At 35.3% G+C, this 140,889-nt stretch overlaps 15 protein-coding genes, 2 long non-coding RNA genes and 1 pseudogene across 21 annotated transcripts in view; 10 read left to right on the top strand and 8 right to left on the bottom strand.

Annotated features, from left to right (window-relative positions):
* Positions 1-3,402, top strand: part of LOC120263710 (probable receptor-like protein kinase At2g42960) — a 3,953-nt gene extending 551 nt beyond the window's left edge. The window contains exons 2-8 of the mRNA XM_039271679.1: positions 821-1,514; positions 1,584-1,688; positions 1,770-1,892; positions 2,029-2,199; positions 2,308-2,437; positions 2,640-2,849; positions 2,965-3,402. Coding sequence (XP_039127613.1) covers positions 847-1,514; positions 1,584-1,688; positions 1,770-1,892; positions 2,029-2,199; positions 2,308-2,437; positions 2,640-2,849; positions 2,965-3,096 — 1,539 coding nt within the window. The 5' untranslated portion in view covers positions 821-846 and the 3' untranslated portion in view covers positions 3,097-3,402. The remainder of the gene's footprint in view (positions 1-820; positions 1,515-1,583; positions 1,689-1,769; positions 1,893-2,028; positions 2,200-2,307; positions 2,438-2,639; positions 2,850-2,964) is intronic.
* A 983-nt stretch (positions 3,403-4,385) lies between these two features.
* On the bottom strand, positions 4,386-7,146 carry LOC120263466 (S-adenosylmethionine synthase 5). The gene is made up of 3 exons (XM_039271379.1): positions 7,000-7,146; positions 5,531-6,062; positions 4,386-5,434 (listed from the first exon to the last, which is right to left on the bottom strand). The coding sequence occupies exons 2-3, from the start codon at positions 6,050-6,052 to the stop codon at positions 4,766-4,768; spliced, it is 1,191 nt and encodes a 396-aa protein (XP_039127313.1). The 5' UTR covers positions 6,053-6,062; positions 7,000-7,146; the 3' UTR covers positions 4,386-4,765.
* A 3,381-nt stretch (positions 7,147-10,527) lies between these two features.
* LOC120263557 lies at positions 10,528-17,977 on the top strand. 2 transcript variants are annotated; one of them, XM_039271509.1, is made up of 20 exons: positions 10,528-10,946; positions 11,030-11,123; positions 11,222-11,304; positions 11,400-11,608; positions 11,709-11,844; positions 12,076-12,158; positions 12,241-12,450; positions 12,619-12,990; positions 13,067-13,238; positions 13,466-13,657; positions 13,739-13,951; positions 14,048-14,140; positions 14,348-14,538; positions 14,828-15,397; positions 15,509-15,589; positions 15,670-15,755; positions 16,078-16,734; positions 16,808-16,894; positions 17,264-17,417; positions 17,524-17,977. In XM_039271509.1, exons 1-20 carry the CDS (start codon positions 10,581-10,583, stop codon positions 17,597-17,599), a joined length of 4,125 nt encoding a protein of 1,374 aa, XP_039127443.1. In that variant the 5' UTR covers positions 10,528-10,580; the 3' UTR covers positions 17,600-17,977. The 2 variants fall into 2 exon arrangements, with proteins under 2 accessions (XP_039127443.1, XP_039127444.1); XM_039271510.1 differs by lacking the exons at positions 10,528-10,946; positions 11,030-11,123; positions 11,222-11,304 and having other exon boundaries at positions 11,471-11,608; positions 11,704-11,844.
* Positions 17,978-18,015: 38 nt separating this feature from the next.
* Positions 18,016-18,952, bottom strand: LOC120263560 (chlorophyll a-b binding protein of LHCII type 1-like). The gene has a single exon (XM_039271512.1). The coding sequence runs from the start codon at positions 18,890-18,892 to the stop codon at positions 18,107-18,109; it is 786 nt and encodes a 261-aa protein (XP_039127446.1). The 5' UTR covers positions 18,893-18,952; the 3' UTR covers positions 18,016-18,106.
* Positions 18,953-20,283: 1,331 nt separating this feature from the next.
* On the top strand, positions 20,284-22,015 carry LOC120263561 (autophagy-related protein 8i-like). The gene is made up of 5 exons (XM_039271514.1): positions 20,284-20,402; positions 20,502-20,557; positions 20,940-20,992; positions 21,580-21,698; positions 21,786-22,015. Exons 1-5 carry the CDS (start codon positions 20,363-20,365, stop codon positions 21,872-21,874), a joined length of 357 nt encoding a protein of 118 aa, XP_039127448.1. The 5' UTR covers positions 20,284-20,362; the 3' UTR covers positions 21,875-22,015.
* A 51-nt stretch (positions 22,016-22,066) lies between these two features.
* LOC120263559 (probable beta-D-xylosidase 5) lies at positions 22,067-25,302 on the bottom strand. The gene is made up of 7 exons (XM_039271511.1): positions 24,765-25,302; positions 24,350-24,670; positions 24,066-24,235; positions 23,885-23,985; positions 23,417-23,773; positions 22,907-23,320; positions 22,067-22,816 (listed from the first exon to the last, which is right to left on the bottom strand). Exons 1-7 carry the CDS (start codon positions 25,188-25,190, stop codon positions 22,176-22,178), a joined length of 2,430 nt encoding a protein of 809 aa, XP_039127445.1. The 5' UTR covers positions 25,191-25,302; the 3' UTR covers positions 22,067-22,175.
* Positions 25,303-29,747: 4,445 nt separating this feature from the next.
* LOC120263845 (beta-xylosidase/alpha-L-arabinofuranosidase 1-like) lies at positions 29,748-32,716 on the bottom strand. Its single transcript, XM_039271822.1, has 4 exons — positions 32,182-32,716; positions 31,502-32,084; positions 30,619-31,398; positions 29,748-30,506 (listed from the first exon to the last, which is right to left on the bottom strand). The coding sequence occupies exons 1-4, from the start codon at positions 32,692-32,694 to the stop codon at positions 29,887-29,889; spliced, it is 2,496 nt and encodes an 831-aa protein (XP_039127756.1). The 5' UTR covers positions 32,695-32,716; the 3' UTR covers positions 29,748-29,886.
* Positions 32,717-34,067: 1,351 nt separating this feature from the next.
* Positions 34,068-37,186, bottom strand: LOC120263870 (ATP-citrate synthase alpha chain protein 2). Its single transcript, XM_039271841.1, has 12 exons — positions 36,908-37,186; positions 36,653-36,829; positions 36,396-36,557; positions 36,203-36,283; positions 35,985-36,036; positions 35,671-35,785; positions 35,500-35,581; positions 35,139-35,234; positions 34,829-34,930; positions 34,630-34,746; positions 34,434-34,550; positions 34,068-34,289 (listed from the first exon to the last, which is right to left on the bottom strand). Exons 1-12 carry the CDS (start codon positions 37,004-37,006, stop codon positions 34,218-34,220), a joined length of 1,272 nt encoding a protein of 423 aa, XP_039127775.1. The 5' UTR covers positions 37,007-37,186; the 3' UTR covers positions 34,068-34,217.
* A 19,560-nt stretch (positions 37,187-56,746) lies between these two features.
* LOC120263431 (calmodulin-binding transcription activator 2-like) lies at positions 56,747-64,500 on the top strand. Of its 2 annotated transcripts, XM_039271331.1 has the most exons (14): positions 56,747-57,020; positions 57,282-57,401; positions 57,547-57,662; positions 57,964-58,052; positions 59,151-59,196; positions 59,432-59,549; positions 59,656-59,760; positions 59,977-60,033; positions 60,115-60,209; positions 60,622-61,122; positions 61,237-61,919; positions 62,849-63,428; positions 63,763-64,071; positions 64,181-64,500. In XM_039271331.1, exons 1-14 carry the CDS (start codon positions 56,981-56,983, stop codon positions 64,268-64,270), a joined length of 2,949 nt encoding a protein of 982 aa, XP_039127265.1. In that variant the 5' UTR covers positions 56,747-56,980; the 3' UTR covers positions 64,271-64,500. The 2 variants fall into 2 exon arrangements, with proteins under 2 accessions (XP_039127265.1, XP_039127262.1); XM_039271328.1 differs by having other exon boundaries at positions 59,977-60,209.
* Positions 64,501-65,087: 587 nt separating this feature from the next.
* On the top strand, positions 65,088-73,276 carry LOC120263435 (importin beta-like SAD2 homolog). Of its 2 annotated transcripts, XM_039271336.1 has the most exons (21): positions 65,088-65,267; positions 65,982-66,154; positions 66,231-66,401; positions 66,655-66,765; positions 66,836-66,913; positions 67,452-67,645; positions 67,728-67,788; positions 68,035-68,109; positions 68,318-68,395; positions 68,955-69,017; positions 69,112-69,195; positions 69,304-69,464; positions 69,726-69,765; positions 69,873-70,016; positions 70,387-70,506; positions 70,608-70,826; positions 71,138-71,308; positions 71,530-72,214; positions 72,320-72,540; positions 72,690-72,825; positions 72,970-73,276. In XM_039271336.1, the coding sequence occupies exons 1-21, from the start codon at positions 65,123-65,125 to the stop codon at positions 73,119-73,121; spliced, it is 3,282 nt and encodes a 1,093-aa protein (XP_039127270.1). In that variant the 5' UTR covers positions 65,088-65,122; the 3' UTR covers positions 73,122-73,276. The 2 variants fall into 2 exon arrangements, with proteins under 2 accessions (XP_039127270.1, XP_039127272.1); XM_039271338.1 differs by lacking the exon at positions 66,836-66,913.
* Positions 73,277-73,701: 425 nt separating this feature from the next.
* Positions 73,702-82,349, bottom strand: LOC120263301 (protein MODIFIER OF SNC1 1-like). 2 transcript variants are annotated; one of them, XM_039271168.1, is made up of 10 exons: positions 82,207-82,349; positions 80,603-80,674; positions 80,318-80,389; positions 80,189-80,233; positions 79,732-80,071; positions 79,464-79,557; positions 79,085-79,159; positions 77,334-78,997; positions 74,190-76,509; positions 73,702-74,066 (listed from the first exon to the last, which is right to left on the bottom strand). In XM_039271168.1, the coding sequence occupies exons 2-9, from the start codon at positions 80,632-80,634 to the stop codon at positions 74,260-74,262; spliced, it is 4,572 nt and encodes a 1,523-aa protein (XP_039127102.1). In that variant the 5' UTR covers positions 80,635-80,674; positions 82,207-82,349; the 3' UTR covers positions 73,702-74,066; positions 74,190-74,259. The 2 variants fall into 2 exon arrangements, with proteins under 2 accessions (XP_039127102.1, XP_039127103.1); XM_039271169.1 differs by having other exon boundaries at positions 74,190-76,506.
* A 1,047-nt stretch (positions 82,350-83,396) lies between these two features.
* On the bottom strand, positions 83,397-85,256 carry LOC120263869. The gene is made up of 3 exons (XR_005537157.1): positions 85,183-85,256; positions 84,500-84,571; positions 83,397-83,453 (listed from the first exon to the last, which is right to left on the bottom strand). It is a non-coding gene; the product is annotated as an uncharacterized LOC120263869 (long non-coding RNA).
* Positions 85,257-90,032: 4,776 nt separating this feature from the next.
* On the top strand, positions 90,033-92,226 carry LOC120263865 (gibberellin 2-beta-dioxygenase 6-like). The gene is given in 5 exon segments (XM_039271837.1): positions 90,033-90,491; positions 91,396-91,477; positions 91,479-91,565; positions 91,597-91,770; positions 91,938-92,226. Coding segments are annotated over 5 exon segments (1,014 nt in total). The 5' UTR covers positions 90,033-90,075; the 3' UTR covers positions 92,193-92,226.
* An 854-nt stretch (positions 92,227-93,080) lies between these two features.
* Positions 93,081-95,932, top strand: LOC120262957 (psbP domain-containing protein 1, chloroplastic). The gene is made up of 3 exons (XM_039270876.1): positions 93,081-93,270; positions 93,927-94,348; positions 95,556-95,932. Exons 1-3 carry the CDS (start codon positions 93,126-93,128, stop codon positions 95,775-95,777), a joined length of 789 nt encoding a protein of 262 aa, XP_039126810.1. The 5' UTR covers positions 93,081-93,125; the 3' UTR covers positions 95,778-95,932.
* A 1,904-nt stretch (positions 95,933-97,836) lies between these two features.
* LOC120263456 (E3 ubiquitin-protein ligase UPL6-like) lies at positions 97,837-108,691 on the top strand. The gene is made up of 27 exons (XM_039271366.1): positions 97,837-97,918; positions 98,014-98,170; positions 98,504-98,601; positions 98,681-98,808; positions 99,166-99,277; positions 99,813-99,993; positions 100,597-100,779; positions 101,134-101,316; positions 101,437-101,509; positions 101,671-101,780; positions 101,878-102,182; positions 102,345-102,441; positions 102,543-102,683; positions 103,442-103,528; positions 103,599-103,685; positions 103,851-103,997; positions 104,115-104,240; positions 104,386-104,484; positions 104,852-104,919; positions 105,241-105,307; positions 105,631-105,801; positions 105,885-105,974; positions 106,302-106,382; positions 107,123-107,196; positions 107,786-107,857; positions 107,943-108,035; positions 108,400-108,691. Exons 2-27 carry the CDS (start codon positions 98,015-98,017, stop codon positions 108,464-108,466), a joined length of 3,096 nt encoding a protein of 1,031 aa, XP_039127300.1. The 5' UTR covers positions 97,837-97,918; position 98,014; the 3' UTR covers positions 108,467-108,691.
* A 1,995-nt stretch (positions 108,692-110,686) lies between these two features.
* Positions 110,687-117,912, top strand: LOC120263445 (nuclear export mediator factor NEMF-like). The gene is given in 16 exon segments (XM_039271348.1): positions 110,687-110,875; positions 110,963-111,075; positions 111,167-111,263; positions 111,388-111,512; positions 111,631-112,186; positions 112,426-112,611; positions 112,827-113,120; positions 113,901-114,053; positions 114,363-114,517; positions 115,034-115,139; positions 115,259-116,182; positions 116,275-116,353; positions 116,842-117,225; positions 117,453-117,514; positions 117,517-117,561; positions 117,563-117,912. Coding segments are annotated over 16 exon segments (3,480 nt in total). The 5' UTR covers positions 110,687-110,770; the 3' UTR covers positions 117,659-117,912.
* A 1,081-nt stretch (positions 117,913-118,993) lies between these two features.
* On the bottom strand, positions 118,994-121,006 carry LOC120263287. Its single transcript, XR_005537036.1, has 2 exons — positions 120,899-121,006; positions 118,994-119,379 (listed from the first exon to the last, which is right to left on the bottom strand). It is a non-coding gene; the product is annotated as an uncharacterized LOC120263287 (long non-coding RNA).
* Positions 121,007-133,784: 12,778 nt separating this feature from the next.
* Positions 133,785-135,606, top strand: LOC120263280 (annotated as a pseudogene).
* Positions 135,607-140,889: the final 5,283 nt, after the last annotated feature.

Raw genomic sequence — 140,889 nt, 5'->3', positions numbered from 1 at the left:
TGAAAAATCCTATCTTTTTTGCTTTGGAGAATCTATTGATGTTTTTTTTATGTTGTGTTAGTTTGTTGTTTGGTGTTTGAGGTGAAATGCTGGTTCTCTCTTTGGAATGGGAAACAAAGTTTTAGGTATTGGTATGAAAAATCTAATATTTTTTCATCTTGGCAGACGTGGGGAATCTATAAAAGAATTGAATTTTAATGCTTTGTTGTTTGTTTGTGTTATCTACATTAAAAGGTGCTGCAGAAAATTTAATGTACTTTGTTTTCTTCTTGTTCTCGCCACATCTGAAAGTCTTCATGCAGAAATAATGTTTCTCAGTCTTATTTAATTGGATTTGTTTTTGACAGTTGGAAATGGCATGCAATTGCATGATTTTGTTGAGATGTATAGAATTTAAGATATGTATGTTCAATTTAGGATCTAGGGGGATGGAGTATTAGATTTTACATGTTTGGCTGATCTCTGGCTTTCACGACAGTTCTATCAGTTTATCGTCCTTTTTTGTTTTATCTTTGTTTCCAAAACTCTGGATGACAAATTCAAGATTTTGGAGGTTTTTGCAATTTATTTCTCTGCTTCCATCAATGATGTGAAATGTAGAAGAAACAACTGCCTTGTTGAAGTCTCAAAAATCTCAATTTTCTTGACAATTTGTTATCTTTTGTTTGATTTGTATTTCTGTTATTTGAATTTTTTGTTTTCAGAGTTCTGTTCATTTGGAAGCACATGGGCAGTGATGTACATGTCTTGTTGTAATCTTTTTGTTCATTCAGTAAAATTGTTGCTTTTGAATAATATACCTTAATTTGTTGATTTGCAGCCAGTCTGAATCCTTTCTTCAGAAAAATGTCATCTCCGGAAGGCTCTCTGAATGAACATTTATCCGGAAGAACATCCATTTTTGGTCTCAAGGTGTGGGTTTTGATCGGGATATCTGTCGGTGTGTTCATGCTGTGTATACTCTTGATATTAGTCATATATGTTAATGCTCGGACTAAGAAAAAGCTAAGAAGATCTCGGAACAAACTTCCTGTCTACCAAATTCCCATTTTCTCAAAGGAAATCAAGGAAGTGAAAGTGGAACAACAATTTTCACCTAATGACTTTGTGGCACATGAGGGGATTCTTCTTGCAATTCAAGAGAAATCCAATGTAAAGGATTCTGATAAGGTCATGCTCCATTTGGGATATGCAGATGAGAAGAGTCACTCGGGTTCATTTTGTCACACAGAAAAAGAATTTGGTTCTCAATCCGGGGATGAAGGGAGTTCAGGGAAGGTAACTTATCACCGGCTGTCTGATTCTCATTCCATAGCTGGCCCTTCGCCTTTGACCGGCCTTCCAGAGCTCTCTCACCTTGGATGGGGCCACTGGTTCACTTTGAGGGACCTAGAAACTGCCACAAATCGATTTGCAAAGGAAAATATTATTGGGGAGGGTGGTTATGGGGTTGTTTATCGTGGTCAATTGATCAATGGAACCTCTGTGGCCATCAAGAAGCTACTCAATAATCTGTAAGTTCTTTCTTATAAATTAGGTGCTTAATATCACTATGGTTTACATATTATTTTGTTGGTTGGTAGAGGACAAGCAGAGAAGGAATTCAGAGTAGAAGTTGAGGCTATCGGTCATGTCCGCCACAAAAATTTAGTTCGTCTTCTAGGATACTGTATAGAAGGAACTCAGAGGTTGACACTCTTACAAAGTTACATATACTTGAAAATTCTACTAAAAAGGTGTTAACATTGTTGTATGCCTTAAATGTCCAGGATGCTAGTTTATGAGTATGTTAGCAATGGAAATTTAGAAGAATGGCTTCATGGAGCACAACGGGATCAGCGTTCTCTCACCTGGGAAGCTCGTATGAAGATTCTTATCAGCACAGCTAAGGCGTAAGTGAAATTACCTATATAAGAAAATACAAGTCTCATTGTTACCTCTTCTGTTGTTTTTTTTTTTTTGCAAACTATCATCTCTGAGACGCATCTTTTCGTCCCAAATCTGAAGTTTGTCATGTTTTTGTGGCAGTCTCGCTTATTTACACGAATGCATTGAGCCAAAAGTGGTGCATAGAGACATCAAATCAAGCAATATATTGATTGATGATGATTTCAATGCCAAGGTATCAGACTTTGGTTTAGCCAAGCTGTTGGGTGCCGGTAAAAGCCATATCACCACCAGAGTTATGGGGACATTTGGGTATATCTCCCCTTCAATGTTTGCAAATCAAAAATTGTCTCAACAACAACATTCTTTGTGGTAATAAACATGTCTGAGTTTGAAAATTCTATTGTTGTGATTTTGCAGTTATGTGGCACCTGAATATGCAAACACTGGACTTCTTAATGAGAAGAGTGACATTTACAGCTTCGGAGTTGTTCTTTTGGAGGCTATTTCTGGGAGAGATCCAGTAGATTATGCCCGTGCTGTGCAGGAGGTATATTAACCGATAAGCTATTTTGGAAGAGAAACTAGTAGCATATGACAGTGATGATGTGATGTTAAATAAAAGAAAATAATCAAATGAACAATGTGCAGTTGCTGCATTTTGCATTCTTACATTTCAACCTTTTCATTTATAAACTGAAGTCTATGGAGAGATAGTTTGTTCACTTTACTGTATGATATGTATTTTGTAGGTGAATCTGGTTGACTGGCTTAAGATGATGGTTGGGAACAAGCGTTCGGAAGAAGTAGTAGATCCTTACTTGGTGCCAAGACCGTCGATAAGGGCTCTCAAGCGCGCCCTTCTGACTGCTTTGAGGTGTGTTGATCCAGATTCAGAGAAGAGACCGAATATGGGTCAGGTTGTCAGAATGCTTGAATCTGATGACTCAATGCCACGCGAGGTTTGCTGTTCTCAGCTCTTAAACTTCACTACATTGACTTAAAAGAATGTTTTCACTTAAAAGACCGGAACGTCTTCACGTTTATAAATTATGAACTTGTGTTATTATTTTGTAGGAGCGAAGGCGAAGACGGAGCCGAAACGGGAGCAGGGAATTAGAATTCCAGAGAGAGAGTTCTGATACTGAAAAAAGTGACAATCCTGATACTAAGATCAACAGCTCTAGAAACAAAACATTGAAGAAATGAATTGACTCCTGATGTTTCATTTCTAATTGCTCACATCCCTTGGACCAACTGCTTGCTTCTGTTCTAACAGCATTGACTGTGAATGGGACTATCTTTCCTACCCTTTTTTTATTATTATTTTTCTTTTTGATGTATGTATGGTGTTGTTTCAGAGTACTGAAAAGATGTGTCTGTAGGGTTGGCTTATCTTCTGTAAATTTAATTTTTTACATGAAGATGTATTGAATTTCCCTGATTGTTAAATTTATTAGTATGTTATTGTACACTTATACATGGTCTCAGATATGTGATTTAAGGTCTCTCAAATCATTTGTATGTTATTGTACGCTTATACATTGTTTTGATTGCATAAACTACTGCTCATCTTTTATCTATCTTTTGCTTTTCATAGTCTAACAAACATCTGTAGATGCACAACCAACCCATCATCACTGAAGTTTTGTTAGCAAAAGAGAGAGTGTCCTAATTTCACAAGACTCTTTGACTTCACTAAAACTTAATAAATAAATAAATAAGTACAACACTTTTGACTTTGAGAATTGTATTTATTAATTCAGTGAAATTTTTATACCAAAGTGAGGACCATTTTCATAAATAAATATCCTGGAGTTCGAAAGTTGTTATGAAGGATTTGTCCTTGTAATGTGACAATACAAAGGATTTTACTTTATTTTTTTTTAAATAGATGGATTAATTTTCAAAGAATTAAAATAAACATTTTGATGTTAAGGATAGAATTGTTATTGCCATTATAATCATTTGTCAGCCGTATATCATTTAAAAAAAAAATAATATGAAAATCTTGTTATGGTTATAAGAATTTTCTTTATCTTTTTGGGTTTTTTGACCCATTGGTCTATGTATAATTTATTTTTTTTACTTATCATCTCTAAAGCCTTGCTGGATTTTGAATTCCTTTATTTTATAGCTTACAATATTGAATATACCACTGTAAATATTATATTGATTTATACATTTTCAACCCTTTTTTACTTATATACTCCTTCCACCCAAAATCAACTAAAAAAATTAAGAAAAAAGTGAATTGTTCTCAATGTATATGTTAATTTTTAACTATAAAAAATACATAAACAAATAAATAAGGAAAATATAATAAAAACATTTTATAAAAAAATACAGAAAAATATGATTTCTATAAAAACACTTTATCAATAATTTTAATAGGGGAATGCAAGCAATTTTTTCTCAAAATAAATAAATAAATAAATAAGTAAATATAAAAACCACAAAGAAATGATGGGAGGAAATGTAATACTTTGGAAAAGCAATAACCACAATGGACTGGAGAAGATAAGAGAGAAAAAGGAGAGACATCACATATAGCCTCAAATATAAAGGGCTTTAGAGAGGCTCTATTTGTTGTCCCTTCCCTTCTCTAAAGTTACTTGCATCATTTCTTCAAACAAAAAAAAAATAATTTCAAAATCCTTACATTCCTTTAGGGCCGAATCAAATTGAGAACAGAACATAAACTGGAAACACAACAACCAGAATAAGAAAAATAGATAGACAAATTACTCTAGTAAGTAAGACTCAATACTTGGATGATGATGATGAGGATGATGATGATGATGATAACAGCAGCAGCAGCAGCAGCAGCAAAGCAACAGTTAAACAATGCAGATCTTCGTCACCTACAGGAGGAGATCTATGCCGCCGGCTTCTCCCACTTGAGAGGTTTGACCACCTCCCAGGTGAAGTCGAGATCATCCCTGCCAAAGTGGCCGTAGGCTGCTGTCTTAAGGAACCTGCCATTGCCACCTCTCTTCAGGTCAAGGTTGATGGTGATCATCCCTGGTCTGAAGTCGAAATTCTCCTTCACGATCTTGAGGATCTCCTTGTCGGGAATCTTGCCAGTGCCGTAGGTGTCCACAAACACTGAGAGTGGCTCTGGCACACCAATTGCGTAAGACACCTGGACAATGCACCGACGAGCAAGACCATTGGCAACAATGCTTTTGGCAGCCTGCCTCACAATGTAGGCACCACTGCGGTCCACCTTGGTCGGATCCTTACCAGAGAAAGCACCACCTCCATGTGCACCCCAACCACCATATGTGTCAATGATGATCTTGCGGCCAGTGAGGCCAGCATCACCATGAGGGCCCCCAATGACAAAACGGCCAGATGGGTTAAGGTGGAAGATGGTCTTCTCATCCAGGTATTGCTCAGGGATCACAGGCTTAATAACATGCTCCTTAAGGTCTGCGGCGATCTCATCATTGGTAACGGTCTCATCATGTTGAGTGGAGATGAGGACAGTGTGCACCCGGATGGGGACCATGGCGCCATTTTCTTTGCGGTATTCAACAGTGACCTGAAACAATAATATCCTAGTTTAGATTTAGATGTTTTATGCACAAGCAATTATTTGGAAGAATTATGATTCTGTGATTTGAAGTAGAGTATTGACCTGAGTCTTGCCGTCAGGCCTCAGCCAGGAGCATGTCCCATTCTTGCGGACTTCAGTAAGGCGAGCACCTAGCTTGGTGGCAAGAACATGGCTAAGAGGCATAAGCTCTGGGGTCTCATCAGTTGCATACCCAAACATGTGTCCCTGGTCACCAGCACCAATGTCCTCAGGGCGCTTGGTGAAATGGCCATGGACACCCTGGGCAATATCAGGAGATTGTTGCTCGATGTTAACCAACACCTTGCAGTGGTCAGCATCAAGACCAACATCATCAGAGATAAAGCCGATGCCACGGCATGTATCACGGACTATCTTCTCATAATCAACATTGGCCTTGGTGGTGATCTCACCAAAGACCATGACCATGTTTGTCTTAGTGCAGGTTTCACAAGCGACCTTGCTGTCGGGGTCCTGAGCAAGGCAAGCATCAAGCACGGCATCAGAGATCTGGTCGCAAAGCTTGTCAGGGTGCCCCTCGTTCACAGACTCAGAGGTGAAAAGGAAGGTATCAATTTCAGCCATGTTCTCAGATCTGAATGGACACAAGATATTAGATTAGTTACACCCACCTCCAAAAATAGAATTATTCTATTTTTCTACATGAGAAACAGCAAAAACATTTCAAATGCCCAAAATATCAATTGCCTGCATAGACTTGCTCACATGCTTTAAAACATTTAAGGAGACCAAAACACAAGTCAGCATTTATGAATATTTCTAAATTCCAAACATAAAGGAGTAACAAATTCCGCATGCTTTCCAAAAGCAAAAAAAGAGCACTTTTAACTATTCGGGAATAACAAAAATTATTTCGAATAAGAATCCCTTAGTAATAACAATAATATCAAAAACAGAAACAATAATAAGGACACGCACGACGGAATATCTGGGCCGGAAAGACTAAAACGCTTCAAATCACGTTGATCGAGACAAAAGAGGCAGAAAAAAAAAACAAATTTTTATATTCTGCTGAAGTAGAGAATTTAAAAAGGCATTTGTTTATATATTCGCCAGAGATAACAGAAAACCTTCATTAAAGAAAAAAACAAGAACATTATGGCAGATCTCCGTTCGTTGACTCCCAAATCTCATAAAAAATTCACAGATCTACAGTTTCATACAATCAAAAACATCATTTATTTCAAACAAGGAAAAAAATCAGCAAGTAATACAAGAATCACTCAGATCCGTGGCTATATTCCACACAGATCCAAGAACTACGGCAGTAAAAACACCACCTAATGCCGCCAGATCCAGGAACTCATTCAAAGTAGAATTAAAACAATAAAAAACATCTAGATCTAAACGAAGAACAACATCAATAAATCAAACATTCACCTACGAATTGGCAATTAAAGCCAATAGCACCATTACCTCCAACAAAAAAATCCACAAAAATGAAACTATTTCAATCAGATCTACGAAAGAACGAGGAAAAATCAGAGAAAAAGGGAACCAAGCTTGCTCACCTTAACAAAGGAGACAAGTGAAACCCTAGCTCTGGATTCGAAGGCCCTCGTTCGCACCTCCTTTCACGGCTCTTTCTTGATGCTCGATGCTCGCTATTTATAGACGCAGGTTTGAGATCCCATTTGCCCGCTTGGTGAGTCGCATGATCGGACGGCTTAAATTGAATCACTGGAGATATCGTGACCGTTGAATTTCACGAGACCGGATCTGGAGCACCACCGGCCGTAGATGGGGTTGTTGGCCGAGAGCGACACTGCTTAATCTTCACCGGCTACAGCCGGTGTTTACCAAACTTCATGGGTCCCATATGCCCCAGAAGCCGGCTGGATTCATTAGATGAAGCTTGACTCAACCGGCTGGCTAAGCGAGCCATCTCTCTTCAGATCAGCTGCGGTGCATGGGACATTTAACAGCGTTATAGCAAATAGAGAATTGAAACGTGTTAAACTTAACAAAAATACTCTTTTTTTTCCCAAAAAAATATATTTTTTTATTATTATTTATTAAGTCAAAATAACATTAGCTTATATGAAAACTTTCTCCAAATTAATTTCAATTTTTCTATAAATAAAAATAAGCCATTAATTCAGCTCAGGACTAACTTCGGTTTGAGATAAAAAAGTAATACTAACCATCATGTTGTATGGTGTACGAATGGTAACTTTGAAATTTATTTTATACTCAATTCATTTATATTTAATTATAATATTCCGTCTTTTTAAGCAATAGTATCTTTAAAAAATATAAAAATAATAATAATAAATCCATAAAAAGTTACTTGCAAAAAAAAAGAAATAAAAATGAACATGAATATAATTTCTAAAATAAAATAAAAACATGATTATATATATATATATATATATATGAAACATATAATTAAGATGCATGGCGTGCCCAGTCAGCGTTTTCACGTTCATTTTGCTTCGTAACCCAGTAAAGCCCTCAAAGTTTGGACTCAAAGTTGGGCTCGGTCAACTGGTTCACCGACATTGAGGGTATAATAGGAATTTCACTTCAAATTTTTTTATTAAAAAAATAACTGTAGCTTGCGAATTACGAGCCGAGCTTGGTGCTGACGTGGCGCATAGATTGCCGTCAATGTTTGCACTCCCATATTGGTGGGGGGCTGACACGTGTCGGTCATCTTTGTAGTTGGTGAGATGGATCCCTACTCCGTTGAGCTAACCAATTACTGCATTCTATTTTTGAAATAAGCACCAGAACCCTAGGAACCCTAGGAACATGTATGTGTGGGGTGTAAGGCTTAACACCGACCCATATGCCCTCACCTTACGTAAGACATGAGGTTCGATCCCAGGTCCTCTCCGAAACGAACGTCTTACGTAAATGACCCGATACCAATTAACCCAAAAGATGTTGCTTTTTTTTTTCAAACACCAAGAAAAATAGCTTTTTATATAATAAATTATTTGCTTATTTTTTCAAGTATTACGAATTTGAGGCCTACCTTTTTTTTAATGAAAATATTTGTTACAAAAAATATATATATATATTTAAGTGAAGATGTTGGCGGCCACGACATGCGCACTAGTCAAGCTCGAAGGATTATAGGAACTAAAAATAACAATATATATAAATATATATCATCATAATTAATACTTATTATTATTAATCAGAGTTTGATTTTTATTTGATAATAACAGTGTTAATTTTACATGTAACTTTAGTCAATATTTAATAGTTAGAAAGTTGGTACAATTTGTTGGACCAACTCTTTGTTTATATAGCGTAAAAAGGCAAGCGCCATAGCAAATGAATCACAACGCCATTAATTGTTACTGAATAATAATTAATTAATTAATTTTCTTTTAATTTATTCCCAACCACTTTCCTTTGATTTTCCTCATAAGTTGTTTGTGTTGCGTAAAACATAGAACTGCATGAAAAAAAGGTGGATGGAAAGAAATGCAAATTTTCTGAATGATTATTATTTTGTTTAATTATGAGAAATGTAAACAGAAAAGAAAATATGAGAAGAGCTTGACTAGTGTGGTTGCATATGTAATGAGTAATTAAGTGGACTTATGAGACTCTATTTTTGTTTTGATGTAGTGGTCCAGTGTTGACAATATTCATGTGACATGAGGAAAATATGGCAGGAATTAAGATAAGAGAAGAGAATATATATCAGTTTTATTAGTACTAAAAGAGAGTTTATTATAGAATCAGTTGGTTTCTTTGGTTTGTTTTGGACCAAAGACTGATTTCAAAAATGGTGAGCCGAGTGGAAAATTATTATGGAAATTACTTTTCCATATATACATATATTATATAGCGTGTCATTTGCGCACGTGCGTAGATTCAAAATCTAAATAAGTTTATTGTCACCGGATAAAAATCCAACTCTCTTATTTAAAGTTTTTATTTTTATTATTATGCTTATAAATAATAGTACATTGAAAAATTAGATGCATAATATTTTTTATTTAAATCATTTAATCAGATATGGGCACTAATTAAATCAATCACAACCGTAAAATTCTATTTATACTATACCTACCGTTAAATTAAAACAAATCAAATGCACAACATATTACCCGCTTGGTTGATGATACAATCATATTATATCCTCTCTTTACATTGTTTATTTATTTGTCTATAGTGAAATCTCTTTGTCTCTCTCATTGCTCTTCCCCCTATTGTTTTTTAAACTCTGGGGACGTTCCTATAAACATCGGCAAAAGATGTTTTCTCATATATATATATTAATACTTATATTCAAGGATTAAAAAGTATGTAGGAGGTTTTTATTTTTATTTTTGTTTATTTATTTTATTAAAACAAATTATAAAAGCCAAAAGGCAAAACATATTAAAACGGGTGATCATAGAAGAAAGGGGATTACATGTGATTTTATGATATATCTATGTTATCTTATCTACTATTTGGATTCTTTCTTTTCTTTTATTTTTTAAAAATGTAATGTCGCCATGATAATATTTTAGTAGTTAAAACATTTGATTTTTATTAAAAGACTTCCTCTTTAATGCAAAAAAAAAATAAATAAAGAAAAATCAAAATACAGAAAAGTAAAAAAATAAAAAAATAAAAATTTGAAAGTCAGGAATCATTCTTGGAAAATCTGTGTCCATCTTTTTGTAGTTGATAAGATTGTTTAATAAATTTCAACTCCACAATTTGACTTTGCCTTTGATAAGTCTACATAACATCACACATAATATTTTTTTTTAAATATTAGTTGATTTTGTTCAAACAAAATATTAATATTTTTTTACTAAAAATTTAAAATAAAAAAATTAACTTATACCATCATATAAATATATATATATATATATATTTCATGATAATAAATAAATCACCCTATTCAACATAAGTTAGTTGAAATTTCAAAGAAAATGAAAGAAAAAAAGGTAATAAAGAATACGAAAAACTCTTATGAGAATAAGAAAAACTCTAGTAGCTGAATGTAAAATACCACAAATCACAAAACATGAGGGGGTTTTTTGCAAAAGACTCCTTCTTCAATTTTCGTTAAACCCTTATCAAAAACCCCAATACTTTCGCGGGACTCTCATCCCGCATCTCCGGCGGCGGGGCGATGGCCGGCGATCGGGAGCTCCGGGCAGGTCCCTACCTCGGAGAGATCTCGGCCTTGGCTTTCCTCCCTCTTCCTTCCAACATCTCCACCTTTCCTCTTCTCCTGGCTGGCACCGGATCTGAGCTACTCCTCCACGATGTCCAATCCGGCGATCTCATCAAGTCTGTGCACATATTTGAAGGCGTGCGGGTGCATGGAATCGCTGTCATTGAGCAATTGTGGCCGGTCTTCTCCGTCGCTGTGTTTGGTGAGCGGAGAATTAAGCTGTTCCGTCTCCGCATTGATACCGTGCTGTCTGTTAATGTCGATCTCTTCCTTGAGATCCCGCGTTTTGATCATTGGGTTCTTGATCTTTGCTTCTTGATGGTAGTTTTTTTTTAGTAAAAAATCCTTTATTTTTTCTTTTGTTTAGATTCAACTGTGTGTTGAGCTAGAATGTTTGGTGGCAGGAGGAGGGTTGGCTCGCTGTGGGGCTGAGCGATAATTCTATTGCGCTTTGGGATGTAAAGAAGAATGTATCAGTGGCGAGAGTGAGATCTCCAGGTTTCTCTTTTTGAATTTCTTTGCCATATAGGCTCAAGTTTGATCCAATTTTGTATTTTTTTTTCTTCCCTCAATTTTTTTTAATCTTTTGGTTGTAGAGAGGTGTCTTTTGTATTCAATGCGGTTGCAGGGTGATGGCATTGATACTCTTCGTGTGGCATCTGGCACTATTTACAACGAGGTGAGCCTTGTGATGACTTTCAATGCAATTAATTGTTTCCCCAGGATGTTTGGTTTTGAACATTGATTTTCTGGACCGCTTGGGTGTGTGGACAGATTATTGTTTGGAAGTTGTCTCAATCTCAGACATTTTTGATGGATGAGCATTCCAATCCCAGTTTTCCACAAGTTATAGAGACAGAAGTTCTTCAAAAAGAATATTCTGCTATTCATTTGTTTAGGCTCACTGGACACGAAGGCTCCATTTTCCGCATAGCTTGGTCTTCTGATGGATCAAAATTAATGTCTGTTTCTGATGACCGCAGGTGGATTAACTGTTTTGACTGTTGCATTGACGAATATACATTGGTTATTGTTTGTGCGCATCTATTTAGTCCATTTTATGTGGCTTTGATGATAGGACAGTGCTCGAATCTGGATGATTAATGGTCTGAGAACTGATTGTGGTGAACAAGCAGAGAACAATGGTGATCAAGCATTGGTCAGCCACACACTCTTTGGCCATAATGCCAGGATCTGGGATTGTTATCTATCTGATTCCGTAAGCAGTTTTTTTTTTAAAGGTTTTTAATTCATTTTGTGAATTGGTCCTCTTACTATTCTTGACATAATAATATGGATTTGTTCCATTAAATGAGGTGTGGTGCATTGTGTTGAGGGGCATTCATCTCTGGATGTACAAGTCCTTTGTTTGTTTTTTTTATTTTTATTTTTTATAATTCTTTGATTTTCTGAGGCCTTGGTGGTTCTTTCACTTCAACATTTGGTTTAGATAGTTATCACAGCTAGTGAAGATTGTACTTGTCGTGTGTGGGGAATGGATGGCAGTCAACTTTTGATGATCAGAGAACACATGTAAGTTCTGACAATGCCTTTTTATTCATATTTAGGGTGCATGCCTGCTTTTCTAAGCAACATTGAATTCATAACCATTCAGTGGGAGAGGTATATGGAGATGTGTCTATGATCCAAGCTCTTCTCTTCTTGTCACTGCTGGTTTTGATTCTGCTATCAAAGCACACGTATATCACTCTGCATCAAAGGAGGATGCATCACAACCTAGAAGGTTAAGTGAGTTAAAGTCCCAGGCAGAGGCCTTCAGTATTTGTGCACCTAAAATATCAAAACAGCTTGGTCTGATGAACAGGTAATATTTCATTTGTGTATTTGCTTTTTTAATTTGTTCAATTTTATTATCACATAGGGTTACTGCTGTATCATTTCAATATCTTAGTGGTCAACACTCTGAACTCTGAATTTTTCCTTAGTGGTCAACACAAATTGTCATTGATCATATTTATTTATTAATTTGCAGCAAAAGTGAATATATAAGATGCTTGCATTTTACCCAAGAGAATGCCCTTTATGTCACAACAAACAATGGGTATTTGTATCATGTTAATTTCTCAGACCCTGGAGATGTAAGATGGACTGAACTAACACACGTCAGTCAAGAAGCACCCATCATTTGCATGGATTTAATGGTCATAAAATCATCTGAAAAATCTGACCCCCACAATTTTAATAAGGAAGATATAATTGCTCTTGGTGATGGGAAAGGAAATGTCACAGTTATTAGAATCATTGATAGGGATCTGGCTCCTAAATTGGTGTCATGCTTTACATGGGCGGCGGAAAAAGAGAGACAGCTACTTGGTATCTTTTGGTGCAAATTGTTGGGGTGTCAGTGAGTATCAGTTCTGCTACTTTCATAATTTATGCACAATAAACAGTTGAGCATTTATTTGTCTATTTTTCTATAGGCATATATTCACCACTAACCCTGGGGGAATTTTGAAGTTGTGGAAGATTGATGACATTTTAGAATCAGATGCCAACAAAGTCAATGTGGATCAGAGTGTATCTCTTATTGCAGTGTTCACAACATGTTTTGGGGCACGGATTATGTGTCTAGATGTATCAATCAGTGCAGAGGTAATCTGGTTTTAATTGTTCAAAGTTCAGTTTTGATGCATCTACTGATACTAACATGCTGATTGGTCTGCTGGTGTTTGTATGTATAATTATGTATGTATGTATGTATGTCTTTGTTCAGTTGCTTGTTTGATGAAATTCTTTGCTTTTTTGTGTTAAAAAGGATTAAACTGTCCTTAAGCCATTTCAGGATTTGTGCTGGTTAATTGATTAAATACATCTTCTAGGTTTTAGTATGTGGGGATCAACGTGGTAATCTTACTGCCTTTCCCTTATCAGAAGATCTAGTGGTTGCAAATTCTGTTGAGAAATTGGGGCAGATCTCTGCACTCTGCCACTTTAAAGGGGCCCATGGCATCTCTAGTGTGACTAGTGTTCTGATTGCTACATCAGAGTCCAAGCAAGCTGAAATACGCACGGTAAAGTTTAAATTTTAAAATGTTGGCTTCTATGGAAGTGATTTCTAAAGCCTCTAATTTCCTCATGGCCAAATTTTATAGACTGGAGGAGATGGATGCATTTGTTATTTTAGGTGTGGTGTGAATAAAGTGAATTTAGAATTCATTGGGATGAAACAAGTGAAAGAATTGAGTACTATCCAGTCAGTTGTGACCAAGCCAACAACCTTTTTTGAAGATTTGGCTGAAGGCAATTATGCAATAGGCTTTACATCAGCAGATTTTATCATGTGGGACTTGAGGAATGAAACAAAGGTTCTTCTTTGTCACGTTTTATCCAAAATGTTTATTGTTTGCTGTTTGTCCTCTTTTATTCAACCCTGACCAACAATGTACTGCATGATTTGGCAGACACTGCAGATTTCTTGTGGTGGATGGCGTCGACCATATTCCTATAACATTGGTGCTGTCCCTGAATACCAGAACTGTTTTGCCTATGTGAAGGTTTGGAACAAATTATCTTTCATTTTAAATCCTGGATATAAGTAATTAAGTGATGGGATGGGAATCTCACATGTTGTAAACTTAAATAGTATCAATCAATGGCCTGTTTCGTCTGGAGGTGTATATTGTTTCTGTTGCATAAAAAAGATTTTACCTTTCACATACTCATGTATGCCTTCTAAAACTAAAATTGTTTCTTTCCTCCAGGATCAAACCATTTATATCAGTAGACTCTGGGTGCCGGTTCATGAAAGGCAGCTATTCCCTAAGGTTTTGCACATGCAATATCACGGAAGGGAGGTGCATTCCCTGTGCTTCATATCTTCTTGTTTTTCAAGAAAGAACTATGATGCATGGATTGCAACAGGCTGTGAAGATGGAACAGTTCGATTGACCAGGTCTGTATCTCTTAATTCTCATAAATGTTTTATCTTTAGTAGTGCAATGAATAACTAGATGCTGCCAGGTTAGAAAAATCAATCCCTTCATTTAGGCAGTGGACTATATTCTTTGATTATTTCCTCGTGCATAGGACATTCTTGGCACACAGCAGCATGGAGCATTGAATGCTGTTTATTTCCCTTGTATTTGTTCTTATTATTTGTATGACTGCTCTACTCTATAGAAAATCATCGTGTGTCTGATTTAGGACTCCATGCTAAAAGAGATCTGACTCTTTGCATGTAGATACATGCCTTTTGATATGGGAAATTGGCAAGACTCCAAATTGCTTGGGGAGCATGTTGGTGGTTCAGCTGTGAGGTCAATTTGCTTCATATCAGGGATTCACAGATTCAGTGCTGACACAAGTTATAACTTGGCGGAAGAAAATACAATTTATGTTTCAACAGAGAGCAACGAGAATCAGTTTTTACTCATATCAGTTGGTGCCAAGCAGGTTTTGACTTCTTGGATTTTAGAAAATAAGGAAGTGATCACCAAAGAAGAAGATTGTGATAAGGAACCCAGTGACGCTTCAGCTATATCTTGTCCTCCCTTGAATGAGTTTTCTTCAATATCTTTCCGATGGCTCTCTACTTACATGCCTCAAAGGTTTACAAGTACTCATAGAAGAGATAGATTAATGGAAATAAATGAGGAAAAGAACAGTTCCACCATAAAGCCCTCTCCAATTTCTGATCCACAAACAGCAAGATGCAGTACTGAAAAGCCTAGAGATAATCTTGTGAATCTTATGGACAATGATTGGAGGTACCTGGCTGTTACTGGTTTTCTTTTGAAGCACACTGGCAGCAGGTAAAATTGCATTGCAATTGTTTCTTTTGCTAATCTTTTTATGACTGCCTACAAGAGCGAGAATTTCTCTTTGCCTAGTGAATTTACATGATCATTCTCTCCTTTTATCAGGTTGACTGTATGTTTTATTGCGGTCTCCTGTTCTGATGCTACACTTTCCTTGAGGGCACTTGTTTTGCCTTGTCGGCTGTGGTATGTAGACTTAGTAAACTATTTTCTATTAGTGATGACCTTCATTTGGTGTCTGACATATTTGGCAATTTTTCATTCAGGTTTGATGTTGGTTTATTGGTTCCACAAACATCTCCTGTTCTAGCACTGCAGCATGTGGTTGTTCCGGTTCATGACACTTCTAGAGGCAAGTATATGCTGATTTTTCACAATTCAGATTTTGCATACTGTTTTATAGGAGTAATTCCTGAGTGTTGCTGAAATGCACAGCCAAGGTCTAAACATACACTGTACATCTGCTTAGATTAGGCTAGTTGCCTAGGTTGTTACACTTGTTCTCAGGCCACCAATAATTCTACCAGGTGGTTTGTAACTGGAGCCACAATCATGAGAGGCATTGAGTTCTTCAATGTTTCCTACTGAAACTATGTACCTCAATCATTGAGCATCATGCCACTATAATCCAAATCAAGTGCTTCAATATTTTTTTTTCCTCTTTGTGTTTGCAGATAATGAGCAGATTGGGAATGCATATTTCATCATTGGTGGATCTACAGATGGAAATATTACTTTCTGGGATGTAACGGAAGCAGTTGAACACTTTATGCTATCAACTATCAAGTGTCAACCAGAACTGCTTATTGGTTGGCAGAGGAGACCCCAAACGGGCAGGGGAAGTCAGGGTGGACGTTGGTGGAAATCATCTGTAAGGCGGTCCTCTGGAAAGAATATCCAAGATTCTATAAACAACAGTGAGATTGGCAACAATACTGATGGCCTAACTTCTGCCAAACCATTGGAAGCTTTGTCTGTTAAAGGAAATGATCCTTTGTGCACTCAAACAAGTTCCCAAACCGGGAGTTCAACCACCAACCTCATTCCTGAAAGAAGCTCCAGTATCTTGCCTATTGAAACCTGTGAAGTTCAACCACTACTTGTGATGAAATCTGTCCATCAATCAGGTGTTAATTGTCTACATCTTTCAGAATTGAAGGGTTCTTTGAATTCAAGATCAGTAGTAGGTTACTGTCTTCTGAGTGGTGGGGATGACCAGGCACTACATTGTGTTGGTTTTGATTTCACATCACAAGCGACATGTGTTGATTTGAACCATCGACAATCGACTGATAGTGTGCCAAAGGATCCAACTGTCCTTCAGTGCTCAGGTATAGACAGAAGTGTCATCTTGAAACTTCTTCTTCAGAATTGAAAGTTTAAAATGAAAATGATCTTATGCAGGTTTGTGTGATAACATGATTACTAAGCATGGCGTCAGAATTCTTTTTAAAAATGGCATTGCATCTGCTCACAGTTCAGCAGTAAAAGGTAACAACCTATATCAAAGCAAATTTTTTTTTTTTTTAAATTATGTTTTATGACTTTTATCCTTTCACCATTGACGAGCAGAAGCCAAGAAAAGTAATAACAAAGAAAAGCAGTGGCCTTGTAGCATTTTATTTAAGCATCATATTTATCAGTGACTCATCCAAATTTGCATCTATGTTCTTCAACTTTTTTTTATCATTTTCCTAATCCTTGTAACAACTCCTCTCTGCTTAAATCATCTAGCCATATATCTATTGTATCTTAAAATATATCCAATGAATAATAAAACATCATCAGGCAAATCATTCTTACAGCAAAGTCATGCTGTGTGTGAAAGGGAATGCATTACCTGAAGCCTCGGTTTTGCAGGTGTTTGGATGGATGGTATCTGGGCTTTCTCTACAGGTCTTGATCAGCGAATTAGGTGCTGGAGCATTGATCATCATGGTAAACTCACTGAGAATTCTCATCTGATCATTAGTGTGCCAGAGCCAGAGGCACTCTCTGCAGTAAAATGTGGCAGGTGAATATTTTCAATATTTTTCTATTTTGGTCTCACTGCCATTGTTTTTAGACTAATATCACCCATGCTAAGTTGTCATTTGTTCATGTTATTGGATCGGTGCCAGAAACAAATATCAAATTGCTGTCGGTGGAAGAGGTATGCAAGTGGTTGAGTTCTTTTCTTGCCCTAACAAAGATTAGAAGACCTGTTTGCCATTTTCACTAAAGGTTTACAAATTTAGAAAATTGAATATTTCACGGAGACACAAAGATAACACCTTTCTTCATATTATGTACTTACATGCCAATGAGTTCAGTGAGAAGACTGATGAATTAAGAACTCAGCGGCAACATAACTGTTAATATCAAATTCCCAGACTTAACACTGAATCTGGATGCTTTACCGATGATAAGAAAGAGAAAGCACTCAAGGTTCAGAGGATCATCAGCTTGAAAGCCGGGCTTGTACAATGAGTTCAATATCCCACTCTTAATTTTAATCACATGCCTGACATTGAATTGTTGTTCATATTTATTTTTGAGTGTTTTGTGCAAGCAATATCATGAATGATGTTTTTATATTTGTGGTCATCTTGCTGATAATTGTTCCCAGGGAGTTAAAATTTAATCAAACGCTTCTCATTGATTGATTCTTGACCGTGCAAAGAATGCTAGTGTACATCAACAACAATGCATGAAGATCAAAGCTCACTTTCCAGGTACAAAGTTGGTGGCATATGCCCAGGCATTATTGTTCACAGGGTCTGCAAGGTGGTCAGCAAGGTTCTCCAGTGGTCCCTTTCCGGTGACGATAGCCTGAACAAAGAAGCCGAACATGGAGAACATGGCAAGCCTGCCATTCTTGATTTCCTTCACCTTAAGCTCAGCGAACGCCTCTGGGTCATCAGCAAGGCCAAGGGGATCAAAGCTGCCTCCGGGGTAGAGCGGGTCAGTGATCTCCCCGAGTGGACCACCTGCAATGCGGTACCCCTCAACGGCGCCCATGAGAATCACCTGGCATGCCCAGATGGCAAGGATGCTCTGAGCATGGATGAGACTTGGGTTGCCGAGATAATCCAAGCCACCCTCACTGAAGATCTGAGATCCGGCCTTGAACCAGACAGCCTCGCCGAACTTCACTCCGTTCCTTGAAAGGAGCTCAGGGAAGACACAGCCCAATGCTCCAAGCATTGCCCACCGGCAGTGGATCACTTCCAACTCCCTGTTCTTCGCGAATGTCTCAGGGTCAGCAGAGAGCCCAGCAGTGTCCCAGCCATAGTCTCCGGGGAATTCACCAGTGAGGTAGGATGGTGGCTCACCAGAGAATGGACCGAGGTACTTAACACGGTCTGGGCCGTACCATGGGCTACCAGAGGCAGCTGGCCTGCCACCGGTCTTCCTCATGGAGACACGGCCATTGCCACCGACTGATTGGCGGGCAAAGGGGACTGCCTTGCCGGCGAGAGAAGGAGAGGAGAGAGCCATGGTTGCCATTGCTGTTGTAGTGGAAGAGTTGGAGATGTGAATGGCTTGCTTTTGGTTGAATGAAAGTGGAGGCAGTTTAGTTAGTTATATATTAAGAGAGAGAGGGAATAGTGAGGCTGTGAAGCAACGAGCCTGAGCCTAATCAAGTGGTGGATCTTCAGCTTTGCTCTGATTGGTTCTCTAAAGCTTGACAACATCTCTTCTCAGTTTCTCCACCAATCCATTGAGCCTCTTCTTCATGCTTTGTTGGCATGTTCTGCTCCTCAATTTATCAATGAAAAATCTTACCATTTTTATTTTAAAAAAAAATTTCCAACCACCCAGAATTATTTCCGAAAATACTCACTATTAATTCACATATAAAAAAGTGACACCTTTGTTTTTCTCCCTAGCTCAACCTGATATGACAATGTTATATATATATATATATATAGAGAGAGAGAGAGAGAGAGACTATTTTTTTTATTTTTTATTTTTAAAAAATAACGTAAGAGAGTGCATCAACCAGGCTAATAAATCTCCTTACTATACAATCTCTCATAGAGAACTAATAAATAGTGAATAAATAGTACTATTATAGTATTTATACATTATTTTTGTAGTATTTTCACAGCACTATAACAGTATTACTGATCTAAGGAGACATCCCCTAGTCTACTTATTCACAATTCAAAGAATAATCCACTGCACTAAAAAAATGATTGTTGATGCTATTATTACTTAATAATAATCTTTGAAAAAACTTGAAACAAAATCAATTTGTCAAATTTTTATTTAAATCTTTGGATTTTTTTTTTAAAATTTTCAGAAATGCATTTTTGCCTTGATATAACATCTCTATGCAAAATGTCAGCTTAAATCTGAATATATCTCCCATTGAGTTATGAATATTAGTTATCAAAATTTAATTTTTGTATAATTTGTAAGTAATTTTATTATAGATAAATAAATTAAAAAGATTTTATTTAGCATTACTACATGTAATTTATAAACAAAAATTAGAATAAAAAAAAACTTAACTGGCATCCCTATTTCTTATTTGATTTAATATATTTCGTAATTTATCTATTTTATCATATATATATATATATATATATATATATATAATGAATCGATGACCATGTTTTACAAAATAAAAAGGAAAAAAAAATATTAGTAGAAATATTTAGATACGTAAGTAACTCTCCAGAAGCTTTTTAAATTAATAATAAACATTTGGTCAAGGTCTTATCGGGCTAACGGATTAAGTCGAGGAAATAATCCGCATCCGATTGCGTCCTGGATACCTAATCTAACGTGGAGGGGTTCAATGTAATATTAATTAATACGAGGGTTAAAACGTAATAAAGTGTTTCCCTTTTCCGTTGTTTTATATTTATAATATATATAGTTTTCCAAGCATCGCGTGTTAATCCTCTTCTCTTTTCTCTGATTTGAAACCCTAGAATCTCTTCTCTCTCTCTCTCTTTCTCGGATTCAATGAAGCAGATCATGCCTTTCAAGGACGAATTCTCCTTTGGTTCGTTGTTTTCTCTCGATTCCTCAGCTGAATTTTGTCTTTTTTTTCTTTATATTTTATTTTCTGGTGTTTCAATTGCTCAATTTGGGTCTTTTGCAGAGGAGCGGCTTGCGGAATCGAGGGACATCGTTGCCAAGTATCCTGATCGCGTCCCGGTATGCGCCTTTGATCATTTGTTCCCTTTCTTTCCTTTTGGGAATTGCTGTTTGTTCCATCGCGATTGAGTATCTTTTTTTTGGTACATTGCTATGCACTGGTTGTTCTCTTGAGTTCCTTGATAGTTTGCAAAAACTTTGCGAGATTTAGTCAATTCTGTGAGTCAAATTTGTGAAAAAAGTAATCTTGATGATCCGGATGGTATTAAAACGAATTGACAATGCTTAGTCCAAGATTTTTTTGTTATGATGGATATCATCTTAGATTAACCTTTTATGTGCTATTTGCTAAACTGCAATTTAGTTTTGAGAGATAAATGTTAAATGTTGATGTGATTTTAGAAGGCCTGAATGATTTTGAATTATATATTAATGAATGCAGGTAATTGCGGAAAGGTATTGTAGATGTGACCTGCCTCAGATGGAAAAGAAAAAGTAAGTTATTCTAGTTCCAATCATGCTGTATTACAATCAAATAAGTCATATGTGTTCTGGAAAAAGGATGTCAGTTTATTGGTTGATGTAACTATTATGTTTGTTATGCTACCTTGATTTATGAACTAATAAGTAGGCATCCTTGATCACCCCAAATGACACTTTTGAATTGTTCAAATTGCTGTAAATGAGTGTCCTATGGCTTCAATTTGGATTGAGTTTCTAATGAGTTTAGCTGAGAGATTTGTCATTCCTTCTGTAGTTAGCTTACAAGATGTCTCGGGCCTCGGGCATGTATATTGTCGAATATGATAGTAAAGTGTGAAAGGAAAGGGCTTGCTACTCTCGATTTTATTCTGGAGAGTGGAATTTGATCTTGATGGATGATGTCAAGGAAGGTTTATGATTTGCTGGCTGAAATAATTATGCAAACCTCATGAATGAGGCAAATAGCTTTATTTATTTGGCCAAACACAAAGTTGCCATATTGTCGATCGTTTACTTAGTCAAACATGTTGTATGCTACATATTATTGTACCCTTTTTTAGGTTTTTTGTATGTTCTTGTCATGTTTGTCATTTTTTCAGATTCCTTGTCCCGAGAGACATGTCCATAGGGCAGTTCATTCATATTCTAAGCGGCAGACTGCGTCTTACTCCCGACAAAGCTTTATTTGTATTCATCAAGAACTCCTTACCCCAAACAGGTTCATTTTGCCATGCTTGATACTTCAATTTCCATCATTCTTACTTAGTGTTTTTGTACATCTTTTGATTGTGATTTAATTTTACAGCAAGCCTAATGGACATGGTCTATGAATCATACAAGGATGAAGATGGATTTCTCTACATGTGTTACAGCAGCGAGAAAACATTTGGATGATCTTTACACTCACTAGATTGTCTATCTATGGATGTAAATATTTATTTTACAAGTATATGATATTGGAGAAAAACTGAAACATTGAATTCTGCTGTAAAAATTATGTTTACAAATCTTAAATATTCAGAATTTGTCTTGAAATCTCTTCAGTCACATAAAATTATTATCATTATGTTTTTCCAATGTTTTATCAATTCAGACTGAATCAAAACTTTGAAGGACATCATCTAAACAAATCTAAGCGTCTATCTTATTGCACAACTAGTTTGAATGATAGAATCTAAACTATAAAACACCAAAACTATGAACCCTGCTTATTGATATTAACTTTCAAGGGTGTCCTGATAACAGTGTCTGCAGACCCATCAGTGCCGACGATGATTGTGTGCTGCCCCGCCGGCAGTGCAACATATGCTGACTCCGTCACGATGCTCAAACTCTCACATGAGTTCATTGAGAATGTCACAGTCTGCGTCGCACCAGCTTTAACAAACACCTTCTGAAACCCAACGACCTTCTTGATCGGAACTCCAGCAATCCCCGCCGGAGCCTGTGAGTAAACCATTACCACATTATCTCCATCTATTTGGCCTGTATTCTTCACATTGACGACGATGTTCAGGTCTCCATCCACACATTGAAGATCATCAACAATGGCTGCATTGCAAGGTGGTGCTGCTGCCCCTGATTTAGTGTACTCTAGTGTGTAGCAATGCTGGATTGTCCCCAGTTGCTTATCAATTGAGCTGGTTGAATTCACTACAGTATACTGAAACTGAGTGTAGCTCAATCCATATCCAAATGGATAGATACTAGGACCACTGTAAAACTTATAAGTCCTTCCTGGATATCCTAAACTCTGAATTGGCCTGAATTGCATTGAAGTCATTGGCAGCTGCCATACATACTCTGGTGGATACCATGTCACTGGCAATCTTCCAGCTGAATATTCAATCAATCAAACATTAATCACAAATCAAAGTCGAAACTTGTATATAAATGAGAATAGATTAGATTATTATTAGTATTTACCAGGATTGTATTGTCCAAAGATAACATCAGCAATGGCTTGGCCACCTTCTTGACCAGGATAACCAGCCCAGAGGATTGAATCAATGTCTGGATTTTGTTGCAGTGAAAGGATGTTAACTGGTCCGGCGGATAAGATGACGACAACCACCGGGCCACTGGCAACATGTGCAACTTGAGTGATGAATTGAAGCTGATATCCAGGGAGTTCCATATTTTCTCTGTCCAAGCCTTCTCTCTCTATTGTCTCATCGAGTCCGACAACAATTACAGTGGCATCTGCAGTTCTTGCAGCTCTTACTGCTGGCCAAATTAAGCTCCCATTCCTGCACATCACATCTGCACACCCCATTTGGTATTGCACATTCGCGTATTTTGCTATTCCGTCTTTTGGTGATACGTATCGGCATGGTACGCCTTCAGTAATTTAAGAGTAAGTAATCAGTAATTTTAATAACTGTAAAGATTGCAGAAATGTATTTATATATATATATATATATGAAATGAATGTACCTGCATAGTTTCCGATCATGACTTTAGTGGCATTAGCATGAGGACCGACGACGGCGATAGTCTTGCCCTTGAATTGTACAGGATCTAAAGGCAAAAAGGATTTCTGAGTTTTATTGTTCTTCAACAAAACAATCCCTTGCTTTGCCGCGTCTAATGCGAGATTGATGTTAGCCTGTGAACATATATCTGCTTTGCCGAGGTTCGCAAACTCTGGAAAGTTATCAAAGTATCCAAGCCTCATTAAAACCATGTAATTGTTCATCAATGCTCTGTCCATGTCCTTCTCTTTGATCAGCCCTTTGGCTAGTGTGTTTCCAAGATATTTCTGATAGAATGTCATGCAATCCAAGTCCAGTCCTTTTCATCAACAATTATTTATTTAATCATCAGAATTAATCAATCAATTAAAACAAAATTCAAGGAAGAAATTCAATATAAAAATACAAACAAACATATATATATATATACCTGCTCTCATGACTTGAGCAACAGCATTTTCTGGTTCATCATTCATCCACTGAAGATCATCTACCATTGTCTCAATGGAATCACAATCTGAAACTATGTATCTACAATACATTCAAATGAATTAATGATCAATATAATCAGAGATAGATTAAACATATAAAGATCGATAAAACATATATACCCATGAAGATTCCATTCATCTCTAAAGGTTCCTTTCATGAGCCTTGGATCAGCACAAGCAGGGATTCCATTAACACTGTTATAAGAACACATGACACTACTAACATCCCCCTCTTTCACACACACTTCAAAAGGCCTTTGAAAAGTCTCCACCATGTCTTGCTCCGTCACCTAATTAATCATATATATATATATATATATAACAACAAACAATCAATCAATCAATCCATGCATACGTGCATGCATGCAGTGCAATATATATATAATTAACATGCACGTACTTACATCAGAATTGAAATGTAAACGGTCAGTGGCAAGGCTACCAGAAGTTGACCAAGAATCCAAATCATAAGCAGCATAATGCTTGCAACATGTAGAGACTTTAAGACTTCTTGTGTTTGGGTCTTTACTTGTTTCATTCCCTATCAAATCTTGCATCCCTCTTACAAAATTCACTGCATAACGACCAACTGTGTAGGGATCTTCACCTGGTGTTTCAAGTATCCTTCCCCATCTTGGATCCCTTACCACATTAATATTTGGACTCCAAAATGTCAACCCTGCATGATTCATGTTGTACATTGCTCTTGCTTCCGTCGATATCGCCTTCATAACAATAAATTAAGATACATATAATGAGATGAGAAGCACACACAAAACATTAAAATGAAGATATATTTTATTTATGTAAGTGATGAACCTGGCCGATGTTTTTCCATAAGAGTTCATTAAAGGAGGAGGTGGTGGTGATAGGGGTCGGAAAGCTAGTGGCGCCGGGGACTTGTGAATCAAAATAAGAGCCACCGCCGACGTTGGAGACGCCATGAAGAGCCTCTGACCACCAGTTGTATTTCGGTAAGCCGAGACGTGGAACGCCGTCTGCATTGTTGCCGAGTTGTGCCACCTTCTCCGGCGTCGTCATGGAATTGACTAGAGACTTAACTCTTACTGCATAAGGCTGAGAAATGTCACAGAAAGGGAAGTTCTTCATGTCCAAGCTTAGCTTTTTATACCGATCAGGATCACAAACATGGGCTGAAAATGAGGTTGTGAATGATGATGATAAACATAAGAAAAGAAGGAGGAGAAGAATGATGTTGTTTGGCATTTTGGTAGAGCTTGCCATTGTGTTTGTTTGTGTGATTGAGAGTTTATGAATTAGAAGAGAATGATATATATATATATATAGAATGAGATATCTTGTGATTGGAATGAGATTTGTTATAAAGAAGTTGATATTATTGACTTAGAACTGTCATTGATTTCATGATAATGTGAGGTCTGTTTCTTGTTCTTTGTTTTTATTTTTTATTTTTAACCACAATGTTGTTAGTTAGAGATTTGTGGAAGGTACATCTATAGAGTTAAGGAAGTTGTGGTGCACTGTTAAATATCTATTACATAATGTTGTTAGTCAGAGATTTGTGGAAGTTACATAGAGTTAAGGAAGTTGATCAGGTGCATTGTTGTATATCTATTAATCAGTCATTTGCTTTAAAAGAATATTTATGTGTGTATATATAATGCATAACATTACCAAAGTCTTAACATTAAATAGTGAATAGGCATAAACAGTTTCAAAACCCACACATGATCCGTTATTGGAGAGTATTGTATATTGGGGCCTAATTAATATATATAACACATTATTTTGACACCTTTAAGTGAAATATAAGCTTGTCATTTATTTATTAATATATATATATATATATGTATATATATTGTATAAAAGATGAATCATAGAAGTTCATGTAATAATAATATAATTTTAAAGACATGATTAATTAACATACACGTAGTATTTTTCCCAAAAACCACATGATATCATTAGTTAAAAATATGAGTATGTAGGATGGTTTAAAAATTTATTACCATCTCTATAAAACAATAGAATTTTTCTTTGATTTTATTTTCAACTAAAAATTTCATAAAGAATATTGAAGAGTTTTTTTTTTAAATTAATTTAGATCCAACTGGACATATAGATTTAGATTTTGCAAAAGATACTATCACTCGCAAATATAGAAAAAGAATAGTTGTTTCTCAAATACTAATAATTAATAATATAGCAAAAAAGTTATAATATTCATATCAAAATTAATGTTGCCGATATATAAAATTATAAATACGAGATAAGAAAGCATGTAACATACATCATCTTAATTAAAGTTTCTGTTAAAAATGAAACCAACAAAATTTTAACTTTTTTTATTTTTTTAAAATCTTTTCAGTAAGTAATCTTTTCAGTAATTAACTAATTGTTTAATCAAAATCTCAACAATTTCTCAACACTAGTTTTTTAAGTTTTTATATTTTAAATTTGAATTCATTTAACTTCCAAATTAAACAGAAGTGGGATAAAATCAACTATATATATATATATATATATATATCATATTCCAAACTTGAATAAAAATAAGTGGAAATTGCCAAAAACACCATGTAAATTTGCAATATTGCCAAAAACACCCCGTTAGTTTTGCACTCCCCAAAAACCCCTTCCTTTTGAATACAATGATTTTTTAAACCCCCCAAACATCTAACATTGATTGATAGAGTTAATTTGGAATTTTTTGGACGAAATTGTCCCTTGCGTGGAAAGTTGTGCCAAGTGCGACAGGGTTTGACTATAATGCCCTTGGGTGCAATGAGTTTCTATTAAAAAATGAAGCTTCTATTTAAAATATGAGGTATGAGGTTCTGTTTAAAAAATGAGTTTCCTGTTTAAAAAATGAGTTTTCTATTTAAAAAAATGAGTTTTTTGTTTAAAAAAATGAGTTTTCTGTTTAAGAAATGAGTTTTCTGTTTAAGAAATAAGGTTTCTGTTTAAAAAAATGAGGTCTCTGTTTAAGAAATGAGTTTTCTGTTTAAGAAATGAGGTTTTTGTTTAAAAAAATGAGGTCTCTGTTTAAGAAATGAGTTTTTTGTGGTGTATTTATCACCCCCAAAATCTCTTTATTGCAGTTGGGCTGGGCCAGTGAGACAAAGCATGCGGCTCACAATCACAGTCACGTTGCATGAAAAATGGGATTTCGAACCCTAGAATTTTGATCTCCACCTCGATCTAGATCTCGATCTTGCCAGAGAAAAAGGTGCAACCTTTCGATGCCTTCGCTCGACGACGAGGAGCATGCGGTCTTCCCCGAGGTCGACGACGAAGAAGATGAAAGAGATGAGGTCGACGACAGGGAAGACGATGAAGACGAAGACGAAGACGGCGAGATCGAACCCTCATCGGCGTCGCTTCCTCCCTCCGTTCCTGTCACCGACTTAGGCACCATGGATCCAAACCCCGGAATGATCCCTAACCCTAACCCTATTGCTATCCATGTTGCGGTCTCCGCAGTCGAGAATGGTTCCGTTCAAGTTCAGCCCGTCTTATCCGACGTCGCCACCGAAGACCTCACCACTCCGACCTCCGAGGAACGTCGCCAACCGGATCGCCAACGCCGACAAAGATTTCTCCTTTAAGACCCCACACGAGCAGGCCACCTTCGAGATCGCTCGCCGGATCCGGAGCACGAGCACTCAGCGTTCACGCGAGATCGCTGACGATGAGATACTCAATGTCCCTACTCAATGAGGTTTCGCTTTAAAAAAATGAGGTCTCTGTTTAAAAAAATAAGCTCTGCTTAAAAAAATGAGTTCTCTGCTTTATATGCTTGTTTGTCTTTGTTTAACTATCGATGTTTATGTTTAATATATTGCGCTTTACGCTTTAAAAAAAGTGCTTAAATATCGTTGTTTCTATTTAAATATGTACGAGTGCAACCTTTCGATGCCTTCGCTCGACGACGAGGGAGCATCGCGGTCTTCCTCGAGGTCGACGACGAAGAAGATGAAAGAGATGAGGTCGACGACAGGGAAGACGATGAAGACGAAGACGAAGACGGCAAGATCGAACCCTCATCGGCGTCGCTTCCTCCCTCCGTTCCCGTCACCAACTTAGGCACCATGGATCCAAACCCCGAAATGATCCCTAACCCTAACCCTATTGCTATCCATGTTGCGGTCTCCGCAGTCGAGAATGGTTCCGTTCAAGTTCAAACCCTGTCTTATCCGACGTCGCCACCGAAGACCTCACCACTCCGACCTCCGAGGAACGTCGCCAACCGGATCGCCAACGCCGACAAAGATTTCTCCTTTAAGACCCCACACGAGCAGAGCCACCTCGAGATCGCTCGCCGGATCCGGAGCACGAGCACTCAGCGTTCGCGAGATCGCCGACGATGAGATACTCAATGTCCCTACTCAATGAGGGTTTCGTTTAAAAAAATGAGGTCTCTGTTTAAAAAATAAGCTCTCTGTTTAAAAAATGAGTTCTCTGTTTATATGCTTGTTTGTCTTTGTTTAACTATCGATGTTTATGTTTAATATATTGCGTTTACGTTTAAAAAAGTGCTTAAATATCGTTGTTTCTATTTAAATATGTACGAGTGCAACCTTTCGATGCCTTCGCTCGACGATGAGGAACATGCGGTCTTCCCCGAGGTCGACGACGAAAAAGATGAAAGAGATGAGGTCGACGACAGGGAAGACGATGAAGACGAAGACGAAGACGGCAAGATCGAACCCTCATCGGCGTCGCTTCCTCCCTCCGTTCCCGTCACCGACTTAGGCACCATGGATCCAAACCCCGGAATGATCCCTAACCCTAACCCTATTGCTATCCATGTTGCGGTCTCCGCAGTCGAGAATGGTTCCGTTCAAGTTCAGCCCGTCTTATCCAATGTCGCCACCGAAGACCTCACCACTCCGACCGCCGAGGAACGTCGCCAACCGGATCGCCAACGCCGATAAAGATTTCTCCTTTAAGACCCCACACGAGCTGGCCACCTTCGAGATCGCTCGCCAGATCTGGAGCTCAGCACTCAAGCGTTCGCGTGAGATCAGCGACAATGAGATACTCAATGTCCCTACTCAATGAGGTTTCTGTTTAAAAAAATGAGGTCTATGTTTAAGAAATGAGTTCTCTGTTTAAGAAATGAGTTATCTGTTGATATGCTTGTTTGTCTTTGTTTAACTATCGATGTTTCTGTTTAATATATTGCGCTTTACGCTTTAAAAAAAGTGCTTAAATATCGTTGTTTCTATTTAAATATGTACGAGTGGCCAAGATTAATTGGTTTTTATATCCGGGGATTAATTTATCACGTAAATATTTGTTTTTCTCGTTTAAATATTAATGTTTTAGTTTAAAAAAATGAGTTTTCCGTTTAAAAAAATGAGGTTTCGTTTAAAAAAATGAGTTTTCTGTTTAAAAAAATGAGTTTTTTTGTTTAAGAAATGAGTTTTTTTGTTTAAGAAATGAGTTTTTCCGTTTAAAAAAATGAGTCTCTGCTTTAAGAAATGAGTACATGCAAAAAGGAATGCAAAAACGAAAAAAATGTATGCAAAAAGGTTTAAGGGCAATGATGGAATTTCATAATGCAGGGGGTAAAAAGGAAGTGAAACAATAAAAGAAGGGTTGTCTGAGGTATGCAAAACTCACAGGGGCTGTTTGGGAAGTTTTGAAATTATCGAGGGGTAAACAGTAATTTTCCCAAAAAATAATAATAATAAATTAGACAACTTCACTAAAAACTCCTTATTAAAAAAAAGAAAAAAAAAGAAGATAATAATGTTTCTTTCATTCACTAATTATTATAAAAAAAAATAAAATTTAAAAAAAAATTATCTGCATTCAACCAAGTGTTGAATGAGAACTAATTAAACTCACTCTAACTCTAAAACAAATTAAGAAATAAACCAACTTAAAAAAAATAAAAAAAATAAAAATAAAAGACAAGATCACAAAGAAAGTGCTAAAGAGTATTTATAATTTACTTCTTAAAGACAACTTCAAAAGGAAAAGAAACAGCATCATCTCCAAAACCAATGACAATGGTGTGTTGACCCTCAGCCAAAACCTTATAAGCAGTCTTCTCAACCAAAGTCAAAGCCTTGCAAGCATTAATATCAAACTTCACCACCTTCTTCTTCCCTGCAGGAACAAACACTTTCTGAAACCCAATCAATTGCTTAATTGGTGCATCATCAACAAACTCAGGTGGTTTTGAGTAAACCATCACTGTATGATCTCCATCCATCTTCCCAACATTTGCCACCTCCACACTGAAACTAATTGTTTCCTCACACTTCAAATCATCAATCAAAGCAGAAGGACATTCACTTATCACATTGGCATTAGACTTCAAACTCAAATCCTTGCACTTGTGGTGTTTTTCAAGACCAACATTGATGCTGCTCAACTTTGGTTTCACTGTGTATTTGTACTGAGTGTAACTTAGTCCATGACCAAATGGATACACAACAGGACCATCAAAGAATCTATATGTTCTTCCTGGATATCCAAACTCTTTGTTTGGCCTCAATTGCAGTGATGTCATTGGCAATTGCTTAACATAATCATCATGATACCATGTCAATGGTAGTCTCCCTCCTGCAACAACAACAACAACAACAACAACAACATGCATGAATTCAGTAAAATTCTTAGCACAATTCAATTTTGTACAGAGTGTTTTTTTTTTTTTATGATTGATTTTACTGACCTGGATTGTATTTGCCGAAGACGATGTCGGCGATAGCATGGCCGCCTTGCTCGCCGGGATAACCAGCCCAGAGAATAGCACCAATCTTAGGATGTTTTTCTGCAAATGAAACATCAAGACCACCACCAGACATAAGCACTAAAATAACAGGACCTTTAGCAGCTTCTGCAGCTTTGGTTATGAGTTTTTCTTGTTCTCCAGGGAGTTTAAGTCCATCTCTGTCAAACTCTTCTCTTTCGATTGATAAATCGTTTCCGAAGAACAACACTGTTGCATCTGCATTCTTGACTGATTCAAGCACTGAGTTGAGATCACTGATGTTTTGGCATCCCACATCAGCACAACCTTGCTGATAATCCACTTGAACATTGCTGGCATTGAATCCATCAATGGGAGTGATGTATTTGCATGGGACTCCTGCATAGTTTCCTCTCATTGGCTCTGTTGCATTAGCAAGAGGACCAATCAATGCAATCTTTTTGAACTTGCTTGTATCAAGAGGAAGCACATTGTTGTCATTGTTCTTAAGAAGAACAATCCCTTCTCTTGCTGCTTTGGCTGATAACTCAATGTGTTCTTTGCTGCAGATATCATTCAATCCAAGTTTATCAAACAATGGATTTCCATCAAAAAACCCAACTCTCATCAGCACTGTGTACAAGTTTGTCAATGCATTATCAAGATCTTTCTCTCTAATTCTCCCCTGTTGAATTGCACTTTCACCAAAATTCTGGAAATAGTTATCTGACTCTCCACAGCATCCACAATCCAAATCCAATCCTGCAAATCAACACAAACAAATCAATCACTTGAAAAAAATAAATAAATAAATAAACTCAACAACATGAATTCAGAATTGAAATAGTACTTAAAACAAACTAACCAGCACTGAGAGATTGAGCAATAGCATCAACAGGAGAATCATGAAGCCACTTATGATTCTCAGTCATAACCTGAACAGAATCACAATCAGAAACAATATAACCATGAAGATCCCACTCTCCTCTAAAAGTCTGAGACATCAACCTTGGATTAGCACAAACAGGAACACCATTAATCTTATTATAAGAACACATTATACTACTCCCATCACCCTCCCTAACACAACTCTCAAAAGGCCTATTAAAAGTTTCAACCATATCTCTCTCCATTGTCCTTGCATCAAACTCTTTCCTGTTATACATCTCATGATACCACTGATCAACATCATAAGCTGTATAATGCTTACAACAAGCTGAAAGAGAAAGAGGCCTAGTATTTGGATCTTTCACCACTTCAAATCCTTCAACATCCTGCAATCCTCTCACATAATTCACTGCATAAACACTCACTGCCAATGGATCTTCTCCGGGTGTTTCAAGTGCTCTTCCCCATCTTGGATCACGTACTATATTAATATTCGGACTCCATACTGTCAATCCTGCATGTCCAAGATTATACATCGCTCTTCCTTCAATCGACACCGTCTATACATATACAACATATATATATATATATACACCACGGAATGATGTCAGGTAACATATTAAGTGAAAACTTATGTATGTATATATATATACTCACATGGCCGATTTGTCTCCACAAAGCGGGATCGAAAGTGGAGACAGTGAGGATTGGTGTAGGGAAGACGGTGGCACTGTTGATGATATCACCGAAATAAGTGGCATGGCCGACGTCGGAGATGCCATGAAGAGCTTCAGTCCACCAGTTATAGTTTTGTAAGCCTACACGGCCACTGCCGGGAGCTCGATCGCCGAGATTCAAGATCTTCTCCTTCACCGTCATGCGTCCGATCAAGTCCTTGATACGGACACTGTAAGGTAGAGACTTGTCACAGTAAGCAAAGTCCTTCATGTTTAGACCCATGTCTGCAAACCTTTCTGGATCACACACTCTAGTGTAGTTCTTGCCATTTGATTGAATTGGACCTGGAATGTATGTGAGATTGGAGAGCACTGATGATGGTGATGATGAAGATGATGAAGATGATGATGATGATGGAGTGATGATTCTTGAGCTTGTTGAGATGAAGAAACTCAAGAACAAGATGAACAAAAGCTTAACAATGTTTGCCATTGTTAAGGGAAAATGATAGAGAACTGTGTGTTTCTTTGTTTTCTTTGTGTGTTGTGAAGTTGTGGTGTATTTATAAGAATTGATTTTTGTTTAAATGTTTAAAGTTTTGTTCTTATCTGTTGATAAGATATGTCTGTGAATTGTAGTGATTTTATTTATTTTTTTTTGGGTTTTTTTAATATATATAATTTTTTACTTTGAATTTATTATGAGGGATTGGATTGGATAAATTTTTATTTAAATTTTGAATTTATGGATAAGTTTTGGCTTGTTTTGAAGATTTCTAATGTTGTATCTCCTGAATTAACGATTTGTTAATTTGTTTTCTTATTTTAGATTTATTTATTATATTCTATTTTATGTCTGATTGTTATGATAATATATAGTAATACTAATTATTTTCTAAAAAAAATTTAAATATATCTTTTCTATTTAAATTTTGATAAACTAAAGTCTACCAAAGTTAGTATGGGGGATTTTATATATAAATAGCGATTTATCTTCTTTTTTTCTTTAAATCTATGATAAGGTATAATATTTTAATTAAATATTTATATTCCATGTAATCTTCTATAAATTAGATGAACATCTCTCCATTGCAGATAAATTTCCAATAATTCATATATATATATATATATATATATATCTGAATTTGTTTGAGATTTCTATCTCGATTTTCAAATTGGACCTTTTATCTGTTAATTATATATTAATGTATTTTTATTTAGATAAATTGAATAATAAATTGAATAATAAATGATAAGTGTGGTTTATTTTTTTTCCTTAAAAATAAATCACCAATATATATTACCACCCCAATATGGCTTGAAATAATAAATATCTAATTCACAATTTGCGGATAATAAACTATATTAGTCACATTCAGGGCTGGGCTGCACGCTCAAGCCTAAAGTTCACTTGAAAATTTGAATATTTATTTATTAAAATAATAAAGCAAAAGAAATATATTATTTGCATTTGAATTTGTTGAAATTTGTTTTGAAATAAATGGATAAATTACAATTTTATTCATTTGTTGAAATTTGTAGATATTAAATTTGACATTAATATTATCATGAAATTTTGCTATAATTAGTTTATTATTTGAAGAGAAAAAGAAAAAAAAAAATCTTATTGAGGCAGGCTAGCGCAGGCCTTGATTTTTAAAGTCATAAATCTGTCCAAACTTGGACTGTATTGTTCGACCAGGCCAGGCCCAGGTAAGCATAGCTCAGCCCGAACCGGCCCAGCCCGGCCCATTGACAGGTCAATCCAATCAGCTAAATCAATAAAATTTAATCTCTTAAGAGAGTTCTTAATTTAGAATTAGAATTCATCAACAAGAGAAACACACACACACACACTCACACATATATATATATATATATGCCATTGAACTTATATTAAATACGTTCATACACCAGAACATTAAAGTTCAAACTTATTGCAGAGACATCAACTCTTCTTGATATTGCTTATTTGTTGCATGACCAACTTGAACACATAAACAAACGTTTGCAAATCTAATCAGCAGCCATGATGCAGTCAATAGCTTCTTTGCAGATTCCAGTCATTGTAGCTTCTGGTCCATACACCTGCAAACATAAGAATAATATTAATATAAGAATCATCAGTTCAGGTTTCTTCGAGCATTTTTCCGGTTGTTTTTCAAAGATTTTTAAAGCTTGCTTAGTTTAGTACTTCAATGTAGATATTAAGATATGAAGACTGAAGTTTACCTCGAGTGGAATGCCGAGTTCTTTGCCCAAAGCTCGCATTTTTGCCAAACCAGTCTGATAGTTTGGACCGCCTCGACGAACATAGATGTGTATTCTTGCAGCTTTTAGCTTGGATTCCTGCAATACATAAAGTAGATATGAAAAATTTTCAGTAACTGTGACAAAGATAGGAGTGATATTTGATTAATCACACAACCTTCTCCCTCAGGGCTCTAATAATTCCATTAAATGTAGAAGCGACATCGGTGAAGTTGGCTATTCCCCCGCCGATGAGAAGAGCTCTTTTGCGACCGTCAGGATCAGCAGTAGCACACTGCAGTCATAGAAAAGAGGATACAGTTTATGAATTTGTGAGGACTGGTTATGAATAGACAGTGAATGCATCAGGTTCATACATCAAGAACAACTCTTGCATACTGCAAGACCTCATCCTCCTTAGGTGCTCCACTGTATTCAGCATAGTTTCCAAGCTCAGATGCGTAACCCAAGTCTCCAACCTGGTATGAGAAGCAAAATAGCACATCAAACTTTAAATAGAATGATATAGTCATATATGTTTTCACCACCAGGAGAATTGGTGTTTTTGAGCATAATAGAACTTTGAGAAGGAGATTGACACATGAATTTGTAAAACTTTCTCTCTCAATCTTATGAAAGTGAAGTAGTAAACAGGAAACTTTATGGTGATAGAGAGAAGCAGCTTACTGTATCTGAATATATAACACTTGCACCACCACCGGCCACCATCGTCCAAATGCGTCCCTTGGGATTTAAAACAGTCAACTTCAAGGAGGCACTTGTCTGGAACAAAAGAGTTTTAGAACAGTTAAGGCACATACGAATGTCATGAATGGCTTCTGGTAATTTATTTCTTGTGAAGAATCAGAGGAAGCTGGAAGCTAGCACAATTCATGTAAATCATTCATATATTCTCATCATGACTAAGTATGCAAGATCAAATATAGAGAAACATACAGGACCTTCAAAAATTAACACCAGGATAGTTGTCATGATTGATGCACAGTCTAAAAATTTCACAGTACAAGGAAAACTGACTTTTAATTACCTTGTCGTCCAGTTCATGAATAAAGCTTTCTGCAGGGTTCATGACTCTGCCAAATGGGAGCGGGAACTCGATGTTTCCCCACCTACACATTGTAAGAGCACCATCTTAGGCTCACTTTCAAGCATTTGATTTGAAACTAATTACTAGATATTCATGGGAGTTCAAGAATACTTTTGAAAGTTTTTAAAGGCTGCAGTGTCATCTAATTCTCCTCGCATGTCCAATGGGTATGGCTCCCCATTCACCAAGGTAAATGGATTCATCTCAAGGAAAGTGAAGTCCAAATCTGCAATTGATACATTCAATTAATTTCAACCAGTGTCTACATGATAAAAGCACATAAGAATAGCTTCAGAACATCCTTCCAAACACTTAAAAAAGGAAAAGGCAAATGGCTGCTTCAGATGAATGACTTGCTAAACCAGTAAAGTTCCTCTTTTTGCAGCATCAGCATCAGATGCTGATTGATACATGCATAAACATACCTTGGAATACTGCAAATACACTCTTGATGAAGTCCCCAATTTTCCCTCTGACCTGCTCTAACAGATACATCCAATAAAAATCAAAGAACACCAAACAGCTACTCATTTGTACAGAGAAAGCAAAAATATGATAATTTTTACAAATTTTCTAGAATAATTCATTCAAAAAAATCAAAAGGATTATGATCAAACAAATTAAACTACATAAAGAACCTCACCTCCAGAGGAAGAGTTGCAATCAAAGGGGCACAAGCTTCAGACGTCATAGGCTTCTCAGTTGGAAGGAATATAGTCCTAACCTGCAACATCAGTCACCAGCAGCAACCGGCATGAATACTAATACGATGACCAGAACAAGAGAAACAGAAAACATGCTTAAAAAAATGGAGTTTTGATTGCTTCCAGCCATACCTTGTCCCAATTATCCTCAATCTCAATCCCACCACACTCTGAGAAGCTGATAGTGCAACCAAGCCTCTCTGAGACGATGGAGAGATAATACTCCTGGTCATGAGGAACAAATGGCTCCACTATGAATGTAGTAATGGGAGCCTTGCATCCTCCCATCTCAACCTACAAAAAAATCCAATTAAAAACTCAATTTTTCTAAACCAATTCCTTAATTGCATACAAATTGAGAACCAAAAAACAAACGAACAAACAATCACCTCCACTCCAAGCTTTCCCTTCACAAAGTGAGCCACCTGAGCGACATCCAAGTTCAGAGCCACCATCCCACTCTTCCCTCGCTTCCCAAACAGCATGTCAGGCTTCACTACAAGCTTCATGGATGAAAGCCAGGGCTCCTGGTTCACCAACTCAGTGAATTCCGTCGATTGCGTAACCTATGTATATCAAACCAAAGAATTACCAATCCGTGACGACAAAATCCCAAACGAACACGAAAAAGCCAAGCTGAATACCTGAGCGGATAGGATTTGGAGGTCGATTCCGGCCAAGCGCTTGAGATGCTGTTTGAGTAGCCTCTTGGAATCATACTCTCTGATCTTCTTGCGCGCCATGGATGGAACTCTGGAGAGATCTGGTCTCGATGGCGATGAGAATGATGAGAATGATGAGAAGCGATGGTTGGTGCTTAAAAGCTCGAAGCTTTATCTACTCTTCTTCATCGCCGTCGCCACCACCACCAACCACCATTGACGCCGGCTTCATTGGTTTGTTGATGAACTTTTCACAGATGATCCCTTCAAAATTATTTATTTATATATAAACCCCTCGATGTTAAATATTTCCTTTATTTTTTCACTTGAACTTTTCACATATAAACCCTTCAAAACTTTTTATTTAGATTCAATTTTTTGTTTTATTTTTCAAATATATTAAAACAATTTTGATATTATATTTTTTCAACTTTGGGATTCTTAAATATTTGATGTATTATTTATTTTTTAATACATTAAAACCACGTTTTCTTTTTATTTTCCACAATCCCTTTGCTCAAGTGCGTGCATCTCACGTGCATTTGCTGACGTGGTGGACACGTGGACCAAGACCAATATTCCCTCGTGGTTGGTGCCTACACTTGTGGAAAATTAGTATATATATCACAATAAAAATAAAAATATATTTAATGTTTTTTTACATAACATCCCCTGGTAAACCAATAATTACCCACAGATCCCTGTCTATTTTCCCTAAAATCCCCATCTTTTCCTCCCTGGTTTCATCGATATCTCAAATTTGAGTATATTTTTTAAATGAGCACTATTTTTATTTTAATTTAAATATTAATTTTTAATTTGTATTAAAATAAATATTAAATTTTAATTTCATTTCACCAACATGATAATTGAGGTTTTCCAATAAGTTTCTAGTGACGTAGATATCAGGATGTTTATATGGATGCCCACATATAATGTCACTCACTTGCGTAGAGTGTGTCATATCAAATATTCCCGTATCCATGACACCAAAAACTTATTAAAAAGTCCCAATTATTGTACCAATGAAATAAAATCAAAGCTAAGTATCCATATTGATAAAAATTAGAAATTAGTGCCCAAATTAAAATAAAAATAAAAGTCAATACCCATTTTAAAAATTTATCTGTCACCTTTGTAGAGGTGGGCGCTTGGTGGGCTTCAAGCTGGCTCCACCCAAACCGGCCCACTACAACCTCATAGGCTGTAGAACCTGCAGACCAGTTCAATGGGCCGTGATCAGAACAACAATTAGTTGGGCCGATTATGGGTCATGCCAAACCCGACCCATTAACCAGGCTGGTACTCGGCATACTCGCCTGATTAATGGACTCTTATTTTTTATTTTTTATTTTTAGTTTTAAAAAGCCACATTGGCCCCAATATTCCAAAACAGATTGACCCATGAAGCGACCAGGTTAGGTACACCGTTTTAGTGTGTGTTTGGGTGACTCATAAAATAGTTTGACCTGTCAGTTCCATCTAAAATGGTTGACTTGGCCCAGAGTTGGGTTCACCCAAAATGAGTGCCGGCCTGTGCACATCACTTGTCTTGTTCATCAATTTAATGGACTCATCTAACTTTTAACAGGTGTGGGAATTTCTATTTAAATGAGATAAGGTGGTTATTTATTTATTCATTTATATAGCAAACAATTGTTAGGCAAGGAACGCTGGCATATTTAGTGGTTCGCCGTCACAAGAGTGAAGAGTGAATGGGCATGTGCAAATTTAAAACGTGGTGTTTGCATGTATTTTAAAGACTCTTTACGTATTAATTTTTTATGTAGATATTGTGTATGAGAATTGTATATTCCACTTGAGAGTTACATGATAAAAGATTTATCATTGTAGCATTATAATTCATCATATATCATGCTGGTTATACGTTATGGGTTTCATTACCTTAGGTGTGGGCTCCTTTCTTTCCACCCGGCCTTTGATTTGGATATGACCGGTTAAAAAGTATGGATCACAAATCAAATTTTAATATTTTGTAGACTTCAAGGGATTGTGGGTTCATGACTTCCATTAGGGGCAAGCCCCTAGTGTTAATTACCCTGGACATTGTCACAGGAACCTCCGATTAAGAAAATAAGTGTGAAGAAAGAAACAGATTCCGACAAATAAATTTTATTCATGAATTCATAGACTTCATTGAAAATACAAGAAGTTTGGAACTTAATCATCTTGACGCAACAATAATTGTAGCCTTTTATTTCCTTCCGACTATTTTGCCGAAAATCGCACTTTGACTTTTGTTGACTTTTGGTCTTCGTCAACGGTTGAAATATGCATCTTGAACATAACTTAAAAAAAAACTGGTGAAGTTGTATCTTATATATTTGAATTTGCATCTTGGACTTGATTTGGAAATTGATTTGATTCTTCATAAGCTTCGGCCTTCAGGCTTGTGAAACTTTTTGCAACTTTTGAACTCTCCAACGCTTTATCCTTGAGGTTGTTGAGCTCATTTGTTGATTTATTTGAAACTTGAAAGTTGGACATTTGAACTTGCATCTTGGATTTGATTTGGATTTCAAGCTGTGGATTCCCTATGTTGATGAATCACAAACTTGGTTTGACTTTTCATGAGCTTCGGCTATTATGCTTATGAAGCTTTTTGCAACTTTTGAACTCTTCAACGCTTTAACAATGAGGTTGTTGAGCTCATTTGTTGATTCATTTGAGACTTGGTATTTTGGACATTTGAATTTGCAACTTTGATTTGATTTGGAACTTGACTTGACTTTCCATAAGCTTCGGCTCTTGGGCTTGTGAAACTTTTGTGCAACTTGTGAACTCTTCAACACTTTAGCTTTGAGATTGTTGAGCTCATTTGTTGATTTGTTTGAGACTTGGGACTTGGACTTTGAACTTGCATATTGGATTTGATTTGGAACTTGATTTGATTTTTTTATAAGCTCGCCTTCGGGGCTTGTGAGGGCTTTTTGCGACTTCATGAACTCCTCGACACTTTAACAATGAGGGTTGTTGAGCTCATCATTTGTCTTGGACGTTTTGAGTTAGTCTTGAATTTGATTTGGATTTTAAGTTATAGATTCTCGGCATTGATGAATCACAAACATGGTTTGACTTTTCATGAACTTCGGCTATTATGCTTGTGAAGCTTTTTTGCAACTTGTGAACTCTTCAACTCTTCCTCCCACGAGGGTTGTTGGGTTCACTTGTTGAATTTGCATTCTTTGATTTGATTTGGAACTTGATTTGACTTTTCATAAGGTTCGGCCTTGAGCTTGTGAAACTTTTACAACTTATGAACTCTTCAACGCTTAACTCCGAGGGTTGTTGAGCTCGTTTGTTGATTTGTTTGAAATTTGTGTCTTGGACTTTGAACATGCATTTTGAATTTGATTTGGAACTTGATTTAATTTTCTTTTTTATAAGCTTCGGCTTTCAGGCTTGTGAAGCTTTTTGCAACTTGTGAACTCTTCAACGCCTTAGCTTTAAGGTTGTTGAACTCATTTGTTGACTTGTTTGAAACTTGGAACTTGGACTTTTCGGTTTGCATCTTGAATTTGATTTGGAACCCTGATTTGATTTTTTTATAAGCTTGACCTTCGGGGCTTGTGAGGCTTTTTACAACTTGTGAACTCTTCAACACTTTAACTTTGAGGGTTGTTGAGCTCATTTGTTGATTCATTTGAAACCTGGAACTTAGATATTGGAATTTGCAACTTTGACTTGATTTGGAATTTGATTTGACTTTTCATAAGTTTCGGCTTTTGGGTTTGTGAAACTTTTGTAACTTATGAACTCTTCAACGCTGTAGTCTCGAGGTTGTCGAGCTCATTTGTTGATTTATTTGAAACTTGAAACTTGAAACTTGGACATTTAAACTTGCATCTTGGATTTGATTTGGAACTTGATTTAATTTTTTATAAGCTTCGGCCTTCAGGCATGTGAGGCTTTTTGCAACTTGTGAACTCTTCAACCCTTTAACTCTGAGGTTGTTGAGCTCATTTGTTGACTTCTTTGAAATTTGGATTTTTGATTTTGCATCTTAGATTTAATTTGGATTTCAAGCTGTGAATTCCCTATGTCGATGAATCACAAACTTGGTTTGACCTTCCATAAGCTTCAGCTGTCATGCTTGTGAAGCCTTTTTTGCAACTTGTGAACTCTTCAACACTTTAACTTTGAGGTTGTTGAGCTCATTTGTTGACTTGTTTGAAATTTATGTCTTGGACTTTGAACTTGTATCTTGGATTTGATTTGAAACTTGATTTGATTTTTTTATAAGCTTCGGCTTTCATGCTTGTGAAGTTTTTTGCAACTTTTGAACTCTTCAACGTTTTAACAATGAGGTTGTTGAGCTCATTTGTTGATTCATTCGAGACCTGGTATCTTGGACATTTGAATTTGCAACTTTGATTTGATTTGGAACTTGACTTGACTTTCCATAAGCTTCGGCTCTTGGGCTTGTGAAACTTTTGTGCAACTTGTGAACCCTTCAACACTTTCGCTTTGAGGTTGTTGAGCACATTTGTTGATTCATTTGAAATTTATATCTCGGACTTGATTTAAAACATGATTTGATTTTTTATAAGCTTCAGCCTCCAGGCTTGTGAAACTTTTTTGCAACTTGTGAACTCTTCAACAATTTAGCCTTCAGGTTGTTGAGTTCATTTGTTGATTTGTTTGAAACTTGGAACTTGGACTTTGAAATTGTATTTTGGATTTGATTTGAAACTTGATTTGATTTTTTTTTAAAGCTTCGACCTTCGAGGCTTGTGAGGGCTTTTTCGACTTAGTGAACTCTTCGACGCTTTAACTCTCGAGGGTTGTTGAGCTCATTTGTTGATTTGTTTAAAACTTGGAACTTGGACTTTTCAGTTATCATCTTGAATTTGATTTGAAACTTGATTTGATTTTTTTTATAAGCTTCGGCCTTCAGGCTTGTGAGGCTTTTTGTAACTTGTGAACTCTTCAACTCTTCATCCTTGAGGTTGTTGGGTTCATTTGTTGAATTTGAATTCTTTAATTTTATTTGGAACTTGATTTGACTTTTTATGAGGTTCGGCCTTCAGGCTTGTGAAACTTTTTACAACTTGTGAACTCTTCAACACTTTAACTTTGATGTTGTTGAGCTCACTTGTTGATTTGTTTGAAATTTGTATCTTGAACTTTGAAACTTGCATTTTGGGCATTTGAACTTGAATCATGGATTTGATTTAAATTTCAAGTTGTAGATTCTCTGCATTGATGAATCACAAACTTGGTTTGGCTTTTCATGAACTTTGGCTTTTATGCTTGTGAAGCCTTTTGCAACTTCTAAACTCTTCAACGCTTTAGCTTTGAGGTTGTTGAGCTCATTGGTTGATCCATTTGAAATTTGCATCTTGAATTTTTGAAACTTGCATTTTGGATTTGATTTGGAACTTGATTTGATTGATATATATAAGCTTCAGCTTTCATGCTTGTGAAGCTTTTTGTAACTTGTGAACTCTTCGACACTTTAACTCTGAGGTTGTTGAGCTCATTTGTTGATTCATCATTTTTTTTAATGTCATGATTTTTGATTTGATTTTTTTCCTCTGTTTTTAGAATGCTTGGCTTTTTGAAGATCTTGAAATTTTTTTCATCACTCTTAAGAGAGTCGATGGCCTCAAACGAGGGTCCATGAGCTCAAAAAGAGTTTTATGGGTTTTAGAATTTTTTTATCACTCGAAAAAGAGAGTCGATGGCCTCAAACGAGGGTCCATGAGCTCAAAGAGAGTTTTAAGGGTTTTAGAATTTGTCATCACTCCTTAAAAAGAGTCGAGTGGCCTCAAATAAGGTCCATGAGCTCAAAGAGAGCTTAAAGGGGTTTTTGGAATTTTTTTCATCACTCGAAAGAGAGTCAATGGCCTCAAGCGAGGTCCATGAGCTCAAAGAGAGTTTTAAGGGTTTTAGAATTTGTCATCACTCCTAAAAGAGTCAGTGGCCTCAAAAAGGGCCCATGAGCTCAAAGAGAGCTTAAAGGGGTTTTGGAATTTTTCATCACTGGAAAGAGAGTCAATGGCCTCAAACAAGGTCCATCAGCTCAAAGAGATTAGTCATCACTCCAAAGAGAGTCAATGGCCTCAAACCAGGTCCATCAGCTCAAAGAGAGTTTTAAAAGGATCTTCAATAGTTCATCCGCTTAGTGATCTGTTAAGAGGCAATGAAGAGGCCCTCCAAAAGAGAAGCGATCAACACGCATTAGACATCACGGTAAGCTTAAGACTTAAGAGGGTCTTATGAAATTACCAAAAATACCCCTCATCTTCGCTTAAAAAAATCCTTTTTCTTCTTTTTCTTCTTCTTTTTCATTTAAATCCTCTAAATTTTTCATTTTTCACATTTTTATCAAAAATTTGCAAATAAATCCCCAAACTTTCATATTTTCATATTTTTCCATATATATTATTTTTTGCAGTTAAACCCTCGAGATTTCGTATTTTCACACATTTCCACATTTTTGCACATGTGTCCTAAAAAATTTTCTTTTTTTTTTTTTTCTCTTCTTCTTCTTTTTTACGATGGTGTTCACAGTGAGTGAAAACCAACAACATGCATATGCTCTTGTCTATGGGCATGATTTAAAGACAAATTATGCGAGAGGGAAGGGTTTAGCATTAATATTTAAAAGATTTTTTTATGGCATGGGTATGGGGCGTGCAGCAGAGCGCATCTTATACATTTTGTATAGAGTTTCATCTACATCATCAAGATGATATATATTTTTTTTATGGCATTATGCATGGGATTAACAACCAGATGTAGGTATTTTGCATGAACTTTCATCTAAGATTTTTTTTCTTCATGGCATCTTGCATGGGTTGAACGAAACCAAAACATGCTTGTATATATATATATATCTTGGTATGAGATTTTATAAGGTCATCTACCTCTTTGGAGTGACGAACTTCTTAAGCATGCTTCGAGATTCATGAAGAGGGCATCACCATCGTCAAGCATCTCGATGGGACTTTTCTATCATCATTCCGAGTATCTCTTTATTTGTGTCTGCAAAGAGGTGGCAACGAGGAGGAGCATGCTTCATCTTCTTCACCCGGGTCCCATCATGAAAGAGAGTCACTCATCCATAAATATTTTATATCCTCCGGGTCCCACCTTCCAAGAGAGCATCACTTCTCATTTTATCATCCCGGTCCCACCATGGAAGAAAGCCTCCTTCTTCATCACCATGCTGATTTTTTTTTTTTATTTTTTATTTTTGGCCGGCCCCACCATGGAGAGAAGAAATACATCAATTGTTTAAACTCCCTGCCCCACCAGGAGAGAGCTACTTTCTTCTTCATGCCATCCTCCTTCCTTTTTTCTTATCCTCCTTCCCTTTTTTTTTTCCTTTCTTTTTTTTTTTACCTGTTCCTCCCAGAAGATTCTCCTCAACCTCCAAGAGATTTTTTTTATCCCCTTTTTTTAAAATTCAAATTTTATTTCAAAAATCCCTTCTTATCCATTTCTATTTCTCTTTTTTTGTTCTCACTCATAAATTTTTGATTTTAATTTATTTTATTATTATTATTTTTCACGTGACAATTTGTGGCGCACGTTTTTTTTATTTTATTTTTTTTTTTCATTTTAGCCCTCATGTATCTTTTTTTATATTTTTTCTAATTTTTCTAATTCTTTAAAAATCTATATAAACAAATGCCCCCCTCGTAACTTCCTTACACATAATAGTTGTGGGAGGAAGGTACAAGCAGCTGACTTTCAAGATCTACAATATATTTAGGCATTCAAAGTGATCATCGATCATCAAAAATAAAAATCAACAATGGAGACCCGCAATGTTTAACATAATTTGATTTGAACTTATGAATTTTCGGTGAGAGGTAAATGGACCTCAAACTCAATCTCCACCGTTCATATTAAAGATGAAAATTTCATGAGCATGCAAAAAATATTGCCAAAGAGATCCCAGAATGTTTAACCATTCGATCATTAACTTGATGACAAATAACTTCCATGATGTTTATCAATGGATTTCACTGTTCAGTCATGAAGTTGATTTGAAATTTTCTGAACTAGAAATATAATCATAACCGTTCACATGAAACATCATGATGTATCAAAGCTTGATAAAATTTTTCGGATTAATCGGAGAAGTGATTATAATCCGATTAAGCTTTGATCAACTTTGGTCTTTGAAGGACAAATTTTCTCAATCTTAGCTTGAAGTTTAGAATTCTTTAAAAATTATCGGAACTCAAATTTTTCATAATGATCATAGGCGAGTCCGGATACCCGATGAGCTACTTGATCAAAACATGACTCTTTTATGAAAAAGCTGCAGATTTTTGCTTTCCAACTTCCTTATTTCCTTGATTGTTCTTCCCTTTTTTCGTTTTTCTTGACTTTTTCTCTCTCTTTTTTTTTTTTTTTGTTTTTTTGTTTTTACTTGATCTTGTAGTTTTTTATTGGATTTGCATGTAATCTCTCAGAGCGAAATTTACAAGCATCATTTCAAAACTCATGGAATCATATCTTTATTCGATTTGACAAAGAAAACAATGTGATGAAATTTATGCTTCGCCTCGAGAAGCATATATCATGCTTGACCAACCTGCTCAAACAGGAGTACTGGACGTTCCGTCATAAACAAACCAAACCCTTTCTTTTTCTCTCTTATTCTTTTTTTTCTTTTTTTTTTTTAGCAAATTTATATCATGCATCACATGTACATCATGGATAATATTTTTCAAAAAGCAGCGCATTGATGGGTGACATAGGTCTTTTTCCATCAACGTCGACTAGCTGATAAGCTCCACCTGCCGTAGATGACCTCTATAATATCACGGGCCTTCCCAATTTCACTTGAACTTGCCCCCAGCATGTTTGTTGGTGATGATTGGTCTTCTCAACACCCACACCATCTCTCCTTTCTCGGAAGTTCGCATGTGAGCCATCTTATTGTAAGCTCGAACCATCGTAGCTTTGTAGACTTCAAGATTCAGTTGGGCCTCTGGCCTCTTTTCATCTAAAGCATCAAGCTAATCTAAACGCAAGTGAACTCTATCTTCGTTTGTGAGTTCATTCTGTAAGGCAATTCTGAGAGATGAAATCTGGACTTCAAGTGGAAGAACAGTTTCTGTACCAAAAACCAACGAGTATGGTGTTGATTGGGTTGGTGTTCGATATGTTGTCCGTTATGCCCATAAAACTTCAGGAAGCCTTTCGTGCTAATCTCTTTGACTTTTTGAAACTGCTTTCTTCAACAACTTCGATAATGTTTTATTGAATGCTTCTTCGAGACTATTTGCTCTAACATTATAGATAGAGGAATACCTCCAATCTATTTTGTGATGCTGAGCAAACCTTCTAACCTTGAAACTTTTGAATGCTCGCCCATTGTCAGAGATGATCCTTCTAGGCGTCCCAAATTTATATAGCACATGATCTTTGAAGAATTTGATGATGTTTTCTGCCTTTACTTCCTTTAAAGGAATGGCTTCCGCCCACCGTGAGAAATAGTCAGTGGCAGCCAATATAAAGCGATGCCCTCTTGATGATGGTGGCTCAATAGGGCCTATCACATCAGTCCCCCACATCTCGAAAGGCCATGAAGAGATTGTAGGGTGTAAAGGATTAGGGTGTTGATGAATGAAATCCCCATGGGCTTGGCATAGTTTGCACTGTCTTGCATATTGTAGGCAATCGTTAATCATGCTCGGCCAATAGTACCCAATATGTTTAATCTTCAACTGCATCTTCGGGTCTCGGGTCGGTGGGCTCCACAAATACCGAGAATGGACTTCATGCATGACTTCTTCGGACTCCTCCTTCGAGAGCATCTTAGCGGGGAGTTGATCATATGATCTTCGATAGAGAACATCATTAACAAGGGTAAACCTCATCGCCCTTTTCTTTAATTGTGTCACGAGAGACTTTTCATTTGGAAGTTCGCCATACTTCAAGTATCGAATGAAGGACTCTCTCCAATCGTCTTCAGCTACTGTTAGAACTTCTTCTTTTTTGAGTTGTTTATTTTCTAACTCTTCATCAAAACATAAACTTAAGACCCTCCTATTTCGAATGGTGACTTGGATTTCTTCTTGATCCGGATCGACTAACTCTTTTTCCTAGCTTGGCTAAACTATCTCATTATTTCATTAACGGGACCTCGAAACTTTCTCCATCTTAACATCGTGGATTTGCTTCAATAATTCAATAACTTTCTGATGATATTGAAGAAGTTCTTGCTTATAAGTCTTGAAACTTCCTTCAATTTGATTTATAATGAGTTGTGAATCGCCATATACATGCAAGCTTTGAATCCCCATATTGATTGCTAGCTCTAATCCAGCAATAAGAGCTTCATATTATGCTTCATTGTTAGTGCATGGCTTCAACAAAGAGAGAGAATATCTCAGGATCCCACCTTCAGGAGAAATGAAGATGAGCCCAATACCAGCTCTAAGTTGAGGAATTTTAGGCCTAATAGCTGGTTGTATCGAAGAAGCTCCATCAAAATACATCTTCCAACATTGTTTTCCTCTTCAATTACAAAAGTCTCTTCATCAGGGAGATCACATCCCAAGGGAGATTCATCGGGCAAAGGATGTGCCGCGAGAAAGTCTGCCAATGCTTGACCTTTGATTGCTTTTTGTGGAGTATAAGTTATGTCAAACTCCATTGGTATCAATGCCTATTTTGCTAATCTTCCAGTGAGCAATAATCTTGACACCGAGTACTTGAGTGGGTCTATTCTTGATATAAGAATGACTTTATCAGAGAGCAACTAATGCCAAAGCTTCTTTACCGAAACACCGAGGAGAGCAGGTGTTTCTCTCTTGGTGTATATAAGTTTTTCGAGACCCACCAACATCCTACTAAAATAATATAGAGCGTTCTCTTTTTCCCTTTTCATTCTCTTGAGCTAGCAAAGCTCAAGGGATCCCTCCAAAGTCGTTGTGTATAAGATCAATGGCTTTCACGCAGTTAGCACTTTGCTAATCTGTGGGGATTCGATAAGTAGCGCTTGATTTCTTCAAAAGCATTTTGGCATTCATCGTCCCACTTAAAAGGAGCATTCTTTTTCACCAGCCTTGAGAACGGCTTACACCTACCTGAAAGATTACCGATAAATCTTCGGATATAGGCAAGACGTCCTTGGAAGGATCTCAGCTGCTTCAATGTCTTTGGAGGTGGCATTTCTATGATCGCTTTTATTTTGGAAGGGTCAATCTCTATTCCTCAGTGCCTCACAATGAATCCAAGGAACTTTCCAGATAATACCCCAAATGCACATTTCATAGGGTTCATCTTCCAGTTATATTTCTAATATGATCGAACACCGTTCTCAAGTCATTGAGGTGTTGATCTCTTAATTGTGTTTTCACCACCAAATCGTCTACACAGTACTCCACAACTTGGTGAATAAAATCATCAGGATTTTCATTATGGTTCTTTGATATGCTGCCCCACATTCTTTAGTCCAAATGGCATAACCTTGTAGTAGTGGATGCCTATCGGTGTCCAGAATGCAGTATGCTTTTCATCCTCTGGTCTATTTTGATTTGGTTGTACCTAGAGAAACCATTCATGACAGAAAAACATCTCATAAGAGGAATTGTTATCAATCATGATCTCCATAACAAGTAGTGGAAAATCATCTTTGGGATATGCTTCGTTTAAATCCCTAAAGTCCACACATATTCTGATTTGCCCATTCTTCTTCTTGACAGGCACTATGCTGACGATCCAATTAGGGTACTTTTCTTTCTTTATGAAACCAGCTTCAATTAGTTTCTTGGCTTCTTCAATGATACTCTCCTCCATATCAAACTTCATCTTTCTTGTTACTTGTTTCTTGGTGAAAAATTTGGGTCAATGACGAGCTTGTGTACTGTTACTTCTGTGTCAAGCCCTGGCATCTACTTATAACTCCATGCAAAACAATCAATATACTCTGCAAGAATGCTTTGAATGGCTTCTTTCTCTTCTTGAGTCAGTTGTGCACTTAAGAAAGTGGGTGTAGGATTGTCCTCACTTCCTAAGTTGATTTCCACCAACTCATCAATTGTCGCTTGCTTGCCCTTCGTCTTCAAGCCCAGGGCCGGGGTGCGTCCTTCAATTTTATATCTTTCACAAGATGATCATCTGATGCTTCTTCAAGTGGATCTTCATCCTTTGTATCTAACCATTCAACAATTGTCACCATGTGGCATTCATATACTTGTTAACTTGAAACCAAAGTCCTTTCTTGCTCAAACCTTGACCTTGCACAGTAATTTCGAAAGGATGCCAAAGTCTCTAAAAAAGAACATGTCATTCCCATATTTTCAACTCGTCACAGAGTTCATTTATTGTTTTCTCAAGCAACATCAAGAAGATTTTTTGAAGACCTCAATGCCACTAGCGCTACACCTTGTAGTGAAACTACTCCTCTGGCAATTGGATCACATTGGATGATCCTGAAACCAAGGGTTAACAGATGAATGGTTGGATCTAGAAATATCATCATTACAACATCCACCATAATATTTAAACTTGAGACTTCTTCCACTTATACTCAGTGATGAAGTCGATAAGTTTTAATTGAAAAATTTTTTTTGATTTTTGTATTATCATCATTTTTATTTTTGATTTTTGATATTGAATTGATTTTTTTATATTTTTTTATTTTTTTGGAACCAAGTGAGATGACATTTTTTTGCTCAAGTGGTTATTTGACCATTTCGAGTGATCACTTGTACAATATGTATCTTAGGGCCACACATCTCTTGATCTATTTTCTTCTTCTTCTTCTTCTTCTTCTTCTTCTTCTTCTTTTATTGAAACTTTGGTAAGAGCTACGGGTGTGGAACCATGTGCCCCATGCAACTTCTTATGGACTTGCCCCCTTTCTGCAACAAGTCAACCAAAGACAAAGGTCGTTGACTTCAGCAACAACACAAACCCCTTCAGTTTCAATGAGAATTGGTGAGTTGCCCCCTTTGATTCAATTATTGACTAGAACTGAATCTCATCAATCATGGATCTTTTTTTTTTTTTTTGACAAGTTGTATATGAGCTCGGCGGTGATGGTGGAAGACTCAGCATAACGTTGATAAAGTCTGACATCATCAAAATTTAACTTTGATTTTGATTTGATTTTTTTAATGATCCATTATAGATAAAGTCATAAATCAACTTTACTTCGTGTCCCCATTCCAATAAGGTAGTGATGAGACATGAAGCATTGATATATTTTTTTATCAACATCTTTTTCACACTTGATTTCATAGATGGGAGGAGAAATCAGTCCCCACCGGGCGTGCCAGACTTTGTGGGCTCCTTTCTTTCCACCCGGCCTTTGATTTGGATATGACCGGTTAAAAAGTATGGATCACAAATCAAATTTTAATATTTTGTAGACTTCAAGGGATTGTGGGTTCATGACTTCCATTAGGGGCAAGCCCCTAGTGTTAATTACCCTGGACATTGTCACAGGAACCTCCGATTAAGAAAATAAGTGTGAAGAAAGAAACAGATTCCGACAAATAAATTTTATTCATGAATTCATAGACTTCATTGAAAATACAAGAAGTTTGGAACTTAATCATCTTGACGCAACAATAATTGTAGCCTTTTATTTCCTTCCGACTATTTTGCCGAAAATCGCACTTTGACTTTTGTTGACTTTTGGTCTTCGTCAACGGTTGAAATATGCATCTTGAACATAACTTAAAAAAAAACTGGTGAAGTTGTATCTTATATATTTGAATTTGCATCTTGGACTTGATTTGGAAATTGATTTGATTCTTCATAAGCTTCGGCCTTCAGGCTTGTGAAACTTTTTGCAACTTTTGAACTCTCCAACGCTTTATCCTTGAGGTTGTTGAGCTCATTTGTTGATTTATTTGAAACTTGAAAGTTGGACATTTGAACTTGCATCTTGGATTTGATTTGGATTTCAAGCTGTGGATTCCCTATGTTGATGAATCACAAACTTGGTTTGACTTTTCATGAGCTTCGGCTATTATGCTTATGAAGCTTTTTGCAACTTTTGAACTCTTCAACGCTTTTAACAATGAGGTTGTTGAGCTCATTTGTTGATTCATTTGAGACTTAGTATTTTTGGACATTTGAATTTGCAACTTTGATTTGATTTGGAACTTGACTTGACTTTCCATAAGCTTCGGCTCTTGGGCTTGTGAAACTTTTGTGCAACTTGTGAACTCTTCAACACTTTAGCTTTGAGATTGTTGAGCTCATTTGTTGATTTGTTTGAGACTTGGGACTTGGACTTTGAACTTGCATATTGGATTTGATTTGGAACTTGATTTGATTTTTTTTTTATAAGCTTCGGCCTTCAGGCTTGTGAGGCTTTTTGCAACTTGCGAACTCCTCAACACTTTAACAATGAGGTTGTTGAGCTCATCATTTGTCTTGGACGTTTTGAGTTAGTCTTGAATTTGATTTGGATTTTAAGTTATAGATTCTCGGCATTGATGAATCACAAACATGGTTTGACTTTTCATGAACTTCGGCTATTATGCTTGTGAAGCTTTTTTGCAACTTGTGAACTCTTCAACTCTTCCTCCCTGAGGTTGTTGGGTTCACTTGTTGAATTTGCATTCTTTGATTTGATTTGGAACTTGATTTGACTTTTCATAAGGTTCGGCCTTCAGGCTTGTGAAACTTTTTACAACTTGTGAACTCTTCAACGCTTCAACTCTGAGGTTGTTGAGCTCATTTGTTGATTTGTTTGAAATTTGTGTCTTGGACTTTGAACATGCATTTTGAATTTGATTTGGAACTTGATTTAATTTTCTTTTTTATAAGCTTCGGCTTTCAGGCTTGTGAAGCTTTTTGCAACTTGTGAACTCTTCAACGCCTTAGCTTTAAGGTTGTTGAACTCATTTGTTGACTTGTTTGAAACTTGGAACTTGGACTTTTCAGTTTGCATCTTGAATTTGATTTGGAACCTGATTTGATTTTTTTATAAGCTTCGGCCTTCAGGCTTGTGAGGCTTTTTACAACTTGTGAACTCTTCAACACTTTAACTTTGAGGTTGTTGAGCTCATTTGTTGATTCATTTGAAACCTGGAACTTAGATATTGGAATTTGCAACTTTGACTTGATTTGGAATTTGATTTGACTTTTCATAAGTTTCGGCTTTTGGGTTTGTGAAACTTTTGTAACTTATGAACTCTTCAACGCTGTAGTCTCGAGGTTGTCGAGCTCATTTGTTGATTTATTTGAAACTTGAAACTTGGACATTTAAACTTGCATCTTGGATTTGATTTGGAACTTGATTTAATTTTTTATAAGCTTGACCTTGAGGCGTGTGAGGCTTTTGCGACTTGTGAACTCTTCAACCCTTTAACTCTGAGGTTGTTGAGCTCATTTGTTGACTTCTTTGAAATTTGGATTTTTGATTTTGCATCTTAGATTTAATTTGGATTTCAAAGTCGTGAATTCCCTATGTCGATGAATCACAAACTTGGTTTGACCTTCCATAAGCTTAATTTGTCATGCTTGTGAAAGCCTTTTTGCAACTTGTGAACTCTTGACACTTTAACTTTGAGGGTTGTTGAGCTCATTTGTTGACTTGTTTGAAATTTATGTCTTGGACTTTGAACTTGTATCTTGGATTTGATTTGAAACTTGATTTGATTTTTTTATAAGCTTCGGCTTTCATGCTTGTGAAGTTTTTTGCAACTTTTGAACTCTTCAACGTTTTAACAATGAGGTTGTTGAGCTCATTTGTTGATTCATTCGAGACCTGGTATCTTGGACATTTGAATTTTGCAACTTTGATTTGATTTGGAACTTGACTTGACTTTCCATAAGCTTGACTCTTGGGCTTGTGAAACTTTTTGTGCAACTTATGAACCCTTCAACACTTTCGCTTTGAGGTTGTTGAGCACATTTGTTGATTCATTTGAAATTTATATCTCGGACTTGATTTAAAACATGATTTGATTTTTTATAAGCTTCAGCCTCCAGGCTTGTGAAACTTTTTTGCAACTTGTGAACTCTTCAACAATTTAGCCTTCAGGTTGTTGAGTTCATTTGTTGATTTGTTTGAAACTTGGAACTTGGACTTTGAAATTGTATTTTGGATTTGATTTGAAACTTGATTTGATTTTTTTTATAAGCTTTCGACCTTCGAGGGCTTGTGAGGGCTTTTTGCAACTTAGTGAACTCTTCAACGCTTTAACTCCGAGGGTTGTTGAGCTCATTTGTTGATTTGTTTAAAACTTGGAACTTGGACTTTTCAGTTATCATCTTGAATTTGATTTGAAACTTGATTTGATTTTTTTATAAGCTTGACCTTGAGGGCTTGTGAGGGCTTTTTGTAACTTGTGAACTCTTCGACTCTTCATCCTTGAGGTTGTTGGGTTCATTTGTTGAATTTGAATTCTTTAATTTTTATTTGGAACTTGATTTGACTTTTTTTATGAGGTTCGGCCTTGAGGCTTGTGAAACTTTTACAACTTGTGAACTCTTGACACTTTAACTTTGATGTTGTTGAGCTCACTTGTTGATTTGTTTGAAATTTGTATCTTGAACTTTGAAACTTGCATTTTGGGCATTTGAACTTGAATCATGGATTTGATTTAAATTTCAAGTTGTAGATTCTGCGTTGATGAATCACAAACTTGGTTTTGGCTTTTTCATGAACTTTTGGCTTTTATGCTTGTGAAGCCTTTTTGCAACTTCTAAACTCTTCAGCGCTTTAGCTTTGAGGGTTGTTGAGCTCATTGGTTGATCCATTTGAAATTTGCATCTTGAATTTTTGAAACTTGCATTTTTGGATTTGATTTGGAACTTGATTTGATTGATATATATATAAGCTTCGACTTTTCATGCTTGTGAAAGCTTTTTGTAACTTAGTGAACTCTTCAACACTTTAACTCTGAGGTTGTTGAGCTCATTTGTTGATTCATCATTTTTTTTAATGTCATGATTTTGATTTGATTTTTTTCCTCTGTTTTAGAATGCTTGGCTTTTGAAGATCTTGAAATTTTTTCATCACTCTTAAGAGAGTCAATGGCCTCAAACAGGGTCCATGAGCTCAAAAAGAGTTTTATGGGTTTTGGAATTTTTTATCACTCGAAAAGAGAGTCAATGGCCTCAAACAGGGTCCATGAGCTCAAAGAGAGTTTTAAGGGTTTTAGAATTTGTCATCACTCCTTAAAAGAGTCAGTGGCCTCAAATAAGGTCCATGAGCTCAAAGAGAGCTTAAAGGGGTTTTGGAATTTTTCATCACTCGAAAGAGAGTCGATGGCCTCAAACGAGGTCCATGAGCTCAAAAGAGAGTTTTAAGGGTTTTAGAATTTGTCATCACTCCCTAAAAAGAGTCGATTGGCCTCAAAAAGGGCCCATGAGCTCAAAGAGAGCTTAAAGGGGTTTTGGAATTTTTCATCACTGGAAAGAGAGTCAATGGCCTCAAACAAGGTCCATCAGCTCAAAGAGATTAGTCATCACTCCAAAGAGAGTCAATGGCCTCAAACCAGGTCCATCAGCTCAAAGAGAGTTTTAAAAGGATCTTCAATAGTTCATCCGCTCTGGTATGTTAAGAGGCAATGAAGAGGCCCTCCAAAAGAGAGCAGTCAACACGCATTAGACATCACGGTAAGCTTAAGACTTAAGAGGGTCTTATGAAATTACCAAAATACCCCTCATCTTCGCTTAAAAATCCTTTTTTTCTTCTTTTCTTCTTCTTTTTCATTTAAATCCTCTAAATTTTCATTTTTTTCACATTTTATCAAAATTTGCAAATAAATCCCCAAACTTTCATATTTTCATATTTTTCCATATATATTATTTTTTGCAGTTAAACCCTCGAGATTTCGTATTTTCACACATTTCCACATTTTTGCACATGTGTCCTAAAAAATTTTTTCTCTCTTCTTCTTTTTTTTACGATGGTGTTCACAGTGAGTGAAAACCAACAACATGCATATGCTCTTGTCTATGGGCATGATTTAAAGACAAATTATGCAGAGGGAAGGGTTTAGCATTAATATTTAAAGATTTTTTTATGGCATGGGTATGGGGCGTGCAACCGTAAGCGCATCTTATACATTTTTGTATAGAGTTTCATCTACATCATCAAGATGATATATTTTTTTTATGGCATTATGCATGGGATTAACAACCGGATGTAGGGTATTTTTGCATGAACTTTCATCTAAGATTTTTTTTCTTCATGGCATCTTGCATGGGTTGAACGAAACCAAAACATGCTTGTATATATATATACTTGGTATGAGATTTTATAAGGTCATCTACCTCTTTCGGAGTGATGAACTTCTTAAGCATGCTTCGAGATTCATGAAGAGGGCATCACCATCGTCAAGCATCTCGATGGGACTTTCTATCATCATTCCAAGTATCTCTTTATTTGTGTGCCGAAAGAGGTGGCAACGAGGAGGAGCATGCTTCATCTTCTTCACCCGGGTCCCATCATGAAAGAGAGAGTCACTCATCCATAAATATTTTATATCCTCCGGGTCCCACCTTCCAAGAGAGCATCACTTCTCATTTTATCATCCCGGTCCCACCATGGAAGAAAGCCTCCTTCTTCATCACCATGCTGATTTTTATTTTTTTATTTTTGGCCGGCCCCACCCAGTGGAGAAGAAATACATCAATTGTTTAAACTCCCTAGCCCCCACCCGGAGAGAGCTTCCTTTCTTCATGCCATCCTCCTTCCTTTTTTCTTATCCTCCTTCCCTCCTTTTCTTTTTTTACCCTGTTCCTCCCGGAAGATTCTCCTCAACCTCCAAGAGATTTTTTTATCCCCTTTTTAAAAATTCAAATTTTTATTTCAAAAATCCCTTCTTATCCATTTCTTTTTTTATTTCTCTTTTTGTTCTCACTCATAAATTTTGATTTTAATTTATTTTATTATTATTATTTTTCACGTGACAATTTGTGGCCCACGTTTTTATTTTATTTTATTTTTTCATTTTAGCCCTCATGTATCTTTTTTATATTTTTTTCTAATTTTTTTTCTAATTCTTAAAAATCTATATAAACATTAGGTAAACCATATTTAACATGTACAAATGTAAAGTTAATATATATTTTAACATATTTATACTCTTGGTTTATACGAATTAAAATTTAAATATGTATTTTCAATAAAATCACACATACTCTATGTAAGGGATTTAGTGGTTTGACTCATTTGATTATTGTGAACTAATATGATTTTAATAATAGATGTTATATGATTTTAATAATAGATGTTTTATCTATTAATAAAGTTTTAAAAATCACCACCGATCATTATTCATTTTTTAGGTTTACTTACTGTACAGATCATGTAATTATGTATTTTCTGTCATTTTAATCCTTGCAATATTTTTAGATACAATTAACTCCTTATATTTAGTCGAGTTGGGTCATTCTAGTCGGCGCTGTAGATGAGTAAATGTAAATTACAATGACTTAATTGTACCTAAAAATATTGCAGTGGACTAGAACGACTCAACTCGACCAAATACAATGACTTAATTATACTTAAAAATATTAGAAGGACTAAAAAGACTACACAGTTATAGGGACTTGTACGGTAATTAAACCCATTTTTTATTTTCAAATTTAAAATTATTTGTTTTAATAATAAACTATATATATATATATATGGAGGGTTTCTGGTACGGAGTTAAGAACTTATTGACACAAATGTGTAAGATTAATAGTGTACAAAGTACAAAGCAGTGCAGCATTAAGAGAAGATACAGCAGTGGAGAGGACGTGCAAAATAATAAGAGAAATTTGAGGGGGCTGCATGTAAAAAAGCAAAGATCGAGTCAGGTGTAAACGGGAAAATAGCTACGTGGACTCTGCGCCCATTCCCATCCCACCACCAAAAGAACCCTCCCTTGCTTCGCCCCTCCCTCCCTCTCTCTCTCTCTCTCTCTCTCTCTCTCTCTCTCTCAGCCCTTCTCTTCTCTCCTCTTTGCTGCGGCTTCGACAGGGCTAGGGTTCCATTGCTACAGCTCTGTGGCTCCCCAATAGTTGCTGCTTTGCCACTGATTTACGCGCTATTGATGCATTTTAATTCATGAGAGTTGGCTGCGCGGGGATTCTCGCTGGCGGATGGCAGAGGGTTGGAGATTCGCTGTAGATCACCAGCTAGGTAAGCTTGCTTTTTTATTCCATTTTTCTTTTGGATGCTTTCGTTTCTGTTAGTCTGTTAGTTTGGTGTATCGCTTGCAATCTTAATCTGTTGTGGTATTGGAATTCTATTACCAGTTATGGTGTTTTCTCTCGTCAATGTGGTTGAAAATCAGTGAAAAAGATGTTTTTTTTCATTTTTTTTTTTTCATTTTTTTTTTACCTTAATTTCAGTTTGGTAGTGGAATGATATATATATATATATATTTATTATTCCGGGCAGACATTGGGCAGATTTTGCTGGAGGCAAAGAATCGCTGGCTTCGTCCAAGTGAGATTTGTGAGATCCTTCGTAACTACAAGAATTTCACTTTGACTCCGGATCCACCATATAAACCTTCTAGTATGTGTTTACTTGTTCTGTTTCTGAGTATCATTTGATCTGAGATTGTACTGTGAATTGAGTTACTTGATTCATTCTAATTGGTAATAAGCAATGGTAGTGTTCTTAAAGGATTATCAATGGCTTTTGCATCGTTCATTTATAGGTGGTTCTTTATTCCTATTTGACCGTAAAGTACTGAGATATTTCCGTAAAGATGGTCATAGTTGGAGAAAGAAGAAAGATGGAAAAACTGTTCGAGAAGCTCATGAGAAACTTAAGGTCTGTGGTTTTTACTTTTGTCATAGCATGGCAAATTATATTGAGTTAAGGGCATGGTAGTATTTTCTTTTACTCTTGCACATTTTTATGATCTATTTGAGGCCTGATTACCGAAGGAGATTTATACTATTTATGCTGTCTGTCAAATTCATTTAACTTGCTTATTAACACAGCCATCAGCTCCTGACCTGTTCCTAACACTTGTGGGCATTCCTTGAAATGCATGTTTCTTGCTTTTCTGATAATCTTTGTTACCTTTTATTTGTCCTTTCAAATTCAATCTTTCTTCACTTAATTTCAGTGTGGCAGTATTGATGTTCTACATTGCTACTATGCCCATGGAGAGGACAATGAAAATTTTCAGAGGCGAAGTTACTGGATGCTTGACGGGTGAGTTTAGGAATGCATCTCTTTAGCTACCTGAAGTAGTTGCTGCATGTTTTGTCTCATGGTAGGTTGTCACTTTGAAGGTTGCCTATCCTCTTCTTATTTAGGCCCAGGGTCACTTTCCTGGCAATTATTTTATGTGCTTATGTCATACACATGCATAAACAAGTTTATAGATGTGTTCATCTCATGGACATGTGTAAGCAAATTTATGAACTTGCGTAAATTCCCTTGGCATTTCAATTCTGGTTGGATGTTCATACATTCTAGCTGGAACTGGAATGTTGGATCTAAAGACTCCTATATTTCCATTTCTGGTTATGAACCAACCCTTTTTGACTTATTTACAATCGTAACTTGAATAAAGGGGAATCACGTTGTTTCATCCAAATACAATTTTGATCAATCTTACATACCTGTATTATTCTTCCTGCTTACTATGCTAGAGAAGGGAAATGAAAATCAATTCTCAAACTTTCTTTCAGGAGCATGTCTGTAGATTTGATCGTAATCACTTTCTTTCGAGTGCATGTCTCAGATTTGCATGTACCTGAAGGAAAATCAATTCTCGGATTTGCTTGTACCTGAAATGAAATATTTACAGCTGTCTCAGACTTGCATGTACCTGAAGGAAAATCAATTTTCAAACTTTCTTTCGGGTGCATGTCTCTAGATTTGATCTTAATCACTTGACATTATTATGTTAATGGAAGTATTCTCTTCAGATCTACTTGATCACTTCCCACTAAATAGTGTTGGGAGACTTTTTTTTCAAATTTCACCAGCTACCACCTTGCATTTTTTTCTCCATCACCATCACTTTCTATTGCCTTGTGTCTTTTTTTTCTTTTAGATGCCTTTGAAATTGGCGTCATGTGAAAGATGAATTTGCTTGCAGGTTGCCTATATGAATGAATGAATGATCTTCAAGAGATGGTTGCTGGGATTTTTATTTTTACATTTTCTTGTCATATTAGAATACAAGCATATGTCTAAATCTTCTTGTTTAAATTTTCCCAATGGATCTGAAGTGTGGAATCTTTGTATAACTGGTATTATTTAGTTGAAATATATATATTTTCATTTCCTCACTTTTTTCAGGCATTTGGAGCATATTGTTCTTGTGCACTACAGAGATGTGAATGAGGTGATCCTTTGTCCACTTCTACATAATCATTTTTACTGACTGAAGAAGTATGTTGATAATCTCAATCGTAGTTGTGCCTTGCTAATTTGCGTATAGACTCATGTTTTTAATATATGTATGCAAAAGTGATGAAGAAAATCGTTGTTCTGGTGTGTTGTCCTTGTATGCAGACTTGTATGTTGCATTTTTTTCACAAAATGATATTTTCAATAACTGTTCCTTTGCCTCTTTCCAGGGAAGCAGTTCTAGCATGCCCCATTTGTTGAATTCAAACATGCACAATGCTCAGCATAGTTCAGCTCATACCTTATCATCTGAATTGGAGGGAGCAGATTCTGGGGATGACTATAGTGGTTTACTTGTTGACTCAGTCTCTAATTTAACAACTATGTTTTTTTCTTCTACAAATATTGTGAACAGGAAAAATGTTGATAGAAATGGAGCAATAAAATACTGCAGGATTGAGCAAGCCGTTGACTAGTTTGTACTCAAGGCAGGGGCACTCTCAGAATTCGACACTGCATGAAGATCATTATAAGATTAGGGGAACTTCACAATCAGCAGGTATCATTTCATAGAGCTTTTGTGGTAGTTTTCTGAATTATCTATCAGAGAATTTCTATGATACACTTATTTCTAATGCAACACCTTTTTTTTTAGTTAAAAATAATAACAATAACGATACAAATACATTTTCAGTAGTATATTGGAAGTTTGTGATAAGGATGAAGGCTTTTGCTTTCAAATCATCTAAGAAACTTGTTAATGGTTAATGTCCAGGTTTTTGTGGTGGAACTGACTGTGTCACAACCTCAACCGCATGGCGTGAAACCCCAGGAAAGTATGACAACTTGCAAGATCAGAAAATTTCGCTTGAACAACCAAATTGTACTAATAGTATAGCTATGGCCATGACAGACTCTGTGTTGGGCTTTAATACAAGCACAAATGGCATATTTTTGAATGATACCCTTTTACAGGGACCCACGGGATCTAGCATGACAAGGGCTCAGGTAATTGTGACATAATATAAACTATTCATTCTCATCTATTAAGCATGATTCATCATCAATTCATGTCTTATTTATCTTATCACAGTTCTTTTGTAGTGTAATTATCTTTTTCTGCCCAAGTAAATGCTCTTAAAACATCTGTATGTGTGTGCACGCCTGTAAAACCATTGTTAACTTATTAACATCTGGATGTCTTTTGTTATGCATATGAGTGATTTCTTAAGTTTCCAGAGGTTTGTATTTAGATATACTTTTTTTGTGCTAGGAGTTTAGAGAAGGAATTAGATTATTTCCTATAATATAATATTCAAAGCTTGTATATCAGTGTATACTTTACTTGTTTAGTGCTCAGTCTCACTTGTTTGATTGTGCAATTTATTTTTAACATTCATTTGAATTTCACATTTTTCAGGTCAAACCGAGTTGTTCTGCGAATGCTAATAGCCCTGTTAGTCATAACAGCACAGTAGGCACTGCATCTGTTATGCATTGCGTGCCTGATGAGCATCATTTCCCAGTAGCTCCTCAATTTAAAAGTGATAGAGATTGCCAAGCGGACTTTGCTGCTGCTGACCAGCCTTTGGAATTCCTAAAAGAAGCTTCCTATTCAAAACAAAATACTGCAAAAGGCAATATTGGTAATGGGGAATTTGGGGAGCTAAAGAAATTGGACAGTTTTGGAAGATGGATGAACAATGAAATTGGCAGGGATTGCGACAACTCGCTGATGGCTTCAGATTCTGGTAGTTATTGGAATACAATTGATACTCAAAATGATGACAAAGAGGTTACCAGTCTATCCGTGCATATGCAGTTGGATACGGAATCACTGGGTCCTTCAATATCCCAGGAACAGTTATTCAGTATTCTTGACTTCTCACCAGACTGGGCCTATTCTGATGTTGAAACAAAGGTGTGCAACATTGTTGTTAGTACTCCTATGATCTCTTTAATTATACCTTGACTCTTTTTAGGCTGGTCATGATTTTTTATTGTAGTTATTTTAGCTGATCATATTTTCTATCAGGTTCTGATATCAGGGACATTTCTTGGTGGCATAAATCCCAACAGCATCAAATGGTGTTGCATGTTTGGTGAATATGAGGTTTCAGCTGAAGTTTTGACAGAAAATGTTCTTCGGTGCCGAGCCCCTCCACATACCCCTGGACGGGTTCCATTCTATATCACCCGCAGCAATAGGTTAGCTTGTAGTGAGGTCCGAGAGTTTGAGTATCGTGAAGGTCTCTCCAATGGAAAATCATTATCTAGGAAAAGAGAATCAGGAGATGAAATACATTTGCATATATGTTTCGCAAAGATGTTGACTCTAGGAGTGGTAGCTTGCTCTCTTGAGGGTTGCCATAATTGTGCCAGGATCAGTGATTTAATTTTAAGTTCCAGTAGGGAGAATAATGGATGGGGTGAGATTGAACTGCAGTCAAAGGCTTTTCAAAGATGCCAGGGGGATCTTAGAGATGCATTGATTCAGAAATTGCTGGAAGGTAAATTGGTTGAGTGGCTAGCCTGCAGAGCACATGAGGAAAGCAAAGGGCCTAATGTGTTAGATGAGGATGGAATGGGAGTTATTCATTATGCATCTGCTCTTGGATATGAGTGGGCTATTAACCTCATAGTAGGTGCTGGCGTCAATCCAAATTTTAGAGATGCTCGGGGCAGGACTGGGCTTCATTGGGCTGCATTCTATGGCAGGTTGGGTTGCAATTTTTTTACTAAACATATTGTGCCAATAATGTTAAGCTAAATGCTAAATCAGATTTGAGTTGTCTTGTTTCGCAGCCACAAAAGTTTCCAAGGTTTCACAACTTTCTTTTATGAACAGTTTATAAAACCTATTATCAATTAAGCAGTGACAAGACATGTAATGTTATTTCTTTGATTAGTTTATACCTTCTTAGCTAACTGGAATTCCTTTGGTTTCTTTTTGAATAATCGCCTCTTCATATTGAGCTGGTTCATTTGTGTTACAAGACTGAAGTGAGTTTTGTGAAGTCCTTGATTTCTTTGTTGGAAATTTTTTATACTTTATATTTAGGACCTATACAATTTTGAAGTTTCAATGGTTGTCTCTTCAAGCTTTCTTTTGGCTAAGGTTAGGTAGGTGGTCCATCTTGCTGCCTCTTACCCATTCCACACTGAACAATTTTTCACATGTCAATCCAAACAAACTTTTGCTACAAATTGTGACATGCCCCAAAGGACATCTATAAACTTGTGATTTGCTACTGGACTGTGTTCAATCGAATATAAATATAGGGATGATTGCTGTATGATTGGCTATATCTTAATGTAGCATTAACTGTGGCAGTTTGCCATTTTAACATTTTATTAGGAAACAATAGATTGTCAAACCTAACTATTGGGTTCTTTTAGGCACTCCTAGGCATTCCTTGATTGCTAACACAATATGCCCCTTCTTGATTTATGTTTTCTGTTAGAAAAACTTTCTTATTTTCTTTCTTGTGCTTATTCCACCATATGCTACGCTATTGGACATCAGATTTTGGTTGGCCCTCCGCTTTGTATTTTCTATGTATTTTGGGCATTATTTTAACCATGAATGGTGTTAAGTCCTGCTGATTCTGCTATCCTGACCATAGTATTTAATGTTGAATCATCAGAGAAGAGGCAGTTGTCACGCTTCTCAAATTGGGTGCTGCTCCTGGTTTAGTTGAGGACCCTTCCTCAGCTTATCCTGAAGGTCGAACTGCTGCTGATTTAGCATCAAGCAGGGGACACAAAGGAATTGGTGGGTATTTGGCTGAAGCAGATTTGACGAGTCACCTCTCTACAATTACTCTTGAAGAAAGTATCATCGATAATGTTGCTGCGAATCTTGCTGCTGAAAGGGCCATTGAGAAAGTAAGTGCACAAAGCTTAGTTCCTCTAGACGGAGAAGAAGAGCTGGTGCCATTACGTGGTTCTCTTGCTGCTGTGAGGAATTCAGCTCAAGCAGCTGCACGAATTCAAGCTGCTTTTAGAATGCACTCATTCCGCCAGAGGGAGCTAATTAAAAGTAGAGAAAATCCTGAAATACCAAGTGAAGTATTGATTGCTTCCTCTCTGTGCAAAGTTCTTAAAATAGATCACTTCAATGATTCTTTACATGCTGCGGCTGCTGTAAAAATCCAACAAAAATTTCGGGGATGGAAGGGAAGAAAAGATTTCTTAAAGATTCGGAACCGAATTGTGAAAATTCAGGTGAAAATTTTAAGTTTGCTTGCTGCCAATGGCATTTCCAGATGCATACACGAAAATAATGACTAATTTTTGCTGAGATACATCATTGCTATTCTTATGTGAATATGAAGCATGATGAACATGTTTATCTATAAATTTGCTCTTCTTTGACCTGTATATCCTCTTCAATTCATGATTTTGACATTTTTCTTTGAATAAGACTCTTTTATTCAATTTTGGCAACCATTACTAAATGAAAGTTCATGAAATGTTCCAGAACTTCTCTACAATCATCAAAAGCAGGAAGTATTAAGTTCATTAATTCAATTTGCTGATTGATTGGCTTTATTTTCAGGCTCATGTAAGGGGACATCAAGTTCGCAGACAGTATAGAAAGGTCGTCTGGTCTGTCAGTATAGTTGAAAAAGCCATATTACGGTGGAGGCGCAAGGGATCTGGATTACGAGGCTATCGTGCTGATAAACCAGCCGCACCAGTTGCAGCAGATATCGGGCCAACCGATGACTACGAATACCTTCGCCTCGGTCGAAAACTGAAAGTTGCCGGAGTAGAAAAAGCTTTAGCAAGAGTTCAGTCCATGGTTCGTCATCCAGAAGGCCGTGATCAGTACATGAGACTACTGGCAAGTTCTTGTGGACCAAAGGTGATTATTTTCTTCGACATTCATATGTTTATTTCTTTCATTCATGAATTTCTTCGAAAATAATTTGTGGTCATATTAATGGTTTAATTATGCAAATAAATTTATGTAGTTTGGAGATGGTCAAAGCTCATCTGCTCAAGTTCAATGTGCTGAAGAGAAAAGGGTGGCTGAAGATTTACTTAAAACTATGACTGATTGACTGAAAACCTAACTATTTCCCAAACCTAAGTTTGTGAAATCTTGACTGCTTTGATCAGATTGCTGAATGCGCATTGATACTTCAACAATTGTTTTTAGCTGCTCATTTGTTTGTAATTGTACTAATTCCCATGGGCATAAATTGCAATGGCTTTTTTTGTTTTTGTAAATTTTAAGAAACAGAAGGAAAGTAACATACATGTAAATTATATATTTAATTGTTTTCAATCCTCTGTTTGTGTGTGTGTGTGTGTCTGTGGGGGTGGGGGTTTAATTTTTGAATTTTGAATGCTTTGAATTGTTGGTTTTTATACCGCATTTTTTTTTTCTTTTATGGGAAATTGTAAGGTTAATCTTTAATTTATTTATGTATTTTGGGAATTCTTAGAATAACATGAAAAACATAATTTGACAAGGGTTATCTATTTAGAGAAAATATTCCCACCATTTTTTTATTATATAAATTGATGTGTATTGGTCTTACCATTCCTGGTGGTGGATGTTTCGAGCCTTGGCTCCTGTTTGTTTTTTTGTTCTTGTATTATTTATTTTTTTTTTTAATGAATGTGGTTTATCTATTTTTTTAAAAAAAATAATAAAAAATAAAAAATATATTGCTGCATAGCAGAGATTTTTTTTAAAAGATACATATATAACAATAAAGCGTCACATTTAGAGATCTCAAAATTTTATTATTAATTTCCTACCAAATTATATATATATATATATAGATTTTGTAAAAATATTTTTTTTTTATTTTTTACATATAAATATAAATATATATATATATATATTCTTCCCTCAAAAAGGTCAAAGGTTTTAGGGTCTTCGTCCCTGTAGCGTGGGTGGCAGCATGGAAACCCTAATTCCGGAGATCTCCAGCCTCCTGAACGATTCCCTCAGCTCGGAGAAAGCTCTTGTCTCCGCTGCCACTGATGGGCTTGATCGCCTTTCCAGGGAACCCCAGTTTCCCCTCTCTCTCCTCACTATCATTCGAGGTCTGTTCTCTCTTTCCCCTTTTGTCTTTTATTGGAATGAATCATTTTTCTTTGTTCTTGTGCTGATGATTTCTTCTGTTCTCCGATCAAGATCAAGTTTGAATCTTTAGTTGGTGTCTGATAGTTATCTTGAGTTTTTGCCTTCCATATGAGTGTACATTATCTGGTTTTTAGCTCATGTTTGACAATCTTGTTAAGTGAATGCCGTTCATTTGGGTATAATAGGGTAGGAGTTTGGGATTTCTTGGTGTTCATCTGCTTGCTGTTCTTCGATCCTCACATGATTCGTTTGTCTAATTGCTGATTTTGTGAGATGGATTGAGTAGCCTCAACTTGCATGATTTGATTACATTGGGGAAAATAGAAGAAATGAAGAAGGATGGGAATGCGAAAATTATTTTATGTTTGGTCTGAGTGAAGGAAATTATATGGATTGATAAGTTTTCTTTTGTTTTCCTTTTGTCAATTTCCTTATCTTTTATTTTTCTCAAAATCCGAACACCAAGGTTATCACGGAATATCTGAAAAACACTTGAATGATTTGCTAGGAAAAACCGGTATTGCTAGTTCAAAATGCGCCCCTGTTTTTAAACTATTAAGTGGTTTTGTTAGGCCTTGCATTGTTATTGCTTGGTGGTTTGATGAGCATAAGGTGTGAAATTTTGAGGATAAAATGCATCTGCTTATGTTTGAGGGTGATGTGTTTATGTATAGTGGGTGAGAGCCAAGGACTCAAACTAGCTGCAGCCACATGTTTGAAGAACTTCACCAGGCAATATATGGAGGCAAAGCCATCATCTTCTGAACTCCATCGTGAGTTTCGGAATCAGCTTGCTCAGACAGTTCTTCAAGCAGAGCGAGCAATTCTGAAAGTTCTAGCTGAAGCAGTATGACAACACTGTTGATCTGTTTTTCTCCTATAGCCCCAAAAACTTTTATATTCAACAAATTACCTTTTTGCAGTTTCGCATGATCATCATTGTTGACTTTGTGAAGGAGAATATCTGGCCAGAACTAATACCTGAATTGAGAACAGTGTTTGAAAGTAGCAACCTTATTATTCAAAATGCACATTCTCAGTGGGATGCTATTAATGTACTTACGATTCTTCATACAATTATTAGGCCCTTCCAGGTATGATGCCAAACACGTTCATTTGTTGATGTTGATTCGTATTCAATTTTTATTGATATTCTTTAATTGTATCAAACTTTTGGTTATCTTTGTCTTATTGTGGTAGATGTTTATGTAATCTTTGGGTATAATCTTATGCATGCTAGTTCATTAAATAGCATCTTCTGGGCCTATTGATTTTTGACTTGAAAAATAAAATATTACATATATGCCATTGTAAATTATGTCTGTGACTGCTATTCTTATTGTACAGTATTTCCAGAACCCAAAAGATCCAAGAGAACCTGTACCAGCACAATTGGAGTCAATAGCAGAAATTCTTCTTGTACCTTTAGTAGTCACATTACATCACAATGTTGAGAAGGTTGTATGTTGCTCTCTCTCTTTCTCTGACTTACAGACCAATTATGCTTGCTTTTGTTCTGTTGTAACAGGCTTTGTCATTCCAATACAAAATACAATTTGATTTGGAACAAGTTCTTCTTATGATATGCAAATGCGTCTATTTTTCTGTAAGTTATTCATCTTGTCTCTTGACTCTCTTCAACATTTAGTGGATATGGTTTCTATCAACATTTCTGATCAATCGCCTTCAATTACTTGACCATATTTGCAAATCCTGAAAGACAAGTGTGTGTCATTGTATATTTTGGCAATAAATTTACAGTACAATGTCTATCTTTTTCCCAATAGCATATGTGATATTGTTTTTGCCGGCTGACCTTGCTGGCTGTTGAGCCACCACTAAACTTTCTGATAACATATGGTTCAATTATTCTGTTCTGCTGAATGCCTTCTTGTGGGAGCAAATAATGAGAAACCAATCATCAAGGTTTTCTTTCCATAGTTCCATGGCATACATACATATCTGGCAATGGCTGTACACTATTATATTTTCTCATGTATCATAATACATGCCCTAATAGATGTATAGCCTATTATTCTCAGTCATTTTAGTATGTGCTCCGTTTTTTTCTTATTTTTCTGTCTCTGTTTCTTTTCCCAAACGATTTGTATTTCTTTCTTATTTACCATAATTTAGTTCTGTAGGTGAAGTCTTATATGCCAGCTGCACTGAGTGCAATTTTGCCTTCTTTTTGTCAAGACTTATTCCAAATTCTGAATTCCTTGAACTTGGAGTGTGCATCTCCTGACGATGGATACTTGCTGAGGCTGAAAACTGCAAAGAGAAGTTTATACATTTTTCGTGCTTTGGTTACTCGCCATCAAAAGCATGTCAACAAGTACTGTATTCTATTTCATATGGCTTGATGTTTTTTCACATTACCTCTGATTACATTTAATTATTCATGCTTACACCACCAGATTGCTGCCAAACATCTTCAATTGTGCTTTCAAATTGTCCAAGCAGAGTGCTAATATTGATGTAAGTTATAAATTTCCACAACATTTATTTATTTTCGTGACTTTAATGAAAGAGATCTTGTATTCCTTCTATCTAAGCTTACCTACTATTGCTGTTTATTTCATCTGTTATCCAGAAAGCATTTATTTGTTTTCATATGTGCCCGCAATTATGGCTCTGCATTCTTATTTACGCTTTTTACATGTTCTCAATTAATGTTGATTTACTCTTTCTGAAAAGTGTTCTAAGACTTCCAATGCCATGCAGAAGCTGGATTTTCCTTCAGAGAGAATTGTGTCATTGGCATTTGATGTGATTTCGCATATACTGGAAACAGGCCCAGTAAGTTCAATTTGGTCTTCCAGCTTATTGAAAGACAGAGTTGAAGTCCATTTTATATTGATCATGTTCCTGTTCTTATATGATAATGAGAGCTATTTTCTTCGTGAATCAAAGTAAACCTGCTTTCTGTTTTGTTAATGCTACACACGCTAATGACTTTTAAGTTCGCAGAATAAAGTTCACATTTTATGGTTCTGAATGTTGGCAGGGTTGGAGACTGGTTTCACCCCATTTTTCTTCTATTTTGGATTCTGCAATTTTCCCTGCATTGATCATGAATTCAAAGGTGAATATCATTATGTGATTTTCCGTTATTTATTCCACATGGCGTGTTTGGCAATCATGTCGTTGGTAATTTTAATTTTTTGATTTGTCCCGTGGTTCTTTTTTCCTTGTTGGATGATGTATCATATGATGATCTTCATGTAATTTTTATATTGTTTCTGTTAGTTGCTCAGAAAACTCATTAATGAATTGCTGGCTACTTGTAGTTTCCATTGTTATGAGAATTTATATACGTGACGTGAGAAAAACCATAAGATGAAAATTTTGTTACTTTCAGTATTCTTTGAGAAGGTAACATGTATGCATTAAAAGTAAATGATACTTGGATGCTAACTTCAACCTACTATATTTCGACTAGCTGAAATAAACTGAAATCCCTTTTTTTTCCCCGAAATTTGATTATTATATTTGGGGAATATGGTCAAGATAACTCCCTCCAGGAATGCACAAGAGATTCATCGCAAGGGGGGATTACAAAATCCAGAATCTTGTAACTTTTAACACAACAAGATAATTTGGAAGTATTCATTTGTCTGTTCCTATTTCCTGTTTCTCTGCAGGATGTTTCTGAGTGGGAGGAAGATGCTGAGGAGTACATGAGGAAGAATCTTCCATCCGAGCTTGTACGTTAGCTTTGCTGGTGATTTCACTCTCATCATCTTTATAGAATTATCTTGCGCTTTGCCACTTATGAAGCTTGAGTCACTTTTCTGATAGGAAGAAATCTCGGGGTGGGCCGAAGACTTGTTCACAGCTAGGAAAAGTGCAATAAATTTACTTGGTGTTATTGCAATGTCAAAGGTTGCCATCCAGTGGTTTTACTTTAATTCTCCCATGGGAAAAAAAAAAAGTTTTTTCCCATTGCTTTTCCTAGCTGTCTTATATATGAATTCTTATCTATATGTTTAGGGCCCTCCTGTTGTGTCTGTGTCTTCAAAACGGAAGAAAGGCATCAAAGCTAATGGAAAAGAACGACGTAGCTCTGTTGGGGAGCTACTAGTGATACCATTTTTGTCCAAATTTCCCTTGCCCATTGACGGGCCACAGGCATTGCCGAAGACATTTCATGAGTAAGTGTATAACATTTCCATCACTGAGAAAACATAGATGCAAAATTCATATCTTTTCATTTATGTATGATTTCTAAATCAAAAGACTGAGGAATCAATAAGAAAAGGTTAAAAACTTAAAAATCTTTAATTTATCATCTGTAATCTGTTTTCTGAATTAAAAATTCTAATGGGCTTGGTATTGTTTAACTCATCTAGAAACTGAAATCATTGGGCAATTTCACTTCTCACATATCCATCATTCTTGCTTGGTTTTGCCAGCTACTATGGTGTTCTGATGGCGTATGGAGGTCTTCATGATGTAAGCTTATTAACTTTTGTTTTGTTCAGCATATTTACGTTAAAAATAAATATATTTAACCCTGAGGGGTGATAATAATTGGTATTGAATGTGCTTAATTTTTACAGTTCTTGATAGAAAGAAATCCTGAATACACAAGTACTTTGCTTAGGAATAGAGTGCTGCCATTGTATTCATTATCGCTGTGCTCGCCATATTTGGTTGCTACAGCAAACTGGATACTTGAAGAGCTTGCATCATGTCTTCCTGAGGTAAACATTGAATTTTCTGTTGAATCACCTGAGATTTGGGATTGTAACGCTCCCCACATGTATACCAACCAATATTAACTGAACTCCAAACTCTTACCAAAATGATGTGGGGGTGTAATGAGGATCTTTGATATTTGCTTTTTATTTCTGATGCTCAGTGTTCAAAGGTTTGATTGACTAGTGAGATGGACCAAAGATTCCATTCTAAGTTTTTTAGCCAAGTTTCCCATGTAAAATTTTCAGCAATTTATAGGGATCTTGTATGTCTTCAATCTGGCAAAGGCTTTGACAAAGTTTATAAATCTCAAATATGGTATTCTCTATTAACTGTTTTATACGAGCTATCATTGATATTGCAATTCATTTTTAGGAAATGAACACAGATATATACTCTTCTTTGACGAAGACATTGAGCATGCCGAATTTAGAAGATATTAGTTGTTATCCTGTTAGAGCTTCTGCAGTTGGGGCTATTGCAGCACTTCTTGAGGTAAGAATGGTTTTATTTTCATTTTCTGTTTGGCCCTACAGATTTGGTCTGTTTTTGGATTACATAATTTCTGTCATATTTGTAACTTGTTACTTTTGCAGAATGATTACGTTCCTTCTGATTGGCAATCTCTTTTGCAAGTTTTAGTGGAAAGAGTGGCTACTACTGATGAAAATGAGTCATCTCTAATATTTTTGCTTCTAGGCAATGTGGTTGATGCGGGGAAAGATAACATTGCTATCCATATTCCATTTGTTGTGTCTAGAATTGCTGACACTATTTCAAAACAGTTGCCGCCTGCTCCTGATCCTTGGCCCCAGGTACAACAGGAAAATTCACCTAGTCATGCCAAACAATTTTTTGTTTCTTTTTAATCTTTTTCTTCCTTGTTTGCTTAATATCACTCAGTAACTTATATATTTTTCTAGGTTTTAGGCCTTTTTTTTTCAAAGCTGGTATTTGCACTTCCATTATGATCTTAATAACTCAACTATTGATAGAATACTAGCAAAATGTAAACTATGTAGGATTTCAGTTGCTTATATGTTATTATTGTGAATGTTTAGCTTTCTCTTTGTTGTTTATTCCCTACCTTTACATTTATCAAGGGAGTTTTTCTTCCTTCTGCTAGGTGGTTGAGCGAGGGTTCTCTGCCTTGGCTGCAATGGTTCAGACCTGGGACGAATCTTCAGATGAATTCAAGGAACATGAAAACAGTAGGTGGAGATCTGGCTGTGCTACCATTGCCAAAACGTTTTCATCTTTGTTGCAACAGGCTTGGATCATGCCAATACAACAAAAGGTTTGCATTCTGGGAAACTTGAAACATTTAGTAGCTGATTCTGCATAAAATTAAATTAACACTTCATTTACATTGGTCCTGGTGGCATTTTGGTTATCCATTTCTTGAACATGTTTGACTTCAAGTTTTTGAATAAATTTGATATTTATTAATTCAATTGTTTGGATACACTGTGCTATGTGCATAATGACAATTTAGCTCTTCTACATTATGGGTTTCAGGAGACAGCCACTACCAGTGCATCACCATCTCCATCATGTGTTGATGATGCTTCCGCTTTGCTTGGGTTTGTCATGCGCCTCATTGTTACCATTGATGAAGCAGCGGAATTGAAAATACCAGAATTGCTAGCTGTGTGGAGTGCGCTGATTGCAGAATGGCATGCTTGGGAAGAGATGGAGGACTTGTCCATTTTCAATTGCATTCAGGAAGCTATTGATTTACATAGAAGATATGACTCTGCAAATTTTTTTATGAGAAAGCTGCCATCTCAGGGTCCATCTCATAATTCTACTCATTCTATAATAGAAGGCATTGCTGCTTTTGTTCATGATGCCATTACTGCATATCCATCAGCAACACAAAGGGCTTGCTCATGTGTACATCTTTTACTCTACACGCCAAGGTTTTCACTCGAGACAGAAGATGTTAAGCATTCAATGGCAGCGTCCTTTGCTGAGGCAGCATTTTCTCGTTTTAGGGAAATTTGCAATAAGCCTTGTGGTTTATCCAAGCCCCTGTTGCTGGTTATCTCATCATGCTACATATCCTATCCTAATATTGTTGAGCAAATTTTGGAGAAGCATGAGGATAAAGGTTTTATGATTTGGGCACATGCACTGGCAAATGTCTCTTCTAGCTCCTCTGAACATGGCCTCTCATATGAATCTGAGATCAAGTTAGCTGGTAGCCTTACTAGCATATACTTAGCCAATTTGCTTTCTGATAAATAATTTCTCTGGTATTTAGTATTAATATATGTTTTATTGCTTGTCCTCAAATTTTGTGCAGTCTTATCATTAGCAAAGGTGGTTGAGCGGCTGCTAGAGATGTCACCAGATGGTGCCAATGCCACCTTGCATGAATGTTTCAGGTCATTGATGGAGGCATGTATACATTTGAAAGAAGTTCAGGATGAGGCCAGTGATGGCGTAGAAAATGCAGAAGAAGAAGAAGAAGAAGCTTCTGACGAAGATACTGACGATGAGGAAGATGATGATATTGATGATGAGGTACAGATGTTAGTTCTTTTTTTTTGGCTTGTGATTGGACTTAGAGACATCCATTATTTCCTCACTTGAAACTGTATTTTACTATTGTTGATATTTGTTCATCGGGAAAAGCTAATATATTCATGTGCTTAATGTACATCGCCAACTAGGATTCCGAGGATGATGAACGAGAAGAAACAGAAGAAGAGTTTCTCTCTAGATATGCTGAAGTAGCCAAGGGGTTAGATGGCGAGATAGTTGCAGAAGGAGATGCTGAAGAAGATGAAGTACAAGAGCTTGAACTAGGTATGCCATTATTAATATTGCCAAAGATTTCTCCTTTTGTTAACATAAGCGGGATATGTGTCATGAGCTTATATTTTTGTTTCTCTTTATTGGATTTCAATTATTGATAGAGATATACAAATAATGTTTTTTGATCGGATGCAGGTGTCCTTGATGAAGTTAACGTACAAGAGCTTGTGGTTTCGCTGATCAAGAAACATCGGTACAGCCTTGCACAAACGCAAATATTTCCTCCCGATCTCGTGCAGAGAATTTTGGAAGTGTTCCCTGACTATGTTTCATTGTTCCATGCATAAATCTCAAGGTTTCTTTTTTCCATGTATACTTTGTGTGTGTGTGCGCGCATCATTTTTAGGTGCTCAAGAAATTTGGTTGCAGTCTTGCTGGCTTTTCTATGGAATCGAATTGCTTGTGCTTTAATGAGAATTTGAAATGAAATTATTTTGATCTAGTTTGTGTATATACATTTATCTACTCCTTTCACTCGGAGTGATACTCATGGCACTGAATGGTAGTAAGCTAAACAAAAATATACCTGAGAATATGGGAATAAAGTAATAAAGTAGGTAACGTGATTTGGGGTATTAGATAATATATATGTAAAATGATCCGCCCACGGACACGTTAGTTTGGAGCATGGCAAACAGGATTTTTGGAGCGAAAAATGAGAGATGATGGTTTTTTTTTGGCCAAGATGAACTGTTAGGCCATTAAAAAAAAACAGGCATTCACAAGTCTCAGGGGAACAAATGAGAGCGGAACCCGTACGCACATAGGCACTGAGATCATCCGCACACAATTATTACTTACACTCCTATAAATATGTCATCACTAAAAATTTTAACTTTTACGGCTTGTAAAGAATTTTAATGAAAATTCGGCTACCAATACACCACTATATCATTGGTTGAAAGGAAAAGCAAAAGGGTCTTTGGCCAATCTCAGGCCTCCTGCAAATGTAATATATGTACACTATTGTAAATGAGGTTCACAGACAAAAAAATGGAATAGAACATTAACAGCCACAGCTAAGCAAGAAACCATTCTCGTGATGATCCACCAAACAATATCAACAGCTGCATGAAGGTTGAACACATCCAAAATATTCAAGAGCAGCAATTGATCAATCTTCTTTTTCAAAGGAGTGAAGAAACTATCACAAAGCACACATCCAAGTTAAATGTGAAACCGATGATAAATTGTGTAATTGGTGAACCAGCCATGATTTTGAATGCTGCCGCCTGCAAACGAATCATGTGTAATCAAACACTTAGGAGAGAATAACATAGCATAGAAATCTTCAGAAATTTCATTTTTGAGACGACACATGCAATTGAAATCATGTTTGGAAATCTGTGGCTTACCATGAAGGAGAAAAATCCAAAACCATAATCAAGAGCAAAATGAATCTATTTGCACTTTGTATTATAATTGTCATTCCGCCAAATTTTTTTGATCTGTTACACAGACTGCAGTCCTGCTGGTTTGCACATAAAATTGACGATTACCACCACCATGATGTCTATAGTAATTCCGACCTCGACCCCTGTTCTTTGTTTGATGAACCCTTGGACTATCATGCTTCTCTAGATCAGTAAAGTTCTGCTGAGAGTAATCATTTGGTTTGTCAGAAGACCCAATCTGCTGATATTCAAACTGAGAGCCAATCTTCCTGCCTCTGCTGAAGTTAGGGTTTTGCATAGTGGCATCTTGCCCTCCATATTGAGCCCTATAAGTTGCTCCCTGTCCTCGCCCATAATGGCCATTATTTGTTCCATGTTGGCACATTGCAGAAGAAACCGGTTGCTCTTGTTGGTTATCTTGCCTAAGAAGTTCTTCATTATACAGTTTGTCAAGCAATTCTGCTGGATCAGTTTTAACAGAATTCAGCGGTACTGCATGATCAGCTTCTTGATTCTCTGCAATTCTCATTTCAATGCCGCCAGTAATTCTAGCTGAGTAATTAGCATCCACATTTTCAAGAGAATTTCCTGTGCCTTGAGAACGAAACTCTTTGTCAAACCTCTGACCTTGAGATGCAACCCTCTGACTCCTCATGCCCCTCTTTCCACGCCCAGTGCTATGAGGATAGGAATGAAATTTTGGTTGCCACCTCTTCTGCTCATGGGAAAACCTTGCATTTTCATTTCCTAACATAGCTGACTCTAAAGCTGGCGTTTCATCTTTTTCCACATTGGTTCCACAATTTAAGCCATTAATATCAGTAAGTGGAAAAGCACTTCCAGTATCGTTGATCAGCTTCTTATCCCTCACGTCATCATAGACAAGCTGCGACCCAGCTCTGCTGTCACCCCTTGATTGATGATGTTGTTGTGGCTGAAGATGTCCAGCAACATCAGCAGAACTTGAACCTTCATTGCAGAAGCTCTGAGACACAGGGGGAAGTCCAGCTGAATGCCGTTGACACCAAGACGCATGCATTTTGCCACGCCTATTAGATTTATTAACTTCTCCGTTAGTAGCATCCGAACCAAATTCTTGTTTGACACTAGATTTTCCATCAAAATCAGGTTCCACCATGACCTCACAAGGTGCCGTCTGATTGATGCAAGGCAAGTTCTGCTGAGAATTCTGATACAATCGTTCTTTCACTGCAGGCTTGGGAACATACCTTTCCATTTCAGCCCTCTTTGTTTTTGCTACATTTTGTGTATCATGCTCATCTTTTTCTAAAAAATTATCACCTATCTGATTATTATGGTTCAGAGTTGTGCCATCAGATTGTATGGTCTTGTTCTGTGGTCTCACAGGTGCCCACATTACAGCCTCACTGCCATGGAACTTATAACCAGTTTTGATACCTCGCTGGTTTCTCATTGGCCTGGAAGACTGCTGTTTCCAATGATTACTCCCCCTGAAATAATGATCTGTTTCCTGAAGCAATTCTTCAGTGGAAGGTGTACCAACCTCGTCCCTGGAACACTGATTTTTCAGAGTTTCAATCACACTTTGAGCTGAATCAGGTTTGATCTCCACCAAAGATTCTGACTGAGTTTTGCCAATATTAAGAGGACCATTTTCAAGGTTCTCTTCATTGTTAGCTGAAGATTGAATGCTGGATCTTGATGAAACCTCATCAGCTTTAAGTTTACTCTTTGAGGTCCTGTTAGTTTTCTTTTTGGGTTGTGTTGGCAGATCCTCAATTTTGAGTACACTGTCACACTCCAAATGATGCATACTGACATCAACAGAACTCCTTCTCCCAACATTCATAACAGAAAATGGCTGTTGACCTTGAATCTTCTCTTGTATAGTACTCTGCTTTCTCCTGTAGCCCACGTTTTTATGCTTCGGAAATTTGCTTTCATGAAAATGTCTGCTAGATTTACGGGTGACATCTCCACTATTATTGGCATCTTGTTCCCAAGACAAGGATTGATATTGTGATCTCAAAGAAGGATCACTTGTTGACCCAGAATTATTTCCAGCTGAGTTACCTCTTTGTGATTCATCAACAGAACCAACTGTTTTAGGAGTGCTATCACTTTTGAAGGCCTGCATGTGGTCAAAATCTTTGCTTGTAGTTGTGGTGTTGTTAAAATTCTGGTTGAAACCATGTGCAATATGCCTATTCAATCCTTCCAACTCTGTAAGAGATTTTGTATTTAGTTCCTTTACTTGGCGTTCCTCCAGCTGTTTGGAGTGCTGGGTTGCTATTGCCTTCTGAGTAGGTCCCCAGATGATGCAGAGAAATAATGTCAAACATTAGAAGAGAAACACTTTTACTATAAATGACAATAAGATTATTCACAATTTCCTAAAACAAATGAAACCCTAAAGTCATTACGTTTCTGATTGCTGTCCCACAAAGTCGAAATTCATCTATTAAACTGCTTGCATTAAGAAATTTAATGCAAGGATTCAATCTAAGTTCATAAGGTCAGTTATTTCTCATACTGTCAAATACATTAAGAGCAGCATGGAATAACTTAACAATAGCTAACAGCAGTGACTTAACGCATTCACTATATAACATGCTAACACTGCCACATAAGCCATGCAGTAGACCAAAAAAAAAAAAAAAACACGTTCATCTGAGAAACAAATAATTAGCTCTTCACCTCAACTCAAATAGGAATCTTTATTTGAGAGGGAGTTCCGACTATAAGAAGATACTCTGGTTGAAGGTCAATTGCAATTTGCAAAAATTTATCGATTTCAGAAATTTTCCAAATTTTGCTTATTATCCTATAATAGAAACTTTTGATTTAAAAAGGCAAAAAATCGGATAAATATTCCATAATTCCAATAATGTAGCCTTCGGGAAAAGAAAACAATAGCAATTGAGAGTCATAATTTAAAATATGAAAATTCTTAAGGGGCATTATGATGGCAAAATGAAAGGGATATTAGATTTATTACAGAAATGAGAGATGCTGCTTTCATAACCAGATGGAAGGGATATTATGATGGCAAAATGACAGAAACATAAATCAGAAACGAGACACTAATGATGCACAAAAGCCGACCATGATAAAATTACTTGCCTGGATCTCATGGTGGTCTTTAGAATGCGCAAATTTTGTTGCTAATGATCCATCCTCTGCATTGGTTGCATTAGGTAATACTTGCTTCTCAATGATATCTTGGGACATAGAGAAGTCAGGTGCCTCACTAACTGTGTAGTTATCTTTGTCTCTAGGAGAACTACTTTTTGTGGAATTTCTTCCAGCAATTCTTTTAACTAATTCATCATCACCTTGACTACCAGTAAAACCCGATTTAGCACGACAATCAAGACCACTCTGCACAAAGTGGCCTTTTCTTCGAATCTGATGATGAGTTTTTCTGCAATTTTCCAAACCACCAGACTTGGTGCTTTTAAAAACTTGTGATTCTGATGGTTGAAGGACAACTTTCCTGCACTCTGTGTCTTCATTGGAAGTTCTTTTTTTATGAGATGCAGGTTGAGCTATACCAGAAGCGAGACAACTTCCATCTAAAGTATCACCAATACAAGTGTTCTTTTCAGGAGCCTTTGCCTGTAAATTAACATCCTTCAGAGTTTTCACTGCATCTTTTGAGGACAGTTGTCCACCTTCAATATGATGGTCAGCAATCCGAGCTTTGTTATTTAAGACCTCTATCTTCTCCATCAGGCTAGAGTCCCTTTTTATAGCAGAATACTGTTCCTCATCATGCATAGGAGCAGTACCATTAGATTCTTTCTTCATCCAACTCTCATCAGTTACATCATTCAAATCTCCTAATGATTTTGTCAGGTAGGCATCATCAGAAGAATGGCCTTCCCAATCACTAACAGGCTCAGAAGACCGTCCTGTCCCAGGAGTAGGTGATACTGATGAAGCTTCTCCATTTCTGCTGTTAGCTCTCCAATTACCCTGACATGAAGTAGCTTCCTGCTGGTTGCTTCCTTCAAAATGTGGGCAATTGGACAGTATAGATTGCTCTCTCTTCTCATGCACAATATGATCTCCACCATCATCATCCTGTTTTAATAAAACTACATATTGTCCTTCATGAATTTCATCTACTTGATCAGATTTTGCCTGTTCTTTGTCCGTATTAGGAGCACGAGATGAATAACTCATATGGAACTTTCTAAAGTGAGCATTGGATTTTTCATCATATAGGTAACCGACATCAGGAGGGCTTCCTATACAAGGGACTTCACTGTTAATGGAATTAAAGTAATTTGCCCGAGAATCATGACACCCATCAATGGGCTGTGGAGTTTGCTGAACTCCAGGTGTCAGAGTGATGATCTGTTGACTAGAAATCATGTAAGAATCAGGTGGCTGGCGAGGGAAGTGCATGTCTCTGTTCTCAGGGTAGTAACAGCCAAGACCACCCCCTGGTTTTGGAATAGATTGTGGATTAGGTAGAAGGCCCTGAATCTGAGGACGAAAATATGCAAAATGCTCAATAGGATAAGTAACAGCAGAACCCACTGGTCTGAATGGACCACCAGCTGTCCCTTTATGCCAAACTTCATCAGGAGTGTTAACTTCAGGACCATGCCAATTACCAAACTGGGGATGTGGCATGTCAGCAATTGGATAAGCCCAGCCCTGCTGGGAATCCCTCTTCCGTTTCTCAATGTCTAATGGGATATCACCATGACCATATGGATAGGAATCTGTTAACTGCATATCAACATTTCTTGAGTCTCTGTCTGCATTCACATCTCCTGAAATAGTAGACAAAAAATGACCATCATGGTAAAAAAGCACAGAAAGATCAAAAACAATTGAAGCTTCATGAAGTGTGCACTAACCACAGGGAAGCTCAGGCCTTTCATTTTGTGTTGATGAGCCAGAAGCAGACGCAGGACGCCCGTGAGAACTATGACCTATGATTGGCATGCCAAATCATAAGTAAAACTCATAGGCAAACATTAAATAATGTAAATTATACAATTAATCATTTCAAAAGGCACCCTCCACTTGCCCCATTAAACATAAACCAACACACGGAGCATACCAAATGATAAAAGAAGCAATTCAACAAAGCATCTTGTCATGGATAGAGTTAAGATGTCTGGCCATTTCAGTAAACTCCTCATGCACAAACTTTCATTTGACATGGGTGAAATAACTTTGGCCAGATTAACAGTGTCCTAACAAAACTAAATTCTTAATTATAATGACAAGCACCTCGCTGCATGTGAGACTCAGAATTATTCTCAGAACCAAGTGGGGGGAAATCTCCAGAACTCGGTGCATACCCACTGGAATTGGTTCTAGAGCCCTGTAGAAAAGACGGGGCCAAAAATTAGAAGAAACAGATCACAGTAAATTTCATAACACAGAATGCAGTCAATGGCCGCGTAATGAACAGCATGGGCTGTTATTGAAAGACAAATTTAAGCATTGAATAAAATAGACCATAAAGACAGTTAAACTCTCTCCCATAAATTCCCACCCATGCAACAGTATTTTCAGTTGAGTTTTCAGCAAAACGAGATAGCTGTGAGCAAACAGGTCTTGATTCAGCACTTCGAGGGCGGCTTGGAGCCAATGATAGCTGATTTGATGCAAAGCTTCCCGATGCAGATGATGGCCGTGAATTCTGGCCCCATGCTTTAGAATTAAGCTCATTGGACTTGTCACTATCAGAGGTTGATGGGCGTGGGCCACTTCCACTAGATGAAGGTCGACCTCTGACTGGTGAGTTAGCATTTTCATCCGCATGAGGCGATGATGAAGCTGATGACGCCCATGCGTTTGGTGTGGCTGCTCTGCTGCCCCAGGTAAGTGTACCCCTATACAAAGCACCAAAATCATGTAATGTCCAAACCACGGTTATTCACAAAAATCTAATCATCATAGATTTTGGCTTGTTTGCACCACCAAGACATAAAATAAAATGATGAACTCACCTAGGAACAATTTCCACGTTCGGGTCCAAGCCACGGTTTTCCAATCTTGATGGTAAAAATTGAACACATCAATCATCATAAAAAGGAACACAGCTTGTTCCAGAATTCAGTAAAACATAAGAAGCTTACTTTTGACTTGGCAAATTGATGGGTTTCGGAACTTTCCCTAAAACAGTGAATTTTCCTCGTACAGTACCATATCTGAAAAGTCGAAGAAAAGTTTGCATTTTAGCAGTTGGAATTGGTTTGTCACTAGTAGTGGTTAAGTCAAATTAATTTTCCTCATACAGTGTACAGACATGCACAATAATATATAATAGTAGGAGGACAAGTAGTAATAATAAATAACTTCAACAAACAAACAACAACAACATCTTCAAAGCAAAAAGAAAATGGTGATGCAAGAGTCAAAACCTTCGGTCTCCTGTCAGTATACTTGAAGCCATAATTTTAATGATGTCAAAATCATTTAGTGACAAAAGCTACCTGAAAATGCACAATATATAGCAATGAGATTCAGAAAGAAACCAGGATAGGGTTATAACCAAAGATATAAAAATGACTCACACATTTGCTCATGCACACAAATACCAATAACAGTACTATAGCATTTTAAAAATAGAGAGTTCCCAGCAATCCCAAAATAGCATCAATGCCATGAAGCCCAGAAATCCAATAATTCCAAACATATAATCATTAGAAAAAATTGAACTTGATCAGAGATAAAGCAAAAGGCAATATTTAACATAAAAATACAAGTCTATGCAGTCACTATCAGATAGAGTTAGAAATATGAACAATATTCACTGAAAAAAAATATATAATACAACATTTATTGAATGAATATGAGTAGCTGTAAGACATCTTAAATCACATGGAAAGGTATAGAGAGCTTCAGTGAACTTATTTGTAAATCAAAATCATAGGCATTCACACTTAAAAAAATCTGAGACAGCAATAATGATCACTTGAACCTCTAAAGTCTAAACTAACAGGTCAACAGGATAACAATACACTCAGACAACATGAGAAATAGACAGGCTAAATCTCACAATATGAAACTTGAGTTCTCATAGGTTAGCCGATGGAAAAAGAGAATCATGGACAACAAGTTCACAAGCTATTTCTAGTTTTCATAATGAGGGACATATTCAGAAAACTCGCTAGTAAACACCAGCCCACTCCAAATCAAACTTTTCCAGTAAATCAAAGAAGTAATTTATAGGGTTATTTCCCATCCAATGAACCAAACACTCTGACAGCTGCAAGACCAGCAAAAAATAATGTCTCCTACGTAACAATGCCCATAGGCGAGATGACCCAACACAAAACTTCACATAATGTTGCTATCTTTCATCCAAAAAAGAAAAGAAAACCAAATTATCATTTATCAACCACCTTCTCCATGTAAATTCCATCAAGAACCAGTCCTCCCCAGAGATATCTCCCTCTCAAAGACCAACGTATTCATTAAAAATTGATCCAAAATCAGAAATTTGTCTACCTAAACATAGACTCATGATCTTCACAACACAGCACCACCAATCAGACAAAAACGTAACTATCTATTCCAATCAAAACTGAAGATAAAGCCAAGATTTTTCATTCCATATGTACATCCATAAAAAGGTAAACTCCACAAAACATCGATTGGCCAATACTAAAATATATAATAATTCTTGGACTGTCTGAAAGCCGACGAGTTACTGAATGACATCAAAAAAACCTAGCAATACTAAACCATGATTCCATCATAAAAGGCCAGGAGCACACATCAAACCAAAAAAAAAATTAATGTAAACAAGTTGATCGTCAGGGAAAAAGAGAATATATAAACAAAGTTGTCCGACAAACCACCGATCTTCATCAGAACAACATCAAGGTTCTCAGAAAAATCCAGACAAACACATCAAATGAAACTAATCCATGGTCATAATCCCCGATCATCAAGAACGCTAATTCCACGACGAAGTGCTCGACCGAATCACTAACCCTAAAACTAGAGATCAAAACCGTACCTGGTGCGGAGGGCGGGGGACTCTAATGGTGAACAAGAGACTGTCGACGGAGGCACCGCCGAATCGGGGTGGCGGTGGGGAAGCGCCGGCGCCGGCGCCGGAGAAGAACGAAGGAAACGGACGGAGTTCGAGCGAAGGAGAGAGATTGCTGAGAGGGCAAGAAGAGCAGAGAGAAAAAAATTAATAATATAAAAAGGAAGTTGACTACGTGGCATAAATTGATTGGCTTAAAATTGACACGTGTCCCGTGACAGTTACGGTGCACTGTATCGCAGAGCATTTTATTTTTAACCTGCAACGTTACGTGAAGCCGTCCAAATTTAAGGCGGTGAATTGGATAGATGGTTGAGATCGATATATCTATTGAGATAACATGACCCGCGGGCCAGCATACCTGGTCGTATATATTATAAGAAGAGAACAACCCCTCAAAGGGTCAGTATATATATATTAATATATGGCCCAGGCGACGTTCACAGATTACAAATCTGTGAACGTCCGTAGATGATTGAAGCTCTTAATATTTATATATGAATTCCATTTCTATGATTTCTTGGATTGATGGAAAAATATGGTAAAATTTAGTTCTCATTTTTACTAAATATTTTATTTTTTATTTTTTACAAAGTCGACAATCGACAAAACAAAAAAAATAATTAAAAGAGAACCTACTGAAAGTTTTCTAAAAGTAAAGTGCCATCCACACTGTCCTGCCCTCCTCTATATGAAGAGATACATTAAGTACATATTTACCCCTGGTCTAACACTAGTCATGCTGTCACGCCCCGACTCGCGGGCCCACGGGACGCGACAATCGCCGCAGCAATCCCGAGGAGGGATACCCCGCCACTCAACCCTCAGGATGCCGCAAGGCTAATCAACACACCTGGAATTCAACAATATACATATCGTAGATATAGAGCGAGAAAAGAAACAATGTTACACAACGGCATGAATAACAACAATAACAACAAGAGCGAGAATAGGATCACGAAATACGAGAGGTTCATAAAATACACAGGAAACAACCCTAATAACGATGAGGAAATGGTAATACACGAAGTTTAAGAGTATTTTAAATACTAACCATGCAACAAGGTTTTCTACACACTAGTGGATCCATAGGTCTTATAACATGTTCCATGACAACAACAACATACATGAACTGAAGGAAATACAACAGATGATAGAATAGTAGTAAATGCCCAGTACGCTGCCACACGGTCACACCTACTACCTGCAACAGACTGGGAGAAAGAGAGAGGGATGAGTAACTCAAGTTACTCAGTGAGGGGAGGTTAGCACAACCTTAGCAGAAAAATACACCAAAATAAATGCTTTACCAAAGTAACACAAGTTTAGAAACATTATTACATATAGTAGAAGCCTTCAAGAGAAATAAAAAGCATAATAATACCAAGAAAACTCTTTTTACCCCAACTAGGGTTTACAACACAAAAATCATAAAGCATGGTTTTAAATACAAGTAAAACAACAAAATAACATGGGTTTGAAATAAATAAACACAATACCCAACACTCACCCAACATAACATGGTCTAGAAAACTCTCTAAACCTTCGCCGTGGCCATGGCTAGGTTCAAAAGCCGCCAAGGTACTCATGCCCTTGACGTTGACCCATCGAGTTCACCGGGTTGGTGACTCCGGCTACCCGATGAATATCCAGTCAGGGGCTCTACACTCCCACCGAACGGCCCTCGTAGTAATCGACCGGCCGACACGCCACCTCAATAGGGTCGGGCAGTGAAGACCGCCTACTGCGATGAGGATATCACCAAAACAATCACCACAATAAAAATACAACTCCACTCGAGTACAATATCCATCCATGATCATAAATCAAGAATACCTCGGCCATTTGCACGAGGACAAGATAAACACATAAGCAAAGCCCAAACTTTTAGCACAAAATAATTTGCAAGTCCCAACACAAGCAACAACATGGAAATCCTTTTCCTTTCAACAATCCAAAATTTGTTTCAAGCCTAGGATTTCACCAAATCAAAGATTTCCATAACAAAACTCAAGTTTCAAACAAAATAAAGATTTCACAAACTCATGGATACATATATCAATCACAATTTCCACGATAACAAAACAAAAGCCAAAAAAAGACATCCAAGATTTGCCTCAACAATAATTATCATTCACCAAATTACCAAACAAGTATAAATCAATAAAACTTACTTGAAATATGATATGCACATATATATATATATATATATAGCTATTGGCATTCTTCTAATAAAGCTATGCTAAATAATTCCACTCACAAAATTGATGATTTCTCTTCCTCGCAAACTAATCCTCGGCCAACTCTTAGCCTCGATCCAATGCTTCACCTCCTTTCCAAACACAACAAATAACATCCAAGGTTAGTACAAAAATCCAAGCAAAGAAACCCTAGGTTCCTTCTAACAAACAACCATAACTTGATCTTAGGGTTGGCTCAAAGATAGGTTTAATGGTTATCAATGAAGTCCTAAGTGTTAGGGCTTTGCTCTAGTCCAAAGAAATTAAAGAACAACTTAAGCTTCTCGGTGCTACAGTAAAACCAGGGTTGCTACAGTACCCGAGAGCAAACTCAACAACACTACAAGGGAAAGACACCAAGTTCTCTTAACAATACAATGGCCAACTAAAAGACACATAAATCTACACATCTATGGCATCATTTTGAGCTCTTAGCATCCATCTCATTCCCACCAAAACTCCACAAATATGCCATCAAAACTCATGGAATTCAAAGGAATACTAATTCCATGGACACAAAGATGAAATACAAGGGCTTCACAACTCAAACAACCTTCAAATTGCCAAATAATTACAAAGATCTTGAAAACAAGATTCCAAAGAAGAGCATGAGAGTTAAATAACCATTTCAAGATCTAAAAACACAAGCACAACATGAAAGAATCATGCCTTATCCCAACAAATGAAAAGAAATGATCATTACCTTCTAAGCTTCTACTCAAACAAGATTGGACATGAAGAAGAGAAAACCAGCCCTAGAGATGAAGAAGAGAAGAATTTATAAAGGAATGAGAAACTTAGCTTATAAGCAACCTTGGATTTAAAGGAATGGATAAGGTTTTTAAGGGGAAATGACCATTTTGCCCCTTAAGCTTCAATACATTAACTAAAATGCCATGGACTTCAAGAAATGACCAAGTTACCCTCATTCTTATAAAACAAAGACTAGAGTGAATAAGCATTTGGCAAAAAGACAACAATGCCCTTGTACATTCAAGAAAAAGACATTGGTGAGTAAGTTCTGGTTGATAATTACTCAAACGATCCCCAACTAACCCAACAAACGCCATGGAAATCCTCTACCCTCCCTAATGGCCAAGGAAAACAAAAATAAGAAGAAGAAAAGTGACGGGCCAGGTATCACACATGCTGACCAAGTCAAAATACCCAAAAAAAAAAAGAAATTACTATGGAGTTTTAATTGAACTCTTGCATTGTAGATTATTATTTTGTTATGCATTACAAACAGGTATGAAAATACACCATTTATATTAATGATTTTTCCTGCTTGGATCTTAATTGCCATTGTGCACAGCAGTAAAAACAAAGAAAACCCATTCATTGGTGTGATCATCAAAAGGATGGTGCATGCACAGGAGACTATTTACAACTGCTAACTATCAAAGTCAAGGCCATGATCAATTAGAAGAAACAATGGTGCCCTCTCAAAGAATGCAACACCAATATTGTATCACTTCTGTTGACCTTCATGATCATAAGTTTGCAGCTGGCTGGTGATCCAGATATCCTACAAGACTTTGTGGTTCATCCTAATGGTGCCATTGTCCCAAATTCCAGATTTTTTCTCTTCAATGGTTCACTTAATATCGGCTTTGTCGATTTAAATAAGAAGCTCTTTGTGTGTTTCTTTTCCCAAAGGGAATATATGGAGTCTTCCCGGAACCTTGTTTGGCAGTGGCATAGACATTGATTTGCTGGTTATATAAATTAATCCTTGAACACTTATGTTCCAACCATTAAGAAACTGGTTAATTTTAGATGATTAATTACTGCAGTAATTATGGTGGAGGTTGATTAAATCAATTAATGAACTTCAACTGTTATATCATGGAGTTATATGTTTGATGTGTGTCAATAGAAGTGCATATTATTTGGAATTTGGTCTTTCAGATGGATATGCATATGCTTTTTATTTCATCTCTGTTTTGTGTTCTGTTTTCCATTGAATCAATCTTGATATATATCTATATCTATATATATATATATATACATCTGTCTTCTTTCCCTCAACTTCCATGACTAGTTCATGTGTCTGATTGAGAGCCCACTTATTATATATATATATGTTTATGAGACCAGAATCAAATTTGACAGTAATTAAGTTTGAAAAACAAACTAGAATTGGACTCATTTGAAGGTAAGGTAAGATGTATAGATACATACGTCAAATAAAGATGGCACAATTGCATGCATGCATGCGTATGTGCAGGCGATTGAGTACTATAAATTTTATTATTCTTCAACTATAAATTAAGAGACAGCCAAACTCTCGATTTTCTGCATGGAAGTCATGTATCTTAATTAATTGCTCAACTGCTGTTGATATCTTTCTTTAACTCTCACCTTCTCAATCTCAAAAGGCATTGTCTTGTATTGTATTGTATATGCGGAACAAAGAATTAATCTTTATTTATCAAAATTTGTTAATAATTCCAAACAATTACTTGGTTTCATAATTCACATATAAACAACTAATTATTTCCTTTTTTCTTTCAATCTCTACATTCATTGCAGGATTTCCGGAACAAGTAACAAATTTTGGTCTCAAGGCTTCATGAAATTCAACTTCATCAACAACAATAACAATCTTCATGTTCATGATCAAAGCTAATTACTATTCTCTATTTAATCATGCCATATATATTGTGCTATCATATACTATATGAGCTTTAATTTTTCACACATTTCATACTATATATATATATATACATATATCATTTCCACCCTCTTTTTGGCCTTGTAATTAAGACCTTTTCTCTAGATATTGTCTTAGTTTTTATAATTCAGACCCTGTTTAATTATTATCATTCCAAACTACTCTTCTTTGCTCCTCTTTGTTCCTATTGATTAACTTAATTAATTTGTTAGTTTTCTCTCTTGTATTAATAAAGAATATCATCTTTTTGTTTTGTTTTTCAATGTTCACATTTGATCAAAATTAATATGAATATATATATTAATAAAATTTTATTTGAATTGCTTCCAAAGGAAAAACAAAATTAACAAAAGGAAAATAATAATAATAGTAATAAACAACAAAAACAACAAAAACAACAAAAACAACAAAGAAGTGCAGTCTGTCTTGTGTTTTTGAGTGTACGAGGAAGAAGATGATGATGGGTCAGGTGAAACTTTTTTTTGTACGTGAATGCAGTCAATCAATCCTCAAACACTTGTCTGCCAATAATTCCATTCTCATAAATTAAAATAATATTTATTTATAAATCAATAAATTTTTTCACCTCTCAACGTTTAATAAATTTTATTTCCCAATTATTATTTGGTCTACAGATATTGAGTCCTGCGTAGGGTGTTTATATCATGCTGAAAATGCATGTTCAAATCTCAGCTCAAATAAATTGAGAAGACATATGTGTTATAGTATTAACTTCACACTTATATATATTTCTAACATGACTTATTGATATTCTATAAAAATTAATTAATAAATAAATATTAATTAAACACAAAGTAATTGGTAAATTTTAAATTATTGTTGACAACAAAAGCAAATTCCATATCCCTCACATGATAGTAAAAAGCTAATATATATATATATATATATATATATAAAAGGTGTGAACTTTTGACTTTAGTTAATTTTGTATAAGCATGTTAATTAAATTAGTTCATATGGAAAAAAATTAAATAAACTTCAACAAATATTTTGTTTAACTTTATTACTAATTAAAATTAAATCATAATATATTGAGGCATGGTTTTAGTGTTTAAATTTAGCTTGAAAAGATCTAGATTTGCACTTAACTAATATCAACGAAAATAAACATTTTCTAAATTACATTAAAAATTTTAACATTAAGCTATAATAGGTGAGGACTAAATATCTTGATCTCAAATAAATTGGAGTTTTCCTTACCTAACAATACTAACTAATCAAAATAAATTATTATTAATTAATGAATGACATTTATACTTTTGTATTTGCTTATTAATTATATAATTTTAAATTATTTCAATATATATATATATATTTAGTCGGTGATGATAAAATACATAATTTTATCTAAACTTATTCCAAAACCAAACACTCATCTAATTATGGTTATATTCATGCTCCAATCCAAAGTTATGGTTAAGCTCTTTTCCTTTTTGGTACCACCTTTTCCAACATCCAACCTCCTCCATGTCCACACCATTAGTCCTTTTTAATCCCCCCTTAATTTTTCATTAATCCCATCAACCTCCCCTAATTAACTCCACCCCTTCATTGTCTAACAAAGCATCAACATTAACTCTCTTTTAATTATATAATCAACTCGATAATCCCGCTTGTTATTTATGTCGGTGACTCAGAGGTCGGCAATCCAATCCCTACTCATATCCTATGAGGACATCAAAAAAGACATCAAAAGTCATCGTATTCTTTTATTTCTATGCCTTCTATGCCTTGTTACTAAACCGTATTTTTTATTCACTATGCACGTGCCGTCCGATTAATTAATTCCTTAATTTTTTAATGACTCTTAATTATCTTCTTGAATGTATCATTAATATGCAATTAGTGGTTCGATGCAAATATTTAATTAATTAGTGTTTTAAATAAAGTGAAAGTCTTTGTCATGTTGACCAAAAAATTGGAGACAAGACTACAAAACTCATAGTACTACTTTGCCGACAACTAATATACAAAACTTAATTGAATGGATAATATCATAATACTTTCAATAATTATAGATTTGCATGCTTTTAATGTTAAATAATTCATGTTTTAAAAAATAATTATATATAATGCAAATTAAAGAAGATATTATTTCCCAACTAATCACATTTTAATTGATAGCTTGTCTTAATCATTTGATTTATCATTGATTAAGACTAAAAAAGGGAAAAAAAATCTCTTAGACATTCTAAAGCCCTCCACGTGGAGCAAAGACATATATAGCTTGATAAAAAAGATTAGCAACTAAAGTAGTAGTTGAAGATTAAAATCAAAATTAATTGAAAAAAATAAGAGAAGAAATTTAACACTTATTCCTAATCCCAACTAATATCAAATTAAATATCTCATATGTGAATTATATCATAAATTAACTATTAATTAATAATAATAATATTAATAATAATTTTCTATAAAATTTAAAATTTTACATTAAAAAAAAAAAAAGAAAAAGAAAAATCAAGCCAACATATAGCGTTGAACTATTCCCACAACATCCAACAAGATTAGACAACAAGAAGCTGAAACACAAACCATTCCCACCATAAATTTTATATATAAAAAAAAAAACACAAAAAGCCTATCTTTCTAAAAGGCCGGCACAAATATTAACAACAATAATAAACAATACAAAATAAATTCCAAAAATCAACCCATCAAAAAGCATGCCATAATAAATAAATAAATAAATAAATAATAAAGCACACACTAGTGTGTTACCCCCTCCACCTCCCAAGTTCCCTTGCACTTCTCCCTCTCCCTCTTTCTCTATATATATTCACATGTACTCTTCTCTAACTTTAACATCATCACCTTCTTCTTCTTCTTCTTCTTCTTCTTCTTCTTCTTTCTCATTGAGGTATATATATATATATATATATATATATAAATAGAGTCATGGTGGTGGCAAGCTTAGAGTTAGAAGGAAGAGGAGTAGATGATCAGATAAGTAAAAGTAGTAGTATACCAGTAATAGACTTATTATCATCATCATGGAAATTAGGAAGAAGAGAGCAATTAGTGAGTAAAGAAATAGTGAAGGCAAGTGAGAAGTATGGAATATTCAAAGTGGTGAATCATGGAGTGGGAATGGATGTGGTTGAGAGAATGGAGGAGAAAGGGATGGAGTTCTTTAGTTTGCCAGAGAATGAGAAGCATAAAGCTGGACCTCCAAATCCAGTTGGATATGGAGTTAGGAGTATTGGCTTTAATGGTGATATGGGTGATTTGGAGTACCTTCTTCTCCATACTAATCCTTCTTCTCTTGCTCACAAAGCCAGAACCATTTGCAAGTCCAATCCAAATTCCTTCAGGTATTTTTAATTTTACTTCATTCATTCATTATTTATTATTTTTTTTAATGAAATACATACAAGAAATACACAAGTGTGAAATTGTTATCTTAACACACTTGTACATTTATCTTACTTTATGTGAGCTGAAGTTTGAATCTGTCTCATCGGCAAGACTGAACACTTTATGCAGAATTTAGTGCTAATAGACCGGGAGAAGTTATTATAAGTCGTTTATTATTTTATTCAAATAAAAAAAAATTATTACACTATTATGTGCATGCACTTTTATTGATTAAAATAGTAAACACTCACTCCACACTCAAATAGTTTGCATTATTGTGTTTATACAAATGGTACCAATTGGGAGAAACCAAACCAAGCTTATATATCATTTAAGCTACACTAGAAATTATATATTCAGATTTATATATTTTTTAAATTAATTAATTTTGATTAATAATTACTCTGATAGTTTATTTTGATCAATCACACCACAAATAAATCAAATAAATCAAACTTATATATAATATTAAATGTAAACTTAACATATTATGTATATTTGATTCAATTCAAAACTTTATGCTGATAGGATGCGAGATACAAGTTTATATATTTAAATTTGTTTTTAAATAACTGATATAAGGTTATTAATTTCTCTAGCAGAAACAAGCTCAAACTAGTATTTGAACTTATAAAAATATTAAATATTTTGAATTAATAATGCAGAAGATAAATATATGCAACATTTAAGTGGTACCACAAAGTCCAATTTAGTACTAGATACACAAACACAATATATATACATCCATATATTGTATTGCTAAAGGACAAGGGAACAGAGAGACAGTACTAATTAGTTGCAAACAGGTTGAGATGTTAAACTCAAATGACTAACTTCATTCCAATGTGTACACACAAACAGCTATGTGGTGAATGAGTATGTGGAGGAGGTGAGAGACCTGGCTTGCCAAATCCTTGATATGCTGGCTCTAGGGTTAGGGTTAGGAAAATTACCAAGAATTAAGCAGGTTGTTGAGAGACTCTGAGAATGACTCTTTGTTAAGGCTTAACTACTATCCTACTTCCTACAATGTCACTTTCAAGGACAAGAATGCTAATCCAGGCTCGAGTCCGGGTCGGATTTGGTGAACACTCGGATCCTCAGCTGCTCACTGTTCTTCGGTCAAATAATGTTTCTGGCTTACAAATTGTTACCGACTCTTTCAATGGTGAGACTTGGGTCTCTATCCCTCCTGATCCTACCGCATTTTATATCATCATCGGTGATGTCCTTCAGGTCAGTTTTTTTTTTAATCTTTTTTAATTAAACTCAATGATACAAGTGTTACATAGTTCATCAATAGTAAATTTTTTTAAATATATTAATTTTGGTGATAAAAATAAAAAAAATTATTTTTTAAAAATATATAAATGTATTGATTTTAAATATCGAAATATATATAGGCGATAACAAATGGAAGGTTGAAAAGTGTGAGACATAGAGTGATAACAAACCCTCAAAGTTCAAGACTCTCGATGATGTATTTTGGAGCACCGCCTCTACATGCAGTTATCCGGCCATTGCCAGAGATGGTCTCGCCGGAATGTCCCCGGAAATACAGAGCATTCACTTGGGGCGAGTTCAAGAAGGCAATGTACTCGTTAAGACTTGGTTACAACCGGCTTGATCTTTATAGATTGGATCATAATGCACAATGACATCTTGTTGTTGTGATTGAGACCTTTTAACACACACAAAAAAACAACATGTACATATTTAGTGTGATCTTCACTTCTTTTACTATATTCTGATCAACAATGTAGAGGATTTGTTTTCCTTCTTTCCTTCTTTCCTTCTTTTGTATTATGATTTTATATATATGTGGATAGATGGTGTGATTGAGTGAAAGATATATATATATATATATATATATATATATATATATATATATATTTTTAGTGTGTTTTAATTATCTTTATCTCCCTCATAAATTAATAATAGATGATGAATCTATATTACAAATTTATAATATGTTAATTTTTTTATTTTTTGTTTTTGTTTCCAAACACAACAACCGCATAAAAAATTATAAAAAAACCACACAAATATAATTTAACAATTCTTTAAAAATTTACTATGTGAGGTGGACTAATATGCAGAATAATAATAACTTATTATATATATGGGACTATAAAGTATAGTGATAAATTTTTATTTTAAAAAGGTGGAAAATATGACTTCGAAAACCCAATTAACAGCGGATGAATAATACTTCATAAAAAAATTATAATTAATTAATAGTGATGATGGCATCTTAAATGTATCAACTAGTTCCATATATATTTATATTAATATTTTAAAAAAATCGCAATACGTTAAAATAAAAAAATAAATTTATATTTGATAAACTCTGTAGTGATGTTGACATCTTAAATGTATCAACTAGTTCCATTTATATTTATATTAATATTTAAAAAAAAATCGCAATACGTTAAAATAAAAAAATAAATTTATATTTGATAAACTCAGTAGTAGAGAGCCCATCACTTGAGCTTTTGCAACGAGGCCCAGGCCCAAATGAAGGCCTACTTCATCTCTATCCACTCCCACTCTTCGCTGCTGCTGCTGCTGCTGCTGTCGAATCCTCTCTAATGGCGACAGCCACTGCCCAAGTGGTCGCCTCAATCCATCTCCCTCGCTCTCAGGCCTCCAATGCATCAACTTGCAACCATTCTTTGATGATCTCATGCTCCAATGTCCAGAGGATGAGCTCCTCTTCCATTCCTCTCAACCTCGGTCAGCACCCTCTCTCTCTCTCTCTCTCTCTCACACACACACACACACACACACACACACACACACACACAGAGTGAAACTGTGAGTTTAGTATCATTTTCATTGATTCTTTTTAGGTGCCATATGAGTTGTGGTATGGATAGGCTTGTTCGATGGTTTGCTTGGATTGAAGGATAAACAGAAGGAAAAAAGGAGAATAACTAGGAAAAAAGTGTTTGTTTGTGTTTTGTTGAATTAGGGCAATGTGATAGATTAGTAAATGAGAGATCTTTGTTGACATATAGTACCAATTTTCAGTGTGTTTGGTTTAAGAAGAAAAGGAAACATAGGTGTCAACAAGTTTTTCTTTTTCAATCATTGTGTGTTTTGATGAAGAAAATAAAATGGATGAGCAAATGGAAGGACAAAATATTAATTTTTTTCAATTTCTTTTCATACGTTCAACTCAGGGTGTTCTTTCTGAAGTTAATCAGAAGCACAGGATTCAAGAAAAAAGAGACTTTTTTTAATTAAAAAAAATCTAGCATTTTTCTCCAAAAGTTCAGAGAAGTTGATAATGAGCAACAGATTTAATGAAACAAGGACCTTTTTTTTTTTTTCTAGTAAAAGGTCTAATTTTCTCCACCAAAATGGTGATCATGCTAAAAACTCCACAGTTTCCAGGAGGAATGCTTTGGCCTCAGTGTTCCAGAGTGCTATCTACTTCCAACTTGGATCTCAGTTCAACACCAGCTTAGCTGAGACATCAAATGCTTTCAGAGAGTATATCGATGTGTTTGATGGCTACTTATTTTCATATCCGAAGAACTGGATCCAAGTTCGCGGAGCAGGTGCTGATATTTTCTTCAGAGACCCTTTTGTTCTGGATGAGAACCTGTCTGTGGAGTTGTCTTCTCCTTCATCCTCTCGTTACAAAAGTGTTGAAGATTTAGGACCTCCTCAAATGGCTGCAGAGAAAGTTCTGAAACAATATCTGACTGAATTCATGTCTACTCGGCTCGGAGTAAGAAGAGAATCCAATGTCTTATCTACTTCATCAAGGGTTGCTGATGATGGAAAGCTCTATTATGAAGTTGAGGTAATCAATGCTGATCGTCCTTTGAGTTCAAACTTATAACCGCAGTAGTTGTACTATTTACTACTATATATTAACTTTTATTTATAGTTTACATTACCAGGTGATTAAAGCTACTCCCTGGCATTCAAAAACTTGTATTTATAGTTTAGATTATGAATATGCTATGGCTTATCCTACTCGAAACAAATGTCTAGGTGATTAGTAGTTCTTGTTGGCATTTGAACTACTAGCAGTGGACATGTAACTAAACTTTTATGTAGTTGAGATTATGAATGTGCAGCCTTCTGTTTGACACTAGTTAAGGCCGTTCGAGTACAATTTTTTGTTTGATTCTGCTATTCAGTGAACTACCCTGGGCTTTACCATGGAGTCTAAGAGATTATTAGCCCTTTGCATTCAAACCACTAGCTGCAGGGACTATACTACTATTTTTGTTTATTGATTATGCAGACGCAACCTTTTGTCCAACAACAATAGTTGTTGGATCTGGGCTCTATCTATCATAGGGAGCAAATGTATTGGTAATTGATAATCCTCCTAGGCATTCACAAAACACTGGTGGCAGGAGTTTGAGTTCTTGGCTAGATTATAAATAATATTTATAAGATGGTACTAGCTTTTGTTTGTGGTTTAGATTTTAATCATACGCCCTTTTACTTCGCTAAACTGCTGGCTCCACCTTGGTAACTAGCTAGCAGATGTTTTTCCAACACTTTTAGCATTGGAGGATTTTCAGTGGCCAGTTCATTTCGCAGTTTGGTTCCCCGCTTCCTAGTTCCCACACAAGATGTATTTTTTGCAGCATGATTTTTTTTCCTTAAAACAAGTTCTCTATGCTTTTAGGCTTGTCTAGTTGTTTACGTTGACAACTTTTGCAGTATCTCCAATGAATGCTGTGCTTACATCTAAGTTATCCGGCAGAGCTGCATTTAAAACTTTTGACTGCTAAATAAGAAACTAGACAGTTCCTTATTTTTTGCAGCACTTGATATCTTCTTTTTTTATAAAAACAAATCTACTTGGATTGTTGGATGATGCATATCACTTATGGTTCTATTGTAACAAAACCCTTTGGTACAACCTTTCATATGGACAAATCCTTAATATCTTGTTGATTTGCAGTGAACTTGAGCTAGTTGCCCATTGCATGTCTCAACGGCAGTAATTTGTATCGATTTGGGCTTTTTTTTAATGGTGTTTTACACAGGTAAATATCAAGTCGTATGCGAATAACAATGAGTTGGCTGTGATGCCACAAGATAGAATACCTCGTCTTGAATGGAATCGGCGCTACCTTTCGGTTCTTGGTGTTGAAAACAGCAGATTGTATGAGTTGAGGTTGCAGACACCCGAAAATGTGTTCTTGGAAGAGGAAAAGGATTTGAGACAAGTTATGAATTCTTTCAGAGTTATCAAAGCTGTGAGTTGAACTTTCTGTCTACCAAATTTCATCTCTTGTGAATTGTAGCTATTTTATTTTATTTTTTGTTAAATTTTTTAAATGTGGTCTGAATTATCGGAGAACTTTATTGTAAAACTTTTGGTTGATGAACACTCTTTGTATTTCATGAGCTTTGAGATGGATATTATCATGCTTGAATTGCAGACTCGGTTAAATTAAAAGAATTTAATTTGTTTTTGTTAAAGATATGAAAGACCATTAATTTTACCATGTTTTCTTTTTTATGTGTGAGTTTCTATTATTGTTACTATTCATACTCGTTTTTCTTAAAGAAAATATAGTTATTATTATTTTTTTAAATTAATGCTTTCAATAGTTAATATTATAAATAGTCATAAATATAAATACAGAAAGTAAATTAATAAAATAAACCACATAGCGAGTAACACTTGTAGTTAACGTACTTTAATGTCTAGAAGAATGATGATAAGAATATAACAAGAATATCTTTCAATATTTACAAATATAAAAAGAAAAAAGAAAAAAAAAAAAACAACAGAAAAGTTTGATGTTTGCCATGCATTTGGGGTAGATATTTTATTTTATTTTAAAATTTCAAAATATATTACATGTTCTCTCAAATTTTTAGTTGAATTAATCTATTGTGATCATTCATGCTATTTTGGTCTGTCACAACAAATCCATTTATATTGAGAAAAAACCTTGTTAAACACTCCATGGGCTTCAATATATAAGTGCTTTGAAGCACTGTGGAACAATTCAATAATAATAATAATAATAATAATAATAAGTAGTAATATTCATAAAATTATTATAAACAGGTCTATATTAGAATTGGTATATATTAATATATATTTGGACAATATAAATATAAGATGTTGGTGGAAATCAATATAATTATATATTATTTTCTAATTTAAGAATAAATATTTAAAATATTTTACATGAACTACCTTGCATGACCCCAATATATAATTATAAAATTATCAACCACTATAAAAATCAATGGATTGTGATTTACAAAATAAAATTATAAATTCAACCACGTCTCTAGACCCAATCGGTATGATTTACATTATTGTTTAAATAAATTATAAATAATTTTGATGTTCCAAGAGTTAATCCCTCTTTCTCCAAAATTATATGATCATGAATTTACTATTTTGATATAATTTTTGTAAAATTTTTGAGTGTGGTGGATTTTTAATATTTTTTATTATCTTAAATGATATTTAATTAAGAAGTCTCCCGAAAGTTAATAAGCTTATGGTGCATGTTTATACTAATTTATTCTCTGGGAATGCTTAAAAAAAAAAAATAAATAATCATGTTGGTTCAAATTAACGGGAGACCAATATTTGCAATGTTTTGATTGCCACATATGTCACAATAATTTCTTTCCATATTTTGATGAACTTATGATTTGACAATACATATCTTGTTAATGGAAAAATCTACCAGTACTTTATTATATTCCAGTGGATTATCGGAATAAAGTTACTTTATTTTAATCAAAATTTTCTTTCCACCTTCAGAAAAAATAAAAATAAAAATAAAAATAAAAAAAAAAAATAAAATACGGTTTGTATCATGCCAAAACCCGAAACCTTTAAACCAAATCAACACAGGAAATAATACTCCCTCCGTTTTTTTATCTATCATAATTAACTGAATCTAATAAATTCAGTTATTTCACAAAATTTTATAAAAAAATAATTATTTTTTCAAAATTATTTTTAATTTATATTTTTATATATATTTTTTTCATATTTAATTTCTAATAAAAGTTGAATAAAATATTAAATATAATTCTGAAAAAAATAATAAATACTTCATAATTTTAGAAAATACTAACCAATAAAAAATTCAAGTTAAAAAATAACAGATAAAAAAAACATAAATTTGTAACCAAAAAAAAAATAAATTAAAAGGAGTAATAAACACCGGACTATGAAGAGGGTAAAGTCGTCAAATCGAATAGGAACATTGGGTGGACCCCAAACAAGAAACTGAGCCCGAATTATATAAATATATATATTTAATTTTTTTCTCATTTAATTTTCCAATTTTTTAATCTCGCTTTCCCATTCGAAGTGATCCCTGATCTCTCTCTTGGAGGTGACTAGAGATCGTCCCAAAGCTTTCAGGTTTGATTTTGATCTTAGTTTTCCCCCATTTATCTAGTGTTTCTTGCCGATTGTGTTGATTTTTTTCTTTTTTTTTTGGTTGGTTTGGATCGAAGGATGTTTTTTTCGGGGGATTCGTCGAGGAAAAGGGTGGATTTGGGAGGCCGGAGCTCAAAAGAACGAGACCGGCAGGTGCTGCTGGAGCAAACGCGGATGGAGAGGAAGCGCCGGCAAGGGTTGCGGCAGCAGACAACGGCGGCTATTAAGATTCAGGTCTCTGTGCTTTTTTTTTTATTATTGGTTTCGCTGCTTTGATGGATATGTGGATGTGTTGTGAATGGTTTAGTGGATTTTCATTTTCTGATTGTGTTTTCTTGTGGATCAGAATCATCGTTTTCTATGTTTGTGTGAGCCAGGGTTTTGTTCTCATTTCTGATGAAAATTGGGTTGTTCTGGTGTTTTAAGTGGAGTAGAATCATATTCAAATGTTGCATTCTTGAAAGAGTAATTGGGTTTTAGTAATTCAAAAACAAGAAAGGCTGAGTTTTTGTGCCTTTTTCCCCTTTGTCTTGTGAAGTATTGAAATTAACTAATAATCTATTGCAGAAATATTTCAGAGGTAGAAAAGAAGTTGAAGTTGAACGCGCAAGAGCGCGGATGGTGTTCTCCCAAACTTATGGCCAGCCATTGCAAAATGTGGATTGGTAAATTTGATTCTTTGTGGTTCTTTGAGCTGTTGGATGCAATCAAATTCATCTCATTCTATCTTCTTTTCCTTTCAAGGCACTGTTTTGGTCCTGATTCAGCTTTTCTTCGGTATTTACTTTTCTTCTTCAACGCAAAGGACAAAAATGATGTGGATGTCCTCATTGAGGCTTGTAGATTGCTTCTTCAGTATGTTCGACTTGGTGGTAAGCCTATCCCATGGTTTTTGCTAGATCTGGTTATTGTCAATGCATGTAGTTATAATTCATCCCAAGCCTGCTTGGGCGAAGGCATCATGACCATCATCTTAATAACTCTGATTTGGGCTATACTGCCTACTGTTTATTGACATTGGAATAGAGAGAGTTTACTAGAATGTTGGTAAAGTAGGAAGTTCATTTGAAAATCATTTAAGCCGGTCTGCTCCTTGATGCTAATGCTATTTGCTTCTTGAACACAGTTAAAAAAAATTAATGCATGTTGTAGGCCTTCTTGAATTCTGGAATTGTGTGCATCATGCTGTTGAACTAAGAATTTTATTTACAGTGTTTGTGCGTTTGCAGGGAATATTGTGAGCCTTTTTGCTGGTGAAGGTAAGACTTCACCAATGTCATTTGTCAACAATAGAGTGAAGAAGCTTGCATTTTTCTGTTTGCAAGCAGTCCACCATAATAGGCAAGTGATACAATGATGTTGTTGATTGAATTGCCTTCTCCTTCCTCACTTTTAGTTATGATGACTGTTCAACTGGAAAAAAAATGAAGTTATTTGTTGATTCGCAAATTGGTGATAGAGGTTTGGAAATTGAACTGTGTTTGTGAATTGATTGGCTTGATTGATTCATCATTGTTGTGCTAGTTGGGTTAGCAGCATATGCCTAGTCAGTAGTCACCCATGGTATGGAGGGTTGTTAGTTAGATATAACCATTAAAGATGATGAAAGGAAAGTTGATAGAAGATTTCTTTGTGTGTATGCATTGGTTCATATTGGTGCATCTGTGCATGTGTTTTGCTTCATGTGCTCCATTTTAGATTTCTTTTGCTGTTAGAAAAATGAAACTCTGTTTTGTGGATTTCACCCTAATGTTGCAATATTTATTTGTGGGAGTTAGTTGCTTATGTTTTAATTTAAAGGCAGTTGGAGCATGTTGTTTTAACTGGTAAGCATGATACTTTTTGATACTAAGTTTTATTTCTCATCATTGCATAGGGATCACTGGAAGGATCAGCTTTTCCTGTCATCCCAATACTCTGAGATGCCAACAATTATTTTATTAGAAACAGTGGCTCACTTAATGCGTCCTGATCTTCCATGGGTGTGCAAAGTTGTTGATCATCTTGTGCGGGGGAAAGTATTTTCTTTGTTGCGTGAAATGGTTCTTTTTGGCATGGTATGTGCTTCAAGCCCATTTTGCACCAAGCATTATTTTTCTTTGAGCTATTTTCAGCAGATACCAGTGATGTGGATGTTGGACCTTCGAAGAACTAGCAGTGTTATTTTGACACAGCTGACCATTTTGTTTTTATAAAAACTTTATTAAACTCATGGCTGCTCTGTTTTGTAAGTGGAGACTGGATGATACATTAAAACTTGTTGCATATGTAGCTGCTCATGAGAGACAAGATAGTGTTGTCATTTGTTTTTTTTTCTTTGTTTTTTATTATTATCAGATAGGGCATTCTAGATAGAACTCCAAAGGGCTTAGGCAACTTACATCCGAAGAGAGTTTGTTTGAATGTTTTTTCATGAAAAAGTTCTCATATTTTGCTTGAATTGATTTATTATGACTTGAAAGCAATAATCTGAATAATTCCTATTATAATTTATTCTTCTGTTTTCACTTGGCCCACTTTTAGTTTTAGAATTGTTATGTTTGACTCAACTATCAGGGTCTTTCAAATCATTTGATCATTTTATCTTAGAAAAAGCAATTACATTTTCATGCTTTGATTCTACATGAGATTCTATATCAATGGGAATGCTTTTGATGTAGCAATCTGTGAAGACTCCAGAATCTCGTAATTTGGCTTCTTCCTTGGAGCATGTAATCATGCTTGCTGCTTCCCATATAAGCCAACAGCCATGTAACTGCTCAAGCATTGAACCCAGATGGAGTTTTTCTTCACAGCTTCTTTCCATTCCTTTTTTCTGGAACCACCTACCATTTCTCAAGGAGGTAATACTGCCTTATGACTACTGCACTTTCCAATATTTTATCTTATTTCAGGAAGATACCTTGAAGTTGGTTGTCTCCCAATGTAATGAGCATTAATATTATTTTGATGATTTATGCTGCTTGGTATAGGCAAAATACATTTTACAGTTGGATTATTCTATGACTTTTGTGGAAATTCTGATTAATGAAAGCTCATGAAATTATTCAATTAGTCAATATCATATAGGACAGATTTCTCTGACTTTATATTGATGTCTATTAACTGGCCATGATAAATGTGTAACTATCCTGCAGCAGCAATTCTATTAGAGGATATTTTACTGATTATGCTTGTTGGTCGTTGCTTTTGTTTAGGCTTTTTCAACTCATGGACTGGGCACACATTATATCCATCAGATGGCATTATGTCTGCCAAGCCATGCAAGTGTGCTTCCACCAGATATATCCCCCGAGTATCCAGGGTATGCTTGTCTGCTTGGAAATTTACTAGAAGCTGCCAGTGATGCTTTGTCTTTGCCGAGCTGTAACTTCCATGTGGTGAGGATGTCTTTAGTTACATCAAAAACCTTGATCACTATCTGTTAATATTGCTTCTTCTTTCTTGTTTTTGTGGCCTGGGATAACTTCTCCTGATAGTTGTTTCTTTGTGTGGGTCAGGCAATGGATTTTTTGGCTGTTTCAACTTTTCTGTTGGAGGCACTTCCAGCTTCAAAGTTATCAGCTAGAGAAAGTAAGATAAGCACGCTTTTGATATGCATTAAGTGTTACTTGATGTATATATATTTTCTTAAGTTGATCCTTCATCTCATTATCACATTCTAATCATTGGGCTTTGAGATATCTCTAACTTTTTAATTTGCTTGTGTTTGTCAAATGTCTCTGATTGATCAGAATCAAATGAAAATGACATGGTTCTGGATGAAGAATCCATAGGAACACTTGATTCAGACTTAGGGAAGCAGATATCAAATGCAGTAGATTCACGGCTTCTTCAGCACTTGGTATGGCATTCCAAATAATTTTCCTTAGGAGGTGTACTCCTATTTTACCATGTTTTCCTTCTCTTGTGTGATATGAAAATTGTACATTCCTCAACAGGTTAATGTTTTGTTCAGAGATACTTCACTCATTAATTCTTTAGAAAAAGACGTACCATCCGATAGGGAGGTTGAAGCCACTGGTGCAATATGTGCTTTCCTTCATGTTATTTTCAACACACTGCCAATTGAACGCATCATGACGGGATTAGCTTATAGGACTGAAATTGTTCGTGTACTTTGGCGATTTATAAAACGCAGCCATGAGAATCATAGATGGCCATCTTCATCAAAGTTCACAGGATATTTATCTGGAGATGCTCCTGGTTGGCTTTTGCCTTCAGCTGTTTTCTGTCCTGTGTACAAGTAAGATAATTTGTTTTGTGGTTTTTACTATCTAATTAGAATGGTCATTTGTTTGTTTAACCTTTTTTTAGCTACTAAATGTCCTTTTTATTGGTGTGTCATCTGTCACCCCCAAAAATTGAATATTACCCTAGTTTTACCACACTCTTGGTGATTTATCAGGCATATGCTGATGATAGTGGATAATGAAGAATTTTATGAGCAGGAGAAACCACTCTCTCTCAAAGATATCAGGTTACTAATTACCATTTTAAAACAGGTAACTTCTTGTCAATGTAGTATTTCTTGATTATATTTTCAATAAGTAAATTGCAATGGAATGATGACACCTTTCTACTTTAATATTAAAATGAGCTTCAGGCCCTATGGCAACTCCTATGGACAATTCCTTCAAATCTGCCTTCACAGAAGTCTCTGGTTGGACTCTCTGGCCAGAAGAAGCTTTCCATGGAATTTATGAGATATAGGGTTGGAATTGTGATATCTGAACTGCTGAGCCAGGTGAGTGAAGCTATGAAGTTTCCTTTATTAATCCTTGCAAATTGTCATCAGACTTTGATGACCTTTTTATTCTGCATTTGTTGTTCACTGAACACTGCCTACTTGATCATACTGATGGTTTTATTATATATGCATTCCAGGCAATAACTAATTCTTCATCCTCATGCACATATCTGATTTCATTGAGTCTGTTAATGCCATATTGAATTCTTGTACACCACAATTAATAGTTCAGCCAACTTTTTGGGGAAACCAAGGTTTGGTCATGGACCCATGGTCAAATAGAAATGGACCCTAGCTGTGGGTACTCAGCAAAAAGAGAGCCCTTTTAGTTCAAAATGAATGAGAATAAAGAAATAAATAATAAATCTGGATTTATCATGCAATTGACCATAAAATTAGCCCCATTTGTCTTAGTTAGAGATTAGATAGTGGCGTTAACTGATAAGGTTCAGTTTTGACGAAGACAATGAGTTAATGGAATGATCTGCTGTCCACCATCTGCCATGAAACAATTTCTATGTGATCGTGCCTGCATTTTATTTTTCTTTGCTTGCCCTCTTTTCCAATACTTACAATAAATCTTCCACACTTCTTTACTGCTTCTAATTTTTTCATTAAAAAGTGAAACCTCTGAAATTGGACATCAAAAGTTAATGTAATCTAAAATCTTGGTCGAAAGAGTAATCATCTTATGTAATCATGAGTTATAGTTCTACAAATGATGCTTACCATCCAAATTCATTGCACCACTGCAGCTGCAAGACTGGAACAATAGAAGGGCATTCACATCCTCGGTTGACTTTCAGTCCCAGGAAGCAAGTAGTGAAAATTTCATTTCTCAGGTGAATTTCTTCACTGATTATTTTGTTGCTATACATACATGTTGTTGATACAATTTTCTTTTCTTTCCAGGCCTTACTTGGAAATAGTAAAGCATCTGAAATTTTAAAACAAGCTCCTTTTCTGGTGCCATTTACAAGCCGGGTTAGAATATTCACTGTGAGTATTTCATGTCAGATTGGGCTCAAAAGTTGTTTCTTATTCCACTTAGAATCTGCCTTCCTTGTTATTTCTCACCTAATTTTAACTGAAGAAATGCCTTATTTAGAGCTCACTAGTATTTTTCTGTGCCAACAATTTAATCTTTATTATTTCTTTAAGCAGTCGCAGCTAGCAGCTTCTAAGGAAAGAAATGGAGCTGGACTTCATCCTGGTTTAGGCAGATCTCGTTTTAAAATAAGAAGGGACAGAATTCTTGAAGATGCATTTAGTCAACTGAGTGCTTTGTCCGAGGAAGATCTTCGAGGATTGGTATGTTGCTATAATGGTTAACATGCTCTTGTGAAGGCTACTCAGAACAATATCCATGAAAATCTTACTTTGTTTTAAAGTTGAAGTTACGTGATCTCACTCCATTTTTTCTCTTAGATTCGAGTTTCTTTTGTCAATGAATTGGGAGTGGAAGAAGCTGGAATTGATGGTGGTGGGATCTTCAAAGATTTTATGGAGAACATTACTCATGTAGCATTTGACGTTCAGTATGGCCTATTTAAGGTTTCATATATTCTTCCTGCATTGCCCTTTTTCAATTGTTTACTAGGCACTTGTGCATTCAATTTTAACTTTTATATTGGTCTTTGAGTTTTGTCTTTTCTGTGCAATTGTACTTCTGATCATCATTCTCCCTTATTTTTTATAGGAAACTTCTGATCACCAATTATATCCAAATCCTGGTTCAGGATTGATTCATGAACAACATCTCCAATTTTTCCATTTTCTTGGAAGTCTCCTGGGAAAGGTATTATCTCATTCTTTGTGTTTCCTGTTAAGTAAATACAAATCTGAAAACCTAATGTTGTACATTTAAAATCTTAGTCATGTTTGATTTATATTTGCTACTCCATTTAATGCGTGTGTATATATATTTATATATAGTTCCATGATCATTGGATTGTATTCACTTTTGCTTTTGTTCTTCTTGTCTGTGGATTAATGTAGCTAAGTTTGCTTACATCTTGTTTGATTAGCATATATTTTGCTTATGTAATTACCATTACTCTGTTTGATTTTTTGGTACTACTGTTGATGTTTTATGCAAGTCTTTACAAATTTTCAGCAGACAGAACTTTTGTTTGATATTGATGTCTGTTGTAATACTCTTGCAGGCAATGTATGAAGGCATTCTTGTTGATTTACCATTTGCAATGTTTTTTCTCAGCAAACTGAAACAAAAGTAAGATATCATGATCTCCTGTAATGTTGGCTTTGTTAAATGGAGAAGTGTGTAAAGATGCATTAACAAGTACCGTTTTACCTTCAAATATTGTTTTACCTTTTGATCTTGGATGGATAGTGAACTTCTATGGTTGCATTTTGAGGCAATGATGTATGGGACATAAAGTTTGATGACGTATACATTTATCCATTTTTGGTCTGATTTCTTAGTTGTCTGTTTTTTCTTGTACCGGAACTAGATTAATTAAGCTGATTGTTTTTCAAGTATAATTGTTTAATTGTTGTCTCCCTGCAGTAATTTCTATCTGTTGGTAATCAGGTACAATTATCTAAATGACCTCCCATCGCTAGATCCAGAATTGTATCGCCATCTACTTTTCTTAAAGGTATCCCTTTCTGGCTTGTGGATGACACCACCATTTTTTTTTAATGCTGTTTTTTTGTTAGTTACACTGGAATCTTGTTTTTTTATTGGATTACTTATTTATTGATAACAGATTAGAAATTCAGGTCCATCACAATTGTATGCTAGTCATAATTGTTATTGTAGAAATATTTTCTTAAAGGCTACTGTGTGTTTTATCAATTCAGTTCTACTTGCTAAAACATTCTCTTACCTGCCCAATTTATGAATGTGTTTTTTTTTTGTTTTTTTTGTTTTTAATTTTTCTTTTTTTGAGGTTATGTTAACTTGTGGTCTGTTTTACAGCATTATCAAGGTGATATTTCAGAGTTAGAATTGTATTTTGTTGTTGTAAATAATGAATATGGAGAACAAACGGAAGAAGACCTGCTTCCTGGCGGGAAAGATACTCGTGTTACAAATGAAAATGTTATTACATATATTCACCTTATTGCCAATCATCGTTTGAATTATCAGGTGATTGTCAACAGTTTGATGTTCTTCATTTGCATTTTGCTCGTTTTAACCTGCTCACTTAATTTAATTTCTTTCCATGACAGATTCGCCATCAAAGTTTACATTTCTTGCGAGGTTTCCAGCAGCTTATTCAGAAAGAATGGATAGAAATGTTCAGTGAACATGAAATTCAGGTGATTTTTTTTAATGTCCATCTCATTGCCCAGTTACTATGATAAAATTTTTTGTTTTTATTTGCCAAAAAAAAAATGATAAAAAAAAAAAGAAAAAATTAAGAGCTCCTAACTGAGCTTCTTTTCTTGTTTGCCAAATCTTATTGTGTATGCATGGCTCTTCTGTATTTTCATTTTTTAATTGATTGACTACTGTGCATCTTTGTAAGTTTTATGTTATTCTAGTATAATAGTATATTCTTTTCTCCAAATGCAAAAGGCAATCTGTATTTATGTTGTGAGTTGTTTAATTGACTGTTTACTTGTCAAATATTGAGTTTTGGCCAGCTTCTTATCTCTGGCTCACTGGAAAGCTTGGATGTTGATGATTTACGTTCTAATGCACATTATTCTGGTGGTTATCATCTGGTAAGTTGAACAATTGTTTTATTACTATTTTTACTTGTAACAAAGAATTTGACTTTTAACTCTGAGAACGGTATAATTGTTTCATAATCAATTGAAAGCTATTATTGGGTTTATAGCTGTATATCATCTATAATATGACAAATAAATTGTCACTCTAAAGATTTGTTGTGTTCAGCTTTTTAGATGATAAATCATCACTCTCTTCTTTATTCTACAATGCACCCTATCTATGTTGGAGGAGACATTACCCTTTCTGATATATGAAGATAGTCCACTATGAGTGCCTTTAGACTTTGATTTGCACTGTACTAATGCAGATTTAGAATAAATTAATTAAAATTTTCTCAGTAGCTCACTGGAAACAATGGATGTTAGTGTCATGGAAATGCATTATTATGGCTATGAAGCCAAAACATCTTTTGAATGGCTTTCTTGAAAAGGATATGCAATGAAGATCCTGCTTTCATTATGTTTCTAAAATGGAATTAGTCATGTTTCTCTCTTTGGATAATTTTGAGTATCTAATTAATCACAAGCTTTTAACAAAGCATGTATTGACAAAGGCATAAATATTGCTAAGTGGTAGTACTAGAGTTAAACAATTTTCTTCTATTTTGAAGGGCAATTTTTCTTTCTTGTGAGATGTTCATAAGACTAATCTTTCATTTGCCATGCCTCTTGTCTGAACTTGGCATATGTAACTGTATGACCATTCTTAATATTGAATGACATCTTGATAGGATCATCGTGTGATTGTGATGTTTTGGGAAGTTCTCAAAAGCTTTTCGCTGGAACATCAGAAAAAATTTCTCAAGTGAGTGTCTTCATTTTTATCTTAACGTCATATTTGCTAGTAGTTTATGATTTTATTTTGCCATTACATTTTGATATGGACAGTTTGCTTAGTTTAAAATACTTGTCATACAACTATTCATAAATATTGAACTTGGTATATAACGAAGCACAAGTATATCGCATAATTCTTGTGCTCTAAAATTCCAAAATTAAAACCTTGAAGGTTATTTTCTATGACATGTAATTTTGAACATCAATGATGTCAAGCACATATAGATAAGAGCATCGGTATCTGTATCAGAGTGTCTTTTCATGCAAAATGGAGGTTATATTACTGGCTTTAGGTATTTTAGGAGATTCACGTTCAGTTCTTTACTAGCTGCATGCATTTACAATGTGTTTTACCAGCATGAGCTTTTCAGTAAATAATGCTTGATTTTATTATAAGAATTTCATATTTATGTGGACTTAGTTCTGGTTTTAAGCAACTTTTATTACTTGAAGATGACTTGACATGCTTGATGATACTGGGTTTAATTTGTTAATCTATATAATGTGCAATAAACTACACATGCCAGAGTTTGAGTTGGGTGATATATATTTTCCAGGTTCGTGACTGGTTGTTCTCGAGGCCCACTCCTTGGGTTCAAGTATTTAGAACCAAAGTTCTGTATTCAAAGGTATGACCTTCTTCTGTTTTTTTGATATTTAAATCATGACATTTTTAGCATTTGTTTCTTCACGGGGCTTCACCTGGGTACTTAGGGCTGCTCCACTAAATGCCACTGAGGACGACCTTGACCGATTACCAACTTCAGCAACATGTATGAATCTGTTGAAGCTTCCACCATATAGAAGGTAAGCAATTGCAACTTCACTTGATTCTCTTCCACAATGATGCTATTTCAGAGCAAAAAAAAAAATGGCACGAATTGATCAGCATGTTCTAGTTTCAGCAGTCATATATATATTGAAAGGCATCACAAATGGTCCATATTAACTGGGTCAAATTTCCTTGTTTGAAATCACCATAATGATCATCCAAATGCTTAATGTCACTAATCTAGGAAGCATCTTGCATTGGTTTTTCTTCAACAGTGTGACATAAGCAGTACATGTTTTCTGTATTCTATTTGTTATACTTGGAAGTGAAAAATATCGATATTGATGTGCATCGTATCAATATTGAGTTAATCACTTGATGATATGTTGATATGTGCAGCAAGGAACAAATGCAATCTAAATTGCTATATGCGATAAACGCGGAGGCTGGGTTTGACCTAAGTTAGAAGACAAGCTGTAGGATTAGCGAGATAGGACTTAAAGGGCTGCTTCGACAACCGCCAAGTGAAACTTCAGAGGTCAAGAACAACCTCAATCCTCATCGACGACCATGCGATCAGTGTCAAGATGATGAGAGATTTGGTGGTATTTCATCCACTGCGCCCAGATCCCTGAACTCTACCTGCACTTAACTCTGAGAATCAGACCAAAAATAGCCCCCCAAAAAAAAATGAAGAAAAAAAAAACTGTATATATATTATCTGTATTAGAAGAGCCTTTCATTGTTTTGTAAATATCTCTTAGCTCACCAACAAAATAAAATAAAAAAAAATAGAAAAAAAAAATAAAAGAAAGTAATGTTGTCATAGTAGGTCAAGTTTTTCTTTAGAGACGGTAGGCTTTTTTAAGTTTACAATGTGTATTAATTCTTCGATTTTATTTGTCGAAGTCTGCTTATAAACCATTAAGAAGTGAAAAACATGGTTTTTTTTTCATTCATTTTGTTTGCATGCTACTTCATTAGTCATTAGGGGTGTAATCGATCGAGTTTGAGCCGAGTAGTAGTGAGCTCGAGCTAGATTGAAAATTCGGTATTTGATATCCGGCTCGAGTTCGATCGAGTATTCATTTTATAGCTTGAGTTTGATTTGGTATACAAATCGAGCTACTTGAGCTTGCTCAACTAAATTCGAAAAGGTTAAAAATGACCATAAACATTATGTTTTAACTCGACTCGAGCTTGAAAATTTTCCCTTTGATTTTAATCAAATAAATTTAATATTATATATATACATTTATGCTCAATTAGGCTCGTGAGTACTCGAGTCAAGTATCACAATACTCGAACTCGGCTTGCTTGATTACTTAAACTTTTTGAGCTCGGCTTGACCATGATCGAGTCGAATTCGAGTTTTCGCCAAGTCGAGCCCAAGTAGCAGCATCGTAAAGCTTGTAGTAATTTTTGTTTTCTTATTATTTCTTCATTTAAAATGGTGTCATTTTGTGTTAAAACCATTAATCCGTGGTGTAAATAAAAAAAAAAAAAATCTCATATGAAAACTTGAATAAATTTCATAGGTGTACAACCATAAAGAATGTGTTTTTGGCTCTTAAATTGTTTGTCATTTTATTTTTCCGGATTTTAACATTTAAAGTTATAAGAAAGGAACATTACAGAAAGGTAAAATCCAGTGAAATGAATAATAATTATATATTTATAAAAAATATATTAAAAGAAACGCATGTGAAAATTAAAGGGTAAATTTGTCCTTTCAATATATCTCCATTTCGGTTAGCCACCGAAGTCTTCTTGTTCTGATACAAAAGAGTGACGAGAAAACGATTTTTTTATGAAAAACATGGGTTTTTTTTTATTCCTTTTGTTTGAGTGCTACATCATTCATGGTTATCATAATTAAAAGCTTGTAATAATTGTAGTTTTTGTATTATTTTATTTATTTATTTATTTATTTTTGCCATGAAAGGTGGGGGCGTACAAAAGTTTTGAGGAAGCAAGTGGAGGCAGAGTATGTGCAGTGTACATAATCTCCTAAATATGCCTTTATCATTTGTGACGATTTTTAATAGGAACCCGGATATCAATAGACCAGTTGATTTATGGTTATTATTATTTCATTTAAAATAGTTTTTTTTTTCTTGGTTTTTGTTTACGGCCGAAAGCTTTAGGCTTTGTTTGATTAGGGGAGTAGGGAGGGATGAAGGGGTGTAGTGGTTGTTTGGTTATCGAAGGAGAGTGAGGGGGTAAGGCACCCCCTCTTCACCCTTCATAACCCACTATCCTAAATTGGGGTATTTTGGAAGAGTGAGTATTTGTTATTTTTTATTATTATTAAATAATATAAAATATTAATATTAGTATATTACTCTTCACTTATTTCTATAATTCCCATTATACCCCTATTTATTAAAAACTTTATATTTTACTTATTAAATCTCTATAAAAAAGACCAAATTATACTTTATCAATTTGAAAAATTACCATAATATCTATTTAAAATCTAGTTTCATCCAATGTTGTCAAACCCAGACTGGGCCGGCCGGTTCGACCGGAAAAACCTGGAACCGGCCGCCTGGTTGCACCCTATGAACTACCTTTGAAATAAACCGGTCAAAAATCAAATGACCCGGCCGGTTCATCTCCCCTGACTCTCCCTCCCCTCCGAACCAAACAATTGGTTTAGCCTTCTCGTTCTTATACAAAGAGAGAAGAGAAAACGAGGGAATCGACTATCGAGAGTAGAGTGATCTCGAGATCGAGATCGAGATCGAGAGAGAGAGAGAGAGAGAGGATGGTGAAGGTGAGGATGAACACGGCGGACGTGGCGGCGGAGGTGAAGTGCCTCCGCCGCCTCATCGGCATGCGCTGTGCCAACGTGTACGACATCTCCCCCAAGGTATTCAATTTCAAACCCTAACCCTAGTTGCTGTTTCCTCTTGATTCGCTTGAATTTCTCTTGTTTATGCTGGTTTTTGGTTCACAGGCATACTTGTTCAAGCTCATGAATAGTAGTGGGATCACGGATTCTGGAGAGAGTGAAAAGGTCATGCTTTTGATGGAAAGCGGCGTTCGATTGCACACTACTCAATATGCTCGGTATTGCATTATCAATCCTGTTGCTTTTCTTAATTTTTCGTTTTTCTTTTCCCTTTTTTTCTGAGTATTTAGATTGCGCTTACTCATGTAGTGATAAAAATACAACTCCTTCTGGGTTTACTCTCAAGTTGCGCAAGCACATTCGGACAAGAAGGCTTGAAGATGTGCGCCAACTTGGATATGATCGTGTATGGCTTTGCATTTGTTTTTCCGTTTCTTTAAATTCTTAATTTTAGGATTGAATTTGTTTTATGGAATTAGATAGTGTTTCTGTGTTGATTATGTGATTATTGCTTTACTTTATTCTCACAGATTATCCTTTTTCAATTTGGATTGGGTGCCAATGCTCATTATGTTATTTTGGAACTTTATGCTCAAGGAAATATACTCCTTACTGATTCTGAGTATACTGTCTTGACACTTCTCCGGTCACACAGGTATGTGAATTTCTAAAAATGCCTTACTGAATTCAATCTTTAGCAAAAAAAAGCACAAGGTCAGAATAGTGTCTGAGAATCATTCTCACCATATCTAGTCCATGTTTGCTTATGGCAGAGATGATGATAAAGGGCTGGCGATTATGTCACGCCATCGGTATCCAATTGAAGCTTGCCGTGTTTTTGAAAGGACTAGCTTTACCAAATTAAAAATGGAACTCACTTCTGTGAAGTCAGTCGATGATAAAGAACCTACTAATTTTGATGAAAGTGGTGGTGATGCTCATGAAAAATCAAAAGAAACAAGTAAAAATAGTAAGAATAGTAAGAATAAAAATGCACATGATGCAAATAAGAAGCTCAATGATGGAGCTCGGCCAAATAAGTCTACTTTAAAGACTCTTCTAGGGGATGCGTTGAATTATGGTCCTGCTCTTTCTGAGCACATCATATTGGATGCTGGGCTTATTCCTAATATGAAAGTTGGAAATAGCACTGATAGCCAGATAGATGAAGACTCTATGCAGGCTTTGGCAAAAGCTGTAGCTAGGTTTGAGGACTGGCTTGCAGATGTTATATCAGGTCAGAAAGTTCCAGAAGGGTACATTTTAATGCAGAGTAAAGCCACTGGGAAGAAGGAAAATATACCACTTTCAGAGCCAACTTTGGATAAGGTCAGGCTGATTCTCTTTTGAGTATTGTAGATGACCCCCTTTTTTTTTCTTGATGGTAGATAATTGTGGCAATCAACGCATCCTTATCTTAGGAATTATATCTGTTGCATCTAAGGTGCTTGGCCGCTTAAGCAATTGATATTTACATTGAAAAATTTTGTAGCTACCTGTTTCTCTTGTTCCTGTGTATGCTTTGTCTAACTTGATAAGTGAACTCTATCTGGCCTTTTAACATGCAGATCTATGATGAATTCTGCCCTTTGCTGTTGAATCAGTTGAAGTCCAGGGAATGCGTGAAATTTGAGACATTTGATGCAGCCCTGGATGAGTTCTATAGTAAAATTGAAAGCCAAAGGGCAGAGCAACAGGCAAAAGCAAAAGAGGGATCTGCCATGCAGAAACTCAGTAAAATACGTTTGGATCAGGTTCTCTCCTTGCTTTGTTACTCAATTGAGCAATTGAACTATTTTTAATGTCGGATATAGATAGTCACAAACATGTCATCAGCATGATTTGTGGGGCACATACTTATTTTTTTATTCTGACTTGTGACAAGCATTTCTTTCATTTTTTACTACTTTTTGAGGCTATTGATCCTGTATTTGCTATCCGTTTGGTGTTTTGTAATTCAAAAATGCAGGAAAATCGTGTGCAAACACTGAGGAAAGAAGTGGATCATTGTGTTAAAATGGCAGAGTTGATTGAATACAACTTAGAAGATGTGGATGCTGCAATTTTAGCAGTTCGAGTTGCCCTTGCAAATGGGATGAATTGGGACGATCTTGCACGCATGGTGAAGGAAGAGAAAAAATCAGGAAATCCTGTTGCTGGCCTCATTGATAAACTCCATCTTGAAAGAAATTGTATAACTCTGCTACTGAGCAATGATCTTGATGAAATGGATGAGGATGAGAAAACCAGCCCTGTTGACCGGGTATTGCTTCTAGCTGCCTATAATATTTGTAGTAGTTTGTGTTTTTTGCAACATTTACCTTGATATGTGAATTAAAAAGAATGAGCACCCTTTTGGCATCATTATGATGAAATGAGTTGACACTTATCAAACAATAGCATATGATTTTAATGTCTTTGGCAATTGTTGATGTTTTACCTGTCCTCTGAAGGTTTTCATCTATCATCTTTTGATGAGCTCTTAATTATTGAGTTGGGTTGAAATGTCCTCGGTAGGTTTCAGGTTTCATCCATAATCTTTTATGTTCGGTTGCTAAGCTCTTGATTGTTGAGTTGGGTTGGCATGTCCTCTGAAGGTTTCATCCATAATCTTTTATGTTAAGTTGCTAAGCTCATGATTTTTAAGTTTGCTTGAGATGCATTCTGAAGGTTTTTATCTATCATCATTTGTGCTCGGTTACTAACTCTTGATGATTGAGTTGGGTTGTAAAATCCAAATCTTTGCAACGTACAAAAATGATAGGATGATGAAAAAGCTATATTCTTGTAACTCTTTTTTTGTTTATAATGTGAAAGCATGTTGCTTGTATGGAGCTCGCCTCCCCCATAGTTTTTTGTCTGAGTTGTGCTTGATAAACTCTGCTCTCTGTACATATGATTCATCTGTTTTGCGGCTTTTGCCCCGTTGTATGTTCAACTTCCCATTGTTCTGTACAATTTATGACTCTTTTATCATTTAAAACAAATGAAATTGGTGCCTGTTCTAACTTTCTGGAGTCGATTTATTTTTCTTTCTTTTTAGGTAGAGGTTGATTTGGCACTTTCTGCACATGCCAATGCCCGACATTGGTTTGAGCTAAAGAAAAAACAGGAGTTCAAACAAGAAAAGACAATCACTGCACATGAGAAGGCTTTCAAAGCAGCTGAAAAGAAGACTCGTCTTCAACTTGCTCAGGTACTACTTTGACAACATGGCAGGATGGTGTAGAATTTATGCATCTTTTAGCTCTGTTTTTCTGACAGTCAGGATAGTAACACCCTTTTTTATTTTTGCATATTTCCTGGGAAGCACCTACATACATGTGATTTATGTTTCTGTTTACTTCAATCCGATGGCTTATTTTTTCTTCTGGTTTATATAAGGATTGAGTGATTATCTTCTTGTCATATCGTTTTTGAATCTTCAATTTGATTTTTTTCCTGATATGAGAAAAATTCTATCTGATTGTTAGTTCTTGTCAATCTGGAATTTTTTTAATTGCAGGAAAAGACTGTGGCTGCAATCTCTCACATACGCAAAGTTCATTGGTTTGAGAAATTTAACTGGTTTATCAGCAGCGAGAATTATTTGGTTATTAGTGGTCGTGATGCTCAGCAAAATGAGATGATAGTCAAGCGATACATGTCTAAAGGAGATTTGTGAGTAGATTTTGATCTATTACTGTGCACCTTCCTTTAAATATTTTTATGAATGAGATTTTTTGTGTATGGTGTTCCTTTTTAACCAGCCTGCTTGATTATCTGCCCATAGCCCTTACAGTAATCAGTTTTGTAGAATCTGCAATATCTATCTTACCAGATAATGAACAAAACCTTTATGGTCTTCTCTGTGTATGGAAAAATTTTGTATCTGCCTGGTTTGATACTTGAATTAAATATTTAATATTTAGATATAGATCTTCAAGTTAAGAACTTAAGACATTGGACTTTGACTTCTTAAGCTGATTATGATAAGTTGATTTTAGGTAGTAATGATCGTGTGCATTTGATGCGTAGCTCAGGTGCATCTGTATTTTATTTGATTTTTTAAAAATATATTGCTATGTTCTTTTGCCAATGGTTGATTTTCTTTACATAGATTGTTTTTTATGCACTTTTTGTCTGAAGCAGCAAGGCAATTGACCGTGCTGATTTTTTCTGGTTGTTTTAAAACAGGTACATCCATGCAGACCTGCACGGAGCTTCCAGTACTGTGATCAAGAACCACAAACCTGATCATCCAGTACCACCTCTCACACTGAATCAAGCAGGATGCTTCACTGTAAGTCTAATAATATCATTCATCTGTATTTTTAAGTCTGGCAAAATGTTTTCTTTTGGTCAATAAATATATCTAAAACCTGATTATTCTGTGATTATATTTTAGCCTTTACTTTTGAGGTTTGTCACAGCCAAGCATGGGACTCAAAGATTGTTACCAGTGCTTGGTGGGTCTACCCTCACCAAGTCAGTAAAACAGCTCCCACTGGCGAGTATCTTACAGTAGGAAGTTTTATGATTCGTGGTAAAAAGAACTTCCTGCCTCCTCACCCCCTTGTTATGGGTTTTGGTATTCTATTTCGATTAGATGAGAGTTCCTTGGCATCTCATCTAAATGAAAGAAGGGTAAGAGGTGAAGATGAAGGTGACCAAGAAATTGAAGGGGAATTGCATAAAGAGCCAAGTGCTTCTGATTCAGGCGATGAAGTCAATGGTGAAGGTGGGATAAATAAGGACTTGAGTCATGTGTCGAGCTTGAGCATGAACCATTTGGAAGTTGAAGAAAAGCTTTCAAAAGTTATTGATGCACCTTTAGTATCACCATCTCGTCTTGAAACATCTGGTGACTTCATAGAGGAAGTTATTGAAGGAGTGGATTCCTCAAAGGGCATGCACACTGAATTAGAACCTGAGACAGGCCAAAGAAGTGTGACTTCTAAATCATCTGAACTTGATACTCTCATGGACATGGCCCTGGGCCTTGGCCCTGCCAAATTATTGAGTACAAGTTCTGCACTCAGCACTACACAGCCAGCTTTCACAGAGGACCCTGATCTTGAAGGGAGGAAAGGTACAATGCGAGAAAAGCCTTACATTTCAAACGCTGAAAGACGGAAATCAAAAAAGGACCAGAAAAATGGTACTGGAAATGATGATAATGAAAAGGAACATAACAAACCATCTGTTAGAACAGATGTCAGTGAAAATCAGAAGCCTGCAAGTTCAAAGATTACTCGGGGGCAAAAGAGCAAGCTTAAGAAGATAAAAGAGAAGTATGCTGAACAGGACGAAGAAGAAAGGAAAATTCGCATGGCGTTGCTAGCTGTAAGATAAACATTTTGTGTTTTGTGAAGTTTAATTTTCGTCTGGCATCTTTCTGTTGTATATATTCCTAATGAAAACTTTTAATGGCTCAGTCTGCTGGAAAAATTGTCGAAATGGAAAAGGAGCAAGGGCAAAGTGAAGTCCTTGGTGGATCAAGCAAATCAATAATTGGTACTCTATCAGTAAATTTCTGTATTTTCAGTTCCCCGACCTTTTTTTCTCAATGTGTCTCTAGGATGAAGCATAGTTATCATGCTATCTTTCCACACGATTCATACATGCATGGCAGTTTTCTTAGCAATCATATCTTGGGGCATTTGCCATTAGTTTGAATATTTTGAAGATACATACTAAGAACATATGCCTGCCCATATGTTGCTTAAATAGCAACCAAGCTGTGACATGCATGAACAGTAGATGACATGTAGGATGCCTGAGCTAAATATTCCATTTACTGGCAGTTCTTGGTTAATAGATGATTTGTTCAGATTTATTATTGCCATTGTATTGTCTCTGACTCTTTCCTTTGTTATCATATCTAATATGCACCCACTAGACAATAATTTGCGTTTCAGTCATATCCATTTCTTGGAAATTTTATTTCAAAGTTTATCATCTTCTGATATATATATATATATATATATATTGGGTTATGGCAGGAGCCGAAGATGACTCGAAGATATGCTATAGGTGTAAAAAGGTTGGCCACCTTTCTCGCGATTGTCCAGAATATATGGCTGAAAGTGATCATCCACATCCAGTTACAAATAAGCATGACAACAATGATGTCTCTCAAGATCTTTCGGCTACAGAGCTGGGCAAAGCAACTGCTGAGATGGATAAAATTACAATTGGAGAAGATGGTATCAATGAGATAGGTGAAGAGGAGAAGGAGAAACTAAATGATTTAGACTATTTGACTGGCAATCCACTTGTCAATGACATTTTACTGTATGCTGTTCCTGTGTGTGGTCCGTATAATGCTCTGCAGACGTACAAATATCGTGTCAAAATCACTCCAGGCACTGCAAAGAAAGGAAAAGGTATTATTATATTCTTCAACAATTTTCTTGCAAGTAAATGAAAGATAGATCTTTCTTTTAAGAGCGCCTTCCTTTCTTCCAGTAATGTGTAGGAAATTTATGTTCTTAGTTGGTCATTCTGGGAAGGGGCAACATCTTTTTGGCTTTGCTGGATTTTCACAATTCGTCTTTGTTTAACTTCACTGATCTAGAAGAATATGCTAATCTTCTCTCTGAAATATGTACAGCTGCCAAGACTGCGATGAATCTATTTAGTAGTCATATACCAGAAGTGACAAATCGGGAGAATTGAAGGAGCTCATGAAAGCATGTACAGATCCCGAATTGGTAGCTACTAGCTGCAATCATCGGCAATGTGAAAATAACAGCGCCAGGCCTCACCCAACTGAAGCAGAAACAGAAGAAGGGGAAGAAATCAGCTAAGGACAATTAACTGAGGCCGAGGCTGTGTCATGAATGCGGCTTTTGATACTAAAGCGTATTTCTACATGCAGCAACAAGTTTTTGCGAGCTGTGCAAATGCAGAAGAGAGGAGCTTCATGTGGTCATTATACTTCTCTGTAAATATGTTTGATCACAGTGTAATTGTTTTCCTTTCTGTTTTTTAGCCATGAAATTTGACCATGAAACTGATGGAATTGTGGCAAATGTATTGATGATATTTACATTAAAAATCTTTTCTTTTAAAGGTTCTGCCCTAAATTTGTTACTTTGATCCCTTAAATTCCTATTAAAAATTTCAGGACATATTGAGTTGTTGATGAGATCTAGAAGTTTTTAATTAATAGTTTTTTAGGTGAAGGAACTTCAAATTGATTCTTTTATAAGCATAGCCAACAATGTCATTGGCTTGGTTGGGATTTGCAGGCAATCTAACAACTGTGTTTCACAATAATTCACCCATAAAACCAAAATAAGGACAAGCTATTAAACATTTGATGTCATGAAATTTACAGAAACATTGAATAAAATAACAAAAACCCTTTCATTCAATCTTATGATTCTTACCATCTTACACCCCTCACAAGTACAATTTTTCTATTATTTGTGTTCTGTTCTCCAACTGAAGCAAAGGAGTGCTATCTCTGACGTCAGTAGCTCCCTATAACACTTCCTGTGGGCCAAGAACAGCACAGTTAATCCCACCATCAAATAATTCCATTAAAACTAACCAATGTATGAGTATAATAAACCATAATCAAGAAGATTATTTGCGGGCAAGATCACATAGGAAAAACAAAACAAAAAAAAACAAAAAACACATACCTTGATTTGCCAATACCCGAAACCATATGGTTTATTTTTATTTTATTTTTATTTTTTTATTTATAGTTTGATTTTTCATTCGTTGTGTATGGAGGAGAGATTTGAGCTTGACCAACGGTTTAAGAGAAAAATTAAATACCACATGGTCCTCCACTCGCATTATAGAGATTATGTATTGTTTATTTATTTATTTATTTTGTATACTACATATTTGGTACAAGTAATTTTTTTTTTACAAAGAATGAATACAACAACATAAATTAAATAAAAAAAATAAACAAATCACAAAGAAGTGACAAAGTTAGAGAGTTAAAGAATTACAACTACACTAGGAATGAATAGCACAAAGATATAATAACAAAACAATAATAAGCAACACACAAACCCACCACAAGGAGATGAGGCCGAGCTTTCTTTAGTTTGGCACTCGTACCGCTTTATATAATAAAATTTATTATTTAATTAATTACTTGGAACGAGTAATTGTTTAAATTATATATCATTAAAAAGAAGAGCAAATTCAATTGAAGCTAATCTTGAATAAAATCCAAAAAACAACAAAATCCGAACTGACATTAACACGCATATATAATACAGCACTCCATAATTTTCATACAGTCATGAAGTCAAATTAATGGGAAGAGTGGTTGACGGTGATTGTTACACTAGCATCGGTTGGGTTTGCTACGACCATAGTGGTATCGGTTGTTGTAGCGCTCATTGCTACTGTGACAGTGCTTGGGGTTACTGATTTAACAACAACGGGACGTTCCTGCCTTTTCCACTCATAATTAATATGAGTGTTGGGTTTTTTGTTGAAGATGACAACAACACCCATAGCGATGGCAACACCAATTCCACCAATTGCTTGAGGTGATAACATTTTATCTGCAAAGATGGATAGAGTGTAAAATTGTAAAAAAAATGGTATAGTGAAATTCCTTCTTATCTTTCATTAAACCAATACAGATCAATATAAATACATATTGAGATTCATAAAGTACTCATAACTTCTAATCCAACACTAAAAGAATCATAACAAAAAAATATCTTTCACTAGAGACGTGTATATATATATATATATATATAATACTTTCTTCAAAAACATACCCCTACCTAATATGGAGTTCAATATAGCATCAAATCCATTATATATATATATATATATATATTTATATTTGAATTATTTTTGTGATGATATAATCAAATTTAAGTTCAAAACAAATAAAGTGATCCATGAATTTGCAATTAGAATCCTGTATTTGTTCCAGGTTTGTCAAGGCACTCATCAGGCTTTGTAAATTGTGACAGATGAATACAAGAATATCATCAAGATAACCTCATAGAGATTACAAAATCCTCAAAACAATATACAAGTCAGTTTTTTCCCCTAAAGATTTAATTATTAGAATTTGTCAATGAAAGTAAGGAAAAATCTTATATGATTGATGAGCGCTTTTGTTAATTAATATTTTGATTGGAAAATTAATCATTAAAGATTGATTTATTCTAAACAGATTAAAATACAAGTTTATACGTTACATTTTGGTTGTTTAGTTGGAAGCCTGGTGTTAAACAATTATGTGTATATATAGGTTTAGAAACACATGGATTATTGAGGTATAAATGAAGATACAACTCAAACTCGATCAATGTAAATCTTTATAACTTGAAAAAAAATAAACAACGAAATGCTTGAAATTATAGAAATATGAGGACCAAAACCTCACACTCATAACATAATTCTCATATAAGCATTTGAGAGACAAATCAATCTAGAATTCAGAACTTCTAAGAAAACATTGCAATGGTAAATCAACACATCCAGAGAAGAAGCAGAACACAGACTAATCCTACCAAATAAAGCTTACAATTCGAAAGAAAAAGACACATATATCATTCATTGAAGCATAAATTATAGTAAAAGTAAATTAAATTTGAAGATGAAATTAAATCAAAAATTAAAAACGATGCAGGTTCACTTGCGACAAAGATTTCATATATACATACACAACTCAAGACCTTGTCCCATAGTTCCATGAATCCAACCACACCCATGAAGAATTTTCACACTATTAAGTAAAGGATCAAAGAAAATGATAAAAATAAACAAAATTAATGAGTAAGAGAAATTAGGAGAGTCACATACAAAGCAAACAATTATAATCAATGAAAACCTTGAAGAATTTCCATCAGAACAATAACATCAACAAAATTATTTGAGATAAAAGCAACGTCTACAAGATTATGCCCCATAATTTGAAATCAAATTTAAAATTCACAAAACAGAGAAAACCAATAAATCCACAAAGCACCATGTCTCCAAGGCTCAAAATCTCAGATTTAGCACATAAATTCAATAAAAACATCAGACAAATCATTCAGAACACGGGATCAATAGCAATACCTCAACCTTGAATGCTAAGCCGAAACCCTAAACTTTCTCCAGGGCCAAACAAGAGAGACGACGAGAGAGAGAGAGAGAGAGAGAGAGAGTGAGGGGCACAAATTACTCCTTTTCTTAGATCGCGACCGTGGAATTGCCTCCAGATCGATCAATACGTTCGATATGCGGTTGAGATGTGCTAGATTTCGGAATTTTTCTCGTCTCTGAGGAGATCCGAATCCAAGATCCGATATGCTGTCGGATCCGAGAGGAATGCCCAGCCCGCATCCGAATCCGCTCAAACTAATTGGATTCGGATTTGTTGCATATCGGATCCTAGTCGAAAACCAGCATCCGAACCCTTTGTGGGACCTACACCCAGGAAATCAACCAACCATTTGCGTTAGTCACAAAAACCAGTATCAAACTTTGGTTCCACGATTTTGACACGTGGGGGAACTACTTTTCACGGTATTCCATTCAAGTTTGTTGCTTCTATGGTCGTCCCTGCCTGCCTAAACAAATTTCCACGATTTCAATATTATTTATTTGTATTAAAGGTAAATAGTAATTTTACCAATCCACTCTCAATGAATTTTGTTCCAACCAAACATAGCTTTTATTGTTATTATCATACTTTCCTATTGTAATTACCATTCCATTCATTTTCATTCATACTTTCCTATTGTAATTACCATTCCATTTATTTTCATTCTCATTCTGCAAATCAAGGCACATCATTGGTGTTGATGGCAAAGAAATGGTTTCCATTGAGATCAACTAAAAAGTGGGAGAATCAATGAGTATTTTTCCTATGTATTGTTTAGTTTTTTCTATAGTATATATATATATATGATTGAAGGCGACAAGTGCCTCCTCATAAGGGGGTGACAAAAGAAACATGTATTGTGACTTAATAACCACCCATAGGATTTATCATGTTGGACGAGCTAACACACATGATAATTAGGGCTTCTCACATGTACCCAAATAATATGTTAATGACCACAACATACATAAACAACACTAAGCAACACACAACCACCACAAGGAGATGAGGCAGAGGCTTCTTTAGAGTGGCACTCGTACCACTTGATATAATAAAATTGAAAAAAAAAGAAGAGCAAATTAAATTACTACTACTTGTGTTGGTGAACAAATCAAATTGAAGCTAATCTTAAATAAAATCACAAAAACAATAAAATCCGAAATGACATTGATATAAATAAATAATTAAGAACTAGCACTCCACAATTTTCATGAAGTCAAATTAATTATTGGGAAGACTTGCTAACGATGTTTGTTACTCCATCAACGCCTGGGTTTCTTACAGTGATGATGGTGTTGGTTGTTGTGGTGTTGATCGATACTAAGGCAGTACTTGGGGTTACTAATGTGACCCCTGGTGATATTTCTAGATGATGTTCGTGCTTTCCCAATTTAACAACAGTGCCACGTTCCGTCTTTTTCCACCAATAATGAAAAATGTTGGATTTTTCTCCAGGTGATGACATTTTATCTATAAAGATTGGTAGAGTGTAAAATTGTAAAAGTGGTCTAATAAAATTTTTCTTTATTTTTAATTAAACCAATACAAGTCAATATATATACAAGTTGAGATTCACAAATTACTCATAACTTCCACCCCAAGCAAATAATTTTAAACTAAAATAGCTAAAGAATCATAACAAAATAAATACATAGACTATCTTCTCTTAAAATATACCCTAATATACACCCAGCCTAAAAATGGAGTTTAATATAGCATCATATCTATAATAAATATTAGTGTAAATTTTATTTGAATTATTTTTGTGATGATGGTAATCAAATTTTTGTTTAAAATAAATAAAGTTATATATATAAATTGAGATTCACAAATTATTCTTTAACTTCTTTCTCAAGCAAATAACTTTAATTTAAAATATCTAAAGAATCATAGCAACATAATATCCTTCCTTATATATATATATATACTCTTAAAATATACTCCTGCCTAAAGAATCATAACAAACTAATTTCCTTTTTTTAATAAAACAAAGTAATATCTTTCGTTGGATGTATATATATATATACTGCTAAAATATACCACTATCTAATATGGAGTTTAATATGGCATCATATCAATAACATATATATTAATTTGAATTTTATATGAGTTATTTTTGTGATGAAATTAATCAAATTTAAGCTCAAAATAAATAAAGTGAGACATGGTTTTGCAATTAGAATTCTATGTTGGCTCTATAAATTATTAAAAATTACAGAATATATGAAATCTAAATATACTATAATAGTTACACAATAATTTTATAAAAAAATAATAAGTAATGAACTATATGCAATAATTAGCAGAAAGGAGGATGCTTACCTTCAGATAAAGCTATTGAACCAAAACAAATGGAATTGAAATTTTTACACTTAAAAGAGATCACTAACATAATATTGAGAGATTGAGAGATTATAATATTGGTTTATATATAGTATTTGTTATAAAAGTTATGATTTTAAATTTTAAATATATCATCATCCGGATTATCTATTATTAAGATATAAAAGTAATATAGATCACTTTATTTGATTTAAATTCAAAATTAGATTAATGGTTGGGAATTCTCCTAATCTAATTAGAATTACAACTTTAAATTCGGTCAACAATGTTATTGATATTTAATCATAAAATATATGAATATACGTTAGAGATTTCACAGATACAAAATCCTCTAAAGAATTTACATGGTTTTTTAAGATTTAATTATTAGAATTTGTTAATGAAAGGAAAGGAAAATCTTATATGATGTTGCCTAAAATGATAAATACTTTTGTTAAGGTATAATCACCAAAATAGTCCATGTATTTTTCTCTCTCTTCCTTTTTGGTCCCTCTAATCAGAAATACTCCCGACTAGTCCATCTACTTTTGAAAATGTGCCCACTTAGTTAAAAATGCTCTCAACTAGTCTCTCTACTTTTAAAAATAGCCCAATTAGAGGGACTAAATGGGCACATTTTTAAAAGTAGAAGGACTAGTTGAGAGCATTTCTAACTAAGTGGGCACATTTTCAAAAGTAGAGGGACTAATTGGGAGTATTTTTGAGTAGAGGGATCAAAAAGAAAGAGAGAGAAAAGTACATGGACTATTTTGGTGATTATAATTAATATTTTGATTTAAGTCACAACCATTGGATAGCCTAATGGTATGAAGCCAAAGTGTAGAAGAGAGGTCATGGGTTCAAATTCTCTCCCTAGCAGTACTGTTCCCGTATTGTTCATGCAATGTTCACCCGAGCTCTTGTACTATTCATGTACTATTCATACACGGTACATTCGAGCTTTAGTACTATTCATGCAATGTACACCCGGATCTAGTACTATTCCTATACTGTATACTCGCCTGGGTGTGGGTCCCCAGTGGGAGATGTTAGTTTGAGTTCTATTCTGAATTCAACTTCGTGATGATATTGATTGAAACTGAATTCAAACTAAATAAAGTGGTCCATGACTTATCTAGTAGAATCCTAATTTAACTCTAATTGGCACTTTGAATTGTGATCTAACTTGAACCTTTAAGTTGAGTTAATCCTTTGATGGTAATGATTATATATAGACAGCACCAGGGGTCCCTAATCTATCGTTCTTGCAAATACCTAGCTCCATCGGTGGGAGAGGACGGGATAGATTGGAAGAGTCCCTGGTTACTTCAAGCGTGGACTCAAGGCTCTCATCGTCCTCAATAATTTGCTATGGCTGGAGGTAAGTGATCCTGCTTTCGCATATAATATACGACATAGATGTCGTAATTAAGTTTGATAAAAATTTTAACAGTTGGCATCAGAGCCAGATTTTATACCTCTACCTAGCATGGTAAAATTCAGACGTATATGTGTTTTTAGAAATAACATGCATGAATTAGGGGTTGTATAAATTTAAATCCCATGATATTTACGCATGTTTTATAATAAACATATTATGATAATAATTTAAGGTTTGAAAGATTTGGGTATTAGGCCCAAAACTGAACTTAATTTAAACAAGATGTGTAAACAAGCTTTACGGATCGCGGAGAGGCCGAGCATGCGCGAGCATTGGGTTGGGCTGTGCCCGCGCGCAGGGGCGCAAGCTACGCAAGCAGGCCTAGCGGTGCGCATGGCGGCGGTCTGGCTGCCCAATGCTTGCCGGCCGACGGCGGTCCGGCCGGCGACGGCTACCCATGTGGAAAAGTTAGGGTTTTATTTTTATTTTTTCCCCCTAACATTAGATTTAATTATTTTATTTTATTGATTCATTAGTTTGAATATAATTTGAATAAAATAGACTAATGGGTGTTTTTGCAAAAATTGCTTTACTTTAATGTATTTTTGCATGTAGAACCCTATTTAGTTATTTATTTAAGTTCCAAGTTTGTTTGTATGAATTATTCATACCATTAATTATAATTTGTATAATTAATTATTAACATTGAATTTGTTCATGTATATGGTTAGTATGTCATGTGATCGAATGAATTTTTGTTAAATTATGAAATAGCCACAATGTTCATGATTTTATTTTTAAAAAATTGTAAATTACACATTATGAGTGTGATAGATCACATCTAGGTCAATTGACATAAATTGTAATTAATTATGATTAATATAATAATTTTGCCCCACAGGGATTTTATTATATTTCTTATAATTAATTAGGATAAAATAATGAATAATTTTTATTATTTAAGTCGCCCACAAGTATTAAGTAATTTTAATTATTTATTAGTTTTATCAGGTGGCAAATTGTGATTAATTATGTTTGATATAATGATTTTGCCCCATAGGGATTTTGTTATATTTATGTAATTAATCAGGATGAAATAATGGTTAATTTGAATTTCTTAAGTCGCCCACAGGTATTAAGGAATTTTAATTATCCATTAGTTTTATCGATGGTTATGAATCTATTTTGTATTTATATATTTGCCCACAGGCAGATTATGATAACAAATTGGTTCATATTTTTCTTTTCGGTATGGCTTGCATTGGTAAGCATACCAACTTGTTTTATTGCCTTGAATATTATAATTGATTTGTATGTTATTTATTTATTCAGATACTTTTGATGAAAAATGTCATGTTCCCATGTTAAGGGGTGATAATTATAAAGATTGGAAGGAGTTAATTCTCCTCCAGTTGGGATGCATGGATTTTGACTATGCTATAAGGAAGGATGAACCACCTCTGCCAACAGACAATAGCACTCCTAGTGCAATTGCCTTGTATGAACGGTGGGAGCGATCTAATCGCTTGAGCATGATGTACATTAAGACACATATATCTGCTAGTATCCGTGGTTCAATCCCAGATTGTGCGAATGTAAGAGATTTGCTGAAGGCAATTGATGATCAATTTGAATCTTCAGATAAGGCTCTTGCTAGCACTCTCATGACCAAATTATTATCCATGAAGCTCACAAGTGTTAAAGGTGTGCGAGAGCATATCATGAGGATAAGAGACTTAGCGGCTCAACTTAAGGCTTTAGAGCAAATCGATTTTTCAGACGCTTACCTTGTGCACTTTATCTTGCACTCTCTTCCATATCAGTATAACGCTTTCAAAATCTCGTATGACACACATAAAGATAAATGGTCTATTAATGAGCTTTTGACCATGTGTGTTCAAGAGGAGGAAAGACTGTTATTAGAAAAGAGTGAAAGTGCACATATGGCTACTCGAGGTAAGAAGAGAGGACGACCCAACCTGAAAAAGGATAAAGACAAATTACCTGTTTAGATCGAGAACGTGTCCAAGTGCTTCTTTTGTAAGAAGAAAGGGCAAATGAAGAAGGATTATCCGAAACTCAAGATTCATCTTGAGAATAAAGGTACTGAAATTTCTTTCGTTTGTTATGAATCTAATATGGTTGATGTTTGTCATAACACTTGGTGGATTGATTCTGGTACTACAATCCATATTTCTAATACCTTGCAGGGCTTCTTAAGCCGAAGGATACCGACAAAGAGTGAACAATTTATTTATTCAGAGAATAAGATTCGTTCACATGTAGAGGCAGTCGGGACATGCAGATTAGTTTTAGATTCAGGATTTGTTTTAGATTTGGAAAAGTTTTTTTTTTATATTCCTAGTTTTTCTAGAAATTTAATTTCAGTTTCACAACTTGTACCATTAGGATATTCCTTTAAGTTTTATGAAACATATTTTCGTTTGTTTTATAATTCTTCTCTTGTTGGGAATGGTGCATTGTGTGATGGTCTTTTTCAAATTTATTTACAAAGTAATGTTTCTTATAATGTGTTGCATGATCAAGTAAATGTTGGTATTAAACGTAGTGTTTTAAATGATAAATCTTCTATGTTATGGCACCGGAGATTGGGACATATCTCCATTAAGAGAATTGAGAAGTTGGTGAATGATAGAATCCTTGACTCTCTTGATTTTACCGACTTTCAAACTTATGTGGATTGCATAAAGGGCAAGCAAACCAACAAATCTAAGAAAGGTGCTAGGAAGAGTTCATGCTTATTAGAGATCATACATACAGACATTTGTAGTCCAGAGATGGACTCATATGGTCAGAGATACTTCATCTCTTTCATTGATGATTATTCACGCTTTATGTATCTCTACTTGCTTGATAATAAGAGTGAAGCATTAGATGCTTTCAAGATCTTTAAAGCTGAAGTAGAGAAACAATGTGGTAAACAAATAAAGATCGTGAGATCAGATAGAGGTGGAGAATATTATGGTAGGTACACAGAGGATGGACAAGCACCAGGTCCATTTGCGAGGTTTCTAGAAGAGCATGGTATTGTGGCCCAATACACTATGTCTGGCTCACCAGATCAAAATGGTGTAGCTGAAAGAAGAAATCACACTTTAATGGATATGGTAAGGAGTATGCTTAGTAACTCCAAACTTCCTCGATCTATGTGGACTGAAGCTCTTAAGACAGTAGCGTATATATTAAACCGTGTTCCGACCAAGGTAGTTTCTAAAACTCCATTTGAATTGTTCAAAGGTTGGAAACCGAGTTTACAACATATGCGTGTTTGGGGTTGTCCAGCTGAAATAAGAGTGTTTAATCCACACGAGAGAAAGTTGGACCCAAGGACTGTTAGCGGATATTTTATTGGTTATGCCGAAAAGTCCAAAGGTTATAGATTTTATTGTCCATCATATAGCACTAGAATTATGGAATCAAGAAATGCCAAATTTCTTGAGAATGACTTGATTAGTGGGAGTGATCAACCTCTAGACTTTAGTCTTGATGAAGATCATGAAGAAACTCCGGACACTAATCAAAGATTGATTGTTTCACATGATAACCATCAAGATTTGGAAGACATTGAAATGACAATCATGGAGGAACCACATCTTGTTGATCCAGTTGATCAAGCCCCACAACATCAATCTGAAGTTATTGAGCAACAACTTCATCAAGAAGATAATGATGTGGCATTAAGAAGATCAACTAGAATTAAGAAATTGGCAATATCTAGTGATTATGTTGTGTATTTACAAGAATCTGACTATGATTTTGGAGCCGCTGATGACCCTAAAACGTTTTCACAAGCTATTAGTTGTAGTAATTCTAAGTTGTGGTATGATGCTATGAAGGATGAGATGGAATCCATGGAACATAATGGTGTTTGGGATCTAGTCAAGTTGCATGAGGGGCGAAAGCCATTGGGTGTAAGTGGGTCTACAAAACTAAGAAAGACTCGTTAGGCAACATTGAGCTTTACAAGGCTAGATTAGTTGCTAAATGATTTACTCAGAAAGAGGGCATCGACTATAATGAGACTTTTTCTCCAGTTTCGAAAAAGGACTCATTTCGTATTATAATGGCATTGGTTGCTCATTTTGACTTGGAATTACATCAGATGGATGTGAAAACGGCTTTCCTTAATGGAGATCTAGATGAAGAGGTGTTTATGAAACAACCTGAAGGATTCTTCTCTAGTGAAGGTGAAAGCTTGGTTTGCAAGCTTAAGAAATCTATATACGGACTTAAACAAGCGTCCTGACAGTGGTATTTGAAGTTCCACGATGTTGTCTCATCATTCGGGTTTGTTGAGAACATTAAGGATCAATGAATATACTACAAAGACAGTGGGAGTAAGTTTTGCTTTTTAGTCCTATATGTTGATGATATTTTGCTTGCAACCAATGATAAGGGTATGTTGCATGAGGTGAAGCGATTTCCCTCTAAGAATTTTGATATGAAAGATATGGGCGAGGCATCTTATGTTATTGGCATTAAGATTCATAGAGACAGATCCCGTGGTGTTTTGGGTTTGTCTCAAGAAGCCTATATTAATAAAATTCTTGAGAGATTCCGGATGGAAAATTGTTCACCTAGTGTTGCACCTATTGTGAGAGGTGACAAGTTTAACTTGGACCAGTGTCCTAAAAATAACTTGGAAAAGGAACAGATGGAAAACATCCCGTATGCTTCAGCCGTTGGAAGTCTTATGTATGCTCAGGTCTGCACGAGACCGGACATTGCATATGCTGTAGGGATGTTGGGAAGATATCAAAGTAATCCAGGGATTTACCACTGGAAAGCTGCAAAGAAAGTAATGAGGTACCTTTAGGGTACTAAGGAGTACAAGCTCACATACAGAAGATCAGATGACTTAGAAGTCATTGGGTACTCGGATTCAGATTATGCTGGCTGTCTTGACTCACGGAGATCAACATCCGGTTACATTTTCATGTTGGCCGGTGGTGCTATCTCATGGAGGAGTGCAAAACAGACTTTGGTTGCTACTTCCACTATAGAAGCCGAGTTTGTTTCATGTTTCGAGGCGAGTTCCCAGGGTATTTGGTTGAGGAGTTTCATATCAAGGCTTAGAATCATTGATTCTATATCTAAGCCATTAAGGATGTATTGTGATAATTCTGTTGCTGTGTTTTTTCTCTAAGAATAATAAGAGTGGTAGTCGAAGTAAACACATCGACATCAAGTATTTGGCACTAAAGGAACGCGTGAATGCCGGTGAAGTAACCATTCAACACATTAGCACAAAGTTGATGATTGAAGATCCTTTGACGAAAGGAATTGCACCAAAGTTGTTTAGAGATCATGTTGAACATATGGGTCTTGGTTCTTCTCTATAAACAATTAGTATCACTTTAGTATTGAACTCTTAAACATTTATTTATTTTTTATTTGTCTTCTCTTTGAGTGTATACATTAAGTTTGAGAATGACAATTATTAAGTTTATCCATTATTATTTTGCGTGTATTGGACCCGAATAAGCATCTAGCTTATTCATTATGATAAAATGCCATATATAGGTTTTACATTAAAGAGAGAGATTGCATCGTAATGCATGGAAGGTAATACTCGGTAATAATGATGACTTACTGCCATGATTCGTGTAATTTATTTCTTTGGTGTAGAACATAATGATTTATAGGTTAATGTGAATGGATATTAAGACACCTAGATAAAGTTGGACCAAGTGGGAGAATGTTAGTTTGAGTTCTATTCTGAATTCAACTTCGTGATGATATTGATTGAAACTGAATTCAAACTAAATAAAGTGGTCCATAACTTATCTAGTAGAATCCTAATTTAACTCTAATTGGCACTTTGAATTGTGATCTAACTTGAACCTTTAAGTTGAGTTAATCCTTTGATGGTAATGATTATATATAGACAGCACCAGGGGTCCCCAATCTATCGTTCTTGCAAATACCTAGCTCCATCGGTGGGAGAGGACGGGATAGATTGGAAGAGTCCCTGATTACTTCAAGCGTGGACTCAAGGCTCTCATCGTCTTCAATAATTTGCTATGGCTGGAGGTAAGTGATCCTGCTTCCGCATATAATATACGACATAGATGTCGTAATTAAGTTTGATAAAAATTCTAACAGGAGAAACAGTAGTTTCACCCATCCATGTTGCAAGGCAAGGGGATTTTCCTAAGAGGCCTATAAACTACCGTAACTAGTGCTCCTCCATGGCTGTCTGTCCCTTTGACAAATCTCTTAAGTTGAAAGCGCTTGTCGCCTATTAGTAAATATATATATTGATTTAAAATTAATTATTAAATATTGATTTATTCTAAACGGATTATAATGCAAGGTTATATGTTAGCTTTGGGTTGTTGAGTTGGAAGTCATGTATTAAACAAGTAAATGTATATATAAGTTTACAAACACTTGGATTATTAAAGTATAAATGAATATACAATTCAAATTTGATCAATGTAAATCTTTATAACTTCAAAATAACACTGAAATGGTTGAAATTATAGAAATATGAAGATCAAAACCTCAGAGTCATAACATAATTTTCATATAAGCATTTAAGAGACAGGAATCAATCCAGAATACAGAACTTCTAAACAAACTTTGCAATGCTAAATCAACACATCCAGAAAAGAAGCAGAACACAGACAACCTATAGATACAGCTTACAAATAGAAAGAAATAGATACATCATTCATTCTATTGCTCTTTCTCCTGCTGCTCTTATCATTGGAATCACTATCATAAGCCAACTCTGATTCAGAAGAATCCGATGACGAGTTATACCTTCGACGGTGCCTTCTTTTCTTGTGCTTCCTCCTCCTCCGTCACTCGTTTGAGTTAGAAGAACTATAGCTTAAACTGTTCTCAACAGAAGAATCATCAGAACAGGTTACTAAGGACTTGTTGTCTGTCTGTCTCAAATGATAATAGAGGGACCGGCCACTACTCCCTTTATTATAATTTGTCCGTTGGAAGTCTATTTTTTTCCTCTTTTAGAAATGCAAGCCCTATCTCAAAAGGTTGTCTATTTTTTCATCCAAAACACTGACGTGGCTTTAATAATGTTTAAAATAATATTAAAAAAAAATTTCTTATAAGTTAATGATGTTGTTTATATATAAATAATATAACATATATCCTCATAGAACCCAAATTCCAATTTAATTAAAATTTAAATGTCCTAATCTTAGTTGATTTTAAATTTTCCTTTTGAAATAAATTATTTGGTTGTCTTGTACTAGGATACAAATTATAATCAATGAAAACCTTGAAGAATTTCCATCAGAACAATAACATCAACAAAATTTCATAAATTTGAGATAAAAACAACGTCTACAAGATTATGCCCCATAATTTGAAATCAAATCTAAAATTCACAAAACAGAGAAAACTAATAAATCCACAAAGCACCATGTCTCCAAGGCTCAAAATATCAGATTTAGCACACTATTAAGTAAAGGATCAAAGAAAATGATAAAAATAAACAAAATTAATGAGTAAGAGAAATTAGGAGAGTCACATACAAAGCCAACTCTGATTCAGAAGAATCCGATGACGAGTTATACCTCCGACGGTGCCTTCTTTTCTTGTGCTTCCTCCTCCTTCGTCACTCATTTGAGTTAGAAGAACTATCATCAGAAACAGGTTACTAAGGACTTGATGTCTGTTTGTCTGTCTCAAATTATAATAGAGGGACCAGCCACTACTCGCTTTATTATAATTTGTCCGTTGGAAGTCTATTTTTTTCCTCTTTTAGAAATGCTAGCCCTATCTCAAAAGGCTGTCTATTTTTCCATCCAAAACACTGACGTGGCTTTAATAATGTTTAAAATAATATTAAAAAAATTTTCTTATAAGTTAATGATGTTGTTTATATATAAATAATATAACATATATCCTCATAGAACCCAAATTCTAATTTAATTAAAATTTAAATATGTCTTAATCTTAATACGAATATATTTAGAATTAAAATTTAAATGTCCTAATCTTAGTTGATTTTAGATTTTCCTTTTAAAATAAATTATTTGGTTGTCTTGGACTAGGATACAAATCCGGAGGCAAATAATAAAAAATAATGCTAATTACAAAATTGCCCTTGAAAACTTATCTCGAGGCAAAATGCAAGATTGCCTTTGAGAACACATATCTCAAGGCAATCTCAAATCTCAGAATAGTCCAAATACACATCCCGAGGTGATCCTAAATTTCATATAATCTAAGAAAGTGCAAACCCGAGACATCCAAATACATGTCCAGAGGTAAATTGGATTAATTGAATTTTAAAAATTTAATTAAAATTTCAAATTTGATCCTATCCTCTTTTGATTTTTGATTTTTATTTTTATTGTATCCTCTTTTGATTTGATCCCTTATAATTCTAGGGGGTGGGGGCTGGGATTGAACATAAGTACGAGCAAATCTTTTAAAGGAGGACGGAGAGAAGAAGAAGAAGAAGAGGGGGGAAAAAGAAAAAAAGGATGAAGGTGATCTCTCCTCCCATATCAACATACATATCCATGAAGACATATTAGGATTTCTAAGAAAAAGAAATACACATAAGGGGTTTTTATATAGCTAGGTTTTTACAAGAAAAGTAAATAGACTAATATGCTAATATATCCTTATAAACTAACATAATAATATATGCTAATATATCCTTATATACTAACATAATAATAATATATGCCAATAATCCATATATATATATATATTAAAAAAAAAAGGGTCACTACCGTTGCGCTGTAAAGTTGCTTGCTGCGCTGCTGCTGCCGCCGCTTACTGTAGTCATCACTGTTGCTGTCGTTGTTGACGTGGTTGCAGTCGTCGTTGCTGTGAAGTTGCTCGTTGCGCTGCTACTGTCGCCGCTTGCCGTAGCCATCACCGTTGCCACTGTTGTTGATGTCGTTGCTGTCTGCCATTTCTTACCTCTTTGGCTGCGCACAGTTAGGAAAATATTGAAGCCAGTCGTCGAGAAGCCTACGAAGGAGAATGAGAACAAGTCCGCCACCCATCATGGTTCAAATCCTCGACATCATCGTCTCCGATTTCCCTCGCTAATGCTATTTCCCTTCATCTCAATCCGATCTTGAAGGGGTTTCTCTCCGTTGTTTGTTCTCCGGCTGTGTTTTTTTTTTTGGCGGCCCGTGATGTCTAGCAGCGTCTCTACCGTATATATTCATGTGATAGATGATGTCATGAATAAGGTTGGCGAGGATTTCATCAATTTAGGTGCTGGAGGGTCGGTGTTGAATGAGCTCCAAGCATTGTGGGAGATGAAGATGGTGTAGTGCGGGGTTCTGTCTGGGATTATAGAGTGACAATTGATTCCCATGCCTGGTGGTTCTATTACCCCATGCATGATCTGAATATGCCCTATGAAGGTCCTTCGGAAGAGTACGAGACTCCTACCGCCGAGATGTTTTTTTTTTTCCGCCGACCCCGTTACAGACTCCTACGCAAACCCCTCTGCCGGGATTGGCTCAGACTCCATTGCCGGGAATACCTCAGACTCTCTTGCCAGGGTTAATGGATCAGTATAACATCCGCACAGGCTCTTCTGATTATGGTTCTGTTAGTGATGACAGGAATGGTCTTGATCCAAAGGCTGGAAATCCTAGTCCTTTCATACGACCACCTTCTCCATGGATGAATCAGAGGTCTTTGGGTGTTGATGTTAATGTGGCTTATGTTGAAGCCCGTGAGGAGTTGGAGAAAGGAGCTTCTCATCCAAGCATGACTCAAGACTTCCTTACAATATCTGGCAAACATAAACGAGATGATTATGCTTCTCAGTTAAATTCTAAGGACCATATACCATAACAGGATGGAAATGGAGATGCCACTCTAGAATTTTTTTGGCTGAGACAATTGGAGCTCAAAATTCCACCAGTCATGGTAAGCTAAATACCACTATTAAAGCTCTATATGGTCAAGTGGATAAATCTGTGCAAGTTGTTCCCCAACTGGATGGGGTACATGATGAATATGATGATATGTTCCATTATCAAGGAGTTGCCAGTGAAGATTATAATACTCCTTCAGAGCAGGGGTGGAACCAAGGGGGGCTAGCAGGGGCTGAAGGCCCCCCTTGGCGCCGGAGAAAATACCTTTTTAAACAATATAAGATTTGGTGGTTTTTAATTTTTCTATACTTAATTTTATGTAAAATACAATATTTTGACATATAAAAGTGTAGAATGTGGGTGTGCTTGAGTGGTTAGTGGGTTTATTTATAAGGTTTTGGATATCTTGATCCACCCAAGTTCAAATCCCACTTGATGCATTTTTTTCACATGAGGCCTAACATATATACATATATATTATAATGTACCATATATGCTAAAGTGAAATAACAAAAGTTTTTTTATAAACAATAGTTTAGTTGTTTGTAGTGAGAATGATCAATTTTACCATATTTTAAAAAAAATACAAACTTGAGATGTATTCTTATTAGTTGAATTATTGAAAATCTCATATATTTGTTATCGGTAATAACAAAATTTTAAATTATACTTTATATTTTTTTAATATGTGTATTCAAATTTTGGTTATATTAGCACATTATTTTTCATTTCAAATTTTTGTTAGATTATTTTTTTACTTTTTATTTTTTTGTTTTGCCTTTAGGCTTCAGCCCCCCTACTATCAAGTCCTAGTTCCGTCCCTGCTTCAGAGCATGTTGAGTTACGAGCTGCTACTCATGTTGTTGGCACACCAAAACTAACTAAAAGTGAAGCTGTGGAGGATGATGAGCCTCCTCTAAATGAAGATGATGTTGAAGATGAAGATCTAGAAGCAGAAAGTGGGGAGGAGGTGATTGTGCTAGAGACAGTGATGACCCAAAGAGCAATCTTTGTGTTTGGGGAATGTCGTACTGAAGATGAGGAAGGAGAGAAAATGGTTCAAGAGATTGGTGATAAACACCTTATACAAGTTCTTTGTGTAATCATGAAATATGAACCGCAGTGAGAAATGGATCAACGGGTCTTTTGTTTGAATCATTGGTGAGCTTCCTCAAGGCCAGGCCAGGTTCAAGTGAAGCTTCATGTAACTTGTAAAGAATGATATAAAATATTTATGGGATAAGTTACAGGGGCAGGTAGCCTACTATTTTATATATATAATAAAATCCTTTCCATTGAATCTTTCCAAATTGATGTTAGCTAGCATCCCCATTCACTTTGCCTCGAACTTAAGACAATGTTGCTTGATGATGAAATCTGGACTCTTAATCAAACCTTTAATTGAGATCGTTGATAATGAAATCTGAACCCTTGATCAAACCTTTAATTGAGATCTCACTCATTGCCTAACTGCCTCGAACTTATTTTATAAAGTTGATGATGAAATCTGGATCCTTGATCAAACCTTTAACCAAGACCCCATTCATTGCCTAGAATTTGAAACAAATATGATGATGCTAGCATCTCCCTCTAATCTCCCGATGATATTAACAATTTTTAAAAAATTATATTTGAAACCCTAGTCTTACCCTTAGCTTATAAACATTTCCAACAAAATCAATCTTCTCTTCATAATACCTGCAGACAGCTCTGTGGAGTGTTGTATTAATTTTTTCATGTCAATGTAATTTCAGATTGGTTTAATACCTTAAATATTCCCTCTATCATAGACAGTCTGTTCTTTTGGTCCCTCTATTATAATTTATCCATTGGAAGTCTCTACTTTTTTCTCTTTTAGAAATGCAGTCTTGTTTCAAATGACTGTTTATTTTTCCATCCAAAGCACTAACGTGGCTTTAATAATGTTTAAAATAATATTAAAAAAAGTTGTGTTATAAGTTAATGATGTATTAATCTCTATCTAATGTGTGCCACTTGTACCGCTTGATATAATAAAATTTATTATTTAATTGCTTATTTGGAATGAGTGAGTGTTTAAATTAGATATCATTAAAAAGAAGAGCAAATCAAATTGAAGCTAATCTTGAATAGAATAAAATCACTAAAACAACCCAATCGAAAGGGTTTAATACCTTACAAATTCCTTTTGTTTTTTTGTTTTTGGTCCCTCTATTATAATTTGTCCATCAAATTGAAGAGCAAATCAAATTGAAGCTAATCTCTCCCTTAGACGGCCGTATAAATTAATGATTTATAAATCTCTATCTAATCAGGATTTGACTTGGATCCTCACCAAATTAGATTCAGATTAATACATCATTAACTTATAAGACAAATTTTTTAATATTATTTTAAACATTATTAAAGCCAGGTCAGTGCTTTGGATGGAAAAATAGACAGTCTTTTGAGACAGGAATGGCATTTCTAAACGAGGAAAAAAATAGAGACTTCCAACAGACAAATTATAATAGAGGGACTAGCGACCGGTCCCTTTATTATAATTTGAAACAGACAGATAGATAACAAGTCCTTAGTGACTTTTCTGCTGAGAGCAATTCAAGCTATAGTTCTTCTGACTCAAACGAGTGACGGAGGAGGAGGAAGCACAAGAAGAGAAGGCACCATCAGAGGTATAGCTTGTAATCGGATTCTTCTGAATCAGAGTTGGCTTCTGATAGTGATTCCGATGATAAATGCAGCAAGAGAAAGAGCAAGAGGCACAGCCGAAAGCAATAGAATGAATGATGTGTCTTTTTCTTTCTATTTGTAAACTGTATCTGTAGGCTGTTTGTGTTCTGCTTCTTTTTTGGATGTGTTGATTTAGCATTGCAATGTTTGTTTAGAAGTTCTGAATTCTGGATTGATTCTTGTCTCTTAAATGCTTATATGGAAATTTTGTTATGACTTTGAGGTTTTGGTCATCATATTTCTATAATTTCAAGCATTTCAGTGTTATTTTTGAAGTTATAAGGATTTACATTGACCATTGTTTATACTTCAATAATCCAAGTGTTTGTAAGCATATATATACATTTAATTGTTTAATACCTGACTTCCAACTCAACAACACAAAGCTAACATATAACCTTGCATTATAATCCATTTAGAATAAATCAATATTTAATAATTAATTGTAAATCAAATATATATATATATATATATATATATATTTACTAATAGACGACAAGCGCCCTTCTCTTAAGCGATTTGTTAAAGGGACAGACAGGTACGGAGGTGCATAAGTTACGATGGCTTATAGGCCTCATAGGAAAATACCCCTGCCTGCAACCTTGGATGAGTGAAACCACTATTTTCTCCCACCGGGAACCCACAACCAGGCGGGTGAAACCACTATTTTCTCCCACTGGGAACCCACAACCAGGCGGGTAAACAATACAGAAATAATACTGGAAATAGGTGAACAGTGCATGAATATTATATGAACAGTACTAAAGCTCGACTGTATAATGTATGAATAGTACATGAATAATACAAGAGCTCAGGTGAATATTGCATGAACATTACGGGAACAGTACTGCTAAGGGGAGGATTTGAACCCATGACCTCTCCCTCCACACTTTGGTGTCATACCATTTGGTTATCCGATGGTTGACTTAAATCAAAATATTAATTAACTAAAGCATTTATCATTTTAGGCAACATAATATAAGATTTTCCTTTCCTTTCATTAACAAATTCTAATAATTAAATCTTAAAAAACCATGTATATGCTTTAGAGGATTTTGTATCTATGAAATCTTTAACATATATTCATATATTTTGTGATTAAATATCAATTACATTGTTGACCAAATTTAATTTGTGGATTTTTTTTAAAGTTGTAATTCTAATTAGATTAGGAGAATTCCCAACCATTAATCTAATTTTGAATTTAAATCAAATAAAGTGATCTACATAACTTTTATATCTTAATAATAGATAATCTGGATGATGATATATTTAAAATTAAAAATCATAACTTTTATAACAAATAGTATATATAAACCAATATTATGATCTCTCAATCCATCAATATCACTTTTAAGAGTAAAAATTTCAATTCCATTTGTTTTGGTTCAATAGCTTTATTTGAAAGTAAGCATTTATTGCACATAGTTCATTACTTATTATCTTTTTTGATAAAAAAATATTTATTATTGTGTAACTATTATAGTATATTTATATTTCATATATTCTGTAATTTTTAATAATTTATAGAGCCAACATAGAATTCTAATTGCAAAATCATGTCTCACTTTATTTATTTTGAGCTTAAATTTGGTTAGTTTCATCACAAAATAACTCATATAAAATTCAAATTAATATATATGTTATTGATATGATGCCATATTAAACTCCATATTAGATAGTGGTATATTTTAGTAGAATATATATATATATATATATCTAACGAAAGATATTACTTTGTTTTATTAAAACAAGGAAATTAGTTTGTGATGATTCTTTAGGCAGGAGTATATTTTAAGAGAATATATATATATATATATATATAAGGGAAGGATATTATTTTGCTATGATTCTTTAGATATTTTAAATTAAAGTTATTTGTTTGAGAAAGAAGTTAAAGAATCATTTGTGATTAACAAATTCTAACAATTAAATCTTAAAAAACCATGTAAATGCTTTAGAGGATTTTGTATCTGTCAAATCTCTAACATATATTCATATATTTTGTGATTAAATATCAATAACATTGTTGACCGAATTTAATTAGAGGATTTTTTTAAAGTTGTAATCCTAATTAGATTAGGAGAATTCCAAACCATTAATCTAATTTTGAATTTAAATCAAATAAAGTGATCTATATTACTTTTATATCTTAATAATAGATAATCTGGATGTTGATATATTTTAAAATTTAAAATCATAACTTTTATAACAAATAGTATATATAAACCAATATTATGAACTCTCAATCTATCAACATCAAATTAGTGATCTCTTTTAAGTGCAAAAATTTCAATTCCATTTGTTTTGATTCAATAGCTTTATCTGAAGGTAAGCTTCCTCCTTTTGTGCTAATTATTGCATATAGTTCATTACTTATTATTTTTTATAAAAAATTATTTATTATTGTGTAATAATTTATAGAGCCAACATAGGATTCTAATTGCAAAATCATGTCTTACTTTATTTATTTTGAGCTTAATTTGATTAATTTCATCACAAAAATAACTCATATAAAATTCAAATTAATATATATGTTATTGATATGATGCCATATTAAACTCCATATTAGATAGTGGTATATTTTAGTAGAATATATATATATATATATATCGAACGAAAGATATTATTTTGTTTTATTAAAAAAAGGAAATTAGTTTGTTATGATTCCTTAGACAGGAGTATATTTTAACAGAATATATATATATATATATAGGAAGGATATTATTATTTATTTTGCTATGATTCTTTAGATATTTTAAATTAAAGTTATTTGGTTGAGAAAGATGTTAAAAAAATAATTTGTGAATCTCAATTTATATATATATTGGCTTGTATTGGTTCAACTAGAGACAAAAAAATTTTACTAAACCACTTTTACAATTTTACACTCAATCCATCTTTATAGATACAATGTTTACAACTGGTCTTAGCATCGGCATGACCGTCTCAATAAGAGAACCTGACAACAACTCTCATTATGGGTGGAAATGGCAGGAATGCCCCACTTTTTTTAAATCAGGAAAGCAGGAGCATCATGTCGAAATATCACCAGGGATCACCTTAGTAACTCCAAGCACTGCCCAAGTATCGATCAATACAATAACAACAAACAACACAATCATTGTAGCAAACCCAGGCGCTAATCCAGTAACAATCACCTTCAACAAGTCTTCCTAGAAAATTGTGGATCGCTCTTTATTATTTATTAATGTCATGTAATGGTAATTTTATTGTTTTTGTGATTTTATTCAAGATTGGTACTCATGTAATGGTAATTTTATTTGCTCTTCCTTTCAATGATATATAATTTTAAAGAATCACTCATTCCAAATAATTAAATAAATAATAAATCTCATTATAACGTATAGAATGTGCAATCTTATTCTAATTCATGTTTGCACTTTATTCTCCTAAAAGTTGGCATATTGGTTCAATCTTAAAATCGATGTTTGTGTTACTTTGTTTATGTCCTAACAATTTCTTCTCCTAGTTACAAATGGGCAATAAATTTCATTGTTAAGTTCATCTCTCTTTTTATGAATTTATCTTTAGCTTTGAAAAATTTTGGAACTTGGTTCAATCTAAACATGTTTGTGTTACTTTGGTTGCATCTTAATATTTGATGAACAGCCTCATCCTAGTCCATATTTATTATTTATAATGCCCGAATTGATCATTCTACTTTTCTCTCTCTTTT

This window comes from Dioscorea cayenensis, chromosome 6 (genome assembly GCF_009730915.1).
Source record: "Dioscorea cayenensis subsp. rotundata cultivar TDr96_F1 chromosome 6, TDr96_F1_v2_PseudoChromosome.rev07_lg8_w22 25.fasta, whole genome shotgun sequence".
Lineage (NCBI taxonomy): Eukaryota > Viridiplantae > Streptophyta > Magnoliopsida > Dioscoreales > Dioscoreaceae > Dioscorea > Dioscorea cayenensis.
This window is presented reverse-complemented; position numbering and strand designations above follow the sequence as displayed.

Bases quoted from the DNA above. Each gene is read 5' to 3' on its own strand.
- LOC120263559 (XM_039271511.1), bottom strand. From the start codon at position 25,190: ATGGCAAGCTCTACCAAAATGCCAAACAACATCATTCTTCTCCTCCTT. The intron at 24,236-24,349 runs GTAAGTACGTGC...ATGATTAATTAG, and splicing joins GTTTACATTTCAATTCTGAT to GTGACGGAGCAAGACATGGT. The intron at 23,774-23,884 runs GTATATATATAT...GTTGATGAAAAG, and splicing joins TGCTCAAGTCATGAGAGCAG to GACTGGACTTGGATTGCATG.
- LOC120263845 (XM_039271822.1), bottom strand. From the start codon at position 32,694: ATGGCAAACATTGTTAAGCTTTTGTTCATCTTGTTCTTGAGTTTCTTC. The intron at 31,399-31,501 runs GTTAGTTTGTTT...GTTGATTTGCAG, and splicing joins TGCTCAATCTCTCAGTGCTG to GATTGGATTTGGATTGTGGA. The intron at 30,507-30,618 runs GTCAGTAAAATC...TTGTTGTTGCAG, and splicing joins CTTCGGCAAATACAATCCAG to GAGGGAGACTACCATTGACA.
- LOC120263870 (XM_039271841.1), bottom strand. From the start codon at position 37,006: ATGGCGCGCAAGAAGATCAGAGAGTATGATTCCAAGAGGCTACTCAAA. The intron at 35,235-35,499 runs GTAATTAAAAGT...CTTTTGTTCCAG, and splicing joins TTCATGAACTGGACGACAAG to ACAAGTGCCTCCTTGAAGTT. The intron at 34,931-35,138 runs GTAAGCTGCTTC...TTCTCATACCAG, and splicing joins GTGTTATATATTCAGATACA to GTTGGAGACTTGGGTTACGC.
- LOC120263561 (XM_039271514.1), top strand. From the start codon at position 20,363: ATGAAGCAGATCATGCCTTTCAAGGACGAATTCTCCTTTG. The intron at 20,993-21,579 runs GTAAGTTATTCT...TCATTTTTTCAG, and splicing joins CCTCAGATGGAAAAGAAAAA to ATTCCTTGTCCCGAGAGACA. The intron at 21,699-21,785 runs GTTCATTTTGCC...TTAATTTTACAG, and splicing joins GAACTCCTTACCCCAAACAG to CAAGCCTAATGGACATGGTC.
- LOC120263557 (XM_039271509.1), top strand. From the start codon at position 10,581: ATGGCCGGCGATCGGGAGCTCCGGGCAGGTCCCTACCTCGGAGAGATC. The intron at 15,590-15,669 runs GTATGTAGACTT...TTTTTCATTCAG, and splicing joins GTTTTGCCTTGTCGGCTGTG to GTTTGATGTTGGTTTATTGG. The intron at 16,735-16,807 runs GTATAGACAGAA...GATCTTATGCAG, and splicing joins AACTGTCCTTCAGTGCTCAG to GTTTGTGTGATAACATGATT.
- LOC120262957 (XM_039270876.1), top strand. From the start codon at position 93,126: ATGGCGACAGCCACTGCCCAAGTGGTCGCCTCAATCCATCTCCCTCGC. The intron at 93,271-93,926 runs GTCAGCACCCTC...AAAACTCCACAG, and splicing joins TTCCATTCCTCTCAACCTCG to TTTCCAGGAGGAATGCTTTG. The intron at 94,349-95,555 runs GTAATCAATGCT...TGTTTTACACAG, and splicing joins AGCTCTATTATGAAGTTGAG to GTAAATATCAAGTCGTATGC.
- LOC120263456 (XM_039271366.1), top strand. From the start codon at position 98,015: ATGTTTTTTTCGGGGGATTCGTCGAGGAAAAGGGTGGATTTGGGAGGC. The intron at 98,171-98,503 runs GTCTCTGTGCTT...AATCTATTGCAG, and splicing joins CGGCGGCTATTAAGATTCAG to AAATATTTCAGAGGTAGAAA. The intron at 101,317-101,436 runs GTGAGGATGTCT...TGTGTGGGTCAG, and splicing joins CGAGCTGTAACTTCCATGTG to GCAATGGATTTTTTGGCTGT.
- LOC120263435 (XM_039271336.1), top strand. From the start codon at position 65,123: ATGGAAACCCTAATTCCGGAGATCTCCAGCCTCCTGAACGATTCCCTC. The intron at 67,789-68,034 runs GTAAGTTATAAA...AATGCCATGCAG, and splicing joins AGCAGAGTGCTAATATTGAT to AAGCTGGATTTTCCTTCAGA. The intron at 72,215-72,319 runs GTAGCCTTACTA...AATTTTGTGCAG, and splicing joins ATCTGAGATCAAGTTAGCTG to TCTTATCATTAGCAAAGGTG.
- LOC120263560 (XM_039271512.1), bottom strand. From the start codon at position 18,892: ATGGCAACCATGGCTCTCTCCTCTCCTTCTCTCGCCGGCAAGGCAGTC.
- LOC120263466 (XM_039271379.1), bottom strand. From the start codon at position 6,052: ATGGCTGAAATTGATACCTTCCTTTTCACCTCTGAGTCTGTGAACGAG. The intron at 5,435-5,530 runs GTCAATACTCTA...TTATTGTTTCAG, and splicing joins GGCCTGACGGCAAGACTCAG to GTCACTGTTGAATACCGCAA.
- LOC120263301 (XM_039271168.1), bottom strand. From the start codon at position 80,634: ATGGCTTCAAGTATACTGACAGGAGACCGAAG. The intron at 80,390-80,602 runs GTTTTGACTCTT...TCGACTTTTCAG, and splicing joins ATACTGACAGGAGACCGAAG to ATATGGTACTGTACGAGGAA. The intron at 79,558-79,731 runs GTGGGAATTTAT...TCTTTTCTACAG, and splicing joins CTGAAAATACTGTTGCATGG to GGCTCTAGAACCAATTCCAG.
- LOC120263431 (XM_039271328.1), top strand. From the start codon at position 56,981: ATGGCAGAGGGTTGGAGATTCGCTGTAGATCACCAGCTAG. The intron at 59,761-59,976 runs GTATCATTTCAT...GTTAATGTCCAG, and splicing joins GGGAACTTCACAATCAGCAG to GTTTTTGTGGTGGAACTGAC. The intron at 63,429-63,762 runs GTGAAAATTTTA...CTTTATTTTCAG, and splicing joins ACCGAATTGTGAAAATTCAG to GCTCATGTAAGGGGACATCA.